The 144,179-nt window shown below is 42.0% G+C and overlaps 2 protein-coding genes, 1 long non-coding RNA gene and 1 pseudogene across 10 annotated transcripts in view; 2 read left to right on the top strand and 2 right to left on the bottom strand.

The window, feature by feature from the left end:
- Positions 1-9,939, top strand: part of LOC118536059 (uncharacterized) — a 51,334-nt gene extending 41,395 nt beyond the window's left edge. Inside the window, exons 2-5 of one of the 4 annotated variants that reach the window (XR_004917494.2) lie at positions 7,428-7,552; positions 8,792-9,027; positions 9,259-9,373; positions 9,602-9,939. This is a non-coding gene — a long non-coding RNA (uncharacterized LOC118536059). Of the gene's footprint in view, positions 1-7,427; positions 7,553-8,791; positions 9,028-9,255; positions 9,374-9,601 lie in introns of all 4 variants that reach the window. The other 3 variants (XR_013446057.1, XR_004917493.2, XR_004917492.2) reach the window with 3 other exon arrangements.
- A 21,586-nt stretch (positions 9,940-31,525) lies between these two features.
- PAFAH1B1 (platelet activating factor acetylhydrolase 1b regulatory subunit 1) lies at positions 31,526-118,384 on the top strand. 2 transcript variants are annotated; one of them, XM_078068057.1, is made up of 11 exons: positions 31,526-31,904; positions 67,727-67,948; positions 95,260-95,344; positions 95,601-95,675; positions 96,488-96,694; positions 103,086-103,254; positions 105,222-105,324; positions 106,275-106,503; positions 109,333-109,434; positions 113,437-113,593; positions 114,460-118,384. In XM_078068057.1, exons 2-11 carry the CDS (start codon positions 67,917-67,919, stop codon positions 114,531-114,533), a joined length of 1,233 nt encoding a protein of 410 aa, XP_077924183.1. In that variant the 5' UTR covers positions 31,526-31,904; positions 67,727-67,916; the 3' UTR covers positions 114,534-118,384. The 2 variants fall into 2 exon arrangements, with proteins under 2 accessions (XP_077924183.1, XP_077924184.1); XM_078068058.1 differs by lacking the exon at positions 31,526-31,904 and adding an exon at positions 32,189-32,589.
- LOC118539420 (NADH dehydrogenase [ubiquinone] 1 beta subcomplex subunit 3 pseudogene) lies at positions 89,328-89,737 on the bottom strand (annotated as a pseudogene).
- A 3,971-nt stretch (positions 118,385-122,355) lies between the features above and the next one.
- CLUH (CLUH binding protein of NUMT mRNA) lies at positions 122,356-143,400 on the bottom strand. Of its 4 annotated transcripts, none has more exons than XM_078068052.1 (26): positions 143,195-143,398; positions 135,534-135,742; positions 135,229-135,400; positions 133,565-133,708; positions 133,259-133,383; positions 132,982-133,136; positions 132,776-132,901; positions 132,349-132,496; positions 132,034-132,126; positions 130,540-131,234; positions 129,488-129,711; positions 129,179-129,283; positions 128,947-129,047; positions 127,956-128,108; positions 127,801-127,863; positions 127,465-127,709; positions 127,125-127,209; positions 126,802-126,955; positions 126,582-126,721; positions 125,720-125,800; positions 125,520-125,645; positions 125,307-125,428; positions 124,940-125,033; positions 124,713-124,847; positions 124,552-124,625; positions 122,356-123,855 (listed from the first exon to the last, which is right to left on the bottom strand). In XM_078068052.1, the coding sequence occupies exons 1-26, from the start codon at positions 143,292-143,294 to the stop codon at positions 123,669-123,671; spliced, it is 4,056 nt and encodes a 1,351-aa protein (XP_077924178.1). In that variant the 5' UTR covers positions 143,295-143,398; the 3' UTR covers positions 122,356-123,668. The 4 variants fall into 4 exon arrangements, with proteins under 4 accessions (XP_077924178.1, XP_077924179.1, XP_077924180.1 ...); XM_078068053.1 differs by having other exon boundaries at positions 129,179-129,280; XM_078068054.1 differs by lacking the exon at positions 143,195-143,398 and adding an exon at positions 136,631-136,937.
- Between the last annotated feature and the right edge of the window lie 779 nt (positions 143,401-144,179).

The following is a 144,179-nucleotide window of genomic DNA, read 5'->3' as shown; positions in this document are numbered from 1 at the left end:
CCCAGGTCATGATCCGAGGGTCCGGGGATCGAGTCCTGCATCGGGCTCCCTGCTTATGGGGGAGTCTGCTTCTCCCTCTCCCTCTGCCTCTCCCCTCTGCTCGTGTTCTCCCTCTCTCTCTCTCTCAAATAAATAAATAAAATCTTTAAAGAAGTATACAGGACATAGTTAAATAGAGGAAAATCTATAGCTGTTTAATTTTATGTACATTTATTAGAAAGTAAATAAGCTAATCACTAAAAAGGATGTTAGAAAAAAAGTAACAGTAAACCCAAAGGAACAAGAAAGAAGAAATGAAAAAGATAATAAATCAATAACACGGATTATCATGAGAGGATTAATAAAAACAAGTGATGGTTTTTAAAAATATATGAATACTATAAAACCTCTGCTTAGACTACTCAAGAAAGAGATGATGCAGATAAAATAAAAACATAAAAGGGAAAATAGTACAGCCACAATAAAGATTTTACAAATAATAAAGGAATACTACAAATTAATGTATGCTAATAAATTTTATAACTAGATAAAAGTGAATAAATTTCTGGGAAAATCTAAAATGACAAAATTGGTACAAGAAAAGATAGAAAACTTGAGTAGAGTAAGCATCAGTTAAAAAAAAATGGTGGGGCGCCTGGGTGGCTCAGTCGTTAAGTGTCTGCCTTCGGCTCAGGTCATGATCCCAGGGTCCTGGGATCAAGCCCTGCATTGGGCTCCCTGCTCCGCAGGAAGCCTGCTTCTCCCTCTCCCTCTCCCCCTGCTTGTGTTCCCTCTCTCGCTGTGTCTCTCTCTGTCAAATGAACAAATAAAATCTTAAAAAAAAAAAATGGTAATGAAGGGCCTCTACCTACCTCTTCCCACCAAAGCAATCCAGATTCCAACAGCTTTGCCGGTGAGTTCTATCAGATATTAAAGTAACAGATACGAGAATAAAAATAAATAAAAACAATAGGATAAAATAAAATAGTAGAAACAAGTTGCTCCAGAAAATAGAAAACGGACTGAAAGCTTCTTACCTCATTTTAGTTTAATATCACTACGTGTGTTTTTTTTTAAAGTAAGCTCTACAACCAATGTGGGGCTCAAACTCATGAGCCTGAGATCAAGAGTCACATGTTCCACTGACTGAGCCAGCCAGGCACCCACGCTATGTTTCTAGCCCAGATGATGACAATAAAACAAAAACAAACACAGAAACAGACAAACCCTAATCTATGTCACTTATGAACATAGATGTGAAACTCTTAGATAAAATATTAACTAACTGAATCCAATTATATATAAAAGTAATAATACATCATGATCAAATAGGAATGTAAGTAAAGATGATTTGACATCAGAAAACCTAGCAAGGTAACAAACTAAAGAAAATAAAACATGGGATTATCTAAATAAATGCAGAAAATAATTTGATAAACTTCAATACCTATTTGTCACAAGAATTCCCAGAGAACTTAGAACGTAACTTCCATAAATTTGATTATCCATCAAGCATCTATTATGTATAAACATAATATTTAACAGAGAAACTTTAGGTAACATTCCCTTTAAGATCAGGAATAAAACAAGGATACCTACCAATGGTCAACATTTATGTCATCACCAACAAAACAGGGCAAATTTAAAAATTAGACGTATAGGGGGCACCTGGGTGGCTTAGTCGGTTGGGCGTCCAGCTCTTGATTTTGGCTCAGGTCATGTTCTCAGGGTCGTGAGATCAAGCTCCTCCTCAAGTACCAGTCTGGGCGTGGAGCCTGCTTAAGATTCTCTCTCTCCTTCTCCCTCTGCCCCTCCCCGACTCTCTTTCTTTCTCTCTCTCTCTCAAAAAAAAAAAAAAAAATTAGACATTTAAGGATTTGAAGATGTGGTAGACAGAATTATAGCCCCCAAAGATGTCCATGCCCTAACCCCCAGAATTTGTGAATGTTACCTTTCATGCCAAAAGGGACTTCGCAGATGTGATTACTTGAGGATTTTGAGATAAGATTATCCTGAATTATCTGGGTGGGCCAATGTAATTACGAGAGTATTTACAAGTCAAAGAAAAGGAGGGTCAGATTGACAGCATATGAGAAAGGCTTGTTGATTTTGGAATTGAAAGGGGTCCCCAGCCAAGGAATGCAGGCAGCCAGGGTGGACAAGGCAAGAAAATGGATTCCCCCTTAGAGACTCTAGAAAAGAATGTAGGCCTGCCAGCACTTTGATTTTAGCCCAGTGTGAATAATTTTGGATTTCTGACCGGCTGTGATAAGGTAATAGGTTTGTATTGCTTTAAACCACTAAATTTGTGGTAATTTGTTACAGCAGCAATAGGAGATTAATACAGAAGGGAAGAGACAAAATTATCATTATTTATAGATGGTATAATTACCTACAGGTAAACCCCACAGATTCAGCAAGTTCTTAGAGATAAATAGAATTTAGCAATAACGGGACACCTGGGTGGCTCAGTTGGTTAAGCGTCTGCCTTCGGCTCAGGTCATGATCCCAGGGTCCTGTTATCGAGTCCTGCATCAGGCTCCCAGCTCTGTTTGACTAGATTGACAGCAGTTTTAGAGGTATTCTGCAGACTTGGAGTATGTGATGGGGACAAGGAAAAACAATGCAATATTATTTTTAATGCCAGGGAAAACAGAAAAATGTCAAAGAAAGGACATAGCACACTATATGGCTCAGCTGTGAATAATATTACATGGTTATAACAAGATAAGAACGGAGTGCCAATTTTTTAAAAATATTTTATTTATTTATTTATTTGAGAGAGAGAGAGAGAGCACGTGCATGTGATGGGGGAGAGGCAGAGGGGGAGGAAGAGAATCTCAAGCCGACTGTGCTGAGCATGGAGCTGGGCACGGGGCTCATCTCACGACCCTGAGATCATGACCTGAGCTGAAACCAAGAGTTGGATGTTTAACCAACTGCACCACCCTGTTGCCCCCTGAGTGTCCATTTTTTAAAATAGTAATAAAACTATATTGGGGGGGCACCTGGGTGGCTCAGTCGTTGGGTGTCTGCCTTCGGCTCGGGTCATGGTCCCGGGGTCCTGGGATCGAGCCCCACATCGGGCTCCCTGCTCCACGGGAAGCCTGTTTCTCCCTCTCCCACTCCCCCTGCTTGTGTTCCCTCTCGCGCTGTGTCTCTCTCTGTCAAATAAATAAATAAAATCTTTAAAAAAAAACAACTATATTGGGAAGATGGAGGACGTGTATGTGAGTGTGTATCTGTATGTCTATGTCAGCTATAAAAGAGAGTAAAATGTTATTTCTATAGTAAGGGGTCAATAGATAATATCTAAAATAAGAACACATAAAAATGACAGTGTAAATATTTTGTTTAGAGATATAGAGAGACGTATCAGAAGAAAGAGCTAAGGGTACAAGTGGTGGCTTCTGGAGAGTGGGACTCGGGGTCAGGGAGGGATAGAGTGAAGGGCACCTGAACTTTATTATAAAGCTCATACTTTTATTTTACTTTAAATTTTATGGACTTTTACTACTTTAAAAAGTCAATTCTGCCAAAAATTTATCTATAAACTAAATGTAATTCCAACCACACCAAAATGCCATCAGAAGTTTTTGAGAAATTGAACAAACTTACTCTTGCTAGAATACCTAAATTAATTTTGGAAACAAAGAGCAACAAGAGGGGACTGGCTCAATCAGATTTTATGATATAAAATAAGCCACAGTCGTAAAACCAGAATGGTGATGCTACAGGAATTGAAAGATCAACCAAAGGAACAGAGTCAGCAGCTCAGAAATAGGCCCATACATCTATAGGAATTTGATATAAGATGATGACGACAGCACAGGTCAATATGGAAAGGATGAATTATTCAGTAGATGTTCTCAGGAAAACTGTCTCACTATTTGGAGAAAAATAAAGTATGATTCCTATCACCTACTACTCCAGGGAATTGAATATCTATATGTGACAGATGAAAGAACACAAAAAAGACAGGAAACCCACTAGAAAAATGGGCAAAGGCTGTAAATAGGTAACTCACAGCTGGGGAAATGCAAATGATTCACAAGAATAAGAAGAGACGGGGGCACCTGGGTGGCTCAGTTGGTTAAGCGACTGCCTTCGGCTCAGGTCATGATCCTGGAGTCCCTGGATGGAGTCCCGCATCGGGCTCCCTGCTCGGCAGGGAGTCTCCTTCTCCCTCTGACCCTCCCCCCTCTCAGGTGCTCTCTCTCTCATTCTCTCTCTCTCAAATAAAAAAAAAAAAAGAATAAGAAGAGATGTTCAAACTCCCTGGTAATCAATAAAATGCAAATTAAAACAATGAGACATCATTTTATACCTTTCAGGGGCAAAAATTAGAGACTTAGAAAACAGTAAGTAATGGGGAGAATCAGAGAAATGAACATCCTCTTGCGTCATTGTGGGAGTGCAAACTGGCAGAAATGAGGATGTCAAGGACACAGACTCATCAACCAGCAGCCCGAATCCGGATATATACTCCAGAGAGTTCTCAGGTCCATAAGAAACCACGTACAAGGATATTCGCTGCAGCTCTGTTGTGAAAATGAGGAGTTGGGGACTTCCGAGGTGTCTGTCACTGGTGAAATACTTGGGTGCATCCTGGGCTCCTCAGCAGTGGACCTATGAGCAGCACGAACAGGTTATAAAAAAAGTATTGAGCAAAGAAATAAAACAGAAAGATCCTTAGACCATTACTATTATGTAAATTAAAAACATCTGCACAAAATAGCAGTATTATTTTACAAGAACACATACACATCCAAGGGTGCATTTCAAACACATAACTGTGGGTGTTTGTGTGGGAGGGGAAGGAGAATGTAGACCAAGAATAAGGGAGGGCTAAAATATGCAGAGGGCCTTACACAGACCGTGCGCACTATGAACTGAGGAATGTGATGAACTCTACTCTCAGCATGCAAGGCATCCCTAGCCCCCAATATTTTCAGCAAAAATCTCAGTGGAATTTCTTGGGGACTTACCCGCATAATTCTAAAATTTTTCTGGAAGAATAAACAGTGAAGAAAAGATCAGAAAACTGAAAAAGAAGCGCATCTAGTGATGACTTGGCCAACCAGATAGGAGAATGTATAAATAATACAACAGTCACTATAACAGTATGTTACCGGCGCAGGGATAGATGGAAGAATCAATGTAACAGAAAATAAAGGGAAGGAATGGACCCAAGAACTTAGCAAAAACTACTGGATGGTGAGAATGGCATTCCCATCAGTGAGGGAAATGCTGAATTTTACAACAAAATATATTTGAAAAATTGACTAATGATTTTGGGGGGGAAGTTAGAAAATATATACAGCAATAAGTAAGACCTCTGTAAGTAGATGGACTTAGGGTTTGAATGGCTGTTTTGCCACTGTTTAGCTGTGTAATTGCAGACAAGATACTTAACCTCCCTAAGCTTCATTTCTCCCATATTTAAAAACAAGGTAATAAAAGTGACTACGTGACTGTGAGTATTAAAAAAGGTAATAGGTGGGGCGCCTGGTGGCTCAGTCGGGTAAGCGTCTGCCTTTGGCTCAGGTCATGATCCCAAGGTCCTGGGATCTAATCCCGCATTGGGCTCCTTGCTCAGCGGGGAGGCTCCCTCTCCCTCTGCCCATGACCCCTTCTCGTGCTCTCTCTCTCTCTCTCTCAAACAAATAAATAAAAAAAATTTTTTAAAGGTAATGGGTGTTAAAAAATACTCTGTCTCTAAAAAAATAAGATAAAATAAAATAAGAGGAGCACCTGGGTGGCTCAGTCAGTTCAGCATCCAACTCTTAATTTCGGCTCGGGTCATGATCTCAGGGTCCTGGGGTTGAGCCCTATGTCGGGCTCTGTGCTCAACAGGGAGTCTGTTTGAGATTCTCTCTCTCTCTCCCTCTGCCTCTGTCCACCCCACCCTGCTTGCACATGCTCTCTCTCCCTCTTTCTCTAAAAAAATAAAAATAAAAAAATAAAATTTGTGTTTATCACACAAAGTGTGCCTCATAAATGTTAGCTATTATTATTTTACCACATGCAGAGTAATGTACAAAATGAAACCATAGGGGCGCCTGGGTGGCTCAGTTATTAAGTATCTACCTTCGGCTCAGGTCATGATCCCAGGGTCCTGGAATCGAGCCCCGCATTGGGCTCCCTGCTCCGCGGGAAGCCTGCTTCTCCCTCTCCCACCCCCCCTGCTGGTGTTCCCTCTCTCGCTGTGTCTCTCTCTGTCAAATAAATAAATAAAATCTAAAAAAAAAAAAAATGAAACCATAAACATTCCAGAAAGAAAATAAATGAGTGTTATTATAGTCTTAGGGAGCAGGAAGACTTTTTTTTTTTTTTAAGATTTATTTATTTTAGAGAGAGAGTGGGAGAGAGAGAAAGAGTGCAGGGGGAGGGGCAGGGGGAGAGGGAGAGAGAGTTTTAAGCAGACTCCCAGCTAAACATGGAGCCTGTCTTGGGGCTCCATCTCCCGACCCTGAGATCACGACCTCTGCCAAAACCAAGAGTCAGATGCTCAACTGACTGCACCATCCAGGCGCCCCAGGAAGACTTTCTAAATAAGACCCTAATGGTAGAAAACATGAAGGAAACGATAAGAGTTCTTTACAAAAAAAAACGAAACCCAAAACATAAAAATTTCTTTATGTCAACTCCCACCACATACAAAGTTAATATACAAATGACAAACTGGGGGAAATATTTGCAATAGATGCAATAGACAAATGGTTAATAGCCTTCTACTAACCAACGAGGAAAAGGTAGAGGGGCGCCTAGTGGCCCAGTTGGTTAAACATCCAACCCTTGATTTCAGCTCAGGTCATATCTCAGCGTCCTGAAATGGAGCCCTGCCCCAGCAGTCTCTGCACTCAGCAGTGTCTGCTTGAGATTCTTTCCGCCTCCCTCTCCCTCTGCCCTTTCCCCTGCCTGCCCACACACATGCTCTCTTTCTCTCTCTAAGATAAATAAATCTTCAAAAAAAATTTTTAAAACAAGGATAAGGTAGAAACAGCAGTAGAAAAATGCACCAAGAACATTAACAAATAAACAAACAAAAAAGATTACAAATAAATAGAGGGGGAAATGTTCAACTTCCCTAATAAAGAACGCAAATTAAAATGGAATACCATTTTTCATGTACCAAATTAGCATGATAGGTTTTTATGATAATAATATTCACTTTTTAAAAAAAGATTTATTGATTCATCTGAGAGGGAGAGAGCGCGCCTGCACGCACAAGCGGGTAGTGGGTGGAGAGGGAAAGAATCTCAAGCAGACTCCCCGCTGAGTGCAGAGCCCAACACCGGGCTCCATCCCATGACCCTGAGATCATGACCCCAGCCAAAATCCAGAGTTGGACATCCAACTAACTGAGCCACCTAGGCGCACTGATGATATTCATTTTTTACTAAGCATATTTTTGGATGCTTGTCCCATTCACCTCCTATTTACAGATTACCCTCTCCCAACTGCAGCCTTTGATCAGCAAGCCACCTGACAGAACCGGGAAATGGGAAGGACCAAAGTTGATTTGTCAAGAGACAGACACCTTATCTAAAGGGAGCCGATCCACCATCAGGTTAGCTATTCGTGGTTTTCATGGTCAAGTTGGAAAAGATGAGTTTGACCTAACATATTCCTCTCTCCGGAAATAACATAGAGGGACGTAGTCCAAAGTAGCCAACTGAACAGAAACGCCATGAAGAATCAAGGATGGGGCAGCAAGTTTGTGGGCATGTGCAAACTAGAGTCAGGGAGAAATAAGACCCAGAGGAAGACAGTTGGGAGGGAGCTAGAAACAAGCTAAGCAGACAAATTAGGACAGAGAGATTGAGAGGGTCGTTGGTTCCAAGAATGATGAGCTCCAGTCTCCATTAGGCTCCTAGTTCATTTTTGCTTTTCTCTGATTTCTTTATCTTTACACTTACCTTCATTTTACTTGAGCTATCTATTTCCGGCAGGTTTTTTTTTCTTAAAACCCAAAGAGCTCTGACTGAAACACAACACTGGTGAGAGAAGCAAATGGTTGCCTACATACATGTGGAGGCCAATAGCAGACAATTTTAAAACAGATCCAGGGGCGCCTGCGTGGCTCAGTTGTTAAGCGTCTGCCCTCAGCTCAGGTCATGATCCCAGTGTCCTGGGATCAAGCCCCGCATCGGGCTCCCTGCTCCGCGGGAAGCCTGCTTCTCTCTCTCCCACTCCCCCTGCTTGTGTTCCCTCTCTCGCTGTGTCTCTCTCTGACAAATAAATAAATAAAATCTAAAAAAAAAAAAAAAAAGCAGATCCTGTCATTCCACACCTTGTCCTTGAGCCTCAGGATAAAATATGGAGCTGGATGGAACATAACATTTTTTTAAAATTGAGATATAATTGACATATAACATCGTGTAAGTTTAAGGTACACAACATACTGATTTTCTGATTTGCATACGTTTATATTGCAATGATTGCCATTATCAGCTAACACGTCTATTGTGTGTAATTATCATTTCCTCTAGTGGTGGGGACATTAAGATCTAGGCTCTTAGCTAATTTATCATTGATAATACAGTTTTGTGTATTTTACGTGTATTAGATCTCTGGGATTTATTTATCTACTAATTGCAGGTATGTACCTTTAAACAACATCTCTCCCTTTCTACTACTCCCCAGTCTGGTAATCACCATTCCATTCTGGTTTTTTTTTTTTTTTTTTTTTTGAGGGTTTTTAATCCATTTCACAAGTAAAGGATATAATGTAGTACTTGTCTTTGTCTTATCTCACTTGGCATAATTTTTTTTTTAAGATTTATTTATTTATTTATTTATTTGTCAGAGAGAGAGAGAGAGCCCGCGCAGAAGCAGGGGGAGGAGCAGCAGAGGGAGAAGCAGGCTCCCCGCTGAGCAGGGAGCCTGACTAGGGACTTGATCCCAGCACCCTGGGATCATGACCTGAGCCGAAGGCAGACACTTGACTGACTGAGCCACCCAGGCGTCCGTGGCATATGTTCTTAAGCTTTCTCCATGTTGTTGCTAGTTTCACAGGATTTCCTGTTTTCTCATGGCTCAATGGTATGTATATATACGCACCACATTTTTATCCATTCATCTATAGATGGACACTCAAGTTGTTTGCAAATCTTGGCTATTGAGAATAATGCTGCAATGAACATGGGTGTGCAGATATCTTTTTGATAACCTGATAATCTGTTTTCATTTCCTTTAGAGATATACCCAGAAGTGGGATTACTGGATTGTATGGTAGTTCTGGTTTTTTTTTTTTTTTTTCTTTTTTTTAAGTAGGCTCCATGCCCAGCGTGGAGCACAATGTGGGGCCTGAACTCACGACCCTCAGATCAAGACTTGAGCTGAGATCAAGAGCCAGACGCTTAATGGACTGAGCCACCCAGGCGCCCTGGTAGTTCTATTTTTAGTTTTTTCAAACATAACATCTTAATGAATTTTCACTACATGTACTAAGTGCTTTAAATATATCATATCACTTTATCCTCACAACAACCTGAGATTAAAAGTTTCCTGTGGTTATACAAATATTGAATCATTATGTCGTTGTACACCTGAAACTAATATAATGTTTTATGTCAATTATACCTCGATTTTTAAAATTCCTATGCTTATTTCATAGATGAAGAAACTGAAGCACCGAGGAGCATGGGCAGGGACAGAGCTGCTCAGCCAGAGTTCTACCTGCTCGCCCACATTTCCCAGCCCCTTGCAGTTGCGTGGGGACAGGAGCGCTGGCAAAGTAAAGCCTGTGCTTGGTTCTCCAGCTCTTTTCCTTCCCTGCATGGTGCCCTGAAGGGTGGTGTCCAGAAGGGGTTAATGTACAGGGTGGTAGAACCTCCACCAACCTGGTGCTTTGAGAGCGTTTCGGAGCAGAGCCCCCTCATGTCCCCCACCACCCATATGGCGTATCACATATACACTGTGAATAAGAAATAAATCTTTGTTGTGCCACCAAGATTTTGGTCTTTTGTTTCGTTGCTTTGTTTTAACGGTAGCACAACAAGCTGGCTACTCTAACATATCCAAGTGGGTCTGCATAACTTACCCAAGGAACACACAGCTGATACATGGCAAAGCTAGAATTCAAACCCAGCTCCACCGGCATTCTGTTTTAGAAGTTGTGGTAAAATAGGGGCGCCTGGGTGGCTCAGTCAGTTAAGCGTCCGACTCTTGATTTTAGCTCAGGTTGGGCTCCACATGGGGCATGGAGCCTGGCTTAAGATTCTCTCTCTCCCTCTGCCTCTCCCCGCTTGTGTGCACGCACTCTCTATCTCTCTCTCAAAAAGAAAAAAAAAGAAGTTGTGGTAAAATACAGATAACATAAAACTTACCATTTAGACCATTTCTAAGTGGACAGTTGAGTGGCATTAGGTACATTCACAGTGTTGTGTAACTATCACCACTGTCCATTTCTAGAACTTTTTCATCACTCCAAACAGAAACCATGTACCCGGTAAACAATAACTCCCCATTCCTTTCTCCCTAGGCCCCTGGTGACCTCTATTCTACTTCCTGTCTTTATCAATTTGCCCATTCTAGATACCTCATATAAGTGGAATCATACAATATTTGTCCTTTTGTGTGTAGCTAACTTCACTTAGCATGTTTTCAAGGCTCACCCATGTTGTAGCCTGTGTCAGAATTTCCTTCCTTTTCATGGTTGAATGATAGGCCATTGTACGTATATACCACATTTTGTTAATCCGTTCATCTTTTGATGGAGGACATTTGGGTTGTTTCCACCTGTTGGTTACTGTGAGTAATGCTGCTAAGTCTGTTTGTGTCCCTGCTTTCGCTTCTTTTGGGTATATACCTACAGCTGGAACTACTAGACCATATGCTAATTCTATGTTTAACTTTTTTAAAAAAGACTTATTCATTTTTATCTGAGAGAGAGAGAGAGTATGTGAGCAAGGGGAGGGGCAGAGGGAGAGAAGCAGACTCCCTGCTGAGCTCAGAGCCCCATGCAGGGCTCTATCCCATGAACCTGAGATCATGATCCGAGCTGAAACCAAGAGTCAGACGCTTGAACGATTGAGCCACCCAGGCACCCTATATTTAACTTTTTGAGAAACTGCCATACTTGTTCTTTCCTAAAAGTCAGGTTTATTAAAGAATAATTTACATTCAGTAAAATTCAATTTTTAGGCATACAATTTTATGAGTTCTTTCCAACACATGGATCACATAATTACCACCACAATCAAGATATAGAACAGTTCTACTACCCCAAAAAGACCCCTTTGTAGTTCATCCCAAACTCACACACCTCGCAACTGCTGATCTGATTTCTATCCCTATACTTTTGACTTTTCCAGAATGTCAAACAAATGGAATCACTGGAGCCTGGCTTCTTTCATTCAGCCGAGTTTTTTGGAGATTCATCTATGTCAGTGTATCAATAATTTGCTCCTTTTAATCGGTGAATAGTATTCCGTTGCATGGATATACCACTTGTGTTTATTCATTCACCGATAGATGGACATTTGGTTTGTTTTCAGGTTTGGGCAATTATGAATGCTACAGACATTTGCATACAGCTCTCTGTGTACACATGTGCTTTAATATCTCCAAATAAATACCCCAGAGTAGGATTTCTGGGTTATACGGTAATGTATGCTTAACTACTTTAAATGGCCTATCTATTTTGCAAGAAACTACCAGTTTTGCATTCCCACCAGCATGTATAAGAGTTTCAGTTGTTCAGTATCCTCTATAACATTTGGTATCATCAATTTGTTTATTTTTATTTTAGCCATTCTAATAGGTATGAGATGTGGCATTTCATTATAGTTTTCATTTTTCATATCCCTAAAGGCTAATGATGTTGAAATTTTTTCTATATGCTTACTTACCACCTTACTTGATGAAGTGTCTTTTCAAATTTTTGCCCATTTTTGAGTTGGGTTGTTTTCATATTATTGAAAGATATAAAGAACTGGAGTTCTTTATATATTCTGGATACATATCTTTTATCAGATGTGTGTTTTGCAAATATTTTCTTCCATTCTGTGTCTTGTCTTTTCGTTTTCTTTTTTTTTTTAAGATTTTATTTATTTATTTTGAGAGAGAGAGTGAGTGAGCACAAGCGAGGGGGAGGAGCAGAGACAGAGGGAGAAGCAGACTACCTGCTGAACAGGGAGCCCAACTCGGGACTCGTTCCTAGGACCCTGAGATCATGACCTGAGTCAAAGGCAGACACTCAACCTACTGAGCCACCCAGGTGCCCCTTGTCTTTTCATTTTCTTAACAGTGTCTCCTTAAGAGCAGAAGTTTTCATTTTAATAAGCCTAATTTATCAATTTTTAAATTTTATAGTTCATGCTTTTGTTTCTTTTTTTAAAGATTTTATTTATTTATTCCAAAAAGAGAGAGAGAGTGGGGGTGGGGGAGCAGCAGGCAGAGGGAGAGGGACAAGCAGACTCTGCACCGAGCACGAAGCCCGATGTGGGGCTCAATCCCAAGACCCTGGGATCATGACCTGAGCCAAAACCAAGAGTTGGTTGCTTAACCGACTCCGAGGTGCCCCACGTTTTGTTCCTTATTTACAAAATTTTGCCTAACCTTAAATCACAAATATTTTGTCCTTTATTTTATTCCAGAAGGCTTATAGTTTTAGGTTTACATTTAGGTCTATGATTTCTTTCTTTCTTTCTTTTTAACATACAGTGTTTGTTTTTTTTTTTAAAGATTTTATTTATTTATTTGACAGAGACAGAGACAGCAAGAGCAGGAACACAAGCAGGGGGAGTGGGAGAGGGAGAAGCAGGCTTCCTGCTGAGCAGGGAGCCCGACGCGGGGCTCAATTCCAGGACCCCGGGATCATGACCTGAGCCAAAGGCAGCCACTTAACGACTGAGCCACCCAGGCGCCCCTACAGTGTTGTTTTTTTTTTTTAAAGGATTTTATTTATTTGAGAGAGAGAGTGTGTGTGCATGAGTGGGGATGGGGGTAGAGGAGCAGAGGGAGAAGGAGACTCTCCATTGAGCATGGAGCCGGATGCGGGGCTCGATCCCCTGGGATCATGACCTGAGCTGGAGGCAGATGCTTAACCTACTGAGCCACCCAGCTGCCCCTGTCTATGATTTATTTCAAGTTCATTTTTTATATGGTACAAGATATGTATTAAGGTTCTTTTTTTTTTTTTTTTGGCATATTGATGTCCAATTGTTCCAGCACCATTTGTTGAAACCAACCTATTCTTTCTTTTTTTAAGATTTTATTTATTTATTTGTCTGAAAGAGAGACACAGAGAGAAAGAGAGAGAGAGAACACAAGCGGGGGAGCGGAAGGCAGAGGGAGAAGCAGACTCCCCACTGAGCAGGGAGCCCTACAATGCAGGGCTCCATCCCAGGATGCTGGGATCATGACCTGAGCCAAAGGCAGACGCTTAACCGACTGAGCCACCCAGGTGTCAGAAACCAACCTATTCTTAACTTTCATATTATATTGTATATAAAAGCTCTTTTACTCATTTGTACTAAAGTCAAGTGAGGCTTGGGGATATACAGGTGAAACACTTGTACTATTCTTTATAGTTCATGAAGTACTTCTGATTATATAAGCTCATTTGGACCCACAAAGAACCCTATGAGGTAGGAATAACAATATTGTTCCTCCTATTTACAGGGAAGAGACCCAGAGGAGCTGAGTGTTTGGCCAAGATGACAAAGCTTTTGGTGCTATGTTCAATACATTATTGACAATCTATAAACATTGAGCTGCCTTTCCCAAGATGTAAGATATTCCCATAGATCTGCCCCTTACTCAGGAGCACTGGAAGCAAAAGTCAATGCTCACTGCTTAATTTTGAGTTTATCAGTCCTTGAAAACTGGAAAGGCTAAGAGATTTGGTATAAAGATGGTCATTTAAATTACCCATAAGAAGGGGTGACATATCTCAACCCTGCTATGTGAACTAGTCATAGTCATGCAAACTTTATTCTGTAAAGATGCAATCAGAAATCTTTTCTTTAGAATGAACTGGTCATAGTCATGCAAACTTTATCCTGTAAAGATGCAATCAGAAATCTTTTCTTTAGAATATTACTGAGCTTCAGCAAGAAAAAAATCAGTAACCAAATAGTCCAAATATCAAAGCAACAAACTGATTTGGTTTATGATTTTGGTCATTTCTTCAGGCAACTAGACATCCCCCTTTCTTTGGGAAGCACAGTCATATGTCACATCATTGGCATGGGCTCTTGGGAGCCATTTTGCTACCACCTGACTCTGCCTCCCGGCCATGACTCTTTGTACTAGAGATGGACACATCACTCAGGGTGATGATTAGATTTTTCTTTGGGGGAATTTAGGATTAAACTGAGAAATGGATCATCAGTCTGCAGTTGGCTGGAATTTTAACCTATGAACTGGGAGGTACCCAACAGCCATATTCTGCTTATCAGGTGAATCGGAAGAGAAATAAAAGCAGATACGCAGAGAGAGAAAGAATGAAGTAGCGAGGGAGAAGTAGGGATTCAAGATTGCTTTATATTTCTGGTTTCGAACCATTTCAATGGCTTCCCTGCACACCAGTCCTTTGGAGCTGTGAAAGCACCTCTCCATCCTTTAAAAGTTGCCCCTTTTTTCTTAAGCTACTTATAACCAAAGAGTCCTAACTAGTACAATAGAGGTAAATTGAATTATCATGGAGTAGAAAGACATGACCTTGAAGTGGTTTATGGGGATTTAAAAATATAGCTGACTTCTGGGGCTATGGGTGCTGTAACTGGGAGAGAACATTTCCTCCCCTTATATTCTAAAATAAACTGCATGAAAGGTTTGGGCCAACTCAGTGAACATCAGCTTGTACAGTGAGACAATGGAGAGTATTATCCAGGTTGAACTATCATCTCTTTCCAACTGGAAAGGAGCAGGGAGGAGGAGCAAGAAAAAAAGTAAGGTGGGAGGGAAGCCAGCAGAGGAAGGAAAGAAAAGTCTGACATAATGTAGTGCCCAGAAAATTTTTATGCATTTACATTTGGAGACCCCTTTACCTTGGGATGAAAAATGCTGATCAACTGCCAAGTATTATTTTGTAAATTAGATGCTCTCTGTGAAATTAGCCTTCTGACACATTTCTAGCCATTTTTCTGAAGCAGCCTCTGTGAAATCCTGACTCTTTCTTTACAAGCAGAATTAAATACTGTGGCCTCCTCGTGTTCTCCTTCTTGCCCACAGTCTTAGGTTTTTTGTTTTTTTTTGTTGTTTTTTTTGCCATGTTCCTGCCTTTGCCATTAACTCCGATGAACAAAATGAATGATGCAAAGAAGCGGGTGGGACAATGGGGCTGATTCATGGTTTGGGAAAACAGTGAATTGTCACAGAGCAAACACTGGCCCTCCTTTTTGCTGGGGACATTGCAATGTTTGGCTGAAAGCATCTTGTTTGAATTCTTCCAACCAGTGGATAAGCATCTAAATGACAGGCGCAATATGGGGTTCCCAGGGTTCCCAGAGTCCCCAGGGGCACTTAAAACAATTCTGAGATACCCTGGCAAAGCTTGTGATCTTTGTAAACAAACAGAGAGTTATTCAAATAGCCCTTAATTTCATTAAGAAGTCTCATTGTAAGGTCCCAGAATGAGTATTATTTTTATGTCAGGATTATTTCTGAGTTTTATATTTGCATCCACTCCTGGTAACTTAACTGGGATGTCAGGTGCTAAGATTACATTTGGATTGATGTACATTTGGATTGATTGGATTTGGCTTGGACTTTACAAATAATTTACCTTCAGACAGACTAAATTTGACCAAAATTAATTTGATGGGTAATTTAAAAGTATCCATATATATTTATATTGGTATCATACTGATATGCTGTTTTGTGATATTCATTGAGCTGTCTAATATAAAAATATGAAATTGTCAACAAACTTTAATCTACAATATAACTACTAATGGATGCGTTGTGTGCAACTGTATGAATGAACCATTATTTATTTAACTAGTCCCTTGTCAGACATTTAGGTAGTTTTCAATTTTTCATAGCTGTAAAACAAGCTTCGGTAAAAATTACTGTAGCTAAGTCTTTGCATCTTTCCTTATTTCCCTTGGAAAGAAATCTTGGATTTTGATTGCTCCATCAGAAGTGATGCATATTTTACTGTTTTTGACTCATACTGAAAAATTCCTTCCAGAGTACAATGTATTGTATACATCCTCCGGGTATGAGAGTGTTTTCCTTCACACACATCCAGCTCTCCAGTCTAAACTTTACTTAGTTAAGGGGCACCTGGCTGGCTCAGTTGGAAGAGCATGCGACTCTTGACCTCGGGAGTTGTGAATTCCAGTCCCATGTTAGGTGTAGTGATTACTTAAATAAATAAAACTTAAAAAAAATTTTTTTAGGGGCTCCTAGGTGGCTCAGTCGGTTAGGCATCTGGGTTAGGTTAGGATCCCAGGGTCCTGGGATCAAGCCATGTATCTGGCTCCTTGCTCAGTGGGAGCCTGCTTCTCCCTCTACCTGCCGCTCCCCTTGCTTGTGCTCATGGTCTTTCTCTCTCTCTCAAATAAATAAGTAAAAAATCTTAAAAAAAATTTTTTTTTTTAAACCCCAAGGTTTACTTAGTTAATTTTGTTGTTTTTTTCCAGGTAAGTGATCATATAATCTACAAATAATGACTTTTTTTTTTTTTTTTTAAACAAAGCCTGATTGCTACATACAGCACCTCATTTGGATATGTCTGGAGTCTTTCTCCTACATTTTCCTACAAATGGACCTTGAGAGCTTGTTTGGAGGTTCTAGCAGAGGAGTGCAGCTACTCCTATACCCCAGACCGAAGAACGGGGAAGGTCAACTTCTTCAACCAAGCCCACAGCTTCGGGAGAGACGCACATGGTGCAGTGAGGGACGAAGGAGACACCCTTCTAGCCAGCCAGATCAACTGAATCAAGCCTGGCGATCAATGGGGTGACAGCTGTCTCAGCCAGATCACCCTCACATCCATGACTTTTTTTCTTTTATTGACCAGATGGGCAAAAGTTGCAAGATTTCATAATTTATCTTTGTTGGTGAGAATATGCATAGATGGATGCTCTCAAACCCTATAAGCTGGTACGTATTTTTGAAGGATAATTTGAGAATATCTGTGAAAAATCTTAAATTGCATATCTTTTGACCTGGCAATTTCAATTCTAAAAGACTATCTTTCACAAGTGAACTTAGATGTATGTATAAAGGGATTCATTGAAGCACTTTTTTAATAGTAAAAAAATTAAAACCACTTAAAATTCATCAGTAGGGGCGCCTGGGTGGCTCAGTTGGTTGGGCGACTGCCTTCGGCTCAGGTCATGATCCTGGAGTCCTAGGATCGAGTCCCGCATCGGGCTCCCTGCTCAGCAGGGAGTCCGCTCCTCCCTCTCATTCTCTCTCTCGCAAATAAATACAATCTTAAAAAAAAAAAAAAAATTAAAAAAAAATAAAATTCATCAGTAGGATATAGTTAGGTAAATTATGGTACATTTATACTATGAAATACTGTGCAGCCATTGAAAAGAAGAAGGTAGATTGCTAGTAGCAACCCAGAACTCAGTCCATGCTATTTTGCTAAGTGTAGAAAATATGTTGTAGGATAATAATATACTATGATCCCAATTTTATTTTTTAAAATCCATGTATATGATAAAATCCATGTATAGGGGCGCCTGGGTGGTTCAGTCAGTTACACGTCCAGCTCTTGTCTTCAGCTCAGGTCACGATCTCAGGGTCCTGGGATCAAGCCCCGCATTCGGCTCCCTGCTCAGTGGGGAGTCTGCTTCTCCTTCTCCCTCTGCCTCTGCCGCTTCTCCTGCTTGTGCTCTCTCTCTGTCAAATAAATAAATAAAATCTTTAAAAAAAAGAGAGAGAGAAGATACCCTTGCCTTGTTCCTGACTTCAGTGGTAATGTGTTTAATATTTTGCAATTAATATTGGCTGTTGGTTTCTGACATTCTTTATCATGCTAAGGAAGTACCCTGTTATTCAAGTAGGAGATTTCATCGGGTTAGTTTGTTGAATTTTTTTTTTTTTAAAGATTTTATTTATTTATTTATAGGACAGAGAGAGACACAGCGAGAGAGGGAACACAAGCAGGGGGAGTGGGAGAGGGAGAAGCAGGTTTCCCACCAAGCAGGGAGCCCGATGTGGGGCTCGATCCCAGGACCCTGGGATCATGACCTGAGCTGAAGGCAGACGCTTAACGCCTGAGCCACCCAGGTGCCCCTGTTGAATTTTATTAAAGGCTTTTTTGTTCATCCATTGGCGTTATCAAATAGGTTTTCTCCTTAGTTAAAATGGTATTATGAATTATATTAATACATTTTCAAAGGTCAAAAAATCCTATAGTTCCTAGAATAAATCATTCTTGGTCATAGTGTTATTATTTTAATGTACTTAAAAAATTTTACATGCTAATATTTTTATTGTGGTAAAAAAACACGTAACATAACCATTTTCAAGTATATAGTTCAGAAGTGTTAAGTACATTTGTGTTGTTCTGAAATAGATCCCCAGAATTTTTTCATTTTGCAAAACTGATATACCCATTAAAGAACTATTCTCCTTTTCTCCTTCTCCCCAGTTCCTGGTAACCGTCATTCTACTTTCTGTTTTTATAAATGTGGCTACTTTAGATAGCTCATATAAGTGGAATCATACAGTATTTGTGTTCTTGTGATTGGTTTATTTTACTTAGCACAATGTTTTCAAGTTTCATCCGTGTTGTAGTACGTGACAGGATTTCCTTCCTTTTTTAAGCCTGAATAATATGTCATTGTATGTATATATTACATTCTCTTTATTCATCCAACCATCCATGGACATTTGGGTTGCTTCCACCTCTTGGCTATTGTGAGTAGTGCTGCTATGAACATAGCAAATATCTCTTCAAGACGATGCTTTCAATTCTTTCAGATACCCAAAAGTAGGATTACTGGATCACATAGAAGGTCTGTTTTCAATCTTTTTTTAAAAGATTTTATTTATTGGGGCACCTGGGTGGCTCAGTCAGTTAAACGTCTGCCTTTGGCTCAGATCATGATCCCCAAGTCCCAGGATCGAGCCCCGCATTGGGCTCCCTGCTCAGCGGGGAGTCTGCTTCTCCCTCTGCCTCTCACTCCACTTTCATGCTCTCTCTCTCTTTCTCAAGAAGAGAGAGGACGAGTTAGGGGAGGAGCAAAGGCAGAGGGAGAGGGAGAAGCATACTCCCGTGCTGAGCAGGGAGCCCGGCCGGGGCTCAATCCCAGGACCCTGAGATCATGACCCCAGCGGAGGGCAAGCACTTAACCAGCTGAGCCACCCACGCGCTCCTATTTTTAATTTCTTAAAGAGCCACCTCACTGTTTTCCACAGTGGTTGCACCATTTTACAACCCCTCACCAATAGGGTGTAAGCGTTCCAGTTTCCAATTTCTCTACATTCTTGGCAACACTTATTATTTTTTATTTTTTTATATCAGCCATCCTAATAGATATGAGATGATATCTCATTCTGGTTTTGATTTGCATTTCTCTGATGTAGTTACGTTGACTATCTTTTCATATGCTTCTTTATTATTTTTGCAGAAATAGAAAAACCCATTTTAAAATTCATGTGGCATCTTAAGGGACCCCAAGTAGCCAAAAAAGAAGAGCAAAGTTAGAGGACTTGCATTTCATAATGTCAAAACTTAATACAAAGCTGCAGTAATCAAAACCCTGTGAAACTGGCATAAGGACAGACACATGGATCAGTGAAACAGAAGAAAGAACCCAGAAATAAACTTTTGCATGTATGGTCAGTTACTCTTCAGTGTGGGTGCCAAGATCCTGCAATGTGGAAAGAACATTTGTCTTTTCAACAAATGGTGCTGGGAAAACTGGATATCCATGTACAAAAGAATTGAATTGGACCCTTACCTTACAGTATATATAAAAATCAACTCAAAGTAGATCAAAGACCACTTTGGATTGAACTTTGGCAATTATAAATTCAATATCCTTAATAGGGTTATTTGAATTGTTTATTTCACATCGGGTGAATTGGAATAGTTTCAGCTTTTAGAGGAACTGGTCCATTTCATCTAAGCTGTCAAATTTCTGTGTGTAGAGTCCTTCATAATATTCCCTTATTATCTCTTTGATATCTGCAGAGTCTGTAATTATATCCCCTTTTTCATCCCTGCTATTGGTAAATTGTGTCTTCTCACTTTGTTATAACTTTAAAACTTCCAAGAATGTACTTACAGGCCCAGATGGAAATCAAACATTTAAAGAAAAATTAAGGGGTGCCTGGGTGGCTCAGTCGTTAAGTGTCTGCCTTCGGCTCAGGTCATGATCCCAGGGTCCTGGGATCAAGCCCTGCATCAGGCTCCCTGCTCAGCAGGGAGTCTGCTTCTCTCTCTCCCACTCCCCCTGCTTATGTTGCCTCTCTCACGTTCTCTCTCTCTGTCAAATAAATAAAATAAAATCTTGGGGCGCCTGGGTGGCTCAGTTGGTTAAGCGACTGCCTTCGGCTCAGGTCATGATCCTGGAGTCCCTGGATCGAGTCCCACATCGGGCTCCCTGCTCGGCAGGGAGTCTGCTTCTCCCTCTGACCCTCCCCCCTCTCATGTGTTCTCTCTCATTCTCTCTCTCTCAAATAAATAAATAAAATCTTTAAAAAAATAAATAAATAAATAAAATAAAATAAAATAAAATCTTAAAAAAAAAAAGAAAAATTTACAGCAATCCTACATAATCCCTTCCAGGAAATAGAAGAGGAGGGAACACTTCCTTCCTGGTGTTATCCTGGTCCCTGAACCAGAAAAGACAGTATAAAAAAAATAATAAAACTATAGACCAATATCCCTCATGAATACATACACAAAAATCTTTAACAAAATATTACCCAATAGATTTCAGGAACATATAAAAATAATTACACATCATGACCAAGTGGGCTTTATTCCAGGGCTGCAAGGCTATCTCAATATGTGAAATTAATGTGATCTGCTTTATTAACAGGTTAAAGAAGAAACAATCACATGATCATAACAATTGCTGCAGAAAAATCATCTGGAAAAAGTCCAATACTCTCTCATGATAAAAACTCACAAAAACAGGAGTAGAGGAGAACTTCCTCAATTTGATAAAGAACATCTGCAGAAATCTTGAATGCTTTCCTCCAAAGACTGGGAACAAGTCAAGGATATCTGCTCTTATCACTCTTAATCAACATAGTTCTGTAAATGCAATAGGCACAAAAAAGAAATAGAAGGCATATAATCATAAAGGAAGAAATAAATATGTCCCTGTTTCATATAACATAATTGTCTGCATGGAAAATCCCAAGGAGGGATGCCTGGGTGGCTCAGTGGGTTAAGCGTCTGCCTTCATCTCAGCTCATGATCCCGGGGTCCTGGGATTGAACCCTGCGTCAGGCTGCCTGCTCAGTGGGGAGGCTGCTTCTCCCTCTCTTCTCTGCCTCTCCCCCTGCTTGTGCTCTCTCTCTCTCTCTAACTCAAATAAATAAATAAAAATCTTTAAAAAATAAAATTAAAAAGAAGAAAATCCCAAAGAATCTCCAAAGAAAACATCCAAACTGATCAGGGACTTTAGCGAAGTTTGAAGATAAAAGATAAGCATACAGAAGTCAGTTGCATTTATGTATACTAGCAATGAACAGTAGTCACCCAAATTAAAAATACAATGCATTTATAATCACTCAAAAAATGTGACTTATTTAGGTGTAAATCTAACAAAATGTGTACAGGACTTATATACTGAAAAATACAAACTGCTGTTGGAAAAAGCACATAAAGAAAAGGAGAGACATATGGTGTTCATGAACTGGAAGACTCAACATAGTAAAGATGTCAATTCTCTCCAAATTTATATACAGGTTTAATGAAATTACTATTAAAATCCCATCTAACTTTTTTTTGTAGATACAGACAAGATTTTTTCTACAATTTATATGGAGAGACAAAGGAACTAGAAGAGCTAAAACAATCTTGAAAAGGTAGAATAAAGTAGGAGGAATCACTTGTGTCAATGTTAAATTTTATCACATGGCTGTAGTAATCAAGACTGTGTAGTATTGATGGACGAGTGAAGAGGTAGACACATAGATCAATGGGACAGAATAAAAAATCAAGAAATAGACCCACACAAATAAGCCTAACTGATTTTTGACAAAGGCATAAGAAACAATTCAGTAGAGGAAAGATAGTCTTTTCAATAAATGGGGCTGGAGCAATTGGACATCCATAGTCCAAAAAAAAAAAAAAAAAGAGCATCACCCTAATTTTCACACCTTATATAAAAAATAACTTGAAATGGATCATAGACGTAAATATAAAACTATAGTAACTACAGAAAAAAAAAACATAAGAGAAAATATTTACAATGTATGGCTAGGCAGAGGTCTTAAGCTTGACACCAGATGACACAGTTTATAAAAGGGAAAATTAATAAACTAGACTTCATCGAAATTAAAATCTTACTCTGTGAAAGACCCTGTTAAGAGCATGAAAAGTCAAGCTACCAACTCTGAGAAAGTGTTTGCAAACCACATATCCAAAAAAGGGCTAGTATCTAGAATATATAAAGAAGTCTTAAATTTAACAGTAAAAAACAAACCAATTAGAAACTGAGCCAAAGACATGAAGAACCAGTTTACTGAAGAGGACATACAGATGGCAAATAAGCACAAGAAAAGATGTTCAGCATCATCAGCCATCAGGTAATTGCAAATTAAAATCACAGCGAGGCGCGCCTGGGTGGCTCAGTGTTGGGCGTATTCCTTCTGCTCAGGTCATGATCCTGGGGTCCTGGGATCGAGCCCTGTGTCTGGCTCCCTGCTCAGTGGGAAGCCTGCTTCTCCCTTTCCTGCTCCCCCTCCCCCTGCTTATGTTCCCTCTCTCGCTGTGTCTCTCTCTGTCAGAGAGAGAGGGAACATAAGCAGGGGGAATGGGAGAGGGAGAAGCAGGCTCCCCGCCGAACAAGGAGCCCGATGCGGAGCTCAATCTCATGACCTGAGCCGAAGGCAGACGCTTAACGACTGAGCTACCCAGGAGCCCCAATAAATAAAATCTTAATAAAATAAAATAAAATCACAGTGAGATATCACTACAAATTTATAAAAAATGGCCAAAATAAAAACTAGTGACAACACCAAATGCTGGCAAGAATTTGAAGAAACTGGATTACTCATATATTACCAGTGGGAATGTAAAATAGTAGAGCCACTCTGGAAAATAGTCTGGCAGGTTTGTTTTTTTTTTTAAACTAAACATGCAACTATCTTGTGATCCAGCAATTGCAGTCCTGGACATTTATCCCAGAGAAATGAAAACTTAATGAAAATTAAGAGAACTGAAAATGTTCACACAAAAACATTTACACAAATTTCAGAGCTGCTTAACTCATAATGGCACCAAACTGGAAACAACCAGATGCTCTTTAACAAGTGAGTTGTTAAACTGTGTTACATCCATACTGTGGAGTAACACTCAGCAATAAAAAGGAATGAACTGGTGAATATGCACAGCAGTCTAGATCAAGCTCAGAGAATTATGCTGAGTGAAACAAAAGCCAATCTCACAAAAACTGGCTTACATACTGTTTTATTCCATTTATAAAACATTCTTAAGTTAATAAAATTCTAGAAATAAAGAATGGATTAGTGGTTGTCAGGGGTTACGAAATGGGTAGGGTGAGAGGGAACTAGGTTTGGCTGTAAAAGGGCAACAGGAGGGATCCTTCTACAGATGGCAATGTTCTGTATCTTGATTGTACCAATATCAATATAGGACTTGTGATATTGCATTATAGTTTTGCAAGATGTTATTACCGTTGAGGTAGGATCTAAGGGATCTCTATTATTTTTTACAAATGTGTGTCCACCCATAATTATCTTAAAATAAAAAGTTTTTTTTTTAAGATTTTATTTATTTGGGACCTGGGTGGTTCAGTCAGTTAAGCATCCGCTCAGGTCATGATCCCAGCATCCTGGGATCAAGTCCTGCATTGGGGTCCTTGCTCAGCGAGAAGCCTGCTTTTCCCTCTGCCTGTCACTTCCCCTGCTTGTGCTCTCTCTCTCTCTGACAAATAAAGAAATAAAAATTTTTTAAAGATTTTAATTTCTTTATTTGAGAGAGAGCGATTGAGAGAGAGCGAGAGAGAGCACAGGGCGGAGGGGGGGGTTGGGCACAGGGAGAGGGAGAAGCAGACTCCCCACTGAACAGGAAGCCCGACGTGGGATTCAATCCCAGGATCCTGGGATTGATCATGACCTAAGCCGAAGGCAGACACTTAACAAACTGAACCACCCAGGAGCCCCTCCAAATACAAAGTTTAATTAAAAATATAAAAATATAAAGAACTGTCCCATCCAAAATGCCAATAGTGGCCCTGTGAGAGACAGTAATACAAAAAAAAAAAAAAAGATAAAACAAACTCCAATTCACAAAGAAAAAATTTGGAACAAAATTTTTCATGCTTTTATTTTGTATATATTTTAAGATTTTATTTTTAAGTTATCTCTGTACCCAATGTGGGGCTCAAACTTACAACTCCGAGATCAAGAATGACATGCTTGGGGTGCCTGGGTGGCTCAGTCGTTGAGCGTCTGCCTTCGGCTCAGGTCATGATCCCAGGGTCCTGGGATCGAGCCCCGCATCGGGCTCCCTGCTCAGCGGGAAGCCTGCTTCTCCCTCTCCCACTCCCCCTGCTTGTGTTCCCTCTCTCGCTGTGTCTCTCTCTGTCAAATAAATAAATAAAATCTTTAAAAAAGAAAGAATGGCATGCTCTATCGACTGAGCCAGCCAGGTGCCCCAAAATATTACATGCTTTTAAATATAGATGTGTCAAAAGTGATTATAAGGAAAAGAGTATTTCTTTGTTTATGTAAGTACTGTACACTAGAGTACAGGAAGAAATAATAAATTCTGGATATGCAGCCATATCTACTTACTTTTAAAAAAGGATTGAGTTAGTGTATTAATTTTTTTTAAGATGTTTATTTTTTTTTATATGTGGACATTCTGTATAATATTTTGTTTGAAAAAATAAGCTTTGGAGAAAAAGAAAGTACAAAGCCATGATTTAGGGTATGTCTTGATATAACTTAGCATTAGTGGTTTGTCTGGACCATCATTTGGAGACCCAAAATTCAGTCCTTCCTTTCTCCGTACAGTCAATAGGGGACGGAGAGACCATAGAAATAGCAACTGAGAGAGAAAAAGCGTACCCTCCAAGGGAGTCAGGAAAGTTCTCTTTGGAAGATGAAGGCTACTGGTTTATGGTCTTACACAAAGACAATGTAAGCAGCTCCACAGCCAGCAGGACAGTCTAGCTATCAAGATATTCAAAACCATCCAGTCCAGATTATCTTTCCAGTCTTACAGCCCGTATATTTCTCCCTTCTTCCCTCTCTAGTCTTCCATCTACCTTCCACCCCTCTCTCACATACACAAACATTCCTTTTCAGCTACACTGGAGCCATTTCTTGTTTCCAGAACTTGCCTTCTACATTTATAACTCCATATCTTTGCTCAAGCCATTCTTTCCACCTAGATTCCTTTCCCCCAGATTGGTATTGTCCAGTACGGTACCACATGGGATATTAAGAACTTGAAATGTGGCTAGTGTGGATTGAGATATGCTATAGATACAAAATAAACACCAGATTTCAAAGAGTATGAAAAAAGATAAAACTAATTCCATCTCTTTTTACTTTTGAAAATGTAACTACCACAAAATTTAAAATTACATGTATGGTTTGTATTATATGTCTATCAGACAGTGCTGCCCTAGATCCAGAAGTTTTGACCCTTATATATTGACCTTAAGGATATGATACCTCAGCATTTGCAAATCTAAGTGCTTTAATGCTTTAATCATAATTATACCAACTTCAGTGAATTTTTAGGGAAAATGAATTTATCAGAACAATCTCTAACCAATTCAATTACTCAATCAATCCTCTATTTAGCAGAGTTAAACCACTTCTGATTTTTCTATTTTCATTTTGATTTTAATGAAATTATTTTCATTGGCATCAGTTCCTTCTTCTAATAATTTTTTAAAGGAAATTTGACTTATCAGGGTTTCTTATACTTTCTTTTTTAATGTTTTTTTCTTTTTTTTGTGTTTTCTTTTTTTTTTTTAAAGATTTTATTTATTTATTTGAGAGAGAGAATGGGAGACAGCACAAGAGGGAAGAGGGTCAGAGGGAGAAGCAGACCCCCCGCTGAGCAGGGAGCCCGATGCGGGACTCGATCCCGGGACTCCAGGATCATGACCTGAGCTGAAGGCAGTCGCTTAACCAACTGAGCCACCCAGGCGCCCTTTTTTGTGTTTTCTATTACTGTGAGTATCCTTTTGTGGTCATGATTTTGATCACATGCAATTTTCCTGGGTCAAATTTTACAGGTAAAAAATTAACTGTGTGCCATTTTATTTTTTTAAAGATTTATTTATTTATTTATTTATTTATTTGAGAGGGAGAGACAGAGCGCACGAGCACGCAAGTGCTAGCATGAGCAGGGGAGGGACAGAGGGAGAGGGAGAGAGAGAATCACCAGCAGACTCCCCACTGAGCATGGAGCCTGACTCAGGGCTTGATCTCAAGACCCTAAAATCATGATCCTGAGATCATGACCTGAGCCAAAACCAAGAATCTGCCACTCAACTGACTGAGTCGCCCAGGTTCCCCTACTGTGTGCTATTTTAGCCCTTGCCACTTACATGCTGTGCAAATCATTTCTACTAGTAATATTCATTTTAATTGGATAAAAGACCAATTGTTTGTATTAATTTTTAAATTTATGCTTGAAAAGTTGTGGGCAGATCTCAGGTAATCTAAGATAGTTCTTTTGCCCAAGATTGCTTAACTATATTGCTTGTCCAATTTCTCTATAACTTCTGATCACTCCATGCCTTTGGTGAGGCAAAGATCAAAGGACAGGGTCAGAATATCCTTAGGAATTATTGTTATTCTTTTAAGTGTAATAATGGTATCATGATTATGTTTTATAAAAGTTTTTTTTTTCTTTTAGACATACTAAACTATTAATGAGTGAAATAATGTGATATCTAGAATGTGCTTCAAAATAATATGGTGGGGTGCCTGGCTGGCTTAGTTGGTAGAGTGTCTAACTCTTGACCTCAGGATCATGAGTTCAGGCCCCAAACTGGGCATAGAGCTTGCTTAATAAAAATAATAATAATATGGAAAGGGAAATGAATGGGAGTATATATGAAATAGGGTTAGCCATGAGTTTATAATTGTCAAACCTGGTGACGGGCATATGAGGGTTCATTATATCATTCTGTCTACTTTTGTATACATTCGAAATTTTACATATTAAAAAGGTAAAATAATAACATAATTATTTTTTTAAAGATTCATTTTTCTGACAGAGAGCGCAGGTGGGAGAGGCAGAAGGAGAGGGAGAGAGAGTCTTTTCTTTTTTTAAGCAGACTCCTTGCTGAGCTCGGAGCCCCACGCATGGCTCCATCTCATGACCCTGAGATCACGACCCTGAGATCATGACCTGAGCTGAAACCAAGAGTCTGACGCTTAACCAACTGAGCCACCCAGGCATCCCAATAACATAATTATTTTTTAAGTCCTTAAGATCAAAAGGCAGGGTCAAAATGTGTTTGGTTTTTGTCTTTATCTTTATTCACAGCTATAAAAATGAAATCCAGGGGTGCCTGTGTGGCTTAGTCCATTGAGCGTCAGACTCTTGATTTCGGCTCAGGTTATGGTCTCAGGGTTGTGAGATCGAGCCCAGCATTGGCTCCGTGCTGTGTGGAGCCTGCTTAAGATTCTCTTTCTCCCTCTGCCCCTCCCCTAAATCATGTTCTTGCATGCTGTCTCTCTCAAAAAAGAAAAATAAGTAAATGATAATTTAAAAAATGAAATCCCAATTCTCTACTATGTTCTCAAGGCCCTGTACTGATTCTTACTTGTTTTTCTGATCTTGTCTCCTACTTTTTTCCTTTGCTGGGCTATTCAGAGAATAAAATGTGAATGGTGTCCCCTGGACCAGTGTAGTCAAGAAGGCTCCTTTCTCACCATCATTTCATTCTATCTGCCAGGACCTTCTTTCATTTCCTGGGACACAGCAAGCATTTTCTTGTCTCAGGGTCTTTGCACATGTTCCTTAATCTGGAATCCCTTGGCTACTCCAGTCTTAGTTTAAATGTCATTCATTCCTCAGAAATGTTTTCTCTTATTACCCTCATTAGTGTAGTCTGTCATATTTTTTCACCTCGATACTGTTTATTGCCATCATAGCTTTGTCACCTTTTTTTCTGTGTCTTCTACCAGAATACAAACTCCATGACCTCAGGGATTCTATTTGTTCTGTTCATTGTGTCTGGTACATAGAAGGCACTCAATAGATATTTGTTGAATAAATGAATTAAAATTCTAGCCATTTTTTAAGGTCTGCTTTAAATCACCTCCTTCATAAAGCCTTCTTTGAGTCCTCTCAGTGAGAATCTTTTACTCTACTAGGTGTACACACAGACATAAAAGGGAAGAAAGCTTGTTTTACTTTCTTCATGGTCTATGGTGGTGACATCTAGAATGAATTTGATATGTCCTTTTGTATGTTAGCATTTTAGAAATTATTTTCTATACATATTTTAAAAGTTTTCAGATTACCAAGTGTAACTTCTAAACATTTTTTCTATGTCCAGGTTGAGAATTTCCCCTCTTTTAATAGTCTTTGTTTCTACGGCTTCCCAATGTTCATGACACATGAGGATGTCATGATGCTGAGATGAAGAATGACTAGTTTAGTTGGACTTGCCCTCACTGACATATCCATGCTTTGGAGAAATGCAGGTACACAAATTAATTAGCTAAAATCTCCTACAGTGAGTCTCTTGACATTTGGGTCATGGTTTTTTGATGGGACTTTGATTCACATAAATTGTATACCTGAATCTTCTCACCATTTGCTAATTGTTTTCTATCAAATATGAACACACAACAATGTGTCTTTTCCTATAAACAGAGGACAGTTTGATTCTCAAAGTTTTAACATTTATGCTCATTGTTATAACTGAAACTAATATAACACTGTATGTTAACTATTTTGGAATTAAAAAGTAATAATAAAAGTAATAATTTAAAAAAAGAAAAAAACATTTGTTCTCATTGTAAACAGATTTTAGAAGACATTTTGTCCTCTCCCCAATAGTATTTTTGGAGTGTTTCTTCCAGTTAACTTATTTGCAGAATTGTTTAAACTAACACTAATTCTACTGCAGCAATTGAAACAAATGTTTCCATTTTGAAAATGTCTGCTGGAAAAATAAAGATCTGCAATTCAAATGAGTGGGGAGATTGTTAAATTGTGGTAAGTAAAATGGATGTTTATACTTAATCTTTTCTCAAGAAACATCATCCAAAATATTCATTATTAAATGTTTCCTGGATGGATGTAGTAGGTTCTATGTAAGTCCTTATGAATTATGATGGATGGCATAGATGTCCTAATTCTCCATTCTCAAAAGACAAGTGTTTATTAAGATGGATCTATCATTTTAGCAACTGAAAAGAAAGTGCACAGAACCATAACACATCACTCCACATCAAGTTAAGCATATAACAGTTTTATTTCCGTTTGGAAAAATTATAATCCAAGGAAAGTTTTTATACATTCCTCCCAAGGGAGTTTGTATTTTAAAGGAGTGCTACAGAAATAAAACCTGATCTCAGTTTAGTGTATAATTACATAAAAACAGATTTTAAAGATTCTAAATACATGAGTCTATGAGCTCAAGGTTTACAGCAGTCAGTACTACCTACTTGTCTTAAATCAGTGTTTATCAGTGTGATTCTGATTTCTTTCTGGGCAATTCTGTTGGCTTTTGGAACATTCATTTTAAAAATAACTGATTTACTCAGCTATTAAATACTAAGTAGTGTGATATCACACAATAATAAATATTTTAAAAAGGTAAAAATGAACCAAAGGTGGATTCTTAGAACAAGAGAGGTTAATTTATTTCATGTTTACTGACTGTTACCGGACACAGCACAGACCAAACCTCTGTGCCTCCTCTTGTTATCCTTGTCTAACTGGAGAACTCCAAAGCTGTAAACCTGAAAAAGATCTTCCAGAGACGCTTTGACTTCCTTCCCTGCCTTCATGAAGAAAAACCCAAGCCCTCCAGACAACCAACCCTCACTCATGCTCTTCCTGAACACCTCCAGGGATAGAGACAACCTTCCTCTGGAAAAGTGAACTTGCTTTGGTATCAAGCAACAGAAATGGTTACATGAGTTACCTAGGATTTCCCATTAAGGACTATATATCACACATGCAGCATCACCTCCCCATTTCTCACAGAAGCCTTATAAGTTATTTCATTAGGTCTGTTTTATAGAGAAACCCAGGCCAGAGAGTAATTTAGCAAAGGTTGCACTTCTGGTAAATGGCTGATCCAGGATTCATACCCAAGTTATCTCTTTCATTAATCCAGTTGCTTCTCAAAGTCAGCGTATGCATTTACCTACACAGGGAATTAAAATCAGTAAACAAAAGCCTAAACCTATGTTTTAGGAAACGAGTTTCCTTGGACAATATAAATTAAATAATCACACGAGATACCACTTATTAAGAGAATATTCCATATTGAAAGGTTCAGAACTTCAAATCTAGCCTATTTTTATTTTAAATTTTAGTTAACATATAGTGCAGTATAAATCTGGCCTATTTTAAATCAAATATCTCCGTGTGGAATAAATAGACTGCAAATCCCCAAGACTTGTCATCAGTATATAAACCTATAATTTAGCAAACACACACACACACACACACACACACACACACGCACATACACGCAGGCGTGAGCACCTTCTGAGGATAAAGTTCCAGGTCTTTCTTTGGGTGTAAATTTTGAGACTTCCAGTGTCTCAAACGTGTGTGTGACTAAGGAAAAGAATAGCTGAATCATGTCTAAAAGCGAATCCTCCCAATTAAAAATCTATAATAAAAAATAAAACAATTGGGCTTTCCATCAGCCTTTTAACCTCAACAGCTCTTCTCTCCAAACCAACCCAACCTACTTCCCTCCTCTTTGCCCCCACCAAACTGGGAAATAAACCTTAAGGCCGGAGGTAGAAGGGGCCACAGCTTGGCCTGGGCTCCACATTATTCTGAAGCCTATCGGGGCCCGGAATCCACGGGTCCCAACGGGTCCCCGCTGTTGGCGGAGAGAAACGGGGAGAGCTCTGTTTGTGGGCAAAAGCAGGGCGGGGAGATGAACACAGCCGGAGTTCACGAGGTGCCTGAACCATCAGACGAGGGTCTAGGAAAAGGGAACCCAAGGTTACAGAGGCGAGCAGAACGCGAGGAGCACCTCCTGCGCAAACTCCTCCGCCCGCCACTCGGTACCGCCAAACCGCACCGCACCGCAAGCCCGCCGGCTAAGCGGAAGGCAGCGAGGCTCAGGGCCCGGCCCAGGCCGGCGCATGCGCCGCAGCCCTCTCCGCTCCCGGCCCCCCTCCCCTCTCTCATCCCAGCGGGTCTGGGGCGGCGGCGGCGGCGGCGGCGGCGGCGCGGTGACGTCAGGGCGTTGGGGCAGCTCCTGTGACAGACGGAGCTGGAGCGGCGGGGCGGCGGCGGAGTCCGGCGGCTGAGATAGCGAGTGAGCGAGCGAACGAGCAGCGATCCCAGGGCCCAAGGAGCGAGAAAGAGAAGGAGGAGCGCTCGGGCGCGAGCGAGAAAAGCCGCGAGCGCCAGGCTTGGGCTCGAGCCCCGGAACGGCTGAGGAGCCCGCCCGCTCCCCTCCCCTCCCCCTCCCCGGGACCGGGCCCAGCGCGCCATCCTCCCCCTCCCTCCTTCCCTCCCTCCCTCCTTCCTCCCTTCCCTCTCCCTCTCCCCCTCCCCCGCCGGTGGATGGGAGTGAAGGACGGAAGAGGCCCTGCGGAGGCGGCGGTGCAGCGCTCCGGTAAGGCGGCGAGGGGGTCTGTGCCCTCCCCTCTGTCTTCTCTACGGCGCTCGGGCGGCTGCGGGCCGGGCCGGGCGGCCTGACGAGGTGGCTGCGCCGGTCCCCTCCCTCCCATTCTCCCCTCCCCCTGCCGCCGCCGCCTCCTCCTTCTTCTTCTCTCCTCGCTCTCAAAATGGCGGCCGCGACGGCCGTTGAGTGAGAGACACGGGAGGAGGGGGGACAGGCCGGGGAGGGCGCTGCCCTCGCTCCCCTCCTCCCCGACCCGGGTTCGGGGGGTGCCGGAGCCGCCGCGACTCCACCCGCGGCCCTCCCCGGGAAGAGATCGCCCTCCTCCCTCAGTGACTTAGCAAGAAAAGTATTCTTGGGTAGGAAGGGCGTGGAGAGCAGGTCGCTCTCTGATCTTGGGGAAAGGGTTTGGCCCTCTTCTCCTTGGCCGCGGAAGGCGAGGTCCGCAGTCCCCACCCCACCCGTGGTTGGCGGCTCGGGGACTATGCTCGGCTCCGCGCGGCCTGGGCACCCATAGGCCTTCAGGCGTTCCGTCCCCCACCTGTCCTTAGGATGGGGTTGACCTGAGGAGGATGGCCCACCCCTTCCCTGGTCCCTCTGTGCGGCGGTCCAGCCTCTACACCCGCTAAAGAGCGGTCCGACCCTCCGAACCATCCGCCGCATCCACCCACCGAATCAGGCAGGTTTTTCTTTTCTACCCCTGGCTCCTGAGACGGGAGTTGCCTTTTGACGTTGTAACACAGCTTCGAGGCCCTCAGCCATTCCCCTTCATCTAATCTCCCCACTCCTTTAGGAAACGCAGTGCCTTCTTTAGTCTCCCAGGTGAGAAAATAGAAAATGTCTTTGAGGTGGTGGGCAAATTTTAACTCTCTCAACAGTAGAGAAGAGGAGTAGGTTTTCAGTATTTTAGATAAGAGAGAGCAAGGTGCCTTGGCTTTATTTGTTTTTCCACCTTTCTTCAGTGACTTAGCAAGAAACTCCCTGGGAGGAGGGCAGGAAATTTTCTTTTGGGGTTGGCGTTTGGGTCCAAATTACATCAGTCCTTTGGTTAAGAATTTGTGCTTTTGAAGAGAAGAACCAGATTTGTGGTTTCATTCTCAATGGGCGATGTCATGCCAAGGTCCCCCCCCTCCCCCTTTCCTTAAGAGGCATTCGGGAGAGAATAAAGATATTACTGTTATCCCGACCTCTACTTTAACACATAGTCCTCAAGATTCATAACGCTTTAAAGGCTAAACAAAAAATTTATGCCATTTTTGGTAATTCTATTTTTGTTGGGAGGTGGGTTGTTTTGTGTGAATTTCATCTTGAGTCTAGGGCGGAGGAGAGAGCTTGGGCCTTTCATACCAGTAATGTCATCCCTCCTCCTTTGCCACAGTAGTATTTGCTTAAAATTTTGTGTGTGTGTGTGTTTTTTCTGCAGCAGGGCTTGATTACTGCAGGGTTCAGTCTTTTAATCAGGAAAATTTCCTGCCTGAGTATGTCGGCAGTGATACAATGTTGAATAAATAAAAAGCTTTTACTTAAAAAATTCTGATTTGCTTCTAAGACATCAGCTAGCTTTTAATCTCTCATGGGTATCTTTCAAGACACAGTTTTCCAAAATAACCGGCAATTGCAAGTTGCAGTTTTTATTAAAGCATAAGTGTAATCTGTATTTAGGGTGATTTATTCTTTCATGTTCTATTATAAATGATCATTGTTTGGATTGTTCAGAAGGGGAGGATCTCTTAAAACAAATTTGAAGCTGTTATTTTTTTTATAAATCAGAGAAAGGAACCCAATTTTTCACCAGATATTCCTGTATATATTGATTTTGATAGAGATAACCCTATTTTGGTACCCATCCCCTCCCCTTTTAAAAATGGGCTAATATTTGTGGATGCTGTGAACAGCCATTGAGCTGAGGAGACTGGGTGGAGTAAGAGAGCAGAAGCTGTGAAATGCTAGATTGCCCTTTCATAGCATTTTTCTTTTGCTTATGTTTTGTAAGGTTATTTGATACTAATTGGTGCTACAACAAAGGCATTTCTCTGTAGTAAATTTTAAAATCTGATGTTTTTAGTTTCCAACATTTTTGCAATTGGGGTAAAAAGCAATGTCCCTGCTCTAAAGCAGACACTTATTGTCTCTCTGTATTTGTGTATACATACACACACACATATATACAACCCGTGTTAATGTTTTTTTTATTGTTTTAGTCAAGTAAATGTAAGTTAATGAATGCCAGAAATATTTGGCAAGAAATAGTAATAGAAAATATGGCAAAAATCTAAGAATACTATAGATGTTTTCTTTTACTTTAGTTTGCATTGAAACAGTAAATCTGATTTTTTAATAATATCAAAGATGAGTAAAAAAGGATAAGATAATTTGTGTTAAAGGCTATTTATAAAGGTTTTCTTCTTGTGTTGTCCCTTGAAAGGGACCTTTTGTAAGGTACTACCACAAGAGAGGGTAGGTCACTTTAATGTCTTCCATCAAGCATTCATGTGAATAGACATCTTCAAAAGAATGTCAGATTCATATGGTAAATGTGATTTTGATGAGACTTAAGACTTTTTGTCAATGTATGATATATTTTCACACTTTTGTTATTTTTAACGTGATTAGAAGGTAGAAGGGTTCATATGGTGAGGAACGAGTAAGGTAGAGAATGGTAATTCACTGTTATGTGACATATTCCCATCCTAGTATTTGAAGGTATAGAAGTGCACTAAGAGTGGTGATTTTTCAGTAGACTATTCATTGATCAGGAGCTTAAAATAATTTGACTTATGAGAGCTTTAGTTCCAAATATGTATCTGTGGATGTTTCTGATACACGTGACAGGATCTTTTGCTTAATTTGGAGATCAGTTTTTAAAATTCTTCATAATCCTATATTTATAAAACTTTTAATGAGATTGGGATAGATTTCATTTTTTTAGTAGAATTATTTGGTATGTATTTTTCCAGTTAAAATAACTTTAGAATATTAGAAATTTGGAGATGTTTCTGGAAGGGAAAAATCAGTATCATAACTTTTCTTTTTTCTAAGCTAGAACATCCATGTTTCATTGTCTCTATTTTTTCAATGTAAATGTTTTCCTTCTATGTACTAAACAATATGTATGTCAGTACATACTACACATATACGTGCATGTATACACCTTGTGGCTCATATTTTAGGTATTGAAGAAAAAATAGGACCTTACTTTTTGTTTACATATGGCTCATCTTACTCACAACTTGTCATCTTAATAAACAAGCCATAGAAACTATGGAAGTTGACAGCAGTATGGAGGTGTCTTTAAAAAACAGACTCAAAGCAAAATCTTAGGGCAATCAGAACAAATTTTCCAATTCTTTCCCTTGAGTTCTACAATAGTGAGTCACATACTCTTTTGCCAAAGGGACTTAAGGCTCAGTTGGTTTTAAACTGAGCTGGCCAATGTCTGCTGTGGTCCTAGAAGAGATTTTTTTATTCATGTCTAAGTCTCTATTTTGAAAATATTTCATTATGACAGGTAACCTGTTTTCATGTATGTTGGAAAGAGAAATAGTTAAATGTGAAGTGGAAATTCTTTGTCACTGTTCTTAAGTCTTCTACAATAGGACTGTAATTGTTTTTACTTAAAATGTTGCTCTATTTAAAATAAAACTAATGGTATGCAATGAGTTCTGAAAAGATAAAGGAAAAAAAAAGATGAAAACCTGTTCTCCTGAAGTTGTTTAGCTGTAGAGTGAATCTTAGTTGTAAAGGCCAAGTGTTTTGAGAAATCTGTATTCATGAAGAAAAATGTTATAATATATGAGCCTAATAATGAACTGCAATTAAGGCTTTTTGGATTGTTTTAGCTTTGTTGCTGGTTTGGCATGACATTTTCAGGTAGTTATTTAAATAGAACCTTGGTTTATGTGTCTAAACTGCTATGTGTATAATTTTTAACCTTGCTATGGCAATTAGATATAACTGATATTTGTGAAATGCTTTATACTCCGTGGATGCAGGCATCATAAGTGCTTATTATTTTGATTTATTGTTTTCTCTTTAAAAGATGGTGGCTTTTGGTTGAAATGTCCCTAGGTAGGATTGATCTGTGCATTAAGGATATTTCTGGAAAGGTATCCTCTAAAGTTACTGTCATTTAACATTGTCATAAACATTTCTCTGGAACTTTGTAAATATATTGAATGTGGTACTCATTTTCATTTGTTCTGCTACTTTTGGAGGCAGATTTGTGTTTTTATGGGTGAGAAAACTAAAATTTAGAGAATGTCTTTCCCTAAGGTCACATGTTGGGGTAGCAGCTAGATTGAGGTAAATATAGGAATTTAACCACTTGGGTATTGCCTTGCATGATTTCTTCTTATTTTGACAAAATGGACCCTTTTTATGACCATTCTTGTGTTTGTGAATTTCTTCCTTTTCTAAAATGGTGAAAGTCCATTAGCATTTATTGTCTGCATCATTTAAATTGGCATTTATTAACATACAGTCTTGTCTTGTTAACTATTTTGCTTGCATAAGGCCTTAGGCATTTGAGTAGGGACTCCCAGAGAGTGCCTGATACTGCTTTACAGTAGTATTAATAAGTAAATAAATACTTGTTGCATACATGCTGGTGTTAATTAATAAGCAAGTGTTAATAAATTAATATTAAGTATTAAATTAATATTTAAGTAAATATACATAAGTTGTATTAATAAGTAAATAAATATTTGTTGTAATAGATTGAATGCAGGGTTATGTGAAAGGAAATGTGCTAAGCTATAGTTCTTTGTAATAGCTGACTTCCAGTGATCTTTCAGGAATTGAGGTGAAGGAGGGAGAAGTGTTCATACTTCCTTTAAAGGGATTTTATGTTGTTCCAGGGAACAGGGTCACACTCCCGACATACCTATCAGGGCCACAAAATTCTCATCCATAAGAAGTGAATTAACCCACCTGGACGCATTACATTTGCATCTTGTAATTATTTGTTTTTTGCATTTTTATTATGTGTTCTTTGAGCTCTTATGTGTTGACAAGAATTATTGACAGTTAACTAAGGCTGTTAACAAATTTTCTGAGAGGGTGCCTGGGTGGCTCAGTTGGTTAAGCGACTGCCTTCGGCTCAGGTCATGATCCTGGAGTCCCTGGATCGAGTCCCGCATCCGGCTCCCTGCTCAGCGAGGAGTCTGCTTCTCCCTCTAACCCTCCCCCCTCTCATATGCTCTCTCTCATTCTCGCTTTCTCAAATAAATAAATAAATCTTTAAAAAAAAAAAAAAAAAAAACAAATTTTCTGAGAGACTGTCCTTTGATAACAGTGAAATTAAGAATCTGGGAAATTTTCAAGGACTTTAATTTTTAAATGCATACAAAATTTTATGTTTATTAAGATTTTGCATATTGATTAATCCACTTTAATAAGTCTATGGCAAAGATAGAAAGATGTTTTGTGATATTAGTGTTGTGTATGCTTAAGGCATATTTTATTCATCTTTCCATATTTGTTTTTATTTTATCAAAAATATGCTGACTGCAGGATGCCTGGCTGGCTCAGAAGAGTGTGGACTCTTGATCTCGGGTCATGAGCTTGAGCCCCACATTGGGTGTAGAGATTACTTAAATGAATAAATAAAATAAAACTTTAAGAAAAAATATGCTGACTACAAAAAAGGGGAAGATGAAGATGAGTCAGTTTTATTATTTGGTTTTTTGTTGCTAATTTTTATTTTTTAAGGGGGGGAAGTTATACATTCAGACTTATCACAGAAAACAGATTAAGCTATTGACTAAAACCATATCTGAATATTTTAGTAGTCTTAATTCCACAATTTGCCAGCTATGTTCTTTGAGCAGAACCTTCAGTTTCCTTATCTATAAGTGGATAATGTTGACAGTATCTAACTCAGAGAATAATGGCTACTATTGAATGAAGAATGGCCTATAAATCCTTCAGTAAATGATTTTTTTTTATTGTTAGAGACTTTTTTTAAGGAGAATTTAACATACAGTTAATCAAATAAGTAGTCAATATATTAATATAGTAGGTTTTTTTTTAAAAGATTTTATTTATTTGAGAGAGAGAGCATGGAATGGGGGGGCAGAGGGACAAGCAGACTCCCTGCTGAGCAGGGAGCCGGATGCCAGGTTTGATCCCAGGACCCTGAGATCATGACCTGAGCCAAAGTCAGACACTCAACTGACTGAGCCCCCACAGGGACCCCTTAAGTGTATTTCTTAAGAATTAATGTTAGGGATTTTTTTTTCTCTTTGGTATTCGTTATGTGTATCTGAAAACCAGTGATGTGTTCATAGTTTTTTTTTTTTTTAGGATTGTATGTATGTATGTATGTATGTATTTAGAGAGGCTTGTGCAGAGGGAGAGAGAGAATCTGAAGCTGACTCCACACTGAGTTTGGAGCCTGATGCAGACTAGATCTCACCGCCCTGAGATCATGACCTGAGCCCAAATCAAGAGTCCCACACTCAACCGACTGAGCCACCCAGGCACCCCTCAGAGTTTTGTTTTTTTTTTTTTTAAAGATTTTATTTATTTATTTGACAGAGAGCACAAGTAGGCAGAGTGACAGGCAGATGGAGAGGGAGAAACAGGCTCTCCACTGAGCAGGGAGCCGGATGTGGGGCTCGATCCCAAGACCCCCAGGATTATGACCTGAGCCGAAAGCAGCCACTTAACGGACTGAGCCACCCAGGCGCCCCCACCCCTCAAAGTTTCTTAATAGGCAAAGAGTGCTATGTAAATGAGTGCCAAATGGAATAATTCATTTTTTTTAATGTAAAAGTATGTTGCAAATAAGCATTTTATTTAAACTGTAAAGTATGGTTTACATCTTTAACAATCAGAACATTTTTGTACTTTTAAATATTATTAATTTAAATAATTTAAATTAATTTAAACACATTTTTCCTGTGTTTTTTTAATAAAGTTTTGTTGTTGTTGTTGTTTTAAGATTTTATTTATTTATTTGACAGAGAGAGAGAGACAGCGAGAGAGGGAACAGAAGCAGGCTTCCCGCCAAGCAGGGAGCCTGATGTGGGGCTCAATCCCAAGACCTGGGATCATGACCTGAGCCGAAGGCAGATGCTTAACGGCTGAGCCACCCAGGTGCCCCTAAAGTTTTTATTTTGGAATAATTTTAGATTTACAGACAAGTTGTGAAGATAGTGCGGAAAGTTCATACACCCTGGACCCAATTTTCCCTGTTGTTAACATTTTAATTTTTGAGGTACATTTGTCAGTCTTTGTATTTACTGTTACCTAAACTCCAGACTTTATATGGATTTGACTAGTTTTTCCATTAATGTCCTCTTTCTGTTCTAGATCCAGCCCAGGGTACCATATTACATTTGGTTACGCCTCTTCTGGTTTGTGACAGTTTATTGATTCCTTGTTTCTCATTACCTTGACAGTCTTGAGTAGTACTCGTCAGGTATCCAGTAAGATGTCTCCCAAACTGGGTTTGTGTGGCGTTTTTTCAATAGACTGGGGTTAAGGGTTTTTGGGAGAAATACCACAGAGGTGAAGTGCACTTCTCATCATATCATGTCTAGGGCTATATGATAGACACAAAACATCCCTGGTGGTGTTAACCTTCATCATTTAGTTAATATAGTATGTGCCAGTTTTCTCTACCCTAAAGGTATTTTTTCTTTCTCCTACTTTATCCTTTGGAAGCTAGTCAAGTTCAGTGTTTAGGAAGGGGGCAGTGTTTACATGTGTTAATTGCAGTTCTTCTATAAAATAGATTCATCTCCTCTCCCCCATTTATTAAAACAATTTACATTTTTGACTATCAGAAAAATTTTGTTTAGAATCTTAAATATTAAATCAATAACCTAAATTTTGCCTGGTTTTCTAAACAGTATTGTAACTACAGTTTGGAAACTAAAGATCAAAGAAAAATTTTGAAGAAATATATTTAAGTGTATTATATATCCCTCTAGAAATTATTCTGAGAGTAAAGTTCAGTGTTGGGATTTTAGAGAAGAGCTCCCCATTTCTCCATTTGGGGCTTGTTTAGAGGGAGACTGCTGTGATCTGAGAAGCAAAGCAAATAGGGTATCTTAGTCATTGATTCTTTCCTAGTATTTGAATATTCCAAATAATAAATTTTAAGTAGTGCAGCAGAAAACAGAACATTTTGACTGATTAGACTCTTACTTTCAAAACAGAACTGGTAAATCCATGTCCTGTCCTAAAAGATACTATTTTATATTAAGGAGAATTTATAATTTGAGAGTAAGATTATTTTTGAGAATTGCAGTTACTACATTCTTTATATCTTGCCCTTCCATTGTAACACTTGTATAGAGACTTACATTGGTTTTCTATTAAAAAAAAAAAAAATCCTGGGGCACCTGGGTGGCTCAGGCTCTTGATATTAGCTCAAGTCTTGATCTCAGGGTTGTGAGTTCAAGCCATGGGTTGGGCTCCATGCTGGGCCTGGAGCCTACTTAAAAAAATAAAAATTTTAAAAATACCCAACACCATTAGATATATTTCTCTTCTAAATTTTCATCAGTTTTTTTGGTTTGTTTTTTTTTTTTAGAGGTGCCTGGATGGCTCAGTCAGTTAAGCGTCTGACTCTTGTTTTTGGCTCAGGTCATGATCTCAGGGTCGTGGGATCGAGCCCTGCCTTGGGCTCCACGCTCAGTGGGGGCTGTTTGAGATTCTTTCTCTCCCTTTCCTCTTGCACTCTCACTCTTTCTCTCTAAAAGCAAATCTTTAAAACAAATAAATTTTCATCAGATTTTCTGTCCAGCAAACACTTATTTAGCTAAATTATATCCCAAGTACTAAGGATACAAACATGATTGTCAGTCCCTGCCCTTGAAGGTCTTAAAGTATATAAACACATAATTTAATATGCAAAGGTAGCATAACACTGCTATAATCAAAATACGTACTTGGTGTGATGAGGGCCCAGACTGTTCAAGGAAGTCTTCACAAAGGTGTTGAACATTTTTGAAGAAATCCTGTCACATTGTTTGGGGTTCCAGGCAGAGGAAGTGATTTATACCCAGTCTCATGAGTACAGCTTGGTTGGTGAGGAAAGTTCCAAGTAGTTCAGTATGGCTGGGCTCATGAGTTAGTATAGAGGAGTTGATCTGGCCTGATTACCTTGATCTGGCCTGTAAAGCAGGGTGTTAATGGACCATCTTCATCAGAGGTAGGTTTTTATCTGTTAAAAATGTAAATTTCCAGGCTCCATCATAGACTTAAGAAAGAGTTGAAGCAGGACCAAGGTTGGGGAAGGTTTTTTGGTTATTGTTGTTTGTGTGTGTTTTAACTGGATAACCAGTTAGGTGTACTGGAGACTTGAGTCCTAAAACACTTGGTGTTTTTCTGTTTCATATGTCTGCCAGTGTAATTAATAATAGGAAATTTTTGTTTCTTATTGCTCACTAACCTTATGAAGCATTAAAAAATTGATTCTGTCATCGGGATGTATTTAGTGCAGTCTGTTGTAGGAACCATGAGGTACTAGAAGGTGCTCCAGACTGGGGACAGCAGTAGAATCATAAAGGTCACAAAGTGGGGAGAGGGAAGACCTGACCTACATTACATGATGCTCAGTGTTACTGGAGTGTGAGCAAAGTGGGACCTGATTAGAAATGAGATTTGAAAAGTGGGCAGGGATCAGATACTCATCAAAGGCCTTATAAACTATTTTGAAGCATGTGGACTTTAGGAAGTAGGGAGGCATCATAGTTGAGTGATGAAGAGCCCCACCTGTGGAGCCCAGGTGCTGGGTTCAGCTTTCAGCTCTGTTGCTTACATAACTGTGTTATCTATATTTTACACATGTGTGTGCGTACACACACATGCACACTATATAAAGGCTAGTTACTTAAATTCTCATAAGCAGTTATGAGGAGTAAATGAACACTTGTAAAACACTTAAAAGCAGTGACTAGCATATAGTAAGTGTTATATAAATATTAAGTAAAAAATAGGGGGCCGATGAAGGTTTTGTTTTTAGGTAGAAAAGTGATATGGTCAGATTATGTCTTAAATAGATGGTTCTGCAAGCTGTGTAGAGGATAGATGTTAACAGCCCAAGACTGGATTTTGGCAGACCTGTTGAAATTAGTCCAAGTGAGAGATGATGGTGGTATGCATAGACAAAAGAATAATCCAACAAATGTTGAGGAGGTAAACTTGGCAGATCAAAGTAATCGGTTATAGAGGAATAAAGTCAAGAGTCAAGATTGACTCCCACATAAAGTATTATTTCTAACATTTCTAAAGCAATACTTTTTAAAGTACTTTTGATCTTAGATATTCTCTGTGCTAGTGGTATTTGAAGCTTTGGGGGTATATTGTGATGGTTCCATAAAAATGAGAACTAATGGCCTAAGAGTTTTTAATTTCTCTAGATTAATAGGCCGTTGTTTTTTTCTAGGTAGAGATAAATTTCTCTTTAAGGATATACTGTTATGGGGGCGTTGTTAAACGTCTGCCTTAGGCTCAGGTCGTGATCCCAGGGTACTGGGATTGAGCCCTGCCCGCATTGGGCTCCCTGCTCAGCAGGGAGCCTGCTTCTCCCTCTCCTGCTCCCCCTGCTTGTGTTCCCTCTCTCGAGTTCTCTCACTCTGTCAAATAAATAAAATAAAATCTTTAAAAAAAAAAAAGATATACTGTTATGCAGAAAACTCTTATTTAGGTCAATTCCAAAGAGCCAGAAGGCTTGAATAATAATTTTGTTAGGTGTTTTTTATATCTTTATGTTGAGATTTATGATTATAAAGATAATAGCTAGCACCATGGCGTAATAATTTAAAAAATTTGAAGTGACTGTTTAATCATTAAAAACATTAAAACTTGGGCGCCTGGGTGGCTCAGTCGTTAAGTGTCTGCCTTCGGCTCAGGTCATGATCCCAGGGTCCTGGGATCGAGCCCCACATCGGGCTCCCTGCTCGGCGGGAAGCCTGCTTCTCCCTCTCCCACTCCCCTGCTAGTGTTCCCTCTCTCGCTGTATCTCTGTCAAATAAATAAAATATTAAAAAAAAAATTAAAATCTGTTAATTCTGTTATATCCAATTTTTTTCATTGTTTATGAAAATATGGTAATAAACTTTAATAGCCAGAATATTTAATCACTTATTCATTTCTTGGGTAAATCTTAGCTCCCTGCTCCCCTCTCTATTTCTAGATTTGTTAGATTGGGGGGGCTATTTTACTATTACTATTATTGTTATTATTATTATTATTAATTCCAGTATAGTTAACATACAGTGTTACAGTAGTTTTAAGTATAAGGATTTGTCAGATTTTAAGAATGGCTCTTTGTTTTTACCATTCAAATGGTTTTATAAAAAGGGGGGGAAACTTGATTGAAAATAGAACTTTTGGATTTGAATTTTCTCTAGATTCTTTTTTTTTTTCCCCATTTCTTTTTTTTTTAATTTTTTTATTGTTATGTTAATCCCCATACATTACATCATTAGTTTTAGATATAGTGTTCCATGATTCATTGTTTGTGTATAACACCCAGTGCTCCATGCAGAACGTGCCCTCCTCAATACCCATCACCAGGCTAACCCATCCTCCCACCCCCCTCCCCTCTAGAACCCTCAGTTTGTTTTTCAGAGTCCATCATCTCTCATGGTTCTTCTCCCCCTCCAACTTCCCCCCCTTCATTCTTCCCCTCCTGCTACATTCTTCTTCTTCTTCTTTTCTTTCTTAACATATATTGCATTATTTGTTTCAGAGGTACAGATCTGAGATTCAACAGTCTTGCACAGTTCACAGCGCTTACCAGAACACATACCCTCCCCAGTGTCCATCACCCAGTCACCCCATCCCTCCCACCCCACCCCCCACTCCAGCAACCCTCAGTTTGTTTCCTGAGATTAAGAATTCCTCATATCAGTGAGGTCATATGATACATGTCTTTCTCTGTTTGACTTATTTCGCTCAGCATAATACCCTCCAGTTCCATCCACGTCGTTGCAAATGGCAAGATCTCATTCCTTTTGATGGCTGCATAATATTCCATTGTATATATATACCACATCTTCTTTATCCATTCATCTGTTGATGGACATCTTGGCTCTTTCCACAGTTTGGCTATTGTGGACATTGCTGCTATAAACATCGGGGTGCACGTACCCTTTCGGGTCCCTACTTTTGTATCTTTGGGGTAAATACCCAGGAGTGCAATTGCTGGATCATATGGTTGCTCTATTTTCAACTTTTTGAGGAACCTCCATACTGTTTTCCAGAGTGGCTGCACCAGCTTGCATTCCCACCAACAGTGTAGGAGGGTTCCCCTTTCTCCGCATCCCCGCCAACATCTGTCATTTCCTGACTTGTTAATTTTAGCCATTTTGACTGGTGTGAGGTGGTATCTCATTGAGGTTTTGATTTGGATTTCCCTGATGCCGAGCGATATTGAGCAGTTTTTCATGTGTCTGTTGGTCGTTTGGATGTCTTCTTTGGAAAAATGTCTATTCATGTCTTCTGCCCATTTCTTGATTGGATTCTTTGTTCTTTGGGTGTTGAGTTTGATGAGTTCTTTATAGATTTTGGATACTAGCCCTTTATCTGATATGTCATTTGCAAATATCTTCTCCCATTCTGTGGTTGTCTTTTGGTTTTGTTGACTGTTTCCTTTGCTGTGCAAAAGCTTTTTATCTTGATGAAGTCCCAATAGTTCATTTTTGCCCTTGCTTCCCTTGCCTTTGGCGATGTTTCTAGGAAGAAGTTGCTGCGGCTGAGGTCGAAGAGGTTGCTGCCTGTGTTCTCCTTTAGGATTTTGATGGACTCCTGTCTCACATTGAGGTCTTTCAACCATTTGGAGTCTATTTTTGTGTGTGGTGTAAGGAATTGGTCCAGTTTGAATTTTCTCTAGATTCTTAGTGATATAATTAAATGGATAGGAAATTTAGTATCCTTATGTAGGTTGTTTTTTTTTTTTTTTCCCTCATGTAGTATTTAAAATCTGGGTCCTGGATTATAGTGATATACATTGTGTATGATATCTGTTACTTAGGTATTGCAGGGCCATTAGGTAGAGGAAATAGCAACATGCACAGGTACAAGCATGAAGAACTATTATGTGTATGCTGGAAAGTAGTTGGGGAGAGGGGATTTGTAGGGTATGTATGGATATGAGGCTGCAAAGGTAGACTGATAGACTTTGTAAATTATATTCTGTATATATATGGTAGACAATTTGGAAGTCAACAAACAGTTCCAAGCAAAGATGAGCATTATGATCAGATGTGTATTTTAGATAGTTTATGTAGGTGGCAGTGAGGGATATAGATTGGAGTTTGGAGGTCACTTAGGAAACTTTTTCAGGAAAGAATGATTAGTGCTTGAAATAAGATCATGACGGTGAAGGTTACTGATGAGAGAAAGGTTTAGGAGGTAGAATTGTGAATGAGTAGAGTGATGGGGAGAGGGAAGTATTAGAAGACATCTCAGGTTTGTAGCTTGGGTGTCTGGGTAAAATTGAGAAACTGGGTGTTGTTAGCCATAGGAGAGAATAAGAGGAGGAATTATGTGGGATATTACATAAAGCAGCCAGATTAATTTTCCTGAACCACAGTTCTGAGAAGTCACTTTGCCAAAAATCAGCTTTTTACTGTCATTAGTGAGCAAAGGGCAAAGGGCATGCTGCTGGAAACATGCTATTTAATAGATACCAGCTTAAAACAGATTAGGTACTCAAGGGGTTTTCTTGTGTCCTGGCTCATCTTTTCATCCTTTTTCTTACTGCCTGCCATGTATCCTGTAATTCAGCTTTATGAAGATACTTCCTATTCCTTAAGGTGTTTTCACTGTGCCACTCCCTTCTCTTTTCCTCGGTGTATACCCTCACCTGTCCGTCTTTCAAATCTGCATACCAAATTTTCCTTTTCCAGACAACTTTCCCTAATTTTTTTCACCTGAAAGAAATTTTCTTTTCTTCTCAGTTCATAATCTTATGGTATCTGTTACTTTCACTCTTGTTCTAGTTTACATCAAATTTTATGTGATGTATCAAATGAGTTAATGCATTTAAAGAGCCTAGAACGGTACCTGGCACTCACTAAACATTCAGTAAATGTTGGTCATTGTTATTAATGGTGATGATGAAGATGATTAAGATGAGTTGATAATGGTAATAGGGCAGTCCACCTTTACTTTCTGCCATCTTGTGATGGCAAAAGTGATTCGTTCTTGTCCTTGGACACTAGGAGAGCAAGGGTCTCTTTTACTTATGTATGTAAAAGTGCAAAAGGTACTGTGCCATATTGCCATTTTTCGAAGTGAAATTACTGTCTCTTCATTATTCCTGAGCTCTGTTGAGGGAATTAAAATGGCAGGCAGGCTCTTAACACTGATTGTCTCATTAAGTTTCACCACAACTATTTGAGGTGGGTAGTAGAACTCCTTTTATAAATGGGCAAATAGGCTTAGGAAATTTGAAAATTTGCGTAAGGTCACGCAGTTTTTAAGTGGCCAGGTTGACATTTGAACCTCCACTATTGGACTCCAAAATTCTACACAGTAGGACTTCAAAAGTGTAGGATTTATTCCTTCAGTGCTTTCATCAGCTTGCTGTTAGAGGCCCTGTGATGGGACCTATACTCAGAATGCTTTTTTTATTTTACATATCTCCAGTTTAATTTGTTATTTATTTTAATTATGGAATATATCGAACATGCAGGAAAAGTACTTGCAGTAATGTAAAAAAATCCACATAAACTACTACCAGAATTGACAGATGTTAACATTTTGTCATACTTGCTTTAGTTTAAGAAATAAAGCATCATTGGGTGCCTGGGTGGCTCATATGGTTAAGCGTCTGCCTTCGGCTCAGGTCATGATCCCAGGGTCCTGGTATCGAGTCCTGCATCAGGCTCCTGCTCAGCGGGGAGCCTGCTTCTCCCTCTGCCTCTCTCTGTCTCTGTTTCTTATGAATAAATAAATAAAATCTTAAAAAAAAAAGGAAAGCATTATTGTAGTTGATATCCCTTTTATACCTCTTTCTAATCCATTACCCCTCCCTCACTCTTCCCAGTGGTAAAGTTCCTCTTCAAGTTTGTATATATCCTTTTGTTCTGTTTTTATTCTATAACAGTAAAGTATACATACATGTATCCATAAACTATGTATGATAATTCTTAAAATATGGGCGCCTGGGTGGCTCAGTTGGTTAAGCGTCTGCCTTCAGCTCCTGGGATCCAGCCCCTCATCCAGGCTCCCTGCTCAGCAGGGAACCTGCTTTTCCCTCTCCCTCTGCCCTTCCCCTCCCCCATGTTCTCTCTCAAATAAAGTTTTAAACAAAACAAAAGAAAACAAAAAATAATGCTTAAAGGGCACCTGGGTGGCTCAGTCAGTTAAGCATCTGACTTTGGCTGGGGTCGTGATCTTGGGTTCCTGGGATCAAGCCCCCATGTTAGGCTCCAGCTCAGTGGGGAGTCTGCTTGTCCCTCTCTCTCTCTCTCAAATAGATGAATGAAATCTTTAAAAAACAATAATGCTTAAAATTTATATGAATTATATACTGTATATTATTCTACAAATTTTTTTAACCTAACAAAATGTTTTCTAGATATATTACTAATATGTAGATCTAGTTTATTTTGTTATATAAGGTTGTTTCTAAATTTTCATTACAGATAGTACTTCAGTAAACATGAAGCTGTCTGTAGATAACAAAGAATTATTTTTTATTTTTGCGTTGCAGAATTTATCCTAAGGTTAATTTAAATATTTGTTATTTAGTAATTTGTATGCTTTTAATTGAATAAATAGAATAGATCATATTGTTAGCACTGATATATATATATTTTTTAGACCATAAATTCTTAAATCTTGTTTTTCTTTCTTGTCTCTTCAACTATTCAAAAACCCATATTAATCCGGTACTGAGCTAGGATTTACACACTGGTAGGCAGCCTTTAGGCAAAACCAAATCTGTAATTGCATTTCTCTTTCCCTTGCATCGTTAAAAAAATTCTTTTGTGTCAACATTTAAAAATTTGCTATTTTGCATAAAGTCTCCATTTTTGGATTATCCTGAAAAATTAGGAGCTCTTGCAACTGTGAGGCTCACATTTTCCCATGGCAGCAGTTGGTCCAGGCGGAGTTGCAGCTGCCCTCCTTTAGATGGGCATAAGCTCGCCAGTGAAACAAGTTCCTACCACTTCATTACTGTTTATTATTGCCCTTGCACTGTTTTTTATAGTGAAGAAAAACTTCTTTGTTGATGTTTCTATAAAAAAATGGAAAAAAGTATAGTTGGATGACTGCAATAGTCAACAAAAGTGGAACAGAGCATATTTCTCTAGGAGTGAAGAATATTGTAATATGCAAACAAAATGAGTCTTGTATGGAAACATACAACCTTCCTTGCTTTTCTCATTTATATTACCTGCATTGTTCTTTGTAGACCTGTGTTTGTGATCTCTGCATTCTTGTATAAGTAACTGTGAGGACACAGTGCAGTTGAAGATCAAAAAGATATTAAGAGAGTTTGTAATTCATGAAGTTCTGTACAATGCAAGATATTCACCTTTTTTTTTTTTTTAAGCTGTTATATAGACCCTTGTTCTAGAAAGGTTTTAAGCAGAGGGGTTGAAAACTGGTTTAATCTCCTCAACCATCCTACCTTTCAGCACTGTGTATTTATTAAATACCTTATCCACAGATTACAAGTGGATGGTCCAGGGTTTTCTTTTTAAGTTATCTCTACACCCAACACAGGGCTCGAACCCACAACCCTGAGATTGTGTTGCACACTCCAGCACGCTCCAGTGACGGAGTCAGCCAGGTGCCCCAGGTGGTCCAGAGTTTGGGTCTCAATCATGCATTTTTCTGATCATTTTATTTTTAATTTTAATTTAACTTATATTAAAAACCCAGTTCTAGGGGTGCCGGGATGTTTTAGTCTGCTAAGTGTCTGACTCTAAAATCTTAAAAAAAAAAAAAAAAAGAACAGTTCTACCACTGTTGTCTTTTTTTCTAGCTGATTCACAGTTTTACCTGTTTAGTTTCTGTATTTGATTTGTAACCCTTTATTTAAGGCAGTTTATAAAGATGCACATACTACAAAATACCATAGATTAAAAGTGAAGAGAAAGGGGCGCCTGGGTGCTCAGTGGGTTGAGCATCTGCCTTCAGCTCAGGTCATGATCCCAGGGTCCTGGGATCAAGCCCCGCATTGGGCTCCCTGCTCAGCGGGGAGTCTGCTTCTCCCTCTCCCTCTGCCATTCCTCCTACTTGGGCTCTCTGGCTCTCTCTCTCTGTCAAATCAATAAATAAAATATTTAAAATAAAAAATGAAGAGAAAGAAGAAACAAACAAAGGGTAAGGATAAAATGTAATCAGAATCTAGGCCAAAAAGGTGTAGCACAATGTGCTTGCTACAGGCAGAGCGCAAATTTAACTCTTAGCTTTCTGTGAGCTAACAGAATGAAAAATCCTGTTATTTTCACAATGTTCTTATGATAAAAGTAAACTAGTTAATTCAGAAAGATAACTAACCACTGTCAGATTAGAATTTTTCATAGGGGTCTTCATAACGGGGATTATGTATTATCATTACCCTCATCAACATCTCTAAGGTAGATGGTTGTCTAGTCTTTAATTACACTTAATATGGAAAGATCAACCACGTGGGAGAGGCAGTCTGAAAAAGTATGTAGATTGTCCTTTGTTGTCTGACCGATGGATAGAATTTCTCTCAACCCAGTCTTCGATACATACTGAGATTGATTTCTTTGGCAAGCACCTAAAGTGCAGATGATCCGTACATGAAATACAGACCATTTTTATGTAGGATTTAAATATTTTTGTGAAAACCGAGTTTACCCAGATAGAATTTGTGCGAGCGCTTGTAGCTTAAGATTCCTCTTAGAAAAAAATTTAAATCTGCTACACGACTGTCTTGTTTGAAGGTACACAGAGCATTATTTTTCCAGAATATCCCCAAATGGTAAAATCATTAAGAAATAGACTTAAAAGAAAAAAAGGACCAATACACAACCCTGTTTTATGCTGCTAGAATTTGCCTCAGCAGAAGACCATTCCTATGGATCAGGATTCATGGTAGTTTTTAGCATAGATTAAATATAAGGAGGTACTGTTTTTTATTTATGTCTGTAATAGAGATGGTCTCTACCCTCAAGAAGCATACTAATATATGGCTCTGCCCCTTAAAAATAAGATTTTTTTCTTCATCTGTACTAGAACTACAGTTCTGTATCTTGTTACCTTCACTACTGAATCTTTTGAATTCAGTCAAAACCTAGTTTCAGATGACTCCTTGTGTTTGCCATCTTTAGCCTCAACTTTTCAGCAATACTATATTTTCCAACTGCTTAAAATAATTTTGCATTTGTCATGTTTTATTCAACATATTATTTTTCCTTCTTCCAAAACCTGCCTCAAAAATTTCTAATCACTTCTATTTTTTTAGTCTTTTAGTTTATAAAGCTGACTTAGTCTTCAGCTTATGTTATATTCTTGTTATTGCCTTCTTTCCTGTCCCCTCCTTCCCACCTTACTTTTAAACTAGATTGTACTTTAATTTAGGGATAGATTGCATTTTAATCATGTTTAATCTTAAAACCTCTTAGCACAGAGCCTAGCATAATAATCAATGAATGAATGAAAGGATATGTATAGCTCATATCTTCCAATTATATTCAACATATATAAGTTTCTTATGGACAGGAACGATTTCTTAACATTGCTTTTATGTCATAGGCAGCTTTCCTATGTGCTGAGCTACATGGGACACAGATCTGTATTGTTGGGTTTGAATACTGGGTACCTGGAAGATCCTCAGTAAACAAATTGAATAATTGACACCAAGAATATAGTTCTGTTATCTGTTATCTGTTATCTGTTTCAGTGGAGGCAAACACTGCTATGGATAATAGTAAACTAGAAATCAGTTCAGACACTGAAGGTTTTCCAGTTGTGTTGTCATAATACCTGGGCAGTTGTCCTTGGATGTAAACAGGGGATCTGTCTTTAGGACTAGAGAAGGTCATCTTCAAGACCAAGAGCAGCAAGTAGTGGACTGTGTCCAAAAAAAAAAAGAATTCCGCTTTTGCTTAATTGCAGTTTGACCATAAAAGCTCTTTATTTCACATCATTCCCATTGCTCCATCCCAGTCCAGGCCTCTGTCATCTTCTACTTCCAGCTTTCCCTTGCTTTAATATCTCTTATGTATTATCTCCAAAACAATCACCATGAAATACCAATTTTAGAACATTGCTCCCTTGCTTAAGAATTGTAGTGATTTCTGCATTGTCATAATGGACTATTTGCATTAGTTAGTATTCACCAAACCTTATTCCAAAAAAAAAAAAAAAAGGGCACAGACTATATCTTCGGGGCGCCTCGGTGGCTCAGTCGGTTAAGCGTCTGCCTTTGGCTCAGGTCATATACCAGGGTCCTGGGATGAAGTCCCACATCGGGCTTCTCTGCTGCTCCCTCTGCCCCTCCCCCCGCGCCTGCTCTCTCTTGCTCTCTCTCTCAAATAAATAAAATCTTAAAAAAAAAAAAAAAGCGGTATATCTACTGTTATTTGTGTGATTGGAAAGCATTAGGAAACTTTTTTCTTGTGTTACAGCATTGGATTTGTGCGTGTGTGTGACTTAGTTTTAACTTAAAACATCAAGCTTACAGGGCTGTTGTAGCTATGTCTGTCTAATTGTCACCTGAAAATGTAACATTTATAAGCAGGAACCGGAAAAGTAATACACATGTTAGAATGTAAAAAGGTCTTCCATTTTAAAGTTGTAGTATAATCAGTGTTCAGCCTTTAAAAAGAAAAAAATTATATTGAAACCAGCCCCAGGGAGCTGGACTTTGATTTTTGCCTACATTTCAAAATTTGAATTTTTTGGAATTTTAAAAAAGTAGAATGAGAGTAAAGTGATACAGTGCATCTTTAGTTCTGAGGACGTAGTAGATTTTTATCTCAGTTTTACTATGATGCCTGTAGAAGTCATTTAGAAACATTTACTAAATACCAATTGTATGTTAATTACCATGATTTTTTTAAAAAAAGAATTACCATGATATTTGATAGAGATACAAGGAGGAATATGTCAAGGTTGGAGGCTTTGGAGGAGTGTTGTTGAGGAGATATCAAGGCAGATAATTAGAGTGTAGTGTGAGAATTGTTAAATTGTGTGTATATATACAAACAAGTATGAAATCACAGAGGAGGGAGTTACTCTGTTTGCTTAATTTTTTTGGTTAAAACTATAAATAAAGCCCTCAAGTTCTGCTATTTATGCTGAGAACTTTGCTAATACTCTTTAAATAGTATTGATAAGTATTAGGTTGAACCTGTGTAATTGCCATTATTGGCAATTTAATATGGTTAACCCTAATAGTATTTTGGTATGGCAATTAAAACAAAATAAAACACGGTTAATAACTTTTGCCAATACTTTTGACAGTTGTTGGATAACTGATGTCTTATTAAAATAAAGCCTTGAATATTGAATAAATGTGCATTTTGGAAAACATTGTAAAACGTTCAGCTTGGTTTTTCTTTTTTAAGAAGATAATATGTATATGAAAGAATTTCATTAAGTATAAATTGCTATGCAGTTATAAATTATTTTATAATTGCCTGTAACTGTGGAAGTATAGTTAATTAATTTGGAAAGTTTTGCTTTGAAGGCTTGATTCCCTGCAAACATTTTTTGAGTGCCAAGACCCTATGCCTGGTTCTAGAGGCAAAGAAATTCAGTTCAGTGTTTGCCTTCTAAGGAGGTCAGTGTGGTAGATGGCATATATATATAGTTACTTAGAAAGAATGTGCGACACAAGGTAGTATCAGTGATTTTTCAAATTTATCTTTTTTTTAAAGATTTATTTATTTGAGAGAGAGAGAGGGTGTGTGTGAAGGCAGGGGGGGAAGGGGCAGAGGGAGAGGGAGAAAATCCTTTAGCAGACTCCACTGCTGAGCGTGGAGCCTGAAGCAGGTCTCAGTCCCAGGACTCCCAAGATCATGACCTGAACTGAAATCAAGAGTCAGACTGAGCCACCCAGGTGCTCCTCAAATTTATCTTAAGAGTGGAAACTTTTCCCAAACAACCTTGTATGCAGAAACTCAATATATAAGCAGATAAAAAGAGAGTCTTGCCTACTTAGCCTCCTCTCTGTTCACATTCCTGCTGTTTGAAACCATTGGTGTGGGAGTCAAAAGCAAACCTCGTTTGAATCCTGGTCCTGCCAATATCCAACTGTTTGACCTTGGATACATGACTTCTTCATCTGTTAAATGAGGATATTAGTTTCTTTGTTGGGTATTGTGAGAATTAAACATTGTAGTAAAGAAGCCTAGCATGTAGTGTCAGTAAATGGTTATTAGGGTTATATATATATATGTATACATGATACAGTAAGACTAAAAAAGAGGGAACCTACCTCTGCAAAGGGGAGTGCGCTAGCCAGAGTGGGCTTCACAGAGGTAGTGATAGACTGCTTTCAGGCTGAATCTTGAAGGGGAAAGGAAAATTGCAAAACATGGTAAGGGGAGTGTACCCAAAATAAAACATTTAATAATGAAGACTTGAACATGTGGAATGCTGCATCATTATACCTTTCTGGAGATAATGGCCTTACTCGTGTTCTAGGTAGCTTTTCCTTAGATTCTTTGACTCACATTTTAGTATTAGTCTGGGCCAGGCCAGGATGAGAATCACTAACTTTCTTTTGCTAATTGATTAAAGGAAAAAAGTACTCTTAAACCTGAATTTGTAAGCTATGCCTTGGTTATCATGCAATGGTGCATTCATAGGCAAGTCCTTCCTAAATGCAATTGCATTAGTGTGTTGGAAATTAGGATTCTTTATGTCCTCCTCTGAGGTCTTAGTAGGTAGGTAAGATGTTTTGTTTTGTTTTTTGCCTGAGATTGCAGTTAATAGGACTACTGCTATGGATAAATTGCAGGTAGGTATTTACTTTAGATTTTTGGGAAAGAGAGCTAGAAAGTTAGTTTCAAGGAAAAACGAATCATTATTGAATACTTTTTCTCCCTCAACAATGAAGGATTTTCCCTTTTTATAACAGATTTTAGACAAAATATTTCAGTGTGATAGGCTAATAGGGGAGGGGATATTAAACAAAATAGAGAAGATACAGAAAGAAATTAAGGTATAGATATATAAAATCATATAGCACTTCCTATGTACCAGGTACTGTTGTAAGCACTTTATATATAATCAACTCATTCAATCTGCTCGACAATTTTGTGAAATAGATCCTATTAGTAAAAGTGGCCTGTATCAGTTAACTTCATTTGTTTGGTTAAGGGGGTTTGGAAATTATGGCTGGCAAACCAAGTCCTGCCTGCTACTTCTTTTTGTACAGCCTATGAGCTAAGCATTAATTTTACAATTTTTAGTGCTTGAAAAAAGCAAAAGAATATTTTGTAAACTTTTATTTTATAAAAAATTTGTTAATTTTATAAATTATCAATTTGTTAAAAAAAGATTGCATGAAATTCAAAGTTCAGTTTCAATAAAGTTTAATTGGAACAGAAACACACCTGTTCTTTACATATTGTTTTTTTAATCTTTTTTTTTTTTTTTGAGATAGAGTGTGTTTGTGTGTGAGAGCACAAGGTGGTGGGTCGGGACAGAGGGAGAGGGAAAGAGAATCCCAAGCAGGCTCTACACTGAGCTTGGAGCCCGATGTGGGGCTCAGTCTCACGACCCTGAGATCATGACCTGAGCCGAAATCAAGAGTCAAATATTCAACTGATTGGCCATCCAGGCGCCCCTCATCTTTTTTTTGTTTTTATTTAAATTCCAGTTAACATACAATGTAATATTAGTTTCAGGTGTACAATATAGTGTATTGTACACCTGATTAAGGAGTACACTGTACTCCTTAATCCCCATCACCTATTTAACATATCCCCCCCACCCACTTTCCTTCTGGTCACCATCAGTTTGTTCTCTATAGTTAAGAGTCTGCTTCTTGGTTTGCCTCTCTCTCTCTCTCTCTCTTTTTTTTTTTCTGCTTTATTCGTTTGTTTTGCTTCTTAAATTCCACATATGAGTGAAATCATGCTGTCTTTCTCTGACTTATTTCACTTAGCATAATACTCTCTAGCTAAGCGAAATAAGTCCCAGAAAGACAAATAGCATCTCTAGCTCCATTCACGTCCTTGCAAATGGCTTTACATATTGTTTATTGTTGTTTTCTTGCTGTAGATACTGAGGTTGGCAAAACCTAAAATACTTACTTTCTGGTTCTTGGGGAGAAGACACAATCAAAATAAAAGGTAACAAAGTTAATATAGATGCAAAAGAATGTTGTCTATGAGAACATACCAGGAAGACTATTTAAATAATGAACAGGCCAGCTTGAAGTATTTTTTTAAGATTTTATTTATTTATTTGAGAGAGGGAACGAGGGAAAGAGCAAACAAACAAGGGGAGGGGCAGAGGGAGAAGACTCCCTGCTGAGTGGTGGGCCAGATGAAGGGCTTGATCCCAGGACCCCGAGATCATTACCCAAAGGCAGATGCTTAACCGACTGAGCCACCCAGGAACCCCTTCTTGAAGTATTTTTTAAAAATCTTTAATGAGGGGCGCCTGGGTGGCACAGCTAGTTAAGCCTCCGACTCCTGGTTTCCACTCAGATCAGGATCCCAGGGTGTGAGATCAACCCCCATATCCCTCCAGCTCTGCACTTGGTGTGGAGTCTGCTTGGAATTCTCTCTCTCCCTCTGCCCCTCCCCTTGCTTGCGTGTGTGCGCACATGAGCACACACACTCTCAAATAAAATGAATAAATAAAATCTTTTTTAAAAATCTTAATAAAAGCTTAACTGTAATGAAAAATACTTATTTCAAAATGTTGGATTGACCTCTTTTTCCTGTTAATATAATACCTCTTCATATCTGAGGAGTCTTGTAAATATTTTTTTGAATTTGAGTGGCAGTTGGAATTACCGTTGAAATCTGAGTAACTTGGCCTTGTAATTTGATTTTTGCCCTTGGAGCCCAGATACCATTTTCTGACACTGATGATTTCTTGATGAAATTTTGCTTTTAACCCTTTAGGACTGGCTGTAGTTTATACTGTTGAGGGTATGGTTTTCTACTGAGGATGTGCATCAGAATCACTTGGAGACTTTTAAAAAATTTAGATGTCTCCTCAGAATCTCTGAGGATAAGACCCTTTACCATGATTATCTTCAGGAAGTTCCTCAAGTGGTTCTAATGTACACCTGGTTATTTCCTTCTTCAACTATTTTAATATATCCAGTTTGACAAAAATACACATGTGGCATTTATTGTTCTGATTCCCATAGGTGTTTTTCAACCTAAAGAATCATTGTCTAAATGGATTTAAACTTGCAGAGGTCAGTGGCATCAGTTTGTTGAATTCATTTTCTTTTGATGTCAAATAGTATAATAGAATCCAAATTGAAAGAGCGTAAGTAGTATAATTTAGTAATTTTCATTTTTATAAGATATTTATTTGGCATCATGGAATCCCAGAGAATCTGGAAATAATGGATTTGATAAAGTAAAACACAATTTACAGGAAATGACATTTTTAGAAGGAATAGTTTATATTTGAGAACCATTTTGTTTTGTCAGTGTTCTTATCAGGCTGTATGTAAAATTATCATAAAACTAGATCTTTTCCTTTTGTTTCCATTTAAGTGTGTTTTGACACTGAAGTGAAAAGAAATGACCCACAATCTCTAAAATCATATTAAAACAAGAAATATTTGGGGCGCCTGGGTGGCTCAGTCAGTTAAGCATATGCCTTCAGCTCAGGTCAGGATCTCAAGGTCCTGGGATTGAACCCCACATCAGGCTCCCTGCTCAGCAGGGAGCCTGCTTCTCCCTCTCTCCCTATCCCCGCTCGGGCTTGCTCGCTCACTCACTCTCCCTCTCTCTTGCTCTCAAATCTTCAAAAAAAAAAAAAAGTCTTTTGCACATTCCCTTTCACTGTTGATAGGCATACACAGTTGTAACATGCAGAACAACTCGTTTCAGATGAAAAGCACTAGAAAGTGATACACAATAAAATCTAAATAAATCAGAATTCAGTTTCTTTGGAACCTTCAAAATGGCTTCATGCCTTAAGTCAAGGAAGAGGAGGAAATTTTCACTTTTTAATCAGTGAAGAAGCAGTATTTGAGCACCCATCAACAAGTAAACACTGCTGGGATGACGATTATATCTAACATGTTTGATGGGTGTGCCATGGGATTGTGGGGATGCATGCTGATTAATGTCTGTAAAGGGAGAGCCAAGAAATGATGAGGTAGACAGGCCAAGAAACAAGGAGAAAAAAATGGGAAGAAAGGAAAGATCAGCAGTAACAAGATAGTGCTTATAAATTGTAATGGTAGTGAATATCAGACACTTAGTGGAGAGAGAGATGAAAACACAATAGGTAGGGTGAGTTCTTAGTTACCTGTTTGCATGTCAGTAGCCCTTGTTGAGGGTATCTTTCTTGTTTGTTGTAGGTTGGAAGTGGGTTTTTTACGTTTGATAACCCTTGAAGGCATTGATTTGCCTGGAGGGTATCCAGGGAGTAGAGTTTAAGCAGTATGAGGGGTGGAGAGTATTTATTCCAGTAGAGTTTATTGACATGCTAAGCCTATAATAATAAAGGCTGCTATATTATCGTAACAGAACTGAGGATATGGGGGTATATTAGGGTTCTCCAGAGAAACAGAACTAATAGAATGTATGTATATATTTAAAAGAAAAAAAGTAACTCTCTCTCTTTTTCTTAAGGGTGGGTGGGTTAGATTTTAAGTAATTGATTCACATGATTGTAAAGGTTGGCGAGTCCAAAATTTACAGGGTAGGCTGCCCAGATGGAGATCCAGGAAAGAGTTGAGTTGCAGCTAGAGTCCAAAGACAGTCGGCTGTCAAAATTCCCTCTTCCTCAGGGGTTGTGTAAGTCTTTTCTCTTATGGCCTTCAGTTAATTGGATGAAACCCATCTACATTATGGGGTATGGGGTTGGGTAATCTGCTTTACTCACTGTCAACTGATTTAAATGTTAATCTCATCTAAAAAATACCTTCATAGCAATGTCTAAACAAGTGTTTGACAAAGTATCTGGCTACTGTGGCCTGGCCAAGTTGACACATGAAATTAACCATCAAAGGAGGTATAATAGAAACCATCTCATAGCATAGTTCTAGTGACAAGCAAAAGACAAAGGCAAAAAAGATTGATTCTAAAAGAAAAAATGGACATCTAGATATGATTTATATTGTGTTACTTAAGTCTATGTCCAGTTTCAAAGCCCAAAAACTTTCTGCTTTGTTTCTTCAGATTCATAATCTAGCTACGGAGCATCTATTTACAAACACCTGCCTTTAATATTAGAGTTACTAGGGGCGCCTGGGTGGCTCAGTCGTTAAGCGTCTGCCTTCGGCTCAGGTCATGATCCCGGGGTCCTGGGATCGGGCCCCGCATCGGGCTCCCTGCTCAGTGGGGAGCCTGCTTCTCCTGCTCCTTCCCGCTTGTGCTCTCTCTTGCTCTCTCTCTCTCAAATAAATAAATAAAGTATTAGAAAAAAATAAATAAAATCCCTTAAAAAAAAAATATTAGAGTTACTAGACTTGAGATTAGTAAGAATAATTCTCTGTGAAAAAGTGGTATTTTAATCCTTGGCCCAAGGCTCATTGAAAAATGCAGAAAAAAAAATGCAGAATATTTTTATATGTACCCGGATATTTATTTGATGAGTGACTTAAATCTTGCAAAATGAGATATGGTTGTTGGCTATAACTAATAGGAAATGAGGAAATGGTGTAGCTATTGGAAGAATTTTACTTTTTCAGGGAACTATGCCTGAGCTTTGTCTCTCAATGATGGATCAGTCTAGTCTTTTTTGTTATTGCCTGCTAACAGCAAGAACCAATGAATCATGGGTCTCCAAGCTGGAAGAGAGTAAGAACAAGTATACATTAAAGCCTAAGTATTTGATTAAGAACTTTCAGTGAGGGACGCCTGGGTGGCTCAGTCGGTTAAGCGGCTGCCTTCGGCTCAGGTCATGATCCCAGGGTCCTGGGATCGAGTCCCACATCGGGCTCCTTGCTCAGCAGGGAGCCTGCTTCTCCCTCAGTCTCCCTCTGCTTGTGCTCTCTCTGTCAAATAAATAAAATCTTAAAAAAAAAAAAAAAAAAACTTTCAGTGATCTAACATTATCAAATTGTGGGCATGGGCGAAAACTTTTCTCATACTTAATTGTTAACACAGAGCATAAGATACTGCAAAGGACAGTTAATAGTTTAGTTAATTTTGCCAACTTTATTTTTATTAGAAAATGATTTCAGAACTCTAGAAACATCTCTGTAGATGGAAAAGTGAGGAAATCATAAAGATTGAATTAAGGAAATGAAACTACTCTTAGGAAGTACTTTGTCCTAGGTAATCTCATGGATTTAAACTATATACTGAGGTATTTTTCAGAATATTCAGTGCATTGACTTCACAGGTAAGTTTACTTATTTTTTTTTTTCATTATTGACTGCATTGCAGCGTAGCATTAATGATGCAGTTTTAAATATTTTTACCTAGAATAATATTCAGAGTCAAATATGAGAGCTTAGAGAAACCTGTAACCTGGTATTAGGTCTGATGTCATGTTAAGGAGCATCATCTTGATAAAGTGATAAAGAATTTGCAGGAACACCCAAAATACCCACCACTAATTATTTAAAGGAGAGATGTTCCTTTTTTATCCCATACCATGGAATTCTGCATTCCAAAAAACATACTGAAGCTTGTGTAAATGTGTAAATCAAAACATGGATGTGTGTTGCCTTTTTTTTAAAGATTTCATTTATTTGGGGGTGGCAGAGGGAGAAGGAGATGCAGACTCCCTGCTGAGCGGGCAGCCTGATACGGGGCTCCATCCCAGAATACTGAGATCATGACCTGAGCTGAAGGCAGACACTTAACTGACTGAGCCAGAGCCACCCAGGCGCCCCACATATGTATATTCTGATAGGTTAGTTGTACATAGATCAGAATGATTTGGATGGTGCAAACAATTCAGAGAGAGCAAGGGGAAAAGATGATGGCACAGTGAAAAAAAAAACATTTCTTTTTCAGGGGGAAAGACCATGTTTTGGGAGGTGATTGCTTCAGTTTTCATTTCTCAAAATTTACAGAACATCAGTCATGTGACACTACCTGGATCATACTCATTCTTTGTTACACTTTATGAAAAAAGTGTCAAAAATAAGTGAACAAGAACTTTGATAAGAAATCATGTCCCAGGTTCATTGCAGGTATTCATCGTATTTAAGCTGGGATTTTTAAAATACATTTAAAGTTCAAAACTGATGGCAGAGGTTAACGTGTATGGTATTAGTTATAGAATTTGTTTATATTATTATCCTGGTTAATCCTCACTAAATCCTGAGGTATATTTCACATTTAAGTCCATTTCATAGTTGAGAGAAGCTTAGAACTTAACTATGTGTTAATTTGATTATCTAAAAACAGTTATGGCATATAACATGAATAGGCAGTTTTATTTATGTCTCTTTTTTGTTTGATGCTGGTTATCTGTTGTTCTTTAAAAAACCTTGGTCTGATTCTTTCTGTCTGATTCTTTTTTAAGAGAAAGCCAGCAGGGAGGGTGGGGAGGGGCAGAAGGAGAGGGAGAATCTTAAGCAGGCTCCGCACTCCACACCCACCGTTAGCCCTGAGTCCTACGTGGGGCTCTATCTCATGATCCTGAGACCATGACCTGAGCCAAACTCAAGAGTTGGAGGCTTGGGCCGCCTTGGTGGCTCAGTCGTTAGGCATCTGCCTTCAGCTCAGGTCATGATCCCAGGGTCCTGGGATCGAGTCCCACGTCGGGCTCTCTGCTCAGCAGGAAGCCTGCTTCTCCCTCTCCCTCTCCCACTCCCCCTGCTTGTGTTCCCTCTCTTGCTGTGTGTCTCTCTCTGTCAAAAAATAAATAAAATCTTTAAATAAAAAAAAGAAGTTGGAGGCTTAACCGACTGAGCCACCTAGGCACCCCTTGGTCTGATTCTTTTGAAATGTAATGTATGGCTAGTGTCAACTAAGAAAGTAGCTTTTAGTTGTTTAAGCCAATTTGAGATCTTTTTTTTTTTTTAAAGATTTTATTTATTTATTTGAAAGAGAGAGAGAGAGCACATGAGAGGGGGGAGGGTCAGAGGGAGAAGCAGACTCCCCGCTGAGCAGGGAGCCCGATGCGGGACTCGATCCCGGGACTCCAGGATCATGACCTGAGCCGAAGGCAGTCGCTTAACCAACTGAGCCACCCAGGCGCCCCCAATTTGAGATCTTAATTCATTAAATTATAGACAAGTATTTTTTCATCCTTTTTTACCACCTTGTGAAAAAAAAAAGGGGCACCTGTGTGGCTCAGTTGGTTAAGCGTCTGCCTTTGGCTCAGATCATGATCCCAGGGTCCTGGGATTGAGCCCCATGTCAGGCTCCCTGCTCAGCGGGGAGTCTGCTTCTCCCTCTCCCTCTGTCCCTGACCCCACTTGTGCTCTTGCTCTCTCACTCTCAAATAAATAAAAATCTTTTTATTTTTTATTTTTATTTTTTTAAAGATTTTATTTATTTTTTGACAGAGACAGAGACAGCGAGAGAGGAAACAAAAGCAGGGGGAGTGGGAGCGGGAGAAGGCAGGCGTCCCGCTGAGCAGGGAGCCCGATGTGGGGCTTGATCCCAGGACGTGGAATCATGACTTGAGCCGAAGGCAGACGCTTAACAACTGAGCCACTCAGGCACCCAATAAAAATCTTTTTAAAAAGAGGTTATCTTTATTTCTCTTTATTGAATTATTGTATATAAAATCTATGTAAGGATAATAGGTAAAATAGTTGGAAGCACCAGGAGAGGTATATCTGTAATATGAATAGGCATGCATATTAATAAAATACCTTACATCCTATTAGTGACTTTGAGAAAAATTGTTTTTTGGAACTATGCTAAAAATGTAACAATTTTCAAAGTACCATGAAACATGCAGTTAATTGGGAAACAACAGATTTTATTTAACTTCTGAAAATTAACTAGTGTGCAAAGGTACTCAGTAAATCTTGATTGGCAGTAGTTTCTGCCTTGCCCCATTGCTGTATCTGGAAAATACTGTTTGGATTAGGAATATGAGCTATAATATATGTGCTATTCAAGCAAGGTAGATAATACGCTGATCCTCTTTTTTTTTTTTAAGATTTTATTTGAGAGAGGACGTGAAAGAGAGAATGGGGGAGGGGCAGAGAGAGAAGCCAAAACCCTGGGATCTTGACTGGAGCCGAAGGCAGATGCTTAACTGACTGAGCCACCTAGGCACCCCTCTGCTGACCCTCTTTAAATAAAGCATTGTCAAGTGACAATTTCATGAGAGCAGGAGTTATTGGTAATTATCCAATTACTGTAGTGTAGGTCTTTGGTGTCTCTCCTAAACTCTTAGGTCTACATTTAATAACAAATCTGATTATTTCCATTGTATATTTGTTAATATCTACTGTTAACATATAGTTAGTTGTTTGTTTTTCCCTTACACACATCTTTTATTTTCTGTATTTTCCCTATTTCATAAACTCATGGTTAGCAGGGACCAATGTACAAAATAAATTATTAATGAAATATGTTATAAGTTTTAATAAGTGTGAAACCTATGATAACACATGGAAACTGAAAATGAAAAGAATTTAAATTAATTCACTCACCATCCAGTTTTGTAACATTTTTTTAATGCTCAGTTATTTATCTTTTCTTTTTTACTTTTCCCCTTCTTTCTATGGTGAGGTACTTATCCAAGCAATAAACGTTGTTTTGGAGAGCTGCATTTGTATAGCAGATGAACAGATATAATATTAGAATATAGAATGGTTAAGAATTCTGATTCCAAAAAACATACTGAAGCTTGTTTCTAGTGCTTAGGCAACACAGATCTGATCTCTAAGAACGCCTAGATATTGACATGCAAATGAATAAATGAGACTCTTCTTTGAAATATGTTTGTAATATATACAAGTAGCTTAGAAGGGATTATTGAAGTGCTGCCAGAATACATTTAAAAAATGTTAAGTCTTCTCATTCATTATGTTGACTTTGGAAGAATTTGGAAACTGCCTTGAGATGCATGTAATATTTTGTTTATATGTGCTTCTTTGAGGGAAGAGATCTTGATTTTCATTACATTTTCAAAGGAATCCAGTGACCCCCAAAAAAGATTAAGAACTCCTTTACCAGGTGGTATGAAAATATTGCCTGGTTTATTTGTACTGTTGGTTATTAATATAGATTGTTCATTGCAAAATATCCTAAACTGTCTCTTTTGCTCTGTTGGAGAACCATTTCTTTCTTTTGTCATGTGATATTTTGCAGTTATATGTTAAAATGCTAATCAAGCTAAAAGGTAAATCTGAGAAATACTGTACATTATATTCTTAGATTCTTAGCCCCAACATTTTATTTTTATGTAAACTTTACACCCAATGTGGGGCTTGAACTCACAACCCCAAGATCAAGAGTTGCATTGTCCACCAACTGAGCAAGCTAGGCGCCCCACCACACAAATTTTTTTGACCCATATCCCAGACATATCATTTTACTGATAAATTTTTTGTTGTATATTTCTTTTTTTTTTTTTTTAAGATTTTATTTATTTATTTGACAGAGAGACAGCAAGAGCAGGAACACAAGCAGGGGGACTGGGAGAGGGAGAAGTAGGCTTCCTGCCAAGCAGGGATCCTGATGTGGGGCTCCATCCCAGGACCCTGGGATCATGACCTGAGCCGAAGGCAGATGCTTAACGACTGAGCCACCCAGGTGCCCCTTGTTGTATATTTCTAAAAGTCTTAAAAATAACCACAATATTGGGATGCCTGGGTGGCTCAGTTGGTTAAGCGCCTGACTCTTGATTTCGGCTCAGGTCATGATCTCAGGGTTGAGACACAGCCCCACATCTGGCTGGGCCTGGAGCCTGCTTAGGATTCTCCCTCTCTCTCTGCCCTGCCACCCCTGCATTCACGAGCTCGCTTGCTCTCTAAAAATAAATAATAAAAAGTAAAAACCACAATACCATTATGATTCTTGAAAAATTCACAATTACTCTTTAATATATCATCAGACCTCCATCCAATGTTCATTTTCCCCAAATATTTGTTCATTGATTTATTTTGCAGTTTATTTTTCAAACAGTTTTTTAAAATTCCAAATCTAAATAAGGTCTGTAAACTGCAATTGTTGATATGTCACTTTTGTCTTTATCAATCTGTAGGTTTCCCTCTCTGGTTCTTTTTCTTCTTTTCCTTGGAATTTATTTGAAGAAACTGGGTCATTTATTTTATAAGGCTTTTCACAGTCTGGATATTGCTGGTTATATCCCCATGGTGTCTTTTAACATATTCCTCTGCCCTTTGTACTTCTTGCAAATAGATAGTTGGAGCCAGAGACTTAAACAGATTCAGATTTGATTTTGTGGCAAGAATATTTTATAGATGGTGCAGTGTTATTCTATCATGGGATACATCGTGTCTGGTTGTCTGTTTGCCTTTGGTTGATTAGGGGGTGAAAATGGTGATATGAAAATTCTTTATTCCTTTCTTCATTTCTTCTGTGTCTTTTTTTTCCTCCACCAGTAGCATTTAAGCATCTCATTTGGTTGAGAAAAACCTTTTAACATTTCCAGCTATTTCTAAAGATACTTATTTATGGTACTGTTTTTACTTCATCTCCCTGCACTTATCAGACATTTATATATGGTTTCTGTATGTTCAACCATATCCTTATCATTTTACTGAAACCATTCTCGTCAAGGTTATCAGTGGGCTCTATACGGAATGGAGCAGACCCATTTCAGACCTTATTTTGCTTAGTAGTTGGATAATGTTGGATACTGTTGATTGCCACTTTTGAAATACTCCTTGGCTTCTGTGATGTACTCTTTCCTGTTTTTACTTTTACTTCTTTAACTGCTTTCTCTCAGCCTCAGTTGTAGACTTTTTTTTTTTTTTTAGGTGTTGGTCTTGTTCTGCTTGGCTCTAGCCTAAGCCCTCTGCTCGTCTAGCTCTGCGCATTCTCCATGGGTCCTCCATTGTCATGGTTTCAGTTACACCATCTCTAAAATGATAAGTGCCAAATCATTTTTTGGTTTTTGGGTTTTGGGTTTTTTTGGTAGGTTGATTCTCTTCAGAGCTCACTTGTTTGTACTATTTCCTACTAAAAATCTCGCAGGCACCTTTGAATCAACTATACCTAAAATGGAATGAATCATAACTTTCCTCATCCCCTCACACATAGGAGTTTCCTGTTCAACATAGTTCTAAGCCAGAAATCTCTGGAAGTTATCCTTGACTCCTTGCTTGACCCTTCTCACACCTTGCTGCTCAAATCTAGTCACCAGTCACGTAAGACTTACCTGGTTAATAATTTAAATTCAAGTAATTCTCTTCATTTCACTGCTGCTATGCTAGTGTGAATCCCTATCATCTATCCCCTTCATTACTGTAAGCCTCCTGTCTGGTCTGTTCCTTTCCTGTCTTTCTGGTCCATTTTTAACTATGTGAGTAAGAGTGATTTTTCTGAAAAACGTATCTAATGGTTCCCCATTGCCCCTAGGATAAATGTAAAGACCTGAGCTTGTTTTATGATCTTCATCCTGAGTCATCGCCTCCTATGTAATACTTGTTCTGCTTTTGCACTGGTGGTTTTTTGTTTGTTTTTAGATTTTATTTATTTGAGAGAGAGAGAGCAAGGGGAAGGGACAGAGGGAGAGAATCTCAAGCAGACTCCACACCTAGCACAGAGCCCAATGTGGGGCTCGATCTCATGATCCTGAGATCATGACCTAAACTGAAATCAAGTTGGATGCTTAGCCAGCTGAGCCACCCAGGTGCCCCTTTTTGCACCGTTGTAACTGACTGTTCAGTAGACTTTAAACTTCTTGAGTGTAAAGACCAAGTATTTTCCTTCATTAGACCTGGTGCCTGGTACTGGTGTTTTGTAAATGCTTCATGAATTGATAAATTGTGCAGTACACAGTTACACATTCACTGATTTGTTTACGTCTTGGTTTTATTTTTATTAGATCATCCTAGTATTCTACTGCCGTTATTCTTGTACATTGGTTTAGTTTTTTGGCTAGAGGTAGTCTCTCCATAATTAAATTGGACCCTGTGGATTACCATTGTTCCAGATAATAGAAACCTGTAGACAGTTCACATCAGATAAGCCTTACCCTAATGTGACCTTTATCAGAGTGTAGGAGTCCCTAGATGCTTTTGCTTGGTGATGGTTAAGATTTAGAAAAGTAAGGCTTAAATAACTAGAAGGTGTTAAATACCAAAGAGAGATGGTTTTCTGGGGTGTCCATTGTGTTTGGTTCTCATTCCACTATTTATTACTGACATTTAGTCATATTTTTCTAGATTTAAAGAGATGTGGTGCTTTTCAGCTGTCATTTTGAGCCAGGTGGTCTCTAGGTTGGAAGAATCATTAAAGATCATAAAATAAATCCCTGATTATATTTGCTAGAATTGCTAAACAGAGAAAGATCTTCCCATGTCCATTGGGAACATCTGAGCACTCACTTTTTGACTTAGGGATCATATTTAAAACCAGGGTTTGCTCTCATTTTTTTCTACTCCTTGACTGGCTTATTCACCACTGTATCCCCTTTGCATAGAACGGTGTGACTGGCATAGCACGAAAAAGGTACTCAAGAAACAGTCTTTGTCTCTTCTATCCATGATGTGTCTCTTGATAGGTGGTCCCACAGGCCCTTCATTAAATGTTAATTTCATTTTATTTAGAGGAGGATTTCCTGTTTCTTTCAAGTGTCCCTGCCAACAGAATTTTGTATGTACCAGTAGTCTGCATTTTAAGTAAGACTATCTCAAATATATTTTCTAAACACAGTGGAAATTCTTTCTAGCTATTTTTTGTACAGTGTGAGAAGATAAACTAAACTTACTTTTTTTTTGTAAAATAGGAGATTTAAAGAATAATTCTTAAAAGAAATAGTTTTTTATTTTTCTTAACTTTTACCTACATTTACTCTGATTAAACTGATCACAATACTTTTTAGATGTTATATAGGAATTGATTTTACAGTGTTACAAATATAAGGAAAGAGCTCTGAAATACTGAGTAATATTATCCAAAAACTGGGTTAGAGAATTGGATTAGTGTATGAGCACATAGACTTTAGGGTAGTCCATTCAGTTTTTTATTTTGAAAACAGGTGCTTCTAAAGAACACAAAATAAATTGAAATAACATGAAATTGTTTCTTGATTAAATGCATTGGTTAAGAGGGCATGTGTTTGCTGAATACTTTTTTGCATAATAATATCAACTATTCTAAGATTATTACTGACATATTCAGTCTTGAAGATTACTTCAGTTATGATTTTTTAAAAGATTTCAATTTAAAGTAATCTCTCTACCCACCATTGGGCTCGAACCCACAACCCTAAGATCAAGAGTTGCATGCACCACCAAATAAACTAGCCAGGTGCCCCAATTTTTTTTACTTTGAGGGAGGGTTATAGTCTAGAGAAGTTATATGTTAATATTTGAAATTTAATAAAATTGGTATCAATATTTTCTGGCAGGTGACCTGGTTGGGCATGGGTAAATTTGAAAATAATGCTGTTTTGGCTCAGTAAACTATTAAAGGTAGTTTAAAATATATACTAATATTACGGCATTGATTATAACAGAAAACATCTGATGTTCATATTACCATTAAGTAAACCTTGTCTTTGAAAGTGTATACTGCAAATAGTAATTTAGAAATAATTTAAATTCTAAGTGAAAGAAATTATCTTCTCTCTCTCTCTCTCCCCCCCCCCCTTAGGTGGAATGAACCCTATTTGTTGACTATCTCCTGATTACTGGTTGGATTCACTTGTAAAAGAATCGTCTTCCCCTGTGTGGACGCCACTTAGTGGCATATTTAATTATAAATCCAGGGATCACAAAGCTTTCTGATTTTCCCAAAGGAGGGACATACCACTATATCAAAGAAGCTTGATATTACAGCCAAAATGGTGCTGTCCCAGAGACAACGAGATGAACTGTAAGTTTCTTGGTTTTGTGTTTTTTAAAAAATCTTCTCATAAAAGACAAAGTAGTGAATTAAAATACAGCTTTGGGAGATCTATTCTTAGATTAAAACTATTATTGTAAGTGTTCAAATACTGTTTTGGGCAGTTTGGTCTGATTTTAAAACTGGGTCTTTGAAGTAGTGTTATTTACCCTTGTGACTTTATTGTGTAGAAGTTTAAAGCAGAACAAATAGTTTAAAGCAGAACAAATAAGTTAGTTGGGATAAGTTTTATTCTAAGCTTGTCTTAAATATATTATGTTCAGTAGGAAAATAGATTATTCAAAGCTCTTCTAAATATTTTTGTCTAGAATATGTGTTTTAGAAAAGTGAGGGGCACCTGGGTGGCTCAGTCGTTAAGCGTCTACCTTCGGCTTGGGTCATGATCCTGGGGTCCTGGGATCGAGCCCCGCATCGGGCTCCCTGCTAAGCGGGAAGCCCGCTTCTCCCTCTCCCACTCCCCCTGCTTGTGTTCCTGCTCTCGCTATCTCTCTCTGTCAAATAAATAAATAAATCTTTTTTAAAAAAAAAGAAAAATGAAAGCTTTTTTGTTGTTACTGCTAATTTCCTTTCCTTTGCCTTACTGTATTTTTTTTATCTTTTATCATCCAGGGGCTATTAGAGGATTTGAACTCTATGAGGTAGATAACATACTAGTTAATGTAAATGCATTAATGAGAGAGGCATAAAATGATTTCACCACTGATATTTGATAGTATCTTACAGCATCCCATATTTTATAGCATTCTGTTTTTTTTAGGTGAAGAATATAGAGGAATAATTTAGCTTCATGTTCTAGATTTTTAAAAAATTTTTCTGTTGCTTTTTACAAAACTGTTTATTTGGAAATAATTTCAAATTAAAGGTAAGTTCTAAGATTGGTACAAAGAATACTTAATGTACATTTTATCCACTTCACCTGTTTTGTACCATTTTGTACCATTTGCTTTATCATTTGTACTCTATACAAATGTGTGTGTGTGTGTGTGTACATGCAGTATTTTTTCCTGAACCATTTGGGAGTAAGTTGCATACACCAAGGATCTTTACCCCAGATACTTGGGTGTGCAGTTTCTAAGAATAAGGATATTCTTCTATAAAACCACAGGACAGTTAGCAATGTCAGCAAATTTAACATTGACATAATACGTTTATTGAATCTACTTTCCATATTCCAATTTTGTCAGTTGACCCAATAATATCCTTTGTTGCAGGGTTGTTGGCTTTCTTTTTTCTCTCTATCATTCCTTTCTAGTACACTGTCCAGTACAAGATTAGGTAATGTATTTAGTTGTCATTTCTCTTTAGTCCGTATTTTTTTTTAAAGATTTATTTCTTTATTTGAGAGATGGAGAGAGAGAGAGAGAGAGAGAGAGAATCTCCAGCAGACTCCCCACTGAGCACGGAGCCCAATGGGGGCTTTATTATTTGAGAGAGAAAGAGAGCACAAGCCGGAGGGGCAGAGGGAGGAGAAAGAATTTCAAGCAAATTCCATGCAGAGCCCACCGTGGGGCTCGATCTCAGGACCCCGAGATCACGATTTGACCCAAAACCAAGCGTCTGACACTCAATCTGTGCCACCCAGGCATCCCTAGGACAATATTTTTGAGGAATGGTTGTTTGTTTGGGTTTTTTTAAATAGCATATTCCTCATTTTGCAGCTGTCTAATGTTTCTTCATGATTAGATTCAGATTATGTATTCTTGGCCAGAATACTACATAAGTAATTTGTATTCTTATCAGGATATCCTGTCTAGAGACACATGTGTATCTACCTCCCAGTGGTGATGCTAATTTTGATCCCTCAGTCAAGATGCCTGATTTCTCCACTGTATAGTTACATTTAATTTCTTTTCAACAAATATAAGTTAGGGAGACATTTTAAGACCATGCAAAACATTTTTTTTTTTTAAGTTTATTTATTTGAGAGAGAGCAAGAGACTGGGGTGGGGAGTGGGTAGAGGGAGAAAATCTCAAGCAGACTCCCCATGAGTGTAGAGCCTGATGCGGGGCTTGATCCCACAACCCCGAGACCATGACCTGAGCCGAAATCAAGAGCCAGGCACTTAACTGACTGAGCCACCCAAGCACCTCCATGCAAAACATTCTTATTTCCATCAAATTCCCCAACTAGATTTAACATCCATTGATAATTCTTGCCTGAACCATTTTTTATGCAGAATGATGATTTTCCCACACAACTACTCATTCCACATTACTAGTCATCACTCAGCATTTTCTTTATTCCTTTTTATTTAGTTGTTTTTTTCATTATTGGTATGAACTCCTAAGTTCTCATATTTTCAATGTTTTTATCATTCATTACTTTTCTTATACTTTTGGTGTTATGACTATTCCAGACTGGCCCATAGGAGCCTCTTCAGGTTGCTCTTATTTATTGCCTTATTTGTGGACACTTTCTTACTTTCTAGCATAACAAGGTGTTCCATGCTTATGTGTACCCTTCCTGCCTTAATCCTAGAATCAGTCATTGCTCTAATAAGCCCTGGTTCCTCTTAGTAGAGAATGGTATTAGACATCAAGATATGGGTACTAAGTATACTTATTGCTATGGGGTGTCTGCTTCTGGGCTCTTTAAGTAGACAGAACCAAGAAATATGTATGTATAAACATATACAGACACCCTGGTACACATGTGTACTAAGGTTTCTCAGTCTTGGCATTATTGACCTTGACATCTTGGGCTAAATAATTCTTTGCTGTGGGATCTGTCCTGTGCACTGTCAGTTGTTAGCAACATCCTTGGCCTCTACCCACTAGATGCCACAATAAAAAATGTCTCCAGACATTGCCAACTCTCCTGGGGGGGGGGGGTGCCAAATCTCCCTGAGTTGAGACCCACTGATATACATGTACACATACTTATTTTAGAAATCATTAGGCTATCCCGACACTTCTAAATCCAGTCTATTCCCACAAGGTTCTTTCTTGTTTTCCTCCCCACCATCTCTTTCTCCTATGGTTAAGACCTGACTCCCAGCAGTATCAACACATTGACTCATTTGCTCAATCCTATAATACTTCCAGAATAGTTTCAGAATTGTTACACTCTTACCACTTCAGAAAACAAAGCTTCTTGGAAAGGGTTTAGAATTTGTATTCAGTTTTCCTCCCATCCATTCTGCCCGAGACTGAAAATATATAATTGAATACTGTGTTTATAAGTTACTTGGATTAGTTTTGTTTCTCTCCCTCTCCTGTGGCTATATTATTCGTTTGAAATTTAGTTGGGTTCATCTGTTCCAGTTTTTCAGTTTTGTGTGTTTTGCATTTCCTCTTCTTTCCCATCCTTGTTAATTTAATATTTTGAATATGTAGAACATTATCTATACAAAAATGTATACTCGGGAGTATTACTCTCTCCTGAATCCCTTCTACGAAGTTACTCCCTCCTTGCCCCCTGTAAGAACCAACTTTATTCACTGTTGAATAAAGGTAAGAGAGGGGCACCTGGGTGGCTCAGTTAAGCATCCCAACTCTTGATTTTGGCTTAGGTCATGATCTCAGGGTCATAGGATCGAGCTCCACATTGCTGGGCTTGCCCTGGATGTGGAACCTGCTTAAGATTCTCTCTGGGCGCCTGGGTGGCTCAGTTGGTTAAGCGTCTGCCTTCAGCTCAGGTCATGATCCCAGGGTCCTGGGATCTAGTTCCGCATCAGGGTCCCTGCTCCTCGGGGAGCCTGCTTCTGCCTCTGCCTCTCTCTCTCTCTCTGTCTCTCATGAATAAATAGAATCTTTAAAAAAAAAAAACATTCTGTTCCTCCCCCTCTGCCCCTCCCTCCCTCTATAAAAGAAAAAAAAGATAAGAGAGATATATGTATGTTTTCTTGTTTCTCTCTCTTTTTTTTTAAGATTTTATTTATTTATTTGAGATGGAGAGAGAGCACGAGCCAGGTGGGAGGGGCAGAGGGAGAGGGAGAAGCAGGCTTTCCACTGAGCTGGGAGCCCCATGTGGGGCTCGATCCCAGGGCCCCTGGATCATGACCTGACTTAGCCACCCAGGCACCCCTTGTTTCTCCTTTCTTAAGTAAAAGGTAGCATATTTTATGTGCTCTTTTGCACTTGGCTTTTTTTCCATTAGCAGTATCTCCTGGAACTCACTCCATATCAGTTCATAGAGATCCCCCTTTTTTTTCTTTTAACGACTAGATAGTAGTCTACTGTGTATATACCATGTTTCTTCAACCATTCTCCCATATTTGAACATTTAGGTAGTTTCCATTATTTTGTAACTATAAATAATACTGTAATTAATAACTGCATATGTACTTTTGTGTATATCTGGTTTTTAATCATCATTCTTGTTTCTAAGTCAGGTCAGATCTTTTTCTTCTAGATGCCTTGTGTGCACCAACTGCAAATCATCTTTATTACCCTCATAACCAAGATTAATATTTAAATATTATGGCCCAAAATAGAGCTTTTAATTTTTTTAAAAGATTTTATTTACTTATTAGAAAGAGAGCACACGCACAAGTGGGTGGAGGGGCAGAGGGAGAGGGAGAAACAGATGCCATGCCAAGCAGAGAGCCAGACATGGGGCTCGATCCCAGGACCCCATGACCATGACCTGAGCCAAAGTCAGATGCCCAACTGACTGAGCCACCCAGGCACCCCAAAATAGAGCTTTTAATTTGAGTAAAAATCAGTTGAGGAGAGAACTTAACTTAGGTGGCTAAATTTGCAGGGAATTTTAGGTAAGAATTGACTTAAAAGTGCTCATTAAGCAAAGAAAATTGGTCTTACATCTAAATGTAAACCTGGGGAATAGAAAAACCTTGGAGTTTTTAGTAAGAAGATAAAATGATGGTGTTTGCCTTTTCTCCCATTTTTGAAAATAATATGAATATATATTTACTGAGAGGTATAAACAAATGTTTATGTACCTCTTACAAGTAAGATACATTTTGGCACTTCAGTTTGCCTTTGCAACATTTTAGCATTTCTAATAGGCTTGAAAGCAATTAGCTTGTAAAATACTTTGAGGTGTTTTTGGGGTTGAAATGAAATGAATTTTGACAAACTAGAAACTGATCATTTGAGCAGTACTACTAAGTATGATTCAGCTCAGCAAATGTATATTGCCTGCCTTCTTTGTTTTTACTATTCTGTGGCATACAAATATTGAATAATAACAAATTCATTTAGGTGGATATGACAGATATCTTTATTTTACAGGTAAATTGAGGATGGAAGAAATTAAAATTACCAGTTTCATGACTAGTAATAGAGGCAGGACGAGTTTCCCAATTTTAAGTTCACTATTCAATAAACACAATTCTATTACCAAAATTAATATATGTCAAAATGTAAACATTACCCCCTCCTCAGTTTCTCAGTCCCATTTTCCAGTGGTGGCCACTATTGCCTTTATATTATAATCTTTTCACATATTTTTCATGTACTTACAAAAATTTCATGAACATCTTTTTTCCTTCAGATTTGTAAGATAGAATTGTGTTTTACAACCTGTTTTTAATAATTTTTTGTCTTTCTGTGAATTTGGAGATGGTATTATCTGTTAATTCATCTCATAGTTACTTTTTGTTTAAGATTGATTGATTTGAGAAAGGATGCATGTGTGGGGGGTGGGAGGGTGTTGCGGAGGGAGAGGGAGAGGGTTCTAGAAGGGAGAGAAGTAGACTCCACTGAGCGTGGTGCTGGACGCAGGGCTCAATCTTATGACCTGAGCAGAAATCAAAAGTCGGACGCTCAACCCACTGAGCCACCCAGGTGCCCCATCTCGTAGTTACTTTTAATGACATAAGCTTATACCTCTATTTCTGTATCAAATTTTTACCCATTAATCCTGCTCCATGAAAGATGAAGAAAGTCTGTTTTTTTTTTAGGTTGTCCTGGTCGATAACATTTGCACTTTATTTGATTTGTTGCTCACCCCTAATTCTTTGTTCCACAACTTTCTCATTCTTGTATTCCTTTTTTGGTTAACAGCTATATTGTAGTGTAAGTGACATACAAAGAACTGTACATATTTAATGTATACAATTTGATGAGTTTGGAACATTCTTCTTTTTTAATTACTCTGTTAGTTGGGTGGATTTTGTCATTATCTTTTTCAAGATGAGCTCCTAAATGGACCTCCATGAGTCTTTACATGTTAGGGATTAATTTTTTTCTTGCTTCCATAAATAAACGATTCTTCACATTTTTCCCACTCAGAGTTACAAATATTAAGGAAAAAATTACCATGTATAAGACTGCAAAGAAAAATCTCAAATTCCAAAAATGCAGAAATCACATAGGCTTCATTTGCTGATCATAATGCAATAAAATAAAAATTAATAGCAAAGGAGAGCTAAGAGAAACCTATCCATGTAGACATTTAAAAATGTACTTCTAGGGGCGCCTGGGTGGCTCAGTCAGTTAAGCATCTGCCTTTGCCTCGGGTCATGATCTCAGGGTCCTGGGATCGAGCCCCACATTGGGTTCCTTGCTTAGCGGGGAGCCTGCTTCTCCCTTTTCCCGTTCCTTGCTTGTTCTCTCTCTCTCTCTCTCTTCCCCTCCCTCCCTCCCTCTCAAATAAATAAATAAAAGCTTCAAAAAATAATAAAAAATAAAAATGTACTTATAAATGTTTTGGAGTTAAGAGAACAAAATGAAACGTAGGAAATTAAGAAATTAATAATAGTGAGGTTACTCGTAATAAAAACCAATGTAGCACACAGAAAATTAGATGGTCTAATGAGTCTTTTAAAAAACTAAAGGTCAGAAATGAACTACAGGTTCAATTCAAGAATAAGAACAACAGGGGTGCCTGGATGGCTCAGTCAGTTAAGTGACCAACTCTTGATTTCGGCTCAGGTCATGATCACAGGTTTGTGAGATTGAGCCCCACTTCTTTGGACTCCACGCTCAGCAGGGAGTCTGCTGGAAATTCTTTCTCCTTCTCCTTCTGCCCCTCCCCCCACTTATACTTTCTTGCCCCCTCTTTCTCAGATAAATAAATCTTTTTAAAAAAAAGAATAAGAACAATGAATTAAGCCCAAAGGAAGCAGAGAGAAAGAATTAATATTTTTTAAAAAGCAGAAATTAATAAAATAGAAAATATAACCTGGTAAACTTGATTAGCAAAATTAAAAACTAGCTTTTAAGAAAGACCATAAAATGGATGAATAAAGAGAAAAGGCACAAATGAACAATATAGTAATGAGAAAGGCAACATAAAATGAACTCAGAGGTGATTTTCAAAATCCTGAAAAAGTTCTATTAAATTTGAAAATCTGAATTACCAGGGTGATTTTCTAGGAAAATATATGTGATAAAATTGGCTCAGGAAGTAGAAAACTTGAATAGGTAACTATAAAAGAAATTGTAAATATAGTTAGAGACATCAAGTCCAGATGGTTTCTAAGGACCAGTAACTTTCCAGATTATATTGTCTTCCACAACATAGAAAAAGGTGGAAAACTAAGAGTTCATTTTATGAGGCTAGAATAGCCCCGTTAGTAGCACTAAGCAAGGGGAAAATAATAAAATTACAAGCTAATTTTTTATATGAATTCAAATAATAAAAGATACTAAATAACAATTGAATGTAGTAGCATGTGAAAAAAGTTCATTATGGCCAAGTATTATATATCCCAAGAACACAAGAGTTTTCCAGCATTAAGAAACCTATTAATGCAGTTACTATATCAATAATAGAAAAATCATATTATCAGTCCAAAAGATACAGAAATATTTTTAATACCCACTTTTGATTGTTAATTTTGTTTGTTTATGTAGGCTCCACACTGTGTGTGAAGCATCCCTGAGATTAAAACTTGAGCTGAGATCAAGAGTCGGACGCTTAACTGACTGAGCTACCCAGGCACCCAGTAGAGCATGTGACTCTTGATCTCAGGGTTCTAAGTTCAAGCCCCACATTGGGTATAGAGATTACTTAAAAATAAAATCTTTTTAAAAAATTGTTTTTTCTTAAAAAATGGGGAAGAGTATATTTTCTTAACTTGATTAAGGCTCTCTGCCTGAAATTTACAGCAAATGTTGGAGGTATTAAGTACATTCCCAAGAAAGTCAAGAACAAGTTCAGAGTTCCCATGTTTCTACTACCATTTAAACTTAGATTTGACATTCTAACCAATGCAATAAGACAACAAAAAGAACTATAGATAGAACTATTAGGAAGAAAGCAAACGTATTTGTGGGTGCTAGTATCTATATAGAAAATCAAAGAGAGGGCCTGGGTGGCTCAGTCGGTTAAGCGTCTGCCTTCGGCTCAGGTCATGATCCTGGGGTCCTGGGATCGAGCCCTGCGTCAGGCACCCTGCTCAGCAGGAGTCTGTTTCTCCCTCTAGCCCCTGCCCCCCCCGAACCGCTCATGCTCTCTCTCTCTCTCAAATAAATAAATAAAATCTTAAGAAAGAAAGAAAGAATCAACAGAATTACTGGGTTTAGTATATTGTCCATAAATAAGATGGCATACAAAAATAAATTGTTTTTGTTACTAGGTAATGTTGTAGAAAAGATTTCTTTGCCCTATTTCTGGTGGAAAAAAAAGTGAATAATGGAAAAATGTCAGAGCTCCCAAATTATTAATAAAATTAAGTACAACCCCAATTAAAATCCAAACAGAATTTTTCATGAATTTGACCAGCTTGTTTCTGAAATTCTTCTGGAAGAGGAAAATGCTGAAAAATAGTTAAGAAAAAATTTTAAAGGATCAGTGAGAAAGGAACTAATTGTACCAGATATCCAAACATCACTGTAAAGGTAGTTAAGTAAAATATTTTTGGAATAGCCACATAGGTTAGGGGAACAAATAAAATTCAGAGACAGGCTCATTTTATCTATGGAAATTTTTTTTAAAGATTTTTATTTATTTATTTGACAGAGAGAGACACAGCGAGAGAGGGAATACAAGCAGGGGGAGTGGGAGAGGGAGAAGCAGGCTTCCCGCCGAGCAGGGAGCCCGATGCGGGGCTCGATCCCAGGACCTGGAATCATGACCTGAGCTGAAGGCAGACGCTTAACGACTGAGCCACCCAGGCGCCCCTATCTATGGAAATTTAGCATATGTTATCATATGGCATTTTACAGCAATAAAAAAGATGTACTATTCAGCAAATAATATCAGTATCATAGGTTGCACTAAATAAAATAAATTTGGATTCAAATGTAGTAAAATTCCAAATGTTAAGTACGTAGAAAGTAACAATGTCAAAGTAGTAGAAAAAAATACAGCCTTTGGTAGGAAAGGACTTTCCACAGATTCCAAACATGACAACCAAAAGAAAAATGGATACGTGTGACTATATCAAAATATAAAATTTCCGTATGAAGAAAGACTTGAAACAATATATAAGTGACCCATGGGAAGAATGCTTGCAACACGTGTAACAAAGGAATGGCATCTAGAATATATAAAGAAATCATAAAAATTATCACAGTCAGTAGAAAAATGAGATAAAGATAATACTAAGGCCATTCACAAACAAAACAAATTTTACAGTTGGCCAGTAAATATGTGAAATAGTGTTTAACATGTGTAAACAAAACGACACGGTTTGTTCTCCAAGCAGTTGAACAAAGTGAAAAAACTCTGATGATAGATAGCTTTCACTAGCAGGGATGTGGGGAAATGGGTTCTTTCAGACACTGGTGGTGGGAGTATATACATTGTTAAAATTTCTTTAAAGGTCAGTTTGACAATATCTTTTAAAATATGTCCTTTGATTTAACAGCTTTATTTATAAGGAGCTTTTTCAGCACATGTGCAGGTATTTTTCTAGGGGATAGCTATGTAAAAGGATGTTTGTTGCATTGTTGTTTGTGGTAAGAAACTGATAACAACCTAAAATGTTGATCTGTAAGAGTATATTAAATATGGTACATCCAGGAGCGCCTGGGTGTCTGTCAGTTAGGCGTCTGTCTTCTTCAGCTCAAGTCGTGATCTTGGGGTCCTGGGATTGAGCCCCGTATTGGGCTCCACACTCAGCGGGGAGTCTTCTTCTCCCTCTTCTTCCTCTCCCTATGTGATCTCTCACTCTTGCTCTCTCTCAGATGAATAAATGAAATCTTTAAAAAAAAAAAACCATGGGGCGCCCGGGTGGCTCAGTCGTTAAGCGTCTGCCTTCGGCTCGGGTCATGGTCCCAGGGTCCTGGGATCGAGCCCCGCATTGGGCTCCCTGCTCGCAGGAAGCCTGCTTCTCCCTCTCCCACTCCCCCTGCTTGTGTTCCCTCTCTCGCTGTGTCTCTCTCTGTCAAATAAATAAATAAAATCTTAAAAAAAAAAAAACCATATATGGTACATCCAATCTGTGGGATACTGTATAGCAGCTTAGAAATGTCATATATTCATGTTTATCTACAAGCAGAGAGCATTAAAATCTATTGTTGAGTGAAATAGCTTGCTAAATAAAATGTTATGATGCATTTATATTAAACATCCCCTCAAACACACACACCCAACTATGTATGTTTCTTCTGTGCCTATGTATGTGTAGGTACACAGATAAAGGCCCGAAGGTATGCACTAAACTGTGAACAGTGGTTGCCTTTGAAGAGAAGAATAAGATTTGGGTAGAGTGGAACAAAGATTTGTGACAGTATTGTTTGAATATTTTATAAGGCAAATATACTTCTTATTTTTTGTGTAATAAGAGTAAAATTTGGGGCGCCTGGGTGGCTCAGTCTTTAAGCGTCTGCCTTCAGCTCAGGTCATGATTCCAGGTCCTGGGATCGAGCCCCGCATCGGGCTCCCTGCTCGACGGGAAGCCTGCTTCTCCCTCTCCCACTCCCCCTGCTTGTATTCCCTCTCTCGCTGTGTCTCTCTCTGACAAATAAATAAATAAAATCTTTAAAAAAAAAAAAAGTAAAATTTATTGAATTCTCTTTTAAACAAGGGAAGTATAGATAACAAGTTGCAGTGGAGATGTTTTAGGTCAGCCTGGTATTTCTCCTTACTTTTCTGCCTGTGTATCCATAGTGTGTTTTTTCTCCTATCTTCATATTCACCAAGCTAGATTTTATTTTAGGAACATTCTCTTTTCTTTTTTTGTGTTTAAAAATTTTATTTATCGGGGCGCCTGGGTGGCTCAGTCGTTGAGCGTCTGCCTTTGGCTCAGGTCATGATCCCAGTGTCCTGGGATCGAGCCCCGCATCGGGCTCCCTGCTCCGCGGGAAGCCTGCTTCTCCCTCTCCCACTCCCCCTGCTTGTGTTCCCTCTCTTGCTGTCTCTCTCTCTCTGTGTCAAATAAATAAATAAATAATCTTTAAAAAATAAAAATTAAAAATAAAGATTTTATTTATTTATTTAGTTTTATGTTACCACAGATTTCTTTGAGAATATAGAGTTATCTAATTTTCCCCTTCTTCTTGGGGTTATTCTTCCTCTCTAAAGCATGCTTTCCTCTATTTTATTTGCTTTATTACTTTTACCCTTCTCTTTTTCTTTCTTTCTTTTTTTTTTTTTTTTTTAAGATTTTAAGTAATCTCTACACCCAGTGTGGAGCTTGCCTTTACAACCTTGAGATCAGTTGTTGCATGCTCTACTGACTGAGTCAGCCATGCATACTTTTCCCCTTCTCTTAAGAAAATATTCATGGGTTCTGTGTTGCATCCTTCCTCCTTCTTAGCCTTCTTTGAGGATAGTTCTGTTTGTGGGAAAAAATGAGATAGCTTGAAATTAAGTGTGCTGTCTTAGAACACCTTTCTATCATCTTATTATAGTCCTTTGCCCGGGGGGCATGTTGTCTCTCAACTTCACAGATCCTCTTCAGGTGAGCTGGCAACTTTCCTAAAGTGATCTGAAACCCTTTTTAGATAATTTATTGTTTATCTCTGTTAGCTAATTCTGGCCAACACATTAAAGCTAATTTTCTTTACCCTTCTCTTCAATTCTGCTTTACCTATATACAGTTTCACTGCCCTAAAAATCCCCACTACTCCACCTATTTGTCCATCCCTTGGCAACCACTGATCTTTTTACTGTCTCCGTAATTTGCCATCTCCAGAAAGTTGGACTCATATAGCCTTTTCAGAATAACTTCTTTGATTTGGCTATATGCATTTAAGGTTCCTCCATGTCTTTTCATGACTATAATGTATTTTTAAGCTGTATTTTGCTTTTAAAAACTAACTTCTGCGGGCGCCTGGGTGGCTCAGATGGTTGAGCGTCTGCCTTCGGCTCAGGTCATGATCCCAGGGTCCTGGGATCGAGTCCCACATCGGGCTCCCTGCTCCTTGGGAGCCTGTTTCTCCCCCTGCTTCTCTCTCTCTCTCTGTCTCTCATGAATGAATAAATAAAATCTTTAAAAAAACAAAAAAAAACAAAAAAAAAAAACTAACTTCTGCTATTAATTGAGGTGTTCAAGTTACTCCTTTGCATATATGAATATTATATACATATATTTAGCATTGATTAGAAAGTTGTTCTGCCCTCGTCTTTAAAAAAAAAAGTAAAGATCCGCCCTTACCTGTACATGTAAAATTGTACAAGAGAATACACTAGAGTTACATGTTCATGGAGTTGAGTTAGATGCCACACAAGGCTCGCACAGGTGCACATTGTCATCATGTTGGAAATAGTTGTGAAGACAAGTGTAGCCACAACAGTTTGCATCATGGCAGTATCCTGTTACTGGTAGTTTTAGGGTTTAAAGTTTTGAACACTTCTTGTCTGGCTTTAGGATCTATAATAGGAATGAGAGCAACGTTTAGATCTTACTAGTGGTTCAGTTTTCAAACAGGTATTCCCATTCCTTTTAAAATCTTTTGGTTCCGTTTAATTAAAGAATACTCTGAGACTGCATTTGAGCTGTTTAAATCCAGTTACTGTTTGTACTACTTATCTGTGTGAATTAGAATTTTCTTCATACCGGGCAATGAAAGCAAAATAATGAATTTGATGCTGGGGCTGAAATAAGACTATGACTGTAATCCATATCCTCTCAATTTCAGGTGTTTATATTCACAAAAATAGCTGTATATTTTCATTGACTTTAAATACAGTTGACCCTTGTACAATGCGGGGGTTCGGATTCTGACCCTTTGCTTAGTTGAAAATCAACATGTAACTTTTGACTCCTCCCAAAACCTAATTACTGTTGAACAGCAGCCTTACTGATAACATAAAGAGTTGACTAACACATATTTTTTATGTTTTGTTTATTAAATACTGTATTCTTACCATAAAGTAAGCTAGAGAGAGGAAAATGTTATTAAGAAATTCATAAGCGGGGGGGCGCCTGGGTGCCTCAGTCAGTTGGGTGTCTGACTTGTGATTTCGGCTCAGGTCATGATATCAGGGTTGTGAAATCCAGCCCTGAGTCAGACTCTGTGCTGAGTGGGAGCCTGCTTGGGATTCCCTCTCTCTCTCTGCCCTGTTCGTGAGCTCTTTCTCTCTTTCTCAGAAAACAAAAAAGAGGGGCGCCTAGGTGGCTCAGTTGTTAAGCGTCTGCCTTTGGCTCAGGTTGTGACCCCGGCTTCCGGGGATTGAGTCACGCATCGGGCTCCCTGCTCAGTGGGGAGCCTGCTTCTCCCTCTCCCACTCCCCCTGCTTGTGTTCCCTCTCTTGCTGTGTCTCTCTCTGTCAAATAAATAAATAAAATCTTTTAAAAAAAAATCATAAGGAAGAGAAAATATATTTATAGGACTGTACTATATATATTGGGGAAAAAAATCCCACAATATAAATAGACTCACACAATTCAAAACCCCCTGTTTTTTAGAGGGTCAGCTGTATATTTAAACATAAGCTTCTTAATATATTGCTTTTATCTAGCTTATGCTTTGAGATTGTGCTGCTTTTTAAACTTTAAAAAGTTGATAATCGTGGAGCCTATAACCATATTGCCTATATTATCACATCCCATACAATGATCACTAAAGTTTCTTTTTTTTTTTTTTTTTTAAAGATTTTATTTATTTGAGAGAGAGAATGAGATAGAGAGAGAGAGCATGAGAAGGGGCAGGGTCAGAGGGAGAAGCAGACTCCCTGCTGAGCAGGGAGCCCGATGTGGGACTCGATCCCGGGACTCCAGGATCATGACCTGAGCCGAAGGCAGTCGCTTAACCAGCTGAGCCACCCAGGCACCCGGTCACTAAAGTTTCTAATTACTGCCTTGCAATACAATATTATAAGGGGCCTTCTGAGTCTTCATAGGGAGATTTAAGTATTCTGTTTGTGTTATATTTAATCTTTTTATTTTATTTTTTTAAAGATTTTATTCATTAGAGAGAGAGAAAGAGACAGAGTACAAGCAGGGGGAAGGGAGAGGGAGAAGCAGACTCCCTGCTGAGCCGGGAGCCCGATGTGGGGCTCCACCCAGGACCCAGAGATCATGACCTGAGCCAAAGGCAGATGCTTAACCATCTGAGCCACCCAGGCATCCCATAATCTTTTAATTTTTTGAGTATTTTTTTTCTTAAGATTTTATTTAATTAATTAATTAATTAATTATTTGAAACAGAGAGAGTGCAAGTGGGGGAAGGAAGAGGGACAAGCACTCTCCCCACACAGGGCTCAATTCCACGACCCTGAGATCATGACCTGAGTCAAAATCAGGAGTCGGACACTTAACGAACTGGGTCACACAGGCGCCCCAATCTTTTTATTTTTTGAAAATTGATTTTTAATTGAAATATTTCATTCAGTAGAATGTGTCATATTCTGATCATTCCAGATAACAAGTAATTTAACCACCCTGTACTGTAGGAGTACTGGTATTTTTTCCTCTTGTTCATGTTAGATTTGTCAAAACAATAAACCAGTAAACCAAAACACATACTTCATTTGTGAGTTTGAACCAAAAATTATGAAATTGTTGATTGTTTCAAAAAATATATTTCAAAAAAATACATATATTTCAACATTTGTTAACAAGAATGAAGTGTAAGCATCTCTAAAGAGATAAGCAAGGGGAGCCAGGATGGCTTGGTCGTGGCTCAGGTCAGGATCTCGTGGTTGTAGGATCAAGTTCCATGTTGGGCTCTTCGCTCAGCCCAGAGTCTGCTTCAGATTCTTGCTCACTCTCTCAAATAAATAAATAAAATCTTAAAAAAAAAAAAAAAAGATAAACAAGATATGGTCATCAAGACCAAAATTGTTGACTTTCTGTAGAACTCATACAAAGCCCCTTTATTGTGCTTATATATCACATTTTATTTCACTGAAAGATTTGATCTTACTCTATTGTATTAGAAGAAGAAACATTGTAGGAGAGAAAGTGCCACAAATAACAATAAGTAAGTTAAGAATGTTATATACTGAGTAGCTCCTATTTCCTGTGTGAGGTTGGAGGTCAACCCAAGGCTGGAATACAACTAGATATTTGAGAATTGAGGCAAGGGGACAAGGGACAAGTAAATGATTCATCAGGCAGCGATGGAATGACAACCATATATTAGGACTTGACCCATTGTAGATTATTGACTATCCTCCAGTTCGATGCAGGATAAAAACTATGATCCATCAACAAATGAAAGCTGTATTTAGCAACGTAATTCTGGAGATGCTTGTGATGATGCAATTTATGATGACCTGATTTTAAGGGATCTTCACTTTTATTCTTTAGGGCTTGACTTATTATATGATGATCTTCCTTTGGTTGCCCTCCCATCTAATCTGCCACTATACTTCTGATAAATAGGTCTTTTTAAAATATCACTTTCATTAAACTGGCTTTTCTTGCCTTGCATGTCCTTCATAATCTGCTTCTGTCCTGTCTTTTCAGCCATTTCTCTCGTTATCTTAATCTCATGTCCGTATTTATATCTATTAGATGGATTGCTTTTGAAACCATTTAAAATAATAGTAGTGATTGTAGGCATCCTTGTCCTTGTTCTTGGCTTCAGTGTAAATATTTGTAGTGTTTTTTTTGTTTTTTGTTTTTTTTTTTTTAAGAATTTTATTTATTTATTTGACAGAGAGACACAAAGCAAGAGAAGGAACACAGCAGGGGGAGTGGGAGAGGGAGAAGCAGGCTTCCCGCCGAGCAGGGAGCCCAATGCGGGGCCCAATCCCAAGACCTTGGGATCATGACCTGAGCCGAAGGCAGACGCTTAACGACTGAGCCACCCAGGCGCCCCAATATTTATAGTGTTTTGCCATTAAGTATTCAATTTTTGGTTGAAGGTTTGAGATTTATTTGTTTATTTTTTTATTTAGGGAGGGAGGGAGGGGGGCAGAGGGAGAGGGAGAGAGTGAATCTTTTTTTTTTTTTTTTTTTTTAAACTTTCACCAACTCTTTTATGCGTTTATTAATATGATCATTTGACTTCTGATTTTTTTTTTTTTTTTTTTAGTGTTCCATGATTTATTGTTTGTGCATAACACCCAGTGCTCCATGCAGAACGTGCCCTCCTCAATACCCATCACCAGGCTAACCCATCCTCCCAACCCCCTCCCCTCTAGAACCCTCAGTTTGTTTTTCAGAGTCCATCGTCTCTCATGGTTCTTCTCCCCCTCCGATTTCCCCCCCTTCATTCTTCCCCTGCTGCTACATTCTTCTTCTTCTTTTTTTCTTTCTTAACATATATTGCATTATTTGTTTCAGAGGTACAGATCTGAGATTCAACAGTCTTGCACAATTCACAGCGCTTACCAGAACACATACCCTCCCCAGTGTCCATCACCCAGTCACCCCATCCCTCCCACCCCACCCCCCACTCCAGCAACCCTCAGTTTGTTTCCTGAGATTAAGAATTCCTCATATCAGTGAGGTCATATGATACATGTCTTTCGAGAGAGTGAATCTTAAGCAGGCTCCATGCCCCAGTGTGGAGCCTGATGCAGGGCTCCGATATCATGACCTGAGCCAAAATCAAGAGTCGGAGGCTTAACCGACTGAGCCATCCAGGCGCCCCAACAATCTGACTTTATGGGTTTCTTAAGTATGCAAAATAATTTCTTACAGAAATATATTCTAAGTGGCTCTCACAGTTAAATAAAATAAGTATCTTTAAAAATTACTTTTGACTTTGTATTAAAGTTAGAGGAAAGGGGAGAAAATGTTTTGAAAGTTGTACTGAGGAACTGAGGCAAAATCTCCATCTGTTTGTTGACATCACTGACCTCTGATTATAGTAGGCTATGCAACTTTTTAAATGTCAGTCAATAACATATGTATCATTAATTTGAAACAGCATAATCAGAAGTATAGCCTAGTTAGTGTGAAGTCATGTCATAATCATACCTTCATTTATCTTAGTTTTCAGTAAGATTCTTTTTCTTAACAGTTTAAAAGAGTATAAAAAAGAAAACGTAAGGGAGAAGGTCAAAACTGATCTGTTCAATAGTGACTTCTGGGGGCGCCTGCGTGGCTCATTCGGTTAAGCATCTGCCTTCGGCTCAGGTCATGATCCCAGGGTTCGAGGCCCGCATTGGTCTTCCTGCTCAGTGGGGAGCCTGCTTCTCACTCTCCCTCTGTCGCCACTCTCTCTCTCTGTCAAATAAAATCTTTAAAAAAAAAAGTGACTTCTGCTTTGTGGTTCCATAACTCAAAAAATTTTATCTAAATATGAGAATGAACAGTAATGCATATTTTTGTGTTTATTTTTGTTTGTTTTGCTTTAAAAAAAAAAAAAGTCCAGCATAGTATACTTATTTAGTAGATAGTTTTGTTGCTCCTGTGGTGTGGAGAAGGAGGGGTAGATGTTACCTCAGACCCAGAGCTCTGCTGAAGAGAAGTGGTAACTAACAGGCCAGTATACCAGATATATGTTCTTTTGCTTAATGGTGAAGATGAGGGTCCACTCATACTCACCCTGATTTCATTTTCTTTTACTTTATCACTGCCAAGGTAAGGTTTCATTGTGACCTCTTGCTGTGCTCATACTTATCCCAAGACTAGTAGTTGTTGAATCCTGATCTACCCTTAGGAAGTAGGTACATCTTTTCAAGTGTGATAGTGAAGGATGATCATCGTAACCCTTTGTCAGGGCGCATGTGGTTGGAGAGGTATAAGACCTGTGACCAATGGGCAGTTATAGCATATTTAAGAAGTCATGTTACCTGTCTGAAACTTAGTTGATGTCCTATGGCAGCAGCTATGGAATGACCCTCAGTAGTGTCTCTGCTTGAAATGAACTTTATTCATATTTTCCCCCAGGACTATGTAGTTCATCTTGATGTTTGTCTAAAATGGTGTAGCCTAGCTGGTGAGGGTCATCTGGAGCAGGGCACTAAAGGTGACAGTATCCTCCTGGTGCTGTGAACTGGCATGCTTGATCCTGACCGGTTTTCTTTATTATCTTAACAGTGTGCCCTCATAACCCTGTGGACATCCCAGATTTATTGGGCCACTGCAACCTTTTAGAACAAAGAACATTAACTCCATTGCTTTCCTAATTCCTGAACATGTAAACTTAGCCTTTTCAGTGTTTCTCTTTTAATGGGCTTGGTAAGAAAACATCTTATTCAGTTTGTCAGCTTTTGATTTAACCTTGTTTCTCCTCATATAGGCAATGAATTTAAAGTAAAATACTTACATTCACAGAACATTTTTATTCATCCTGAGAGCGCTAGAGTACACAGTTTGAAAAACACTGTTACTGTCACATTGGCTTCAAAAGACCCAAGTTTGATTCCTAGCTCTACCGCTTGCTAGCCAAAAGGCCAGTTAAATTCACTGAGCCTCTGTTTCTTTATCTGTGAAAAACAGCTTCCACCTCAGTCTCCTCTAATGAATGCTCTGGAATTCCCTCTCCTCTGATTTAAATTTGTCGGAGATACTGGGGACCCTGAAGTATTTTGCTTTTATTGTTGGTGCTATCCAGTCTTTTTAGAGTTGATACTGTTTAACTAGCAGTTCATACCATTTGTAGTAACTTTTTTTTTTTTAAGATTTTATTTATTTATTTATTTATTTGAAAGAGAGAGAGAGAAAACACAAGCAGGGAGGAGGGGCAGAGGGAGAGGGAGAAGCAGACTCCCCCCCCTGAACAGGGAGCCTGATGCAGGGCTTGATCACAGGACCCTGGATTATGACCTGAGCTGAAGGCAGACACTTAACCAACTATCTGACTGAGCCACCCAGGCGCCCCACATTTGGAGTAACTTTTAAAAATCTTACCTCCTGGGCGCCTGGGTGGCTCAGTCGGTTAAGCGTCTGCCTTCGGCTCAGGTCATGATCCCAGGGTCCTGGGATCGAGTCCTGCATCGGGCTCCCTGCTCTGTGGGGAGCCTGCTTCTCCCTCTCCTCCCCACTTGTGCTCTCTCTCTCACTATCTCTGTCTCTCTCTCTCTCAAATAAATAAAATCTAAAAAAAAAAAAAAAAAAAAATTTTTTTTAAATCTTACCTCTCTTTATAAGGGTTGGTAGTGGTGGGATGTTACAAATGATATTACAGCAACAAAAATTATCCTGGGGGATAAAAGAACAATGAAGAGAATGTAGGAAGTCAACCAAAATGCTTAAAATCTAACCCTGGCATTTTAATAAACTTGGAGTTGTTTAGAAGGCAAACACAGATCTCACTCGTGATAGTTTCAAAGGATAACAGTATTTCTGTATGTAAGCCTAAGCTCTGTGTAGCCAATTCTGTTTGTTCATGGATAAAAGTCCTTCATTTCAGTTCGTTCTATTTTAACCATTTTCTTTGCTTTGTATATAGGGTTACTAGTTTGGGTCTACTCAGAATGGTCTGTTACACCTATGCGTGAATTTTGCTTTGATTCCAGTGATTGGTTGCTTTTTTTCATCTCGTGAGATTTAATAGATTAATTAATTTTTTAAAAATATTTTATTTGAGGGGGCGCCTGGGTGGCTCAGTTGGTTAAGCAACTGCCTTCGGCTCAGGTCATGATTCTGGAGTCCCGGGATCGAGTCCCACATCGGGCTCCCTGCTCAGCGGGGGGTCTGCTTCTCCCTCTGACCCTTCCCCTCTCATGCTCTCTGTCTCCCATTCTCTCTCTCAGATAAATAAATAAAATCTTTAAAAAAAAAAAAAAAAAAAAAAATATTTTATTTGACAGAGAGAGAGAGAAATAGTGAGAGCAGAAACACAAGCAGGGGAAGTGGGAGAGGGAGAAGCAAGCTTCCTGTCAAGCAGGGAGCCTGATGCGGGGATCGATCCCAGGACCCTGGGATCATGACCTGAGCCGAAGGCAGACGCTTAACATCTAAGTCACCCAGGCGCCCCTTAATAGATTAATTTAAATCATGGGTATGAAGTTTCTTGGAGAGATGATTATAAACTTGTGCCTTGATGTCCACTTGTTTCAAAAGAGATTAAGTCTTCCATTCTTAATAAAACTGATGAAAATCAACTCTAGATTAACAACTGAAATTAGTAGCAAACTCCAGAAGCACAGTTAGACTGTTAGATCCAAGAGATTCTTCAGTCTTTACTTACTTTTAAGTGATAGTGGTATACCTTCCCTGGTAGAGGTTCCACATTCACTGGATTCAGCTATCCCTAATGGCATCAGACTCATTTAAACTTAAGTTGTAATTTTTTTTTTCTGTATTTTTGTATATGTATCTTGCTCTTTGGTTGTTCTATGTAATGATACTATTAATGCCATGTGATATCTCTTTCCAAACTCTCATATATCATAGTGTTAACCAAGCATTTACCCTCATCTAATAAAAAGAGAATCCATCCCTGATATTCTCAAAACTCACTGCTCTTCCCAACTCCAGTGTTTTACAGTACTCATTTGAAACCTTATTGTGGAATGGAATACTGAGGCCACTTGAAGTTCTGAAACTGTGCTTGCTAAAGTCGACAGGGACCTTTTAGTACTTTTTAGACTGACTTTGACCTCTCTCGTGTGTTTGTCACTGCTGTCCATCTCCATTTCTTTGAAGCTTCCTTCTCCATTGCCTTGCTCACATCTCTCTCTTTTTTTTTTTTTTAAGATCTTATTTATTTATTTCACAGAGAGAGATAGCGAGGGCAGGAACACAAGCAGGGGGAGTGGGAGAGGGAGAAGCAGGCTTCCCACTGAGCAGGGAGCCCGACGTGGGGCTCGATCCCAGGACCCTGGGATCATGACCTGAGCCGAAGGCAGACGCTTAACGACTAAGCCACCCAGGCGCGCCGCTCACATCTCTCTTGATTGTCTTCTCTTTATTTTATTTTTTTTTAAGATTTATTTGTTTTAGAGAGAGAGAGAGAGAGCGTGTGCATAAGTAGGGGAAGAGGGAGAGAGATGGGGAGAGAGAATCTCCAAGACTCCCTGCTGAGGGCGGAGCCTGGTACAGGCTAGATCTCAGGACCCTGAGATCATGACCTGAGCCAAAACCCAGGAGTCGGACGCTTCACTGACTGAGCCAGCCAGGTGCCCCTGTCTTAGTTCTTTTTTTTTTTTTTTTAACATTGAAGAAATCTTATTTTTATAAGAGAGTTAAGAAGTTAAGATACTTCCAGGTATTCTCTTCAGTGATGCTTCTTATCTTTATTCTTGGACTCCAGGTAATATTCCGCCCCTACAGCTACCACAAATGCTGCAAATCCCCATTTGAATCCTTTTAATAATGCACCAACAAAGGAAACATTGTTTGCAAAGCCACCCATGTATCTCTAAGCTTCATATAGGCCCCATGGATCCCTTAGCCCTCGTGCAGTCAGCCTCTCCTGGACAGTTGCTAATGGTGTCCCGTTTATCTTCCATTGTTTATGATCTGGAAGTTCCAGTTTACTAGGGCCATGTTCATGCCCATGTCCGTGGGCCATGTCTGACAGCAGTCTGACCTCTCACGACACTCAGTAGTCAGTCCTCCAGCCGGAGCCAAGCAGAAACGGAAGTTGTTCCCCTGTCTTAGTTCTTAAGTATTGGTATCTGTCAAGGTTCCATCGGTTACATTCTGGTCTCCTTTTTTGGCCCTTATAATATACCTTCTTCTGAATTGTCTTTCACTACTTAGTGTGGTTTGAATCACTACTCCCTGATTGCTAATTTTCCCAAATTCTTTTCTTACATCAAGTCTCTCTCTCAAGCCATGACCTGTATATCTAATTACCTCTTATATCATGTATCTTTACTTAAATATCTTATAGCTACTTCAAGTCGGAAGGTTTAAAACTGTACTCATTATATTCTACCTCTTTTTCTTCTTTGTACTACAATTCACTAGAAACTTGTGAATTAACTGTGTTCTCACATCTAGTCAGTTACCAAAACAAAAGTCTAGTGGTTAAAAGTGTGATTCATTTTTGGCTTCAGGGATTTGGGTGTAGGGCTTTTTAAAGAGCAGTATAGGCTTTTTTTTTTTTTTAAGATTTTTTTATATATTTTAGAGAGAGTGTGTGTGCAGGGGCAGGGGATGCAGAGGGAGAGGGAGAGAGAGCCTTAAGCAGACTCCGCACTGAGCACAGAGTCTGATGCAGGGCTCAATCTCATGACCCTGAGATCACAACATGAGCTGACACCAAGAGTTGGACGCTTAACTCAAGTGCCACCCAGGTGCCCCATTATAAGTCCATTTTTAAAGCACTTATAAAAAAATACAATATATGGAAATATATAAAAATGGAACCACTCTAATGAAAGGAGGGAGGTGCAGAGCTCCACCTGCTTAGCCAGTTTCTTCCCCAGCCACTCAGTAAATGTTTTTTAGAATTATTATCCTAGAGGGACGACTGGGTGGCTCGGTCAGTTGAGCGTCTGCCTTCGGCTCAGGTCATGATCCCAGGGTCCTGGGATCGAGTCCTGCATCAGGCTCTCTGCTCTGTGGGGAGCCTGCTTCTCCCTCTGCCTCTGTCTCTCATGAATAAATAAATAAAATCTTTAAAAAAAAAAATTATTATCCTAGATTATTTTACTACTTGCTAGTTTTGTGGCCTTGGTAAGTCAGTCTGCCAATATATAATATAGGGGTAATATACTTTTTTACCTAATTTGGCAGGATTGTTTTAGGATCAGAAGAGATAGTGAATGTTGTTTTTTAAATTGTATTTAAACATAACAATAAAAAAATTAAAAATAAATAAATAAATAAATTGTATTTAACATTTTATAAAAAGTATAAATGTGACATAAGACTATAATGAGGTGCTGCTTTATGCACATTTGTAATCACCTGCATCTTTCTAATTCATTGCATTTGCCACACAACATCTTTTTAAAATGCAGATGTCGAGGGGCGCCTGGGTGGCTCAGTCTGTTGAGCATCTCACCCTTTATTTCGGCTCAGGTCATGATCTGTGGGTCATGAGGTCAAGCCCTACGTTGGGCTCCACACTCAGTTGGAGTCTACTTGAGTTTCTCTCCCTCTACTCCTCCCCCTGCTCATGCTCACTCCCTCTCTGTCTCTCAAAAAAGTAAATAAATCTTTAAAAAAAAAACAATAAAATGCAGATGTTGAGTTAAGCTACATAGAATATAGAAATATTGCAGAAGTTTTAAAAATTTAACATCTAGTCCACTTTTTATAAAAGTTACATAAGCAGAATCAAAGGATAAAAACTTGGGTTTTTTTTAAGTCAGTAAATGCTAATCCAAATGTTTGAAAAGTAAAGATGGTAAAGGGATGACATTCATAACTATTGATAGGAATATAAATTGGTATAACTCTGGGGAGCAATTTTTCAGTAGCTATCAAAATGTCCTAAAAATGTATATAACTTTTGTCTTTGTTCAGTCTACTCTAATAAATACTGTAAACTGAGTGGCTTATTAACAACAGAGATTTCTTTTTTAAAAAAAAAAAAAGATTTTATTTATTTATTTGACAGAGAAAGAGATAGCGAGAGGGAACACAAGCAGGGGGAGTGGGAGAGGGAGAAGCAGGCTTCCCGCTGAGCAGGGAGCCTGATGTGGGGCTCGATCCCAGAACCCTGGGATCATGACCTGAGCTGAAGGCAGATGCTTAACGACTGAGCCACCCAGGTGCCCCCAGAGATTTATTTCTTAGGGTTCTAGAGGCTGGAAAGTCCAAGATCAAAGCATTAGCACATTTGGTGTCTGGTGGTGCTTGCTTCCTAGTTAACATTCTCTTTTTATAAGGGCATTAATCCCATTCATGAGGGCTCTGCCCTCATGACCTAAGCACCTCCCAAAGCCCCATCTCCAAATACCATCATATTAGGTTTCAACATAAGAATTAGTGGCAGCGGGGCGCCTGGGTGGCTCAGCCGTTTAGCGTCTGCCTTCGGCTCAGGTCATGATCCCAGGGTCCTGGGATCGAGCCCCACATCGGGCTCCTTGCTCAGCAGGGAGGCCTGCTTCTCCCTCTCCCACTCCCCCTGCTTGTGTTCCCTCTCTCACTGTCTGTCTCTCTCTGTCAAAAAATAAATAAAAATTAAAAAAAAAAAAAAAAGAATTAGTGGCAGGGAGGAGGATGACACACAAACATTCAATGTGTAACATCTTTTGACTCAAATGTAAAGATGTGAGAAAGGCTTTATATGAATGTTTATTTGCAACATTGTTTAAAATGGTGAAAAATTAGAAACAACCTGAAAGTCCAACAGTAGGTAATTGCATAAATAAAATTTGGTACATCTACATCATAGAATATTGTGTTTGAATATTAATAACTATAATGTTACAGATGCATATTTACTGACCAGGGAAGATTTTCATGACATGGTGAACAGATAAAGTTACTTGACAAAAAGCCATACAGAGGTTCGTGGGTGGCTCAGTCGGTTGGGCAGCTGCCTTTGGCTCAGGTCATAATCTCAGCAGTCCTGGGATGGAGCCTGGGCTCCTTTCTGGGGGGTGGGGGGGAAGTCTGCTTCTTCCTCTCCTTCTGCCCCTCCCCCTGCTGGTGCTCTGTCTCTCTCTCTCTCAAATAAATAAATTCTTAAAAAAAAAAAAAAGCCATACATAATGCATCCATGGTGATGTGAATTTATTGGCAAAGAACATGGTATGAGATGACTATACGGAAGGGTTAGCAGTGGTAATCTGAAAATGTTGGGACTTTTTTAATAAGGAAAAGGAATAGTTTGCATTTTTCTCCTTTTACTATTGTTTCCTGGAAAAGTACCACCATTTATCTATCTTTACAAAAAATAAGTTCATTAAGGGGCGCCTGGGTGGCTCAGTCGTTAAGCGTCTGCCTTCGGCTCAGGTCATGATCCCAGGGTCCTGGGATCGAGCCCCGCATCGGGCTCCCTGCTCCGCGGGAAGCCTGCTTCTCCCTCTCCCACTCCCCCTGCTTGTATTCCCTCTCTCGCTGTGTCTCTCTCTGTCAAATAAATAAATAAAAAATCTTTAAAAAAAAAAAAAAAAAAAAAAAAAAAAATAAGTTCATTAAGGTAATAATTGTTATAATTTGTGCATGTATTACATATATATATGTATTATTTCTTATATGAGCTTCAGAGTTGTAAGCTGTGTGCTGTGTCTTCAGGAAAAGTTTCAGGCATTAGGGTTTGACCTTGAGGTAAGAATGGAGCTAGGTAGGAACATTAAATATTTGCAAGTACTATATATGATTTGTTTACCCTTGACATTTTTAAAGAAGAAAATAAAGCTAAGAAATAGATATGTTTTTTAACTTGTTTCCCTTATTATTTGGGATATTCTAACCAAGGGAAATTTACTTTTGTTGAAGGTTTGTAACACAGGCTCTGACAACACAGTATTTGATGGAATGTTTTGAGAGATCCATTGCCTTCCTATTTTGTATTGTTTCGGAAGGCCCAAGTAGAACTACTTGGAAATTAAGACGAAATAGATTTCAGCTCCATGTAAAGAAGACACTTCTTATGAATCAAGTTATCCATTAGTAGAACAGGCCAGAAGGTACAGGCTGTGTGGTATGAGCAGCACACAGACACAGACTCACAATAATAGTAAGAATTTATCTTTCCTCAGCCCCCATTTTCATGAATGTGATGTGCTTGACCCTGTCATCCACTGGTTACTATGCTTTAATCTTTGGTATGCTAATAATTACCTGGAATATTAAGTGTTTGATGTAATTCCCTATTATCTTTCTCCACTGTTTGTTTTACTTTTTTAACATGCCATTGAATTAAAACTTGATTCCACCAATTCTACGATACTACTGGAGTGTTTTTATTTCCTAAAGCATTAGGTGGGCAGTGGCTTTGATAGGGTAGTCATAGGAGCATTGTTTGTGGTAGTAAAAGCATATGTCTATAATGGAATACAATCTGTTTTTTTAAAGGCAAATTATGTCTGCTGGTAAAGAATGATGGCTTAGATTGAGTTTATGTGACTGTGTAAGAAACAAATATTGATTATCTCTAGAAGACTATGCAGGAATTTGTGTGTTTAGGTAGATTGTCTCTGAATATACAAAACACTGATTAAGTGGTTCCCTTAGGAATGGAATATTAGGGGTCAGTGGTAGAAAGGATATTTTATTGTGTACTTATATATTTAAGTTTTGTTTAACCTTGCATATATGTTAACTTTGTAATTATTTAAATTACAGTGTTTTAAAGGAATCCCAAACAGCTATTTCTGTCACAGTGGTACTTAAGGCTCAAAAAAGTTGAGAGACATTGGAATAGGTTGCTTTAGGAGGGGAGGTAGCTGATTTTCTCTTTGAAAGATTATAAGGACAGCATGAAGAAGCACCTGCTAATTGAGCTTTTCTAACCTTCGAATTTTCTAATTCTAAGTGAATGTCTCATTCTGTGATATACTAAGTTTAGAGCTTGTGCCCTTTTTTTCACCCATTCTAATGGTTAAAATTATCTCTGATATTAAATACTTATTAGTTATAATTTATCAGAACAATTTTCTACGCAAAACTAAATTTCATTTGCTAGTCCTTGAGCGTCTGCTAGCATAACAAGTAGTAAAGGAAGGCTAAATGTAAACATGAACAAAACTGATGATTACTGTCACAAATCAGTAGCTGTTCTATAAGCTGTATCTTGACCTGCAGAGTCCCCTCATCTTGTAAGGTAAGCAGTACGTTAGAAACTTACAACTAAAAGCTCAAGAATAATGTTTTAATATTTTGGATGTACTATGACAGGACTAAGTGTTTTAGAGGCTTTGGGGGAGGGTTCCTTTTTTTGTGAAATACTTGTATGATTTGGAAGGGAATACTTTTAAAAGAGTGTTTTAAGATTTATGAGATTTTAAATAAAATATTTAACATAGAAATCAGATTTTGTGGGGCGCCCGGGTGGCTCAGTCGGTTGAACATCTGACTCTTGATTTTGGCTCAGGTCATGATCTCAGGGTCATGGGATCGAGCCCCACGTAGGGCTCCATGCCCACTTGGTGCAGTCTGCTTGTCCCTCTCCCTCCCCCTCTGCCTCTCCACCTGCTTGCACATGCTCGCTCTTAAATAAATGAATAAATAAAATCTTATTTAAAAATCGGATTTTGTTAGAAGTCATTTGAATTTGTTTTCTTTCAGAAATCGAGCTATAGCAGATTATCTTCGTTCAAATGGCTACGAAGAGGCATATTCAGTTTTTAAAAAGGAAGCTGAATTAGATATGGTATGTTTGCCTTTTTACAGTTATTCGTGGTATAGTTAATAAGTGTATTTTACTCAAGTATCAGTATTGAACAGTCATGTCAGTTATTCACAAATGCTATCATTTGTTATGTGGTTCTTTGGCCCTAGGTTTTCACCCCCCCCCCTTTTTGTATAATCAAATATTTAGTAACATTTGGGCTTAGGTGAATGGTCTGTATGCCTTGAACAATGTAGTTGAGCCATTTTTCAAAAGGTTCTCATTTTTTTTCCTCTAGAATGAAGAATTAGATAAGAAATATGCTGGTCTTTTGGAAAAAAAATGGACATCCGTTATTAGATTACAAAAGAAGGTATCTACGTCTTTCTTTAAAGTCACTTGTACTCAGAGTGCTCTTATATAAACTTTCTGAAAATATATCAATTATTCTGCATTGATTAATAATTATATTTACTCTTGAAAGGCAAATAAAAATCATTTTTATGCATTAAAAAAAACTGACCTAGACAGGTCTTTGCCTAATACATGCTAACTCATGCAACCCAAATGTTGGCTCCAATGAATCTACATAACCCTGACTTGAAAGGATTGATACTGAAAGAACTCATTTGTGCATTTAGATTGGAAGAAAGCATGGAGCCAGTATGATGCTGGGGAAAGAGCACTAAAGTGTGCACTTCAGAGAAGTCATTTTCATCTCTGAGCTTTTGTTTTTATCTGTAAAGTGAAGGCAACAAATAATACTCTGGTCCTAAAATTTATACTTTTAGTAGGCAAAGTTAGAATAAATAAGTAACATTCTTTAACTTGAGTTAATCCATAAAAAGCTCTTAGAAAAGTTGCATGGCACATACATAATGTCAGCTTTTAATGTCAGCTTTTATTGCACTGCTCTTCCTCTAATTAGTAGATAGAAATTGAAATTTTTTTAGTTAAGTAGTTGATACAGTCATAGTTTTTCTCAAGTTTCAGTTTTGTCACACTAATAAAATTTTGGGTAGTATATTATATAGATCTTTCCAATTAAATTTGATGAATGCTTTGTAAATTACTGAAATTTTTTCAAGTATCCTGCATAAACAGATGCAAACTAAAGGCAGTTTTTAAAAATATCAAATATATTACTTTTATTGGAATCTATATATAACCGTGTTCCTTCTCAAGGTTATGGAATTAGAATCAAAACTAAATGAAGCAAAAGAAGAATTTACGTCGGGTGGACCCCTTGGTCAGAAACGAGACCCAAAAGAATGGATTCCCCGTCCACCAGAAAAATATGCGTTGAGCGGTCATAGGAGTCCAGTCACTCGAGTAATTTTCCATCCTGTGTTCAGTGTTATGGTCTCTGCTTCAGAGGATGCTACAATTAAGGTAATTTTTTCAAAAAAATTAAAGATGTTAAAAGCAGATTAAAGTTAATTGGGTATAAGAAAAAAAACGATCCTGAAAATGCAGACCTGTGCAAGACGGGAAAGACGGGAGTTTGTAGCTCCTGAGAGGCAAGCTGCCAAGTAAGTTTACTGATGAATTTGAGAAAATAGGGTGTCACTGATTTAGTGTTGGGCCATAGGTCACCTAGTACTTGAATAATTTTTGTTTTTGGAGAATGAAGACATAAGTGTACCTTGCTTTTAAGCAGAGATGATAGATGAAAATATAAGATTACAACATGAGTACTTCAGGGGATGAATATATTCTGCAAAATAATTCATTCAGTAGTGGACTTATTCAAATTGGGCTCTCCTTGATGTATTTTAAATACTGGCTTTGATTCCAAACAGTAGTTCTCTCCAGGGGTGTGGGGATATAGAAGGTTTTCACTTTATAAGTTATATATTTCTCTCATTTTTGTATTTTTTACAGTAAGTATACACATTTTAATGTTTTATCTTTTAATCCAGAAAAAAGGTTGTTTTTATAATTCCCTTTGATCCAGACACAATACAGTAACAGTTATATAAACTACCTGCAGAAAGATAAGTAAAATATAGTTAAAAGGTTTAGGTAGGTTTTTCTCTTCTAAGGCTTTTTCCAGATTAAGTTCTAGAGGGAGAGGGAGAAGCAGGCTTCCTGTGGAGCAGGGAGCCTGATGCGGGGCTCGATCCCAGGACCCTGGGATCATGACCTAAGCCGAAGGCAGACACTTAACAGACTGAGCCACCCAGGCGCCCCTAAGTTCTAGATTTTAAAAAGTTTCATTTATAGAGGTATAATTAAGAAAACATGAGTAGGTTAAGACTATATCGCCTAGCAGTAGTCCATTGTAAAATACCGTAATGACTTAAATGTGACTCTCCTTAATTTGTTCTTCAAATTAAACATTGTTTTATATTTTCCTAATGTGGTTTCTTTCTTTAGTTTCTAAATCAGTGGCTTCCTTCCATCCCATGGGCTGGTGATCCATGGGGTGGGCTGCAGAGTAATTGGAAGAGAGTCTTAAATCATATGTGTTCCATGTAGTCTGAAATGATTACATACCTAATACATTAACCATTGCTGTTTTTCAAATATATGTAGACATCTATTTAAATTATTGATTTCATGATAGTTTTGTGTACTGTAAAAGCTGTACTGCTGTCATGAGGCATAAGGGTGAATAGATTAAAAACCCAGTCTTAATTATTGATTTTACGGCGCAGTGGTATAAAAGCATGAACAAAACTGTAAATGTGCCATCTTAAAATATACCTATTGAGTGAACTTTAAAATATTACAAATCAGGGCGCTTTGGCTGGCTCAGTTGGTAGAGCATGCAACTCTTGATCTCAGGATGGTGAGTTCAAGCCCCCATGTTGGGTGTGGAGCCTACTTAAAAAAATAAAATAAAATAAAATGTTACAATTCGAAGTTTTAAAATTTCTGTGTATAATAATCATACCACATATCTCAGCAACTACTTAATAGTTCTCCCTTCCATTTACTCTTTATTTAATGTGTGTACACGTGGTTGTTTCATTAATGAAAATCATTTGTATTTAGTTTCGATTCTTTTTTTATTAAATTATTTTAGAAATAGGTTTCTTTGTTTCTGATGAATCATTTTTAATGATTTTATGCTAGTTGTTTTGTTTATATGTGGAGGCTTTATAGGGGAGTTAATGCTCTTGGTTAAAGTCCTGACCCCATCATCCAAAATTAATGTGATCATGGGCAGATTAACTTTTTGTGCTTCTCTTTCCTCATCTATAAAATGAAGATAATTAATACTTATCTCAGGGCTTTTGGTAGGATTAAATAAGTTAATATGTGGAAACTGCTTAAAACAGTGCTGGACAGACACTAAAGGAGTACTTGGTGCCAGCAGTGTTTCAGTACCATGGACAAATTCTCTCCTATGGACATTTTATGTCATTGGACTTTTTATGTCATCTACTATCATAAATAATGTTCTGTTCATTCTTACCCATAAAGCTTTTTTTTTCTCTCATTAAATTACTTCTGTGTGTATTTTTTGGAATGAAAAAAACTTTTTCTACTCTCCTTCCATACTTTTATTATTCAGTTGTAGTAAAACCTAGGTGATTGCTATATGAAGATTGTGATAGAACTACTTTCCCAAAAACTCAAAGGAGAACATAGACAGAATTTTTTGTAGTTTTGTGACTGTCTTGGACAAAGTGCTTGGTATGTTTAAGGCTCAGTTTTCTCATTTGTTGGGAATACAATTCTTTGGCTTAAAATTAAGTAATGTGTACATAACATATTAGCAGTATAGTGCCTGACAGATTTAGGTAGATGGTAAGGGCCCAGTAAAATGTAGTTAATGGTAACAGAAATTCTTATGATATTATTTCCCTTGTGCATCTGGTAAATACAACAGATTTATTCCTTTTAGAGTAATTCATTTACATCATCAACCTTTAATAATTTAGGGAAAATGTAGGATAGATATTTGAAATAGTTCATAACAGTATTTTGAAATGTTATTTATTTTTCTTTTTTTAAGATTTTATTTTTAAGTAGTCTCCACACCCAGTGTGGGGCCAAACCCGCAACCCTGAGACAAAGAGTCGCACATTCCACTGACCTAGCCAATCAGGCACCCCTTGAAATGTTACTTCTGATTGTTACGTAGAGTATTCTTAAACATTTTTAAAAATGAACAGCAGGGGCGCCTGGGTGGCTCAGTTGTTGGGCGTCTGCCTTCGGCTCAGGTCATAATCCCGGGGTCCTGGGATCGAGCCCCGCATCGGGCTCCCTGCTCCGCGGGAAGCCTGCTTCTCCTCTCCCACTCCCCCTGCTTGTGTTCCCTCTCTTGCTGTGTCTATCTCTGTCAAATAAATAAATAAAATCTTAAAAAAAAAAAATGAACAGCAAACAAAACTGAAAAGTACATTCAACAAATGAGGCAGATGGACTGCCAAACTTTTTTTTTTTTTTTTTTAAGATTTTATTTATTTGACAGAGCACAAGCAGGGGGAGTGGGAGAGGGAGAAGCAGGCTCCCCACTGAGCAGGGAGCGTGATGCAGGGGCTCGATCCTGGGACCCTGAGATCATGACGAGCCAAAGGCAGACGCTTAACTGACTGAGCCACCCAGGTGCCCCAGGACTGCCAACTTTTTATAGAGTTCAAAACAAATGTGAAAAACAGTAATCATTCTCGATAGAAAATTGAACTGTGAGATGTAAACAGACAATTCATAGAAGAAGAAAAAATGGCTTACCAACAGTAAAAAAAAGTTTTGGCTTTGCTACTAATAGTAGAAAAAATGCATATTAATATTACAGTATATCTCAAATCTGTCAGTATATTTTACTTCTTAGATGAGAATTCCCAGTGGTGATAAGAGTTTAATGAATCAAGCATTCTCATTACATTTGATACAATCTTATGAGAGAACAATTTAGCAGAACGGCTTAAAAAGTATACTTTTTGACCCAAAATTCTATACTTTTTGACCCAAAATTCTTTTTCACCATCTGACCTAATATTGCAAAATGAGGACAGATATTTTTCAATATTCAAAGATTTTCATTTATATAATGTTTTCTATAATAATGAAAAACTGTAGGGCACCTGGGTGGCTCAGTCGGTTGAGTTGTCTGACTCTTGATATCAGCTCAGGTCATGATCCTCAGGGTTGTAAGATTGAGCCCCTTGTTGGGCTCTGTGCTGGGCATGGAGCCTGCTTAAGATTCTCTCTCTCTGCCCTTCCCTTCCCCCACAAAAAATTTAGCTAACAATAGGAATTCCTTTAAAAAAAAAAGATGTTTGCCCCAAAAAGGCAGGGGGAGGGGTGCGCAGCACATGGCTGGCTCAGTGGGTGGAGCATGCAATTTTTGAGCCCCGCATTGGGTGTAGAGATTACTTAAAAATAAAATCTTTAAAAAAAAAATGTTTGCCAAGTCTTTAATGGCATGGAATAATACTTGTGAGAAGCAGAGAAGAAATGGGATAATGAAGTATACACAGTCATTATACTTAAAAATAGCATAGAAAGAATGGAAAAACCATTCCTTTGATAGGATAGTGGTTATTTTTATTGCCTTTCGATAAGTACATTATAGCTTATCATGAGCATTTATTTTTATAATCATACAAAAGGTAAATAGCAAGTAAAGGAAGAATAAAATTAATTCTTATTAATTCTTGATATTTGCAAACTAACATTAAAATGCCTTGTTCACCATCTATGAAGAGAGACAGTTCATTTTCTGAGTATATTTATTTTAGAGAAAATGCTACAGTGTTCTTTGACAAATGCATGGGAAGTTAACTGAAACTGAACTGCAAGATCACACCTTATTTTTAGTATGTAAAATATTCATCTGAACTTTTGGTGTCGTTAGATACTAAACGGGACAAAAATCTTACAAAAAAAGAAAACAACTGACCAGTATTATACATTCATGAACGCATATGCAAAATCCTTAACAAATTATAAGCAAATTAAATCCAGCAATTTATAAAAAGGTTAATTAATACGACCCAAGTAGGGTTTATCCCAGAGTGCAGAATTGGGAAAATCAGTCAGTATGATACACCACATCATAATGGGTTCCGAAAATGCATCTGACAAAATTCCAGCATTCATTCATGATAATAGCTCACAGCAAGCTAGGAAGGGAGCTTCATTAAGCTGATAAAAGGTTAAAAGGTATCTGAGCATAATAATTAATGGTGGAAAACAATGCTTTCCCCCTGAGATCAGGAACCAAGGCCAGGATGTTCAGTCTCAACCACTTACATTCTGTTTGTAAAAGAGTGCCTTGTCAGTGCAGTAAGGCAGACAAAGAAAGAAAAGGCATACAGATTGGAAAGGAAGAAATGAAACTGTCTTTACTGGCAGACAACATGATTATCTATGTAGAAAGCCCAAAGAATCTACCAAAAAGCTACTAGAACTACTCTGGATACAGGGTTACTATACAAAGGGTCATTGTATTTCTATAAACTTAGCAATGAATAATTTGAAAATTGAAATTTTAAAATGCCACATAGTAGCATCAAAAAACCCCAGGATACTTAAGGATAAATCTAACAAAATATGTGCAAAATTAGAAATCACTTCTATGTAGAAGTACTTGAATATATGGTAAGAAAAAATCTGTTTATATTGAGAAGGGTATATACATTTTCTGGAAAAGAAATGTTTTTTAGAAGATAGTTTATTTTTCTTAGGTGAGTTTTTTACGTAGTTGTGATCACATGTAATTCTGTGTTCTTTTTTATTTAACATTATTTTATTATGTAACAAGTTCCTTGTAATTGCAGGTCTTAACATCTACTTAGCCATTCCGCTAATGTTGTTTCCCCTAATTGTTGCCAAGTTTTTGAAATGCATTTTCTATTCTTTAAATTGGTTGGTATATAACCTACTGCAGGTAAATTTGAACCTACCATAGGAAGAATGGAATCAATCATTTGATTTTAGAGCATATAATTGGTGTCAGGTAAAGATTGAACTTCAGACTAGCATTTGACCACCAGAGTGAAAGTTTAGAATGTTCTTGAGGTCTGTTTCTAATATTTATTCTTTTTTTAATAAAGATTTTATTTACCTGTTTATTTATTTATTTGCAAGAGAGAGAGAGAATGAGAGAGAGTGCGATTGAAGGGAGGAGCAGAGGGAGAGAGACAAGCTGACTCCACACTGAGCGTGGAGCCCAATGTGGGGCTCGATTCCACGACCCCGATATCATGACCTGAGCTGAAATCAAGAATTGGATGCTTAACCAACTGAGCCACCCAGGCACCCCTAATATTTATTCTTGATAGCTTATTATGTCTATTATCTTAGAAGAATTATCTTTAAAAAATGTCAGTGACTTCCCATTTTTGCATCAAAATGATATATGCTTTTGTTAATCTACTGTTCATGGAGAGTAACATCTTGTGAAGTCTTTCCTTGCCTCTTAGGTGTCTGAGCTCTGCTTGTCTATTAGATTAAGCACTCTTTATTGTCCCCTAATATTCTACATATAGATGCCTATCATAACTGCCCCCAAAACTTTTGTCTTTAAATTTACTTGTTTACATGTCTGTTGTCTCCTGTCAGACTGGGAAGAGACTTTGTCTTTTGGCTTTATATACCTACTCACTAGCATAATTAGGTATATGGTAGATAATGTGGTACTAGAAGTCTGTTTTAATAATTATAACTTCAATTTTCTCTGTAGAGAAAAGACCAATTTATACTTGAAGATGTGCTGTTTCTAAGACAGCTCTCTTCGTCATTTGCTCATACTAGTCTGCTGAGTGCTAATGTGAAATGAGAAGGGATGGGGTGATGTTAACTTAAGTTTCTGATCATTTGACAGGTGTGGGATTATGAGACTGGAGATTTTGAGCGAACTCTTAAGGGACATACAGACTCTGTACAGGATATTTCATTTGACCACAGTGGCAAGCTTCTGGCTTCCTGTTCTGCAGATATGACCATTAAACTATGGGATTTTCAGGGCTTTGAATGCATCAGAACCATGCACGGTAAGGGGTAGAAGATAGTATTTTGATATTGATTTGTAACATCACATTCCAGAGAAAAGAATATTGTTTTCTAATAGTGTGCAGTCCCCTACATTTAATCCTTAATTGTATCAATGGAAGAGCATATGATGTAAATAGCCCATGTGATAAGCCACACTAGTTGAGAGTTGTTTCAGTTATGAGGTTTTAAGTATCTCCTAGTACTGGTTTATATAAAATACTTAATTCGTTTTCAGGAATATTTTTGGATAAGAAAAACTGCTGGGATATCGGTCTTCAAGAAAGAAAGAAAATGGGGATTTGTTTTGTTTTATTTTTCAATTTTCTCACTTGAGAAACTGACGTCCAGAGCAAATAGGTATAGTAAAAGCTGGAACCTAGCATTTCTTGCTCATTTTATAATGTTCCACATATACTGTAGTCTCAGTGTTAGGTTGTTTTCCTGGGTCTTGTCGTAGAGACTATTCTCTGAGTCAGTTTGGCCTTGTGGAAAGAACATGGGCTTTGGAATCAGATATCTGGGTTCAAATTCCTACTTGTTTACTTGTGGCATTGGGAAATTTCAACCTCTTTCATCTGCAAGATAGAGGTAATAATACCTGTCATAGGATTGTTGTGAGGATAAAATGAAATCGTATACATGAATCATCTTGTTTTAGTATGTGGCACATAGAAGATGCTCACTAAGGATTCTTGTTGTTTCTTTGAACATGATAAAATTTGAATGTTCGGATTTTACATAAGGAACACATGCTATGTTGGTAATAAAAGGGGTTTTTTATTTTATTTATTTATTTGACAGAGACACAGTGAGAGAGGGAACACAAGCAGGGGGAGTGGGAGAGAGAGAAGCAAGCTTCCTGCTGACCAGGGAGCCCGATGCGGGGCTCGATCCCAGGACCCTGGGATCATGACCTGAGCCGAAGGCAGATGCTTAACGACTGAGCCACCCAGGCACCCCTAAAAGGGGTTTTTTAAATAGATAATCCAGTGATGTAAGCTATGTGATTACATAGAAAGTATAATTTGAAGGGTGTTTTTCCCCCAAATTAAGTGGGAAACTTACCAGTTAAAGGAATTCTTCTGTAAAAGAATTGAATCCTTTCGTAAAATCTGGTGTTTATGTTTCTTTGAATAGCCTGTATCTTGTTGTTGTGACTTTAATGAAGAAGGGGAGTGGGAGATAAGGCTTCCAGTTATCGAATGAGTAAGTCAAGGGACTAAAAGGCACAGCATGAGGAATAGAGTTAACAGTATTGTACTGGCCTGTGGTGGCAGATGGCAGCTACACTTGCGGTGAACATAGCATAGTGTATAAACTTGTCGAATCACTATGTTGTACAACTGAAACTAACGTGTGTCAACTATACTTAAATTTAAAAAACTTTTTAAGAAAGAGTTCTTTCCAACCATTGTATATTCCTTAAATAATGATATTTATGAGGATTCTCTAGGGCATTTTCCACACAGAATAGCTAATTAGGAATGTGAATAATGCATATAGAATAATGCATTTTTACCCCCAAGGACATTTAATTTTCAACCATTATTTTAAATACGGAACGAAATCTCCATTTTTCTTCTTTCTGTTTAGCTTTGTAAATCTTATTTCCAATCTATACTATATCTTAGGATATTGTTTCTAGTGTTCATATATAAACATTCAGCATATTAATATATTCAAATGCTGATGATACTGATGCCTTGTGATGTTAAAACAGTTGTACAGGTTGAAATTTAATCATAAATTGAGCTAGCTACTTAATTCATTGTGGATTGTTTTATTAAGTTGCTAATTCCTTAACTTGTGTGTGTAAATCCAAGTTTCTTACCAAATTTATATAAAGCCCAGTGTATTTAAAGTTGCTGCGATATTTGAAATCCCATGTTGAAATCTCATGGTAAACTGAGGTTTAATTGCTCTTGGTGATATAGCACTTAATACGTTGCTGTGTTATGTGTTTTAGGCCATGACCACAATGTTTCTTCAGTAGCCATCATGCCCAATGGAGATCATATAGTGTCTGCCTCCAGGGATAAAACTATAAAAATGTGGGAAGTGCAAACTGGGTGAGTAGGTTTGATTGAAAAGGTGTCCGCTAATAAGATACTAAACAACCAAAATGTGTTCTGAACCAATTATTTTGACTTTAAACCAGAATGATCATGGTGCTGGTTGTGTTATATACTTTAAAACAAGATTTTAGTCTCTAAATGTTTCCCAAAAAGGAACAGGAAAATTATAAAAGAAACTTCCCTGTCCTTGAGAGCCATTTCCTATGCAATGGCTTATTTTGTTTTTTTAAGATTTTATTTATTTGAGAGAGTGCAGAGTGAGAGAGAGAGCGCGCGTGCGCGAGAGCGCGTGGGGGGCGGCAGGGGGAGAAGGAGAAGCAGACTCCCCACTGAGCAGGGAGCCCTACAATGCAGGGCTCCATCCCAGGATGCTGGGATCATGACCTGAGCCAAAGGCAGACGCTTAACCGGCTGAGCCACCCAGGCGCCCCCAATGGCTTATTTCTCTGTGGTCTTTTTTAGGTGATTTCTCTGTGGGTTGAAATAAAACGTAAATAACATTTGTGCAGGTATTCCCTTATTAGGCTGAGTTTGGTTGTGCTTAGAATGACACATGATTGTTATCATAAAACCTTAACCTACTACTAGTTTTACCCAGATTAGTAGAGTGTGCCTTTTTCCCAACAAGGCTATAAATATTTTTGTTAGGTTTATTGTGTGTGTTTAGTTTTGGAAGATTTTATTCTCTCTATATTTTACCTTCTAGAATGTGTTGATTGGTTAGCTCCTTAATGATACTGCCATCAGCACATTTTGATTGATGTTTGATTTTCCAGCCTGTCCCCATCTTTTATTAACCGTGAATGTACATTGTTGTTGACTTGCATGTGATTACTCTAACTTGGTGCCAACCTCTTCATTCCAGTGCATAGCTAGTTTTATATTGCTTCTGGGAAGTAGCCCAATTTGCCATTCACAATGTAAATTATTACTTATTTTGACAGCTACTGTGTGAAGACATTCACAGGACACAGAGAATGGGTACGTATGGTGCGGCCAAATCAGGACGGCACTCTGATAGCCAGCTGTTCCAATGATCAGACTGTGCGCGTATGGGTCGTAGCAACAAAGGAATGCAAGGCTGAGCTTCGAGAACATGAGCATGTGGTAGAATGTATTTCCTGGGCTCCAGAAAGCTCATATTCTTCCATCTCTGAAGCAACAGGATCTGAGGTATGTGATTTATATGTCATTTCATGATTTTATTGATGATATCAGAACCTTAGGTAACTTTTCTGATTCTCAGTTTTAGGGCAGTTTTAACACATTGACAAATCTGCATCCCAAAATTCTGAATCTTGAAACTTTTTACTCTTTCGAACTTGTGGAAGTATTTATATTTTTTAACCAGTGATTATTGTTGTCAGCTGACCCTTGACTTGTGGTGGGGATGGTAGATTCTCCTGAAGGGTGAAAGTGGTCATTAAATTTATAAGAAATGTCATTGTTAGTATACCTATGCAAAGTAAAACTTAATGGGAGAAGTTAAAGTTATCTTTTAGAAGAATTGCCTTTAATGAATGTAATTATTTTATTTATAAATTTATGGTGGAATACAATTCAGTCCTTAAATATTTATTTTAAAGAATATTTCATATGGAGTCCTCTTGATACTCTTGATCACTAGAAGCACTGAGTCTGGAGTTTTATTTATTTGGTTGTTTGTTTTAAGTTTTTATTTTAATCACCTGGTGCTCATCACAGGTGCACTCCTTAATGCCCATCACCTATTTCACTCATCCTCCCACCCTCCTCCCCTCTGGTCACCATCAGTTTGTTCTCTGTGGTTAAGAGTCTGTTTTCTTGGTTTGTCTCTTTCTCATTTTTTCCCCCTTTGCTCGTTTGTTTTGTTTCTTAAATTCCACATGGGAGTGAAATCATATGGTCTTTGTCTTTCTCTGACTTACTTCATTATAGTGTTCTGACTTATATTCTGACTTATTTCATTATACTCTCTAGCTCCATCCATGTCATTGCAAATGGCAAGATTTCATTCTTTTTTTCCCCCATTTTTTAGGGATGAATAATACTCTACTGTGTGTGTGTGTGGTGTGTGTGTGTGTGTGTGTGTGTGTGTGTGTGTATCACATCTTTAGCCATTTATCAGTTGATGGACACTTTGGTTGCTTCCATGTCTTGGCTATTGTAAATAATGCTGCTCTAAATATAAGGGTGCATGCATCCTTTTGAATTAGTGGGTTTTTTAAATTCTTTGGGTAAATACCAGTAGTACAATTACTGGATCATAGGGTTAGTTTTATTTGTTTGTTTGTTTGTTTTGAGATTTTATTTATTTATTTGACAGAGACACAGCGAGAGAGGGAACACAAGCGGGGGGAGTGGGAGGGGGAGAAGCAGGCTATTTGGGGTCTTTTGTGGTTCCATACCAATTTTAGGATTGTTTGTTCTAGTTCTGTGAAAAATGCTGTTGGTATTTTGATAGGGATTGCATTAAATGTGTAGATGGCCTTGGGTAGTATAGACATTTTACCAATATTTGTTCTTCCAGTCTATGAGCATGGAACGTCTTTCCATTTTTTGTGTTGTCTTCAGTGTCTTCCATCAGTGTTTTATAGTTTTCAGAGTACAGATTTTCCACTTCTTTGATTAGGTTTATTCTTAGGTATCTTATTATTTTTGGTGCCTTTATAAATGGGATTGTTTTCTTAATTTCTCTTTCTTGCTTCATTATTGAATGCAACAGATTTCTGTACATTGATTTTGTACAGAAATACAGATTTTGTACATTTGCGACTTTACTGATTTGCTTATCAGTTCTAGCAATTTTTTGGTGGAGTCTTTTGGGTTTTCTAGTCTGGAGTTTTATTATATTTCTTCATGGTTCTTAATTTGTACTTTTCATGATTTCAGTCTTTATGATTAATAACTTAAAAACAAGTTACAGAATATTATTTCTTTGAATAAATTGCATGAGCCAAAATTGACCACATGTCTTTTATATAGATAGTCCTATTGGGGATTTTTGCTTTTGTTAGTTAACATACAGTGCAATAGTGGTTTCTAGAGTATAATTCAGTGATTCATCACTTACATACAACACCCAGTGCTCGTCACAAGTGCCCTCCTTAATACCCATCACCCATCTAGCCCATCCCCCACCCACCTCCCTTCATCAATCCTGTTTGTTCTCTGTCACATCAATCCTGTTTGTTCTCTATCATTGAGTCACTTATGGCTTGTTTCCCTCTATTGTGGATATTTTTAAATTACATTTTAATAAATGAAGGAGGAGAATCTTCCCCCAAAGCCCCCATCTCCACCCCCCAAAAAACAACTGTTTTTCCAAAATGAGGTTTCTATAGTAACTTTAGATTTTGGCTGACTGGTTGCCTTTTCAGATTCTTTTTACTGCCCTCTGGTGGTGGTTACTTACCATGTCATAAATTTGATTCTGGCTGGATTTTATATAGACCTAATTACATAGTTTTAAATTTTTCTTGATTACAGAAGTCTTGAACAGTAAATTTATCATCCCATTAGTATTATAGAAACTGAATCTTAATCTTAGTAGAGATACTCTGTTTTTATGTTATCTGGGTCCTTCCTGTGTAACAGCCTGCATATGTCAAAAGACCTATGTATTTCAATAGAGAAAAATCTGAAGAATAAGTTCTAGAGATCTAATTGTACAGCATGGTGACTGCAGTTAACAATACTGTGTCATATACTTGAAATTTGCTAAGAGGGTAGATCTTAAGTATTCTTACCAGCTTAAAATAAAAAATGTATTCTCACTACCTAAAGTGGGGGGTGGGAATGTTTATACAAGGTGATGGCTATATTAATTAACCTGATTATGATGATCATTTTACAATATATATGTATCTCAGAACATCAGATTGTGTAATAAACATGTACAATATTTGTCCCCCCAAATTGCATTTTTATAAAAATTGGAAATATAGATCATTGCTAGAAGTCATTTAAAGTCCTCACCTAACTTCTTACCTGGGAAACTTAATATTTGTATGTTTTTTATAGACTAAAAAAAGTGGCAAGCCTGGGCCATTCTTACTGTCTGGATCCAGAGACAAGACTATTAAGATGTGGGACGTCAGTACTGGCATGTGCCTTATGACCCTAGTAAGTTTGCATAATCTTACTGCTTCTTTTGTGTCTTAACTAGGTTTATACCTTTTTGGGTTAGATGCCTTGTGATACCTTATTAAATAATCTGAATTATTGCAGGCTTTAAAAGAACTTCTTGTAAAGACATTTTTTCTTAAACTTTTGTAATTCCATTGTTAGTTAGGAAAATTATTGCTGTAGAATGTCATGTTTATATAAAGGATCTACAAAGCCAGTTAATGCCAGGAGGGAGATCCTAGCTTACTGTATCTTTAGAAATTATATATCTTCTATGCGAGATAAACAGTATTATTATAGACTCATTTTTTTTTTAAGAGAGAGAGAGCGCGCACAAGTTGGGGGAGGGGCAGATGGGGGAGGGAGAAGTAGACTCCCTGCTGAGCAGGAAGCCTGGCATGGGGCTCGATCCCTGGACCCCAAGATCATGATCTGAGCCGAAGGCAGGCACCTAACCAACTGAGCCACCCAGGCGCCCCTAGTCTCATTCATTTTTTAAACTGTTTCTGTATTTCACTGTATTTAATTTTAATATGAATCCTTTTAAGTATTATCTATTTGTTCACATGGTCCACTTTATTTGGTTTATTTTACCATTCTGATGTTAATGTTGTTACCTAGCTTTATGACTTAGAAATGTTATTTCAGGGGTACCTGGGTGGCTCAGTTATTAAGCATCTGCCTTCGGCTCAGGTCATGGTCCCAGGGTCCTGGGATCGAGCCCCACATCGGGCTCCCTGCTCAGCGGGAAGCCTGCTTCTCCCTCTCCCACTACCCCTGCTTGTGTTCCCTCTCTCGCTATGTCCCTGTCAAATAAATAAAATCTTTAAAAACAAAGAAGAAACGTTATTTCATTTTAGGAGCACCTAGAATTTGGTATTAGGATATATAAATGAGGGTGTCTGGGTGGCTCAGTCAGTTAAGCGTCTGCCTTCAGCTCAGGTCATGATCCTAGGACAAATGCCACAGCGGGTTCCCTGCTCAATGGGGAATCTGCTTCTCCCTCTCACTCTACCCCTTCACCCTGCTCATGCTCTCTCTCTCACAAATAAATAAAATCTTTAAAATATATGTATATATAAATGATAGTACAGCATTGTGGACAATCTTATTTGCCTAAGGAAGTTCTGAGGGAATCTGTGGGCATTAATTCAGTAGCAGTTTTTTGTAATTTGGCATCCATGTTTGTTTTAGAGATTTCTTTAGGTATTAACCATACCTTGAAGTGATTGTCTCTCTGTAGGATATGGTAGACACTTTGGAAGTATCATCAAGAATTGGCACTTCGGTGGCTTAGTTGGTTAAGTAAGTGTCTGACTCTTGATTTCAACCTAGGTCTTGACCTCAGGGTTGTGAGTTCAAGCCCCACATTGGGCTCCATGCTAGGCATGGAGCCTACTTTAAAAATACAAAAAGAAATTGGTTAGAAAATTAAACTTTTCTCTAGTAGTATTCTGAGCTCAGATATGCTATATCGCTATTTAAAAAGATGATCTACACTTAAAATCATAAAGTGTGTATGGGGCACCTGGCTGGCTTAGTCAGTGGTGTGTGGAGGCTCTTGATCTCAGGGTTGTGAGTTTGGGCCCCATGTTGGGTATAGAGAGTCCTCGAAAATAAAATCTTTTAGGGCGCCTGGGTGGCTCAGTTGGTTAAGCGACTGCCTTCAGCTCAGGTCATGATCCCGGAGTCCTGGGATCGAGCCCCGCATTGGGCTCCCGGCTCAGCAGGGCGCCTGCTTCTCCCTCTTACCCTCTCCCCTCTCATGCTGTTTCTCTCTCGCTCGCTCTCTAATAAATAAATAAATAAAATCTTAAAGAAAAAAAAATATATTTTAAAAAAGAAAAAAAAGCATGTGCTCTGCTCTCCTGTAATAACACAGGTCACCTTAATTTCCCCGGAGGTTTCTGGCTCCTATTTTTTCAGCTGAAGGAAGGTACTTTTTACTGCTTTATTTTGGTGTAGTCACGGAAATGTGATTTAACTTTTGTTGAAGCTTCTACGTCTAGTGATTGGTGACTTTTATAGGTCACTATAATAGAACAGTTTTTTTTTTTAAATTCTTAAGATTTTATTTGAGAGAGAGCACACACACAAGCCAGGGGTGGGAGGGCAGAAGGGGAGAAGGAGAAGCAGATTCCCCACTGAGCAGAGAGCCCGATGCAGGGCTTGATCCCAGGACCCTGAGATCATGACCTGAGTCGAAGGCAGACGCTTAACCAATTGAGCCACCCAGGTGCCCCTAGAACAAAGTATTTTAAATAAGGATCAAGGCAAAGGATATGTCACCTTGGTCATCTTTTTTTTTTTTTAATTAACTCCCTTTTTTTAGTTCTTTTACAAAAGCAATATGGTTATTTACACTGTAGAAAAATTAAAAATATACAGAAAGGCTAAAAGAAGAAAATAAAAATCACCCTCATAAAACTCATAATAATACCTACCAGTATAGGCTGCCCGGTAGAACTTTCTGTGATGATGTTCTATATCTATACTATCCAGTGTTGTGGCTACTGAGACTGAAGGACTGAATTGCTGATAGTATTAATGTTTGTTAGTTTATTTTTTTTTAAGATTTTTATTTATTTATTTGACAGAGAAAGAGAGCACAAGTGTGCAGAGCTGTAGGCAGAGGGAGAAGCAGGCTCCCCGCTGAGCAGGGAGCCCAGTGTGGGGCTCGATCCCAGAACCCTGGGATCGTGACCTGAGCCGAAGGCAGACGCTTAACCGCCTGAGCCACCGAGGCGCCCCAATGTTAGTTAGTTTATATTTAAAAAGCTACATGTGAAGGGCACCTAGGTGGCTCAGGCAGTTAAGTGTCTGCCTTCAGCTCGGGTCGTGATCCCAAGGTCCTGGGATCGAGCCCCGCATCAGGCTCCCTGCTCAGCCGGGAGTCTGATTCTCCCTCTGCCCCTCACTCCGCTCTCATGCTCTCTCTCAAATAAATAAAATCTTTTTTTTTTTTTTTTTAAAGATTTTATTTATTTATTTGAGAGAGAGAATGAGATAGAGCATGAGAGGGGGGAGGGTCAGAGGGAGAAGCAGACTCCCCGCTGAGCAGGGAGCCCGATGCGGGACCCGATCCCGGGACTCCAGGATCATGACCTGAGCCGAAGGCAGTCGCTTAACCAACTGAGCCACCCAGGCGCCCCTCAAATAAATAAAATCTTTAAAAAAAAAAAAAAATCTACATGTGACTAAATGGCTACCCTGTTGGACTGTGCAGTTCTCAGCCATTTTCATTAATTTCTATGTAGATGAATATGGTGGGGATTTTTATATATAAATGATAATCCTATTGTACATATTGCTTTGTAGCAAACCTTTAATTTAGGAGGTATGTGACACTGCTCATGTTAGATATTTTGTTACTGATTACATACAGTGCTTTGATGAACATCTTTGTTAAATAAATCTCTGGGCCTTTCTTAATCTTATTTCTTAGGGTAAATAGCAAGAACTGGAACTGCTGGGATAGGGGGTGTAGATAGATGAATGGATGGACGGATATGCAGTAAATACCTGTGTATCCTTCACCTGGAATCACCAGTTGCCAACATTTTCCTGTGTGTGTGTGTGTGTGTGTGTGTGTGTGTACATTTTGCTGAACAATTTGAGAGTTACTTGTAGATACCATGACAGTTGTATGTCCTAAAAATAAAGGTATTCTGTATAACCACAATAAAATGATAATACTCAAGAAACTTTATCATTGGGGTGCCTGGCTGGCTCAGTTGGTAGAGCATGTGCCTCTTGATCTCAGGGTCATGAGTTCAAGCCCCACATTGGGTGTAGAGATTACTTTAAGAAAATGATTTTAAAAAAAAGAAAAGAAATTTGACATTAATACTACATATTCATAATTTCTCCAATTATCCCAATGGCTCTTTTTTGACATTGACATTTTTTATTGCACTTTGAGTAATGACTTACTATTTTTCTAGGTGCTGTTTATGTACTTTATCCCTTTATTAAGTCAAATACCTTTTTGTTTTTAAGGTGGGTCATGATAACTGGGTACGTGGAGTTCTGTTCCATTCTGGGGGGAAGTTTATTTTGAGTTGTGCTGATGACAAGACCCTACGTGTGTGGGATTACAAGAACAAGCGATGCATGAAGACCCTCAATGCGCATGAACATTTTGTTACCTCCTTGGGTATGTACGAGTAATGAGCTTTCTAAGCAATTAGGTTTTGGAGTGCCAGGCATAAACAGTTTTATGTAATCGTGTGGAATTTTCCAGGTAAGAAATGACTGTGTGCTTTCAGGACAGACTAGAGAAGACAGTTTAAAAACTTTGTGGATTCCTATCATTTGTTTTAAATTCTCCTTTCCTTAACTCTCTCTCTCCATCATCAGCCTTATAATAAAAAAATTACTTTCTCCATGCACAACATTGGTTTTGGAAACTAGGATTGTGAAGAGGATGCTTACTAACCACTCTGATGGGTAATTTTCCTCCCCTACTAGTTTGTAAGTTTCTCAAAGTAAATTTTACTCAGCCTTTTTCTCCTCTGGCAGGTATATACTACCATGTACTGGGAACTCACAGAATCGTATTTAAGTTTAATAAATATCCTCAGTATTATCTGGACCTGAATCTAGAATTAAAATAGTGAATACAGTAAAATATAATACACCTAGGGTTTGATGGATCTAATGATAAAAATAAAACTAATGCCCATCTCATAGGATTGTTAACAAAAATTAAATATGAATATAAAGCATTAGTACTAAGCCAGAAACATAGTAAGTTAAGTAAGTAGATACATTGAGGCTACCCTTGTTGTTAGATTTGAGTGTTTATTCAGATTTAGTTGGGATGGGTGTTAATGGGGGAGGGATTTTTATTGAAATGTTAACATAGGACTTAATCATTACATCTCAGCTTCCCTAAACCAGGGATGGGTGTGCGGGTGTATATAGAAAAAAATGAGTATCCCTGGCACTTGGACTTGCTTATTTTGTGGCTTGTTAAAAATTTTATCTGGATTTAAAATAAGCCTTTTCTTTTTCTTTCAGATTTCCATAAGACGGCACCATATGTGGTTACTGGCAGTGTAGATCAAACAGTAAAGGTGTGGGAGTGCCGTTGATTGAGTCTCATTTGGCCCCTCCTCCCATTTTTCCTCTGGATGCACTCTGATGATACCATGGTTACCCCATTGAGCTCTGTTTAAATAAATATTGTCCTTTCATGTAAATTATTCTGGATGTAGATTGAGCTTATTAAATGTTACACACAAAGTATTCATGCATGGTGAATCCAAATTGTATACTGTAAATTTACATACGTTGTCTAGAAGTACATAGGGTTTAAAAACCTGGGCTGGCATTGGTCACACCAGGCCTAAGAAGGCAGAAGTTGAATAAATTGAACTTAGGGCACTAAACTGAATAGTTGACAGTGTCATTTTCTGTTGGATTATTAATTCCTGTTTTTCTTTCTGCTATCTGTTGGTGCCTGACTTGATGGCCTCATTTGGGGAAAAGTGGTGATTATTAGGGCTTTTTCTGAAATGTGTATCTATGTAACATCACTTAAGTGTGCTTAATAAATCTTCTTTAAGGATGTTAGATGATAAGGCTACAATTCAAAATCTTCTGAACCATCTATGTAATTAATGGGGATTACACATTGGAATTTTTGTCATGACACATTTGCCAAATCAATAGGATACATTTGTTTTGGCAGCCTATCAAGCAGAGGCTAGTGGTATATTTATGTAAGAAAATGACTGTAAATCTCAAATAAGAAAAATCTCAGCAGCTAATAGCAAATCATTTATTTCATTTGGGTTTTAATGCTTTGTAAACAGGTTAACAAAACACTGTAATACTCTAAGCTTCTATTTTTCACACTAGACACACTTCTAGTTGTATTCTCCATACTATTAGACTGTATAGTGATGTGACTTCCAAGTAGAATTTAATCTTCCCATTGAGTGTGTCATGGTACAAATCACTATTTGTTTTGATGTTTTTTAGGGATGTGCAATGTGCATTACATGATGACAGATATTGAAAAGGTTATGTTTGCCCATTTTAAAGAAGTGGGAGAAATACAGCAGTTTGTTTTTCAACATGAATCTGATACCGATTTGAACTGTATTTAACTTACACGTTAAAAAAAAAAGACAGGGTTAATGGAGCATGCATAAAAATGTACTGTGTTTTCACCTTTTGTTTATATATAAATGTTTATATGGGCCTATCTATAAGTGGATAAGTCTGTATATGTATATCACACACATAAAACCTCCATGTCTTTGGGTCCTGGGTTTTTGAAGAAGTGCTAAAACATACAAGTAGAATAAATTTTGCTGTGGAATACCATGCTTTAGAACAAGCCCTTTTTGATCCTAATGCTTCTGAAAACTAGGTCTGACTCTGTGGGAATTTTTCCCAGTTAAAAGGAAAATCACACACACACCCTCCCCCACCGTTTGGCTGTTCAGCATTTTACACAGCCTGATGTATATTGTGATCCAAAGTTACTACAAGTAGGTTTAAGAGAATTTTTATCTATGACTTTGGAAACAATATTTCATTGCAGATTATTAAATAAATAATTCTATTGCTTAGCTAACCAACAGCTTTTTTTTTAAGGTCATTTGAAAAGTTAACAAAGAAATAACAAAGACAGTTTAACAAAGAAACTTACTCTGAATTGCATTTTATTCATTTGCATAATATGTGATTTTTTTTAATGTCCCTTTTAGTATTTAATGGAAATTTGGTTCCTGAAAAAGACAAAGGGTTAGAGTTAGTGTCCTCTAGATACACGGAGACTAGGCCTTATGTTTACTAGAAGCAGCTTTATGTCTAACTTGTGTCTTTTTGTTTGTTTGCTTTGTTTTTAATAATTCCTGAGCGACGTCTCTGGAAGGAAAAGTGTTTTGAGAACTAATGGCTATTTTTGAAGACAAAAATTACAACTTAAGCTAATTCCTTAAATACAGTAGAATAACTTTCAGGACAATATTGCCTCACAACCCTGCTCACACTCAGAAGTCTTATTTTGTTTCCCTTTAGCTGTTCTGACTGGAGTTTTCTACAAAAGCTATGGAAGATACCTTTGTTCTCGTTTGCTGCTATTTCCTGTCCTATTTTAAGAAATATAAATACATAGAAATGGTGCATCTTAACATTTGTTTGTACATGTATAAATGTCTTGTATTTTAATTCATTTTTAGCATGTAGCAACACGAATTGTTTAAGGGTAAGCCACAGCATCTAGAAATCACTCATAGATACGAACAGTAAAGGAAAAAATGGTACCGATGTAGGAGGAAACAAAGCTAACAAAGCTGCTGTCCGCTGGGTTTTCCCCCCCTGCAGGATACAGTGACTTCGTTGACAAAGGAGGAGAAACAATATTACTCTGTAAACAAAGTTATCCTTACTTGGGAGACTGCCACAGCCTGCTGCTTGGATGAGCTACCAGACATCCTCCATTTAAGAAGCAGCAAACACTGAATCTCAGGGATGGTCCTCAACTGGATCCAAATGTAACGAGCCCTGTTTGAATAATGAAGGGGGTGGGGGAGAGCGATCCATCCACAATCCGGAGTCAGAGGTGCGTGGTTTCCCGCACTGTTGTCTGACACTGCCCTGTCGATGCCCTTTCTTCCTGTTGCCTCCGTTTTCTCTGTCTGCTGTCTGACCCTGTGCCTTGCCTGGGATAAGTACAATGATGAGGTTACTGGTTTGGATTGTAAGTGGAGGAATTTATGAATTGGTTTAGAGGTTCACTGCTGCTTTGTCACTTTCTCAATCAAATTGGCCACTTACTTAAGAAATAAAAAGCTGGTAGAATTGCATCCTCAGATGATTATTTGACTTTGTGTGTGTGAAAACAGACATTCCAGTGCCACCCTTAATAATGTGCCCAAGGAGTCCTAGCTGCACTCTTGAACGTGCAAGCCACGGAAACTGTGGTGTAGACATTGCTTGGAGAATAGTTGCTTTTTGACATGGCATCTTGCACTTTAGGAGACTAAGACCGTCCTGTTTTGTCTATGTGTGGTGTGACCAATGGTGTGCCCAGAGCACTGCTCTAAAAATCACTAGTGTTAGCAAGTCGTCCAGGCTGTGGAGCGCTCGCTGTAGTCTTTGGAAGCTTTGGCTCTAGATCACCAAGCCCAGTCTCCTTACTGTCAGTGCCCTGCTCTCCTGTTTGCCTCTTCCTGTTTCTGTGTGAACTTCCAGGTAAAATCACTAATTAAATAGTTTTCTTTTAAATTTATTTAAAGAAAAACTATTTAAAAGTAAAGGATATTTTGTTTTGTTGACAGTGGTGGCTTGATAATCCTTAAGCAACTGAAATTAAAATTGTTGAAGGAAAAGGCACTTAAAATGGTTACTCTTTCTGTCCAGCTGTATATAAGTCCAATGTGTTAATTAATCTAGATGATGCAAAGAAGAATCTCCTGGTAGAGAAGCGACATGTACAAAATCGATGAAAAAGGTTTTGGGTTTTTGTTTTTTTTGTTTTGTTTTCCGTAGGGTGGGGGGAGGGCAAGCTGGATTTACAAGTCACAACTGGACTGAACTGGCCTTTTTATCTTTCCACTATATCATGTAAGTAGCTGCTTTCTTGTCCTGCCTATCCTTCAGGCATCCCTAAAGCTCACTCTGAAGATGATAGAAACAAACACAAAATCTTCGGGTTAGATGTTGATCCTGACACTGACATGAAGGCAAGCATTGATTTCATATGAATGTTGCAGAGGTGGTGGTGATTGGAGAAAACAGTAAGAGTTAACAAGTTATTGACACAATTTTAAAAAAAAAATCAGTAAAGGAATGTATATAATATTGCTCTTGTGTTTTACAGTAAGATTTGTTGCTCTCAGACTGTGTAAAACAAAATTTATTCATGTTTTCTGCATATTAAAAAATCCTATTGTACCAATTGGTAAACTATTAAATGCCTATAAAACTAGATGTGATTTTGTGTGTGTGTGTGTGTGTGTGTGTGTGTGTGTCCTTGTGCAGAGATTTAAAACCGAGTCCTAATAGGAGATGGGACTGTGTTCAACACCAGCCATAGAGTAAGCTGCAGATTGGTGGCAGGGCCTTGATGGAGGGCTTTTCTCGAGGGCCGTGCTGGCACTGCGTTTGCTGTCCGCTTCCTTCGCCTTATTAGGAGGTCAGGTTCCAGGAGCGATGGCTGCAGGGGCCCTTGGCGATGGTGGTAGGTGGGCTTGCACCACCCCCGCCTCCAGCAGCCTTTTCCAACAGTGACTCGTCGGCCCAAGCACTGGAGAGCTGAGGCCAGGAATGACCTATTGTAAACACTACCCCCCCCCACACACACCCCAACAAAGACTTGGCCCTCTTGTGGTCGTCAGGGTCCAGACAGAAGGATCGTGCTCCCCTTTTGTTCTATTAATGAATGAGCCTCTTGTTTTGTCCAGTGGTCTTGGATTCTTGAAGATTCTTAATACTGTTTTAAATTTTGGTCGAAAAGTACCAAAATTGCCTTCACTCTTGGCCCAGAAGCCCCATGGCTTTCCCTCTGCTTTACACGTGTTGGCTATGTCCTGCCTCCCATGCCTACTACTGCCCAGCTGGGGCCTGTGGTGTCCAGGGCAGCCAGGAAGTCTCCAGCCTTTCTCAGGTATAAACGACAAGTTGGATGATGCGGTGTCTCTTTACTTACAGCCCAGTTGTTTTCCTGCCTCCCCATCCCAAAATGGGAATCCTCAAGAGCACCAAAGTAATTTACTTGAAATTCGAGTCTTCTGAGTTTTGCAGCTTTTCCATTTCCCTGCAGGGCTCCTCTTTTCCCCTAGCTTGAGATGCCGATGATGAGCCTGACCACTTTCCCTGGGGTAGAGAGTTCCAGCTTTGGTATATCGCCATCCTGAAATGCAGTTACTCAAAACTCACCCACTGGTATATCACTTCAAGCTTCTTTCCAACGCTCATTGGGTGTGTCCCTGACATAGGCTGAGGGATAGGAAAGTGGAAGAATTGGTGGGGAAATGGTACAGCATCCTAAATGTGGCAGCTCTGTCCCTGTTTGGGCTTTGGTGAAACTTGACTTGCATGCAGACAATTTTTGGATGCTGAGAGACCTACCAGAATTCTCTGATTCTCACGATGTTCCCCAGCAGGCCAGCGGCAGCAGCACTTGGGAACTCATTAGAAATGCAAGCTCTTGAGCTCCAGCTCAGACCTACTGTATCTGAAACCTCTATATGAAAAACCAATTTTAACAAGCCATCCAGCTGATTCTGATGTAGGCTCAAGCTTGAAAACCACTGATTCTGATTAACTACCTTCTAATTGATTAGAATCAGTGGTTGATCTCGGGGTTGTGAGTTCGAGCCCCACGTTGGGTGTAGCTTTTTTTTTTTTAATTTATTATGTTAGTCACCATACAATATATCATTAGTTTTGATGTAGTGTTCCACGATCCATTGTTTTCGTATAACACCCAGTGCTCCATGCAATACGTACCCTCCTTAATATCCATCACCGGGCTAACCAATCCCCCCACCCCCCTCCCCTCTAAAACCCTTTTGTTTCTCAGAGTCCATAGTCTCTCATGGTTCATGAATAAAATTCTTAAATAAAAGTGGAGGTGGGGGATTAGGGAAGGGAAAATAGACCTAACACTTTGAATGCTTGTTAAGTGCCAACATCCTTATTCTCACATACACTCCCTGCTGGTGGACATTAGTATTTTGATGGACAAGAACACAGGCTCACTTTAAGTCTTATGCCAAGGGTATGAAGCCCAGCTAAGACTGTGAGCTGGGACTCAAACCTAAATGTACATGCTCTTTCCCTTATCTGGTTCTGCCTATGTTAAGCATCTTGTTAGCTATCTAAAGTGTAAGGAGGACCTTCCGACCTCTTTCAGTTTTTTAACCTTTAGCAAAGCAGGAATGATCCTCCTCCCATCCCTGAGGCCATCACACCACACCACACTGCAAACTCCCTGGGAGATGACCACTGGGAACAGGGCAGAGTCTGGGAATGGGTCAGCAAGGATTATGTTACCTACACTTGGAACTCCTAAATCATTCTGAAATGACCTTGTTCTCAGGATAATTGGGTCCTGCATGGTCTGCATCTCAGTGACTTTTTTTTAATCAATACATTTGCCTGTCTAATGGGAGTATTTCAGTCTGCATTTGAGCAGGGCCACCTGTCCTCCGTAGGCGTCCTGATATGCATGCCTTGCCAGATTTGATTTTAAGATTTTATGTATTTGGGGGCGCCTGGGTGGCTCAGTCGGTTAGGCGTCTGCCTTCGGCTCAGGTCATGATCCCAGGGTTCTGGGATCGAGCCCCGCGTCGGGCTCCCTGCTCCACCGCGTGGAGCGGGGAGCCTGCTTCTCCCTCTCCCTCTGCTTGCTGCTCCCCCTGCTTGTGCTGTCAAATAAATAAAATCTTAAAAAAAAAAAAAAAAGATTCTATGTATTTGAGAAAGAGTGAGCACGAGCAGGTGGGAGGGATGGAGGGAGAAGGACAAGCAGACTCCCCGCTGGGCAGAGAGCTCCATATGGGGCTTGATCCCAGAACCCTGGGATCATGACCTGAGCCGAAGGCACATTCGGTTCAACCGACTGAGCCACCAGGGCGCCCCTGGATTGGATAGCTTGGATTCTGGCAGTAGGAATGTGGACCACAGCAGGCTACCTGGTTCTCTGCCTCAGGGTACACAGGGTCCTCAGTGTGGTCCAACAGTCCTCTCAATACCCATTTCACGCGACGCCTGGGTGGCTCAGTTGTTAAGCATCTGCCTTTGGCTCAGGTCCTGATCCCGGGGTCTTGAGATCGAACCCCGTGTTGGGCTCCCTGCCCAGCGGGAAGTCTGCTTCTCCCTCTCCCTCTGCTGCTCCCCCTGCCTGTGCGCTTTCTTCTCTGTCAAATAAAATCTTTTAAAAAAATACCCATTTCACAATGGCAGTTTGAAGGGCAGAGTGGAGACAGATGATACAGTCCCCCCACACACACACCCTGGGATGATACAATCTTAAAAGCTTAATTTGGTTATACTAGCTTTTCAAAAAGATACTTAAGTATAAAAGTGACATGCATGTTAAATCCATCGGGCTCCCTGCTCAGTGGGAAGCCTGCTTCTCCCTCCCCTGCTTGTGCTGACAAATGAGTAAGTAAAATCTTTAAAAAAGAAAAAAAACTTCAAGGTCAAGAACATGTTCTTTCCAGCCGGCTCAAGAAAGTAACCAATACTCGGGCTGGAGTATCTTTTTCTTTTCAGAGAATTTGTTAGACACACACAAAAAACCCCTCCAAGACTCGAGACGGTATTGCCGTGCGCACGCTGCTGAGGCCCACCTGCTCAAGACAGCCGAGTAGCGGCGGCCAGTTAGGAGCTTCCCCTCTTGGAGACAGGCCCTGCCCCTCACGCTCACCGGCTACCCCTGCCCCCATCTCACTGCATCTCCACAACAGCCTGGCTTGCCCAGAATTTACCCTAGGACAGCAAACTTGACAGCGCCCCATTCCCGCACTCCTAGGCTTCTGGAGGCCGCTGCCCAGTTCTCCTGACTCAAAGGGACAAGGGCAGCCCCAAATCAGGTGTTGGGCAACCTATCAGGGCCAGCAAGCCCAGGCCCGGGCCCCCAGCCTACGGCACCCCCTCATTCCAACTGGCCTTCACTCAACCCTGTACCACACAAATCTCTATGGAGGAGTGACTCTCAGCCTCCTCTTCTGTGACCGATGGGTGACACTTACCTGCTGTGTCGGCAGTCAGGGAAACCCTAGCTGGGTGCCTGGGACTCTACCCCCCTTAAAGGACCTTTTAAGGATAACCTTCAATTTGACCTGATTTATACACATTCCTGGGCTTTAAACTCCTGCACCAGTAATACTTCTGGCAACAGCCCTCCCCGTGGCACAAGCCTGGACAGAACACACAGGAGAGGCTGGGGCAGCAGGTTTCAAAAACTCACTTTATTCCAATGTGAAATGAAGACGTGATGGTTTAAAAACAAGAAAAAGTTCTTGATCAGCGGTGGGGAGGCTTCGCTTGCTAGCTCACACCCACTGCCTTTGAAACAAGGGAAGTGGACAGACCATACCCAGAAGCAGCTCCCCGCAAAGCCCCAGGCAGAGGCCCCAGCCCGGGAACAGGTCCCTCCAGCCCACCGGGTGGGGCGCTCCCCCCGCCCCGCCCCCGCCCCATCAGGGCTCCGACAGCAGGCACAGAGGAAGCGGGAGAGGGAGTAGCTGGGGCTCACGGGAGCCACCGCCTTCCGTGGACACCCCCACCCCGCCCCAGAGCTCCTCTCCGTAGGAGGTGCTTGTGTGACAAGGACCACGTAGGGAGCTGGGCTCCACCACCAAGTGGCCATCACTCCTCTATCTAGTCAATTCCCCACCAGGGTCCAGGACTCAGCCCTGGTTCCCCCAGTCCCTCGGCCTACCCCAGCCCCACTGTGCCCACTGTGCGTCCGGCAGCTCAGGTTACAAGGGGGAGGATACATTCAGACCGTAGCCCCCAGGGTGGGCCCCAGCTGGGAGGCAGGGGGCGGGGCCGGGGCCCGGGGCAGACAGGCCAGGGCTGCGGACAGGTGTGTGTCTGGGCAACCGCCACCGCCGCCGCCACCGCCCTCCCCCGCCGCGAACGCAGCAAGGCCCGGTCACAGTCACCACCTTGCCGCGGAGCTAAAGTGCACCCCCACCCTCCGGCCCTGCCGCAGAGCTCCGGCTCCCCACCCTAGGACACAGGAAAGCTCCCCTTTTTGGCGTCAAACCTGGACTCGAGGCCAAGTCAGGCCGAGGGGCAGCGGCGGCACACGCAGCAGCCGTGACGTCAAACATACGAGCGACCTGAGAAATGTCATCTTCACGCCATCCACTCGGAACCAACATGGGGCTATGTACAGATTAGGAAGGACGGACCGACACACTCACGGGCACGGACACACTCGCACACACCTGCTGGGGGGGCCCCAGGGGGCACCGGACCCCCAGCTGGGAACGGATGCCCACACACTCCATCCACGTGTCTTCAATGAGGCCTCTGCATCGTATATTCATTGAACCAGTGCAAAAACGTCTTTGGGGAGGGGGCAGGCAGGCCAGGGTCCCAGGAGGATGCTTGGGGGTGGGGGTGGGGTTGGAAACATGGAAGAAGAGGGACCTGTTTCCTCTCCCGATCTGCAGGGCATGCCCCCCTTCTCCTGGAGTCTGGATCACTGGGTAACGGGGCAGCCGGCTGACTGTCCATCTGTCTCTCCCTTTCTACCCCTGCAAGCTCGGGGAAGAAGGGTCCTTGGCGGCCCGGGGCTGGGAGGCTGAGTCCTCTGGGGCCCCTGCTGGCTCAGGCTCGGTGGCCATGGGTTCCTCAGCCTTCTCCCTGTTTCTGCTGGCCTCCTGGAGCTGTTGCCGCCGCGCCACCTCGGCTTTCAGATTCTCCAAGTCTTTTTGGCTGAGTAAAAGGACAGGGGCGAAGGGCAGGTGTCAGAGCAAGCCTGGGCCCTCTGTCACCTTACTGGCCCTGGTTACACCTACACCCGGGGCAAAACCAGGCTCGTTCTTTGGAGAGACACGCGTGGAACAAGTGCTTCCCTCCCCAGAGCCAGAGGCTTCTAAGCACTCAAAGTACGAGCTCTGCGCACGGGGCACGGCCTCCCGTTAAGGCCTGGCTCCGCTCAGCCTCCACGTCCAGCTCACATTCACAGCAAGTGCGGGCGGGGCAGGCGCACGAACCCCGGCGTGGCCGAGCCCCCCAGCGCGCCCCCAGCGGCGGCAGGGAGGCGGGGCCCGGCCGGGGGGCGGGGGGCAAGGCCCGCGTGGGGGCAGGAGGCCCGAGGAAGAAGGTGGCTGCTCTCAAGGACAGGGAAAGACCGCCGGGGCCCAGCAAGCGTGGGGAAGATGCAGCCCTGGCCTCACTCTGCCACAATCGTGTGCAAATAAGGGGAAAAAGGACAAAAAAACAAAACAAGATTACAGACGTGTGTCTGCTCAACTACGCAGACTACTTCCTGGACGATGCACAGAGCGCTTCTTACCACCGGCTGTACTTGTCAATTCCGAGCCACGACAGTGAGTTATTTATTTTGAAAAGCAAAACACTAAAGCCAACTTCCACGCGGGTGCGCAGCGCACTCGGAGGGGGCCTCACCTGAGAGGAATGAAGAGGATGCCGTTGATGACGTTGAGCTGTTCCAGGACGCTGGCCATGCTGGGGGCTGTGAGCTGAGGGGCGGCAGGGCAGGTGAGCCTCGAGCGGCGCCGGGAGGCCGGGCCACGGGCGCCCGCCGGGGGGGGGGGGGTGACACCCACCTTGAGGGGCGGGATGTTGGCGCTGGAGCCGTTGCGGTAGATCTCGTTCATGGTGCGCTGCAGGGCCACGGCCTGCTGGGTCAGGCACTTGAGGTACTCGGAGCTCTCCTTGGTCTTCTCATGGTCCTCGCCCAGCTGGGGGTAGGGGGGGGCACAGGCAGGAAGGGATCAGCGATGCCGCAGCCCATGGGCCCAGTGCCACCTCCCCAGCCCCTGCCGCGGCCCACCTGGGTCTTATAGATGGTGTAGCCTTCCTTCTCGTGCTGCAGGGCTGACCGGAACTCGGCTTTGCTCTCGTAGACCCGGGCCACAAGGTGGTGGCTGCAAGGAGGTGTGCAGGGCACAGAGGGACAGGCGTGGGCGGGGGCACGATGGGGGTGCACAGACCACTCTAGATTCGGCTCTGGAATCCACCCGAGGGGAACAAACAAGCCCAGGACTCGGAGAAGAGACGAAGTTGACAGAAAATTCCTCAGGAGTCAGATGGAAGCCAGAATGCTGGATCCCATGTCCACCCTCTATTCCGAGTTGCCTCCCGGGACCTCGTCACTGTGGCCCTGGGCGCCCCCTGCCCCTAAGCCAGCACGGCCTCACCTGAGGGCCACCTTGAGGGATTTGGGCCCGTGGTACTTGGTGCTGACAGCCAGCGCGTTCTCCAGGAAGCGCAGTGATAGGTCATACTCCATCACTCCGTGCAGCACCAGCCCGATGTTGTTCTGGGGACAGCGGGAGGGCCCGGGTCAGTCCTGCTTCCCCAGGACTGAGGCTCGCCCCGCCACAGCCCTCCGCCGGCCCCCCAGCACTCACATCCAGCAGTGCCATCTCGGGGTGGTCCTCCCCGAACACGAGCAGGGTGAGGTAGCGGGCGCGGTACAGCAGGCTCAGGGCCGTGGACAGCTGGCTGCTGGCGAAGCAGTACAGGGCCAGGTGCATCTGCGGGGGCAGCCATGTCAGGCCCGGCGGCCACGCTCCCCCCCCCGCGGGCCCCGCCCCCACCGGCTGCTCACATATTCCTGGATGGTGTTGGGGTGCTCGATGCCCATCACTCGCTCGCTCATCAGCACGGCCTTCTGTTGGTTACTCAGGGCCTGAGAGAGGTGGGGAATCATCACCCCAGGGTGGTGAGCTCCCCACATTGAGTCTGCCTGGCCCCCAAGCAGCCCCCAAGCGACTCAGCCTTCTCAGCAGAGAAGTGTTCAAAACTCAGTTCTGAGCATGGAAGGCCATGCCCCACTCTGAGGCCTTTTTAAATAGCTTGTCTTGAGCCTTTTGCCCCTAACAAAATCTGTGCAAACATCTATACAAATCTAACATTAGGCTAAAAATAAAGCAATAATAATAAAAAAAAAAGCACACACGAACAAAAGAAAAATTCTACGGTTGAGGAGTGGGGGCCTACAGTGCACCTGCCCCATGAAGCAGCCTCTTGAAGTCCCGGGCCAACAAGGCAGGTGGACCCCACCAGGCCAAGGATTGCTCAGAGGTGCTCCGAGCAGCTTCACACCATTTCACAAGGCCCCAGGTCCTGTGACTCTGAGAACCCACCCTCCCCACTGTCCCCGTGAAGGGAGGTCCTGTCAGCACTCTGTCCACAAGCACGGCGGCTCTCCCGACAACATCACTCCTGAACCGCAGAGCAGGGGAAGAAAGCCCAGGCAGCCTCCCTGGTCTCTGCTCTTCCTCCCAGGGGGCCCCCAGGGAGAGCAGCACCCTCGGCCCCACAGACAGGGCACACTTCCCCAGGCCTGGACCTCCACTGCCTGCGGCATGGGGTGAGAACACAGCCCCGGCTCCCTCGCTAGCCATCCCCCAGTGCCAGGCCAGGCGCCAAGGCCTCCGCTGACAGCCCAGAGGGTGCTCCAGGCCCACCTCGGCGTAGTCGCCCATAATGTAGTGGAGACGAGCAAGGAGGCGCAAGCAGGCGCAGATCTCCACGTGCATGGCTCCGTACACGTTGTTAAACAGGTTCAGGGCCTCATTGATGAGCTCACAGCCCTCCTTCAGGAAGCCTGCAGGGCACCCCCAAGGGTGGCAAGGTCAGGGCTGGGCCAGGGGACCCCCCTCCCCCCAGCCACACCTGGTCACGCACCCTGCTGTACTTTGGCCTGCCCACTCTGGAAGAAGTGGAAAGCGTCCGAGGCCTTTGGGTTGACGTGCTTGACCACGGGGAAGATATTGAGCACATCCTCCTCAGTGAATGCGGGTTTGTGGCGGCTGTCGAAGCTGTACTCCTTCAGCAGGATCTGGCGGACACAGCCCAACACCCACAGGTGGCCTCAACCCCAGGCTCACATGGACGGCACCTCCCAGCCTACCACCCCAAGTCAAGAGAAAGCCACGCCCCCCCACCCTGATGGCCCTGCAGGAGCCTACAGGAGCGAGGGCATGGGACGGACCCCCCGAGTCACCCACCTGGATACCGGTTTTCAGGGAGATTTCCCGCAGCAGCGTGATCTTCTGCAGGCCATACGTCTCCACAGCCTGGTCCACGGTCTCGCTGGGGGAGAGGCGGCCATGTGGGCCTGGGCAGCCCAGCCCGTCTCGGCCCCTTGTCCACAGCTGCCTCCCCACCTGAGTACCAAGTACTCACCAGCCAGGACCCAGACCAACAGCCCCCATCCCCACCCCAAGAGCAAGCAGCCCTCCACTGCTCCCTTCCTCCTCTCCTAGCCCACACCCTGCAACCACAGGCCGTGGCCCCCAGCGGCCCTCGTGCTGAGGGCCCAGCGCCCCCACGGTGTTGCTCACGTACCACTCAAGGCTGAAGTCGAAGTAGTTCTTGGCCTCCTGGCAGATGTTCTTCCAGAGCTCCTGGGGGGTCATGACAGCCCAGGCTGTGTTATCTGCCGCCCCTAGGGGCCGGTTTCTCCTCCTCCTGTTCCTCTTCTTGGAGATCAGCTCATCGGCGGGCAGGTGGGCCACGGGGTTGGGGTAGGAGCTCAGGAAGCAGTTCAGAAAGTGGCTAATGGCAGCTGAGAGGCCCGAGAGCTCCACTCCCTGCAGGGAGTTTTGGACTCATGTCGTTAAGGGCCCTCAGGCCCCAGCCCAGGGCTCTTCCCCCGCCTCCCCCTGCCCCGCCCCGCCGTACCTGTAAGTATGTCTTGAAGATGTGCTTGGCAGAGCGGGTGATGAGCTCTCCGATGCCAATTTTCTGCAAGGGTTCAGAGAAGGGAGTCTGGGTCCGGCCCCAGGCCTCCACTCAGCCCCTGGCCCGCACAGCCCACCACCCCGAGCACCACTCACGTAGATGTGGTCCAGCTGCTCTCGGGCCGGGCTCCGGAGGACCAGGTCCAGCACCTTGCCCAGGTAGCGCATGTTGATGCCCCGCTGACGCATCACCTCAGCCAGCGTGGCCCCGTCCATGGGCAGCACTGCGTGGTCGATGCAGTCCTTCACCTGTGGGCTGCAGCAGGTCAGGCGCCCCCAGCCTGGACCCTCTGCCTCCTCCCACCCTGCGTCTTCCCGGCGGGGAGCTCATGCTATCCTGAGGTCCTGAGAGAAGGAGGGCACTGAGACCCGAGCTCCCAGTTGGGAAGAGGGAAGAAGGCAAAGCAGCAGCCAGGACACAGGAGAAACGTGTCCCCCAGCCTTTTGCACAAGCAACAGGAAATGGGAAAGCAGTCACCCTGTGCCTGCCAGGCCCACCCAGTAGAGCAGCAGGGGTGAGGGCTCCCCTCTGAGCATGCGGGACAGAGCAGAGGTGACCACTAGGGGGCCACAGCTTTGCCAAGCCTGGAAGGTTTGTGTCAAGCCTCAGAGAGATCAGGCAGGGGGCCCGGGTGGCTGGCACGAACACTTGGCTCCAAGACCTGAGACAAGCATGCTACCCGAGCACGGGGCTACCTTACTAGGGAGCAAGCTCCCCATCATCCAAGGAGCCTATGTACAAAGCTTGTGAGGCCGAGAAGATAGGACCCTCCCCACCTTTTTTCCAGATGCCCCCCCGTCACCCTCCCTGAAGCTGTCCTGTCACACGGGGGCTCAGAGGCCCAGACCCCTAGCTGCCAGCCCCCGGGGAAGGCACAACAGAGCAGACTCTGTGCCTGATGCCTCCCTCGGCCTCTCTGGGTCAGCAGCCCTATCCACATGATGGTGGCAAGCACTCCGGCCCGCCGCCCTCACAGATCAGCAGGTCTAAGGTTCCCCAAGCTTCCAGAACTGGATGGATGAGGCACCACGGCCTTTAACAGCGTGCCCTGTGCAGCCCCCCCCCCCGCCCTGGCACCTCCCTCACCAAGCCAGGAATCTGGCAGGAGAGCAGGAAGGCAGCGGCGTCTTTCAGCAGCTGCTTCTGGTCCCGAACTTCCTCCTGGCAGGACTCTGGGAAGCGAACCCCTGTGGGAAGAACAGCAGAAGCCTGATGAGGCAGGAGAGAGGCGGGCGGGGAGACAGACGGCAGCACCCACCAGCACCAAGGGCCCCGGGATGGCCGGCGTGGCCCTCCACCCGCCTGACGCAGGGCTTGCCTGGTGAGAAGATGTCAGGGTTGAAGCGAACGTCAAAGGCCGAGCTGCTGATGGAGCCGACTGCCCTGCACGCGTTGCGGATCACCTCCCGGCTCCGAGGGTCTGCTGTGGAGACGCGGCCGGCTGGGAGGCAGCTCCCCTCCACCAGCACCCCCAGGCGCTACCCTGAGCCTCCCTAGCTCCACACAGACGCACTGCGGGCCTCCCTCCGGCTGCCTCAGACACCTGCGCCCCCCTCGGGCCCCGGCCCGCACCGGCTGCCGGGACAGAAGTGGGGCCCGGCCCTCCCCGCATCCACAGCAGCCCCACCTGTCCCGTCGTCTGAGGCGATGGTCTCCGCCAGCTCCTTCACCTTGGCCAGGCCGCTGGCACTGCCACCTTCCTCCTCACTTCCTGCCTCGGGTCCCGGAGGGTCTTCAGGCTTAGATTCCGAGGACGGGGAGTCACCGTTTTCCAGCGAGGTGGGGCTCTCCAGCCTGCTGGCCTTCTGCTGCATGAGCTGCAGGGCAGCGAGCTTCATGAAGAGGAGGTACCTAGAGCGCGGCAGATCGGGCAGAGCACGAGATGGGAAAGACTCTCCGGAAGCCTCACTGGCTGGCTGCGGGGACCCGGGCCAGGCCCCCGACTCCTGGCCTGTGCCACGCCAGCAACTCCAACAGGCAGCAGCAGGTCACCACCCAGACCGAGCTCTTCCCAACTGGAGGGCGACAGCTGGGGTGAGAGCAGGGGAGAGGCCAGGGGCTCCGTGCAGGCCAGCTCACAAGGGAGAGGGAGCCTCACCGGCATTTTGAGAAGGAGACTGGTTTGCGGTGTGGGACACCTGATGTGGCTGACTCCTGAGCACTAAACGCCAGCAGTGGTGACACCCCCCGGTACTGGGACATTTAAAAACACTTTAGCAGGGGCGCCTGGGTGGCTCAGTCGGTTGGGCGTCTGCCTTCGGCTCAGGTCATGATCCCGGGGTCCTGGGATCGAGCCCCACATTGGGCTCCCTGCTCGGTCGAAGCCTGCTTCTCCCTCTCCCTGCCGCCCCCCCCGCTTGTGCTCTCGATCACTCTGTCTCTTTCAAACGAATAAATATAAAATCTTAAAAAGCAACAAAAAACCACCGTTAGCAGATTTCCATAGGCCCCCTTAGAGGAAGAGCGCCCCCTCTGAGAGCCCCGGTCTAGCTGGTTTGCGGGTTTTCCACCAACAGAAAGCCCCTGGACGTCCAAGTTGTGGAGCCTGACGTCACAGTAGGGAGGCTGGGGGCGTAACGACTGTGGCCAAAGCGGGCTGCTCGTCACTTTCCCGAACCTGTCCCGTCAAGGAGCAGGCCCCAGGGCCGCCTGCTGGCTGGGCACCCACCCGGGCCTCACCTGTGCTCTACGAAGGCATCCACCAGCTCCTGGCGCAGACAGCAGAGCTTGTGCCGGTGGGCGCGGGGGAAGCCGGCGCGGCTGCACTCCTCGGGCAGCCCCTCGCCGGGCACGGGCAGGAAATTGAGGTCGGGGGGGAAGGTGCGCAGCAGGTCGAGGATGTAGTGGCGCCCGTCGTTGCCGATGATGCCCTTGCACTCCACGGAGGAGCAGAGCTCCACCTCCTCGTCGCGGTCGTTGAGCACCCGGTGCCTCAAGATCTTGAGAGGCCGGCTGGTACGTTCCAGAAGCTCCAGGTAGCGAGGGTGCGACATCACCGTCTTGCCGAAGTCAATGGAGCCGTAAATGACACTCTGCTCCTGGTCCCGCTCTAGGATGCCCGGGATGATGGACTGCGCCGTGACGCGGTAGCCCCGGTAATCCACCACCACTGTGCCCAGCGTGTACAGCCCCTCCACGTCAACGGCGTTGTACGTGCGCACACCGTTCAGGTCATTGGTGGGTGCCACGTAGGCCGCCACGTCCCCACCGAAGTCCTTGTAGTGATCGCGAACATCAAAGCCCAGGCTAAAGAAGATGTTGTTCCAGATGAACATCTGCATCTTGGTCTCCTCACTGGGGTTGATGGCCATCACGTTGCCATCGATGACCGCCATGGCACCCCGCGTGGCCGCGGCCGTGAAGTCACTGTGCACCTGTGGGGCGGTCGAGACCAGGAGGGTGAGAAAGGCCCCATCCCCCGGAGCCGCAGGTTTCGGCCCGCCTGGCCAAGCTCACCCAGACAGTGCGGCCAAGTGGATGGCCCCAGGGGCCACGGGGGCCTAACGTCAGCTTCCTCACACTTAGAAAAAGGCAAGAAACTCATTTTTTGAGAAAACGTTAACTTATGCTCAGAGAGACGCAGAGCTCAGGGATTAACAAGGAGGGAAAGGACTAGAGCGGGTCTTGGATCCACCCATTATGTGCCAGGTGAACTTGGCCAGGTCCCCTCTCAGACCTGTTTTCCCCACCAATAAAACAGTGACAATCAAAGTATCGACTTTACGAGGTGTCCAAAAGGTTCCAGATGGTGCTGTAAGACACCTGACAGAGCCGCTGGCCAAGTCAGTACTCAAAACAGTGCCATCTTAGGTCTACCATTACCGTCTCTAGGCAGGAAGATTATAGGAGATTAAAAACGGCTCTTCTGAAAGCATTACTTTTTCCTCCTCTCTCTAGGCAGTATCACAGTGTGCCCAGGCGAGGTCCCAGTGGCAAACAGCGGTGGGCGGGAAGCCGGGAGAAACCTGCCACGCAGCCCACAATGGAGGAGGTCCCCCTACCCTCCACCCAGCCCCTGGACTCCAAGTCTCAGAGAGGTCACAAAACGGAGCTGGGATAGTCTGCCCGGAGGCGAGAAGCCAGCCAATGCCCTGCAGGGTACCCTGACCGGCCCTCTTGGCAGGTGGCAAGCAGGCCTGAGGCTGCCAGTCAGGCAGGAGGAGCCGTAGGCACCTTGAATATAGCTCTTTCTCGAAGCAGCCGCTCAGGCAGGTTCTTGCGGGGTAGTTCCCTTGTCGTCTGCAGCTCCTCGTTCCAGTCCCGGGTCTGCAAAGGGACCAGGGAGGGAGATGCCGGATCAGCCCAGCCCCAAGACCTGCTCTGGGTAGCCCGTCCCTCCGCCTGCCTGTGGACAGCCTCAAACGCTCCCAAGTGAACCAGACAGTCAAGCAGATGAAGTTTCCAGGGAGGCGCACAGAACCCAGCCTGGCACCCACCCAGGGCGGGGGAGAGAGGGGCCCAGGGAGGGCGGGGCCAGGCTGCAGGCACCTGTCCAGGAATGTGCTCCTCATAGCCCAGCCTGGAGGTGTAGGCGTCCTCCGCACGCACACAGTCCATGGCATGCTCTGCCTGGGGGGCTGTCCAGCTGTACACCTGGAACGGGGTGGCAATCCTCTCGAAGGGGTGGCGCTGGACCCTGTGGCAGCAACATGGGGAGATGGGGAAGACGGCCAAGCTGAGAGCCCCGGCCTAGCCCCCTTCTGACGCCCCCACCAGCTCTCGTGCCTCCCAGCCCGGAGACCCTGCCCCCGCGGAATCTAACAGAAGCAAATGGGCACCTCTTCTAGGACTGCTGTCTTGGGGTCTAGCAGCTCCCTAAGGGGAGGTTCCGGGGTGCTAGGGGCTGAGGGCATAGGGCTTCTGAGGGAAGATGCGGGGTGGGAGACAAGGGGCAGAGACGGGGCAAAGGCGTTACCTTTTCTTCTGCAGCACAGCAAAGTTTTTTTTGAAGGTGGGGCTGATCTGGTTGAGCAGCTCCACCAGGGAATGGCTGAGGAAGCGGGGACTGGCAGGCTTGGGGTTGAAGTGATATGCTGTGGACCTGTGGGGAGAGGGTGGTCACTGCACAGGGCACCCCAAGTAGCCGGCCAAAGACCTGGACGGGCTCACACAGGGACTTACTGGTTCAGGTAAAAGCCCCGCGTGGATGCCGTGATGCTGACTTGCCGGTCCTCGGCCGTGATCACAAACAGGTACATGAGGTCCCCATGCATCTTGCGGTTCCCAGGCGGCGGGTTCCAGCCACTCATGGTGAGCACTTTCAGGCACTGCAGGGGCTGCAAGAATGGCCAAGCGTGAGCGAGGGCCAGGCCTCTGGGTGTGGTGCACCGCCCCCCGCCCCCCGCCCTGCCCCACCCCGCCAGGGGCCTGCTCCCTGTCTCTGTTCCGGGCATACTACCTTCCAGTCATGGTTCTGGGGCTGCAGGGGACACAATGGCCGCTCCCGGCTCCCTGGAAGGATGTACTCAGGTGGCGTGCAGTCAATGGGGTCCATCTCCAAGCCTTTCTTCCGCTTCCCGCTGTCTGAGGGACCCGGGGCTGGTGGTCAGCACAGGGCCACCCAGGGGCAAACTGGCCCCAGCACGGAGGCCTCCAGCCCTGCCCCCTCCTGGTGGCAAGGCCTGGCCCCTAGCCCCTTCACCAGCCCCTGGCCAATTTGCCCCTGGACCTTCTGCCCAACCCCCAGCCCCAATGCCTCCCGCACCTCCCAGGTCGCCATCAGTAAAGACACTCAGGAAGGACAAGGAGTTGCAGTCAACCCCATTGAAGGCATCAGATGGGTCAAGGCTCTTGAGCAGGTCCCGGACGTGGCGCACGTGGATGCGGGCCTCACGGACTGTGTACGGTTCTGTCGGGAGGGCGAGAGGCAGCGCGTGAGCAGGGCCTGCCCCCCGCTACACCAACCTGCCCAGCACAGAGAAGTTGGCCAGGGGGCTACCACGGTAGTCTTGATTTTCACATTTTAGGCCTCCACTTACAGAGGCCATTACGAGCACATAAGCTGGATTCAACACACACACCCCCTTCCATTAGGCAGGGATCCTTGTTTGCAAAGAACCTTCTGCCAAAGGGCACAAAAAATGCTTCCTGAAGCACATAGGCCTTGGGGAGCCCACAAAAGCCCCCTGCTCTCATTCACAGGTGTCCCACGTGGGCAGGTCCGAGGAGGAGCTACGGGGTCCCTACACCGCAGCCTCAGTCCTGCTCTCCCAGGGCGGCCCTTGCTCGGGGGTGGCCTGAGAACTTCCCCGTAACTACAACACTACCCCCCAATATATGCTTCGTGAATTTTAACGGGGGCTCTTTTGAGGGAGAAGAGAGACTTCATCATCAAGTAAGTTTGGGCATGCTTGCATTACACTTTCCACAATTGCTTTTAACAAGCTCACATTGCCCAGAATCTCTGAGCTATCTCTCTTCCCTGGGGACCCAAGGTCATGGGAGCTTTTATTTTACAAGCAAACCAGCCTCACCACACCAGCCGACTGCTGCCCACTGGGCCTGACTGCTCTACTTGAGGGCTGTGAAACTTAATTTTATGAGATTTAACTTCTCTCTTTTTTTTTATTCTAAGCTGTAACCGTTTCATTTTTTTTTTTAAGATTTTATTTATTTTGAGAGCAAGAACAAGCAGAGGGAGGGGCAGAGGGAGAAGCAGACTTCCCACCAAGCAGAGAGCCCGATGGGGGGCTGGATCCCAGGATCCTGAGATCATGACCTGAGCTGAAAGCACACGCTTAATGACTGAGCCACCCAGGTGCCCCGAGATTTAACTTTTCTTTCTATAGAATTTGACTGGGCTGATTTCAAGCCCTTGGTACTGTTTTTTAAGATTGTATTTATTTGACAGAGAGAGAGAGAGAGAGAGAGTGCACATACGCACGCACACCCAGGTGCCCGTTTTTTGTTTCTGTTTGAAAGTGAGCACGCAAGTGCGAGTTAGGGGGAGGGAAGGAGGGGCAGAGGGAGAGGGAGAGAGAATCTCAAGCAGGCGCCATGCCCGGCGTGGAGCCTGATGCAGGGCTCAACTCACGACCCTGAAATCACGACCTGAGCTGAAATCAAGAGTCAGATGCTTCACTGACTGAGTCACCCAGGTGCCCCAGTTGGTACCGTTTTTTTTAAAAACAAAACAAAACAAAACAAAAAAACATGACTTTGATATTTAACCTATAATGTTGAAGAGTACACGTGTGAAGGCCTGAGGAGCAGATCTGGGCTCCAATCCTGCCTTCACAAGTTCAGTACTGTTCCAAGCCTCCACACACCCATCTGTGACACTGAGATACCAGCCAGGGTGGGTGGAGTGCCACCCGGCCCCACCTCTGTGTGCCCTCCCTTGGCAGGCTGCCCAACTTCTGGACAAACCTTCCACCACGCGTAGCACCGAGCCCTCCTGCAGCCCCTCGACACTGCGCAGCTCTGAGAAATGGTCCAACATGTTGCCATCCAGGTGCAGCGAGAAGCACGTGCGGTGACATGTGTCTTCGCGGTCCATCAGTACCTGGTGGATCTCCTGTACCATCTCCTGGGGGGACACCTACCAAGGAAAAGGCCCCAAACACCGTGATGAGGACATACTGCCTTCCCTACAGTACAAGGCTAGGACAAGCGACGGCCAGGCCCTAATGGGCTCATGCTCCGGTCCCCAGGACCCCTCTCCTCCATCTCACCTGTAAGGAAAAGGGCTCAATCCCAGGTGCCAGGATCTTCACAGAAAAGCCTGTGTCCTGAATGACAATGACTTCCTGTCCAGTCGTCTCCTCTCCCGGCTCGGCCTCATCCAGACCATTTTCCCGGGACAGCTCAGCAGCCCTTTCTTCCTTCTTTAGGCCCTCTGGACAGTCCCCATTCAGTAGCATGACTGACGGCAGCTCTGCAGCTAACAAGGAAGCAGCTGAGGTAAGTGGGGCCACCTGCCTCACCCACCTGGGTGGACATGTGCGCCACAGAATGGCGTCCGCTGCACTTCCTCCCGAGACTCAGCCCTACCCCAGACCCACAGTCCCACTCACACTGGGCACACCACTTCCCTCAACCCTGGCCACCTGGAGCCCACTGCCTCCTCCCTTCCACATCCTGGGCCCTCCCTTCCATCTGCTCCTCAGTCTTCCAGTCTGGCTTCCATCTGGGCACACCACCCAAATCCCTCTCCCTTGAGTCAACCCAAGGCCCAACCCCAACTGTCTTCTCTGGCCTCAAGGTGTGTGACTTCTCAGCAGCACCCATCACTGCTCACTTTCTCCTCCCCTTCCCTGTAGTCACTGATCCCTTGTTCCTGGCTCTCCAGCTCCGCCCCCCCTTCCAGCAGCCCAGGCTGTGGGTGTCCCAAGCCCCAGCCTCTCCTGATCTCCCAGGACTTCAAACGCCCTCCCGCCATGCAGCTAACCTGGCCAATCTAGGCCTTGCTCAAGCTTTTCAACACGTAGCCATCCCTTAGGCATCACCAAAGTCTCATCTTGTGACATGGAATTCACTTTCCTCCACAAGCTGGCTTCTGCTCTGGAAATGCCCCCCCCCCACCCCTTGTCACCCAGCCTAATCTCCAAACTGGTCATGGAACCCAGCCTCTGCAGCCACGGCCCCGGATAGGCCATCTTCCCTATTTCAAGAGCACCACTTAGAACCCACTGCTCACAAGATCCAAGCTTCTTAGGCCAACACTCTCAGGCACCAGCCTGAAGCACATCTCAGCTCCTACCAGCTCTCCCTGTCAATGTCTCAGGAACACAAACTACTAGGAAGCCTGAGAACAGGCTCCCCATCTTACCTTCCACCTCTGTGCTTTCGTGCAGTTCATGCTGCCCTCAATATACCACTGCATCAGGCAAACATACTCATGCATCAAGGCCCAGGTGAAATAAGCCCCCCTCTCTATATTTTTCTTTCTTTCTTTCTTTCTTTTTCTTTCTTTCTTTCTTTCTTTTTCTTTCTTTCTTTCTTTCTTTCTTTCTTTCTTTCTTTCTTTCTTTCTTTCTTTCTTTCTTTCTTTCTTCTTTCTTTCTTTCTTTCTTTCTCTCTCTCTCTCTCTCTCTCTCTTTCCTTCCTTCCTTCCTTCCTTCCTTCCTTCCTTCCTTCCTTCCTTCCTTCCTTCCTTCCTTTCTTTCTTTCTTTCTTTTTCTTTCCTTCCTTCCTTCCTTCCTTCCTTCCTTCCTTCCTTCCGAGCAGAAGCAAGGGAGGGGGAGAGGGAGAGAGAATCTCAAGCAGATTTCCATGCTCAGCACTCAGAGCCCGACACAGGGCTGGAATCTCACAACCCTGAGATCATGACCAGAGCCAAAATCAAGACTCGGACGCTTAACCGACTGAGCCACCCAGGTGCCCCTAGACCCCCTTCTCTAAAGCCTGCCCAAATGACCCCTGACAACAGAATCACTGCATCCTCATTGCCCCCCAGAGACATGGTGACCACCTCCCAGAGCACTGTTTTGTCATTCTGGGGGGCTGTTCACACTAGCAACTGTATCTTCTTCCATCTTTCTTGCACTCAACAGAAACGCACTGAATTAATGAATTAATTACTGCACATGTGGACTTAAGTCCAGTATTTGCGAACAGCACCCAATTCACATGCTGTGGGGAAAGAGAAATAAGCAGGTGACAAAACCTTCCCTTTCTACCCAGGCACTAAGGGGAATAAAGGAGAGTCCCCTCCCTGCCCTGGGGAGCAAGGACCTCCTCACCATCACGCCAGCAAAACACAGGCCTGCCTGGATATCCATTTGGCCCACGGGCCTTCCCGCCCATGGTCAGGCCCCTTGCTTGTCTGAGAGGTCCAGACAGGTCAGCTCACCCAGCTCTGCTCCACACCCCACCTCCTCTTCCCTACTTTTAGGAGTGAGATGCATTTTCCCCAGAACTTCGTGGGCCCTACCCAGACACACCAGAAATGTGGAGCCAGAGGCCTCAGGAAAGGAGATAAGCCCAGGACAGAAGGGCACGCCAGGGGCGGTGTGCAGAGAAGCCACTCCCTCTTCCCTGTGTCCCCTCAGCTTAGTGATAAACAGGACCGCCAGGAGCTCTGATACAGTTCCCTCCACCCCGCCCCAAATAAGGACGTATGAGGCCCAGAGAAGTTCAGAGCCTTGTCCAAGGTCAAGAGTGGACCCCAGATTCCCCATCAAGAGCCCACACCACCAGGCCATCAAACTGCCCTCAATCTTGGCCACTATGGATCTCCAAGGACTGTTATCACTCTTGTCCCAGCACACCTCTCCAAACCTGAGGTGGAATTCCTGAGAACCACAAGGACACACGAGGACCTCTCTCTAGTGAGCCCGCAGCCCCAGCACTGCGACCCCAAACTCCTGAAGTGAGCAGCCACCCCAAAGGGAGAACTCGGCTGACTCTATGACGAAGCAGGCAGGAGGGTGGGGAGAAGGGTGGTGCTTGGTCAGCTTCCAAAAGGCAGCAAGAGGAATGGCAGATATGAGGAGGCGCTTCCCCTAACTGGGTCCTTGAAAAAGGCTGTCGGAAGGCCCCTGGGATGAGGGCCCCCCCAATACGGTGCAGCAGCGCTGAGGTCTAAGACCCCAAAAGTGAGAAGTCAGAAACACGGACCCAGATGGGCAGACTGCTCCCGGAGTCTGGGCCTGGAAGGATGGGAGGGAGGGCAGGGAAGGATGGGAAGGAGGGCAGGGGAGACAAGGCAGGGTGGCTGCAGCTCCCTCCCGTCTTCCCCAGGCCGGGGAGCCTGCCCAGAAGGTACCTCAGCACCAGGTTATGTCCCAGATGGTACCCAACCCCCTATCAGATTTCAAAGGAATGTGGCTGGTTCCCAGGGGCCTCCATTCCCCCAGAATGGTGGCTCTGCCCTCCTCCTTCCTCTAAGGAACACTGAAGGTCTCCCTAGCACTGGATTAAAGCCAAGTGATCTCCCCAGAAGAGGGTGGCCACCTGGCTCCCTGCCCCCACAGCCCACCTGGTGCAGTTGGAGGCCGCCCTCTCCTGGACTCTGGAGTCTCGGGACCACCATGGCAACGAGGCAGCCAGCTCTCCGGCTCAGGCTCGGCACTGCCTGAGTCCCCTGTTCCGGCCTCTGCCTCTACCCTCGCCCCCATGCAGCTGGTCAGCCCAGGGCTGGAGCTCTGGCTGGCTTCGGGTTTCAGTGGGGCCAGGCCTGCTGGGGCAGCCCTGGGAAGGGCACACTCCCCCTGCCTCTCATCCTGCTCAAGGTCGGCCGGAAGGACGGCTGTGGGCCAGGAGGCCCCAGTGGCTCCAGGACCCCAGGGGGAGCTGCTACCAGCACGCAGGCCCACCTCCCTGTACCCACCAAAAGGGGGGTCACTGCTGGCAAAGCCATTAGGGGGGCAGGAGAACCCAGCGTTTGGGGTACCTGGGCCCCTCAGGACCGAGGGCCCTGGGGGCTGGGTGGCAGGGGCAGGGCCCAGTAAAGGGGTCCTCTCCTCAGCCCTAACCCCAGTGGGGGTGGGCAGGATGGCTTCAGCCAGCTGCCAGCAACAGCTGCTGCAGACCCGGGCCCAAGCCATGTGGTGGCCACCCGTCCACCCGTCGCAGACACCGAGCACCCGGCCTCCTGGGTCAAGTGGCTGGCTGAGGCCTCTGGCTCATGCTGCCCCCTGCAGGTGACCTGGCAGCTCTCCTCTTCCTGACAGTCCCTGGTTCTGGTGGGAGGGGGGAGGGGCCCGCAGTCTCCCAGAGGACAACTGCACCCGCGGCCCCAGGCCTCCAGCTCCACCACGAAGCTGGCAGGCTCTATCTTCCCTTCCCAGCAGCCCCTGCGCTGCCAGGACCAAACCAAGTCTCTCCCCCCGGGGAGAACAGAGCTGGCAGCAAGAGGCCGAAGGCCGTTCGGTTGTGGAGAAGGAACATGCCCAGCCTCGCCAGGGCGCCTTCCCAGGGCCCCTGACCCGTTGCCAGGGCCCAGGCAGCACTGCTCCGGCATCCATGCAAACCAGGGTGGGGGCGGGGAGCCCGGCACACTCCAGGACCCCTCCCCTCCAGTCCTGTCCCAGGCGGCCCTGACGGCCAGGCACGCGGCAGGCCCTTGGCCTCTCCTCAGCCCCCACCAAGGCTTCCAGTCCACACACACTGACCAGATGGTAAGAAGGGCCGGACCCAGGCAGAGCTCCTCTTATCCTGCCCTCTTCTCAAACACACGCTAACTCTCTGGAAAAGGGGGTGGGCCACAGCAGCCTGGCAGTGACCTGTGAGTAGCAGCATCTACCGTCCATCTCCATTCTGGTTCCCAGAAAGCCTGTGCTCGCTCTAGGCCCATCCCACAGCAAGTCCCTCCATCAGCTCAACTGGCCCATCTCACTTGAGGAAACAGAGGCCCCAGAGGCCAGTAAGCCAGCTGCCCCAGGACCCGGAGGAGACAGGCGGCCAAGCCACGTCAAGAAAAAACCAGGGGGGTGCCTGGGTGGCTCAGTCGTTGAGCGTCTGCCTTCGGCTCAGGTCATGATCTCGGGGTCCTGGGATCGAGCCCCGCATCGGGATCCTTGCTCCGCAGGAAGCCTGCTTCTCCCTCTCCCACTCCCCCTGCTTGTGTTCCTTCTCTCGCTGTGTCTGTCAAATAAATAAATAAAAATAATAAATAATAAATAATATTAAAAAAAGAAAAAACCAGGTCTGTCAGGTGTCCAAACCCATGCCTCTGAGTGCCACTGTCCCAGGCTGCAGAACCCACCAGGCACACAGCATCTCTTCCTCCTCCAGGCCTCAGGCCTCAGGCCTCAGGCCTCAGGCCAGGAGGCAGATCTATCTCCAATCATAGCGCCCTCCCAACCCTCTACACCTCTGGGCCAGCATCCCCTCTTCTCATATCCCAGGGGGGAACCCCTAGGACCTGGGCTTTAGGGAAGGGGAAAAAAGTGGTCTGCTGCAGAATGGGAAGGGGTTGCCTAAATCGCACACTGCATATACACACCCCCAGTCCTCACTGGCTGGATCGGGATGAGGAGATAAAAGTGTACCCCTGGCCTGGCCTGGGAGCAAAGAGAGCCCATGGGCAGCAGAGAGGAGGAGTTAGAAAAGAAACTTAGGACATCCCAAGTGGCCTCTGTGTCTTCCCCAGCCTGGCATGGCCTCACTCAGTAGACTGTGCCAGGGCCAAGCCCCGCCCCAGTCAAGGCCTTGGCAGGTGAGGCTCCAGCAGGAAGTAAGGCCCCAAAAGACACATCACCCCTCCCAGGAACGCAGGGCTTCAGGGGAAAGGGGTAGGAGCAGGTAGGCAGCCTATGGAAGACCCCAATGATATGGGCATCTGTCTCCTTCCTGTCCCCCCAGGCCAGAAACAGGTATGCAAGGTCTGGAGATAGTCCAGTGATCCTCAACTGGTCTACTCAGACCTCCCCACATTTAGAGCTTTAGGATTCTATCAGGGAGTTCCCCTAAGCCCTCAAGCTCCTCCCAGTCTGCCAGCCCCCTTTTCTGCTCTGGGCCTCAACTCCAAGGAGCCCTCCCCTAAGCAGAAGGAACTTGACACACCACTGTGAACTTGAAAAACCTGCCTGTTCTCTTAACCCTAAAAGCAGCTTTATTCCCAAGAAGGTAACTGACCCTTGCCCCCGACCCCGAAAGGCCTAGATTAGCGCCTCAAAGGGACTGAAGAACCTTCAAGAGCTGGGTCCTAAGGGTCAGGAGCCCGGATGAGAACCTACTCGGGGGTCTCCATTAAGACCACACTCCTTTGAATAGATTCAGGCTGGCTGTAATTCAAAGCCTAGCTATCTATACTAGCTTCCCAGAGACATAAGGAGCTAATGTCCCACCCGCTAGCATGCTCCCAGTTTCCCAAAAATGAACAGCTGTGCCCTTCCCCGACCCAGGTTGCCCCAGACAGAGCCTCTCGGCACACAGCAGAGACAGGGCTTTACTCAAGCCCGAAGGAAAACCTTCCAACAGACTCTCCCCTCCTCACTCCCCATGTTCTCAACATAAACCCAAACCAACATGCCTGTCCCGGCTTCCTCTGGGGCAGGTAGGGGAAGCCTTGGCATGCTGGCCACAAGCTAGAAATCCAAACCGCCCCCCGCCCGCACCCAGCTCAAGTGCTGTGTGACCTTGGGCAAGTCACTTTCTTCATGTCTTTTTGCTAGAAGGGAGATCAGCCAGACCCGACCTCCTCTTATCTAGCCTGCCCCACTGATTCAGAGCCACATCAGGGGAAAGCCTGGCAGGTTGGAGTCAAAAGTATCTGTTGTTCTGCCCAAACCTTGGCCTTATCTAGGCAATCAGCAAAGCTGCCACAGAACCTATACCACCAACACAAGGTAACTCTGCTGTGACTGACTGGGTCAGAGAGCCTCCTCCTAAATATTGTTCCCATCCTGACTCACCAAAGCTGGGAAGGGAGATGAAGATGACAAGTCCATGCTGAGAAGAGCCGGGGGGGGGGGGGGGGTGAAAGACAGAGGTAGTTCTGCATTCCCACTACCAACCAAGCCAGAGAGGGACCACAGCCCAGGCCTGGGGCCCTAAGGATGATTTGGAGGTGACAACTGAGGCTATGGGAAAGGGCTTCCAGCCTTAAGGCTGGAATCTAAGACATGAATAAGGAACAGAAGGAGCCCAGGAGAGAAGGATGAAGCAGGCACCACTCCCAAAGCCACTGCCACATAGCCCCCACGGGGGAGAGTTGGGAGCTCCACTCCACACTGATGACCTTTGCCTTAAAAACAGCAACCCTGGGCTGATCCACTTTTCGCAATAAGGCGGGTTAATGATCAAGTTCTGGCACAAACACCTACTCCTGCCAAGGAGTTTGGCTTTGCCCCCACACGCAGGCAGACCCCCTAGGTCTGCAGATCAGGCCAACACCTAACAGGGAAGAGATCAGAGCCCGAACACCTGGGGTTAAAGCACTGCCTCTGGGAATGAACCAGACAAGCCCCCTCAGAATACACACCCACAGCCAGCTCGCACTCTTCCCCACAGACCATGCCTGGGGAGTCCCAGGTTGAGCCTTACTCGCAGGACTGCAGTCCTGTACAGAGGCAACGCTTGAGATCCTGACGCGAAGGGCGCCAGACCGAGCAAGTGTCAGTGACCCCAGCCCGGAGGGTTACCCATGCCCGCGCGCGGAGGGGGTGGGGCCACCGATTCCAGTCTGCGGCGGCGGCGCACCCCGAAACCGCGTGTGCGCGCACGTGTCCCCCCTACCGCTGTCCTCCCCGGGACCCCACGTGCGAAACCCAGGCCGAAGCCAGGGGCGACAGTGAAGGTGACCTTCAGGGCGGGAGCGGCCCGCTGAGATGCAACCCGGCCCGGCGCGGAGGGAAGGCGGCGGTCCCTGCAAACCCCGAACCCGCCCGCCCACTCGGCCCGGTCCAGCCTCCCCGCCCGGCTGACCGCTGGCCCCGGCCCCGCTCACCGGCCGCGCCCGGCCGCCCCTTGCCACCGGCCTGCGAGCTGGGCTCCCGGGCGCCGTCGGCCGGGGCGGCCGCCGGCAACTCGTCCGTTTTGATGACCATGGCGGCGGGAGCGGGCGTCCGGCTCGGCTGTCCGCGCTGCCCGCCGCGCCACTAACCCAAGTGCCCTGCGCGCCGCGGCCGCTGCGGGAAGGACGGAGTCACCGGCCCACGTGGTGCGCGCTGTAACCTTTGACCCCACCGCCGCTTCCCCTGCCCCGCCCTCGCGCCCGGCCCGGCCCACGGAAGCCCGCGAGGGACAAAACGCACCGCGCTCGTTGGCCGTCCACCAAAGGCGGTGACTTTCCCGAACGCCTTAAAGGGAACGCACTGTGACTCAGGGTACAGGGAGGCTTCTGGCCCCCTCGAGGGGCGGGGCTCCGGAGAGACGTCCTTGCCGTTCTTAGTCGGTCCCGCGGGCGCCCTGACCTTGGGTGGAGACTGTTCGAGGACTGCCATTGCTCACCGTCCCTTCCCCCAGTGGCCCTCTGCTTCCTATTGCAAATCTGCCAAATGACCACGCGGTCTCTAATCTGCGGTGTCAGTGTGACCCACAGCACCCTCCTTACCAGGCTCGAAAGGGTGGAGCTGGGGGGGGGGGGCGTCTAGCTTCTTGAGGAAGGGGTGCAGGGCAGCTAAAGGGGATGCAGTGTCAGAAATGGAGCCACCAAACTTTGCTGTGAGCTACAACCTGCTTCTCCCACCAGTGGCCTCGACAGCCCCCCCCCCCCAGATGGGTCCTTACTTCCAGGCTGGCACATTATCCCCATTTTTCAGTGAAGGAAGCTGAGACCAAAGTCACACAGAGAGCAAGAACTAGAGCTGAGTCAAGCTAAATCCACAGCCTGGACACTTTCCAGTCGTTCATTATTTTAGAAGTCTGGGTTTTGGTGGGGACTGAGAAGTGAGGTCAGAGAGAATGCTGCCCAGGTGACATTTTGCAGGTCT

This window comes from Halichoerus grypus, chromosome 2 (genome assembly GCF_964656455.1).
Source record: "Halichoerus grypus chromosome 2, mHalGry1.hap1.1, whole genome shotgun sequence".
Classification (NCBI taxonomy): Eukaryota; Metazoa; Chordata; class Mammalia; order Carnivora; family Phocidae; genus Halichoerus; species Halichoerus grypus.
This window is presented reverse-complemented; position numbering and strand designations above follow the sequence as displayed.

Coding starts and splice junctions, on each gene's coding strand:
- CLUH (XM_078068052.1), bottom strand. CDS start 143,294: ATGGTCATCAAAACGGACGAGTTGCCGGCGGCCGCCCCGGCCGACGGC. Junction 135,743..143,194: donor GGGGCGGCCGGGCGCGGCCG/GTGAGCGGGGCC, acceptor CTTCCTTGTTAG/CTGCAGAGCTGCCGTCAGTC. Junction 132,127..132,348: donor AGGAGCACATTCCTGGACAG/GTGCCTGCAGCC, acceptor GTCCCTTTGCAG/ACCCGGGACTGGAACGAGGA.
- PAFAH1B1 (XM_078068057.1), top strand. CDS start 67,917: ATGGTGCTGTCCCAGAGACAACGAGATGAACT. Junction 105,325..106,274: donor ATGTGGGAAGTGCAAACTGG/GTGAGTAGGTTT, acceptor TTATTTTGACAG/CTACTGTGTGAAGACATTCA. Junction 106,504..109,332: donor CTGAAGCAACAGGATCTGAG/GTATGTGATTTA, acceptor TGTTTTTTATAG/ACTAAAAAAAGTGGCAAGCC.